Source organism: Cnephaeus nilssonii, assembly GCF_951640355.1.
Source record: "Cnephaeus nilssonii genome assembly, chromosome: 6".
NCBI classification, from domain to species: domain Eukaryota; kingdom Metazoa; phylum Chordata; class Mammalia; order Chiroptera; family Vespertilionidae; genus Cnephaeus; species Cnephaeus nilssonii.
The window spans coordinates 82,123,919-82,240,377 of record NC_137077.1 but is presented as its reverse complement, the minus strand read 5'-3'; the positions used below and the strand labels follow the sequence as shown (position 1 = coordinate 82,240,377).

The window sequence follows — 116,459 nt, the reverse complement described above, 5'->3', positions numbered from 1 at the left end:
ATATATTGCAAAATGTTTACCACAATAAAGTTAACACATCCTTTTTCTTACATAATTACCATTTTGCTGTGGTGGTGGTGAGAACATGAAAGTGTTATTCTCATAGCAACTTTCAAGTATACAGTATAGTATTGTAAATTATAGTCATCTTACTATACATCAGATCTCCAGAACTTATCACTGAAAATTTGTACCCTCTGACCAACATCTCCCCATTTCTCCCACCCCTCAGCCCCTGACAAACGTCATTCTATACCTGTCTTTCTCTCCCTCCTACTTTTTATTTAATCTGACAATCGACATAGAATGGCTCGTTGATAGCATAAGCAACACACCTAGGAACTTTTTATAAATGCCTACTGAAAGAGAAACTTGGGATGGACCCAGTTGTCACCATTTTAACAAGCCCTTCAGGTCTGTCTAATGCCCACTAAAATTTGAAAACCATTGTCCTGGCCAGGTGGCTCAGTTGGCTGGAGGGAGCATCGTCCCCTACACAAGAAGGTTGTGGGTTCCTGATAAGAGCACACACCTGGGTTTCAGGTTCAATTTGGGGCATGTATGGGGCAGCCAATTGATGTTTCGCTCTCACATTGATATTTTTCTCTCTCTCCTTTCCTCTCTCTTTAAAATCAATTTTTAAAAATATTCTCTGGTGAGGATTAAAAAAAAAAAGCATTTGAAAACCATCGATCAAGTCTAATCTGACCATTTTACTTTGTCTCAGTCTTTTTAAAGGCTTTTATTGTTTTGTTCCTTTTTTTCCCTTTTATTGAATTCATTGGGGTGACACTGGTTCACCAAATTATACAGGTTTCAGGTACACAATTCTACAGCACATCATCTGTACACTGTTTTGTACACCATCCCAAGTCAAGTCTCTGTCCACCACCTTTTATCCCCCTTTTACCCTCCTCATCTCCCTCCACCTCACCCACTGCAATCACCATCCTGTTGTCCATGTCCATGAGTTTTTTCTTTTTTTTTTTCCTCAATCTGTCCACCCCCTCAATGTCCATCTTTCCCTATATTATTGCCCATCTTCTCCTACAACCTTCTCTGATACAAGAACATCGTCTCCAAGGACCTTTCACATATGTTAAGAATATTTGACACTATAAAAATACAATCATATGGGCACAATACAGATATTTTGTAGCATTCTTATGGTCATTATGGGCTTGCTGCTTCACACAGTTTTTACGTTGACTGGTTTCATGAATTGTTTCATGTGGGAAGTCTTGTCTTCACAATTAGATTTTAAACTGTGTGAAGGCAAAGAGAAAGTTTTCTATTTCCTTTGTAGGCCTTTTATGTGAATACAGAGCTGGCCAACCGGAAAACACTTACCGAGCCTCTGTTCCGTGTTAGGTGTTGTGGTGGCTGCAGTGACAGTAAGAGGAGTACAACACAGTCCTTGTCTTTATGGACCTTTCACTACAGTGAGAACTGTCAGAGGCATAAACATAATATAGATATAATGTAGCAACATAAAACAATGCTAAGGACCCTGGCTAGTGCTGCTCAATGGTTAGAGCGTCAGCCTGTGAACAGAAGGGCTCATACCTGGGTTACTGGTTTGATTCCCGGCCTGGTCAGGGTGCGTGCAGGAGATAACCAATCCATGTGTCTCTTTCACATTCTCTCTCTTTCTCCCTTCCTCCCTCCCTCCCTCCCTCCCTCCCTTCTTCTCTCCCTTAAAAATTAATGGGAAAATATCCCCAGGTAAGGATTAACAAAACAAAAGGGAAGAAGGAAGCAAGGAAGGTAGGGAGGGAGGAAGAAAAAAAATTACTAAGTTGAATTCTAAGTACATGGCATGCTATGAGGGACCAAAGGAAGGAATGTTATCTATATATATAAAAGGCTAAGTGACCGACTATCTGTCCATCCAACTGACCCGCTAGCTGGTACATATGATGTGCACTGGCAATTTAAAAATAAACGTTGACTCGTGCATGCATGATACATATGAAACTCTGAAGTATTAGCAGGATCTGCAGAAGGAGAGGTTGTTCTGATTCCAAGAACTGATTTGTCCCTGTCTGACACTGGCCTCCCATTTAAATTAATTCTAAGACAGTTTCCTGTGATGCCAGCATTTGCTATGACTATTAATAAATCACAAGGACAAACTCTAGACAGAGTAGGAATATTCCTACCTGAACCCATTTTCGGACATGGTCAGTTATATGTTGCTTTCTCTTGAGTTCGAAGAACATGTGACGTTAAAGTTGTAAATACTTCATCACAAGGAAAATTAGTCAAGCACTCTGAAAGTGTTTTTACTCTTAATGTGGTATATAGGGAGATATTAGAATAAGTTTAATCAGTTTATCAGTCATTGTTTTTATCAATGTTGTTTTTATATCATGTCTTTGTTGTTATATCATGTTGTTATTGTTTATTTATTAATCAATTTACATATTATTTTCATATACATTTTACTAATTTTCTTTCATCTCTGACACTTCTATTATAGAGAAAGCACAAATAGTGATATTAAAATATTTCTTATTAATTTCCTTTCAATGTGCATGAATCCATGCACTGGGCCACTAGACTATATATATAAAAGCCTTAGCAACCAAACAACTGAATGACCAGTCGCTATGACACACACTGACCACCAGGGGGCAGACGCTCAATGCAGGAGTTGCCCCCTGGTGGTCAGTGCACTCCCACAGCAGGAGTGCCGCTCAGCTGACTGACCCTTCCCAGTGGCCCACCAGCCCTACGGCAGCACTCACTCCCTCAGTAGTCCTGCAGGTCCAATCTCCGGAGAACGGGCCAGGCACCAATGGACCCGCACCACTGGCATGATCCTGACAGCACTGCCGGCCTCCTGGAAGTCAGCCTTCGGCACCGCAGCCCATTCCTAGATGCTCCGCAAGGAAGAAATGATATAAAAGTGGCGGCCAGGTGGCTCCCGACATCTCAGGCTGACAAGGGCATCCCACCGCCCTCCCAGAGAGCCGATTGTGTCCCGGTCCCTCCCCGCCTGGGATGGGCGCCAGATGCAGGGTTCACTGCTGGCAATCAGGACTGACTGGGCGAGAGCCTGCGGCAGGCACAGTGGGCTGGGATGAGCAGGAGCGGCAGGCGGCTTTGGACTGCTGGTTTCAGCCCAATCCCCACAGGCCATGCTGAGGGACCCCACCAATGCATGAATTCGTGCACCGGGCCTCTAGTATTTTTATAAGGGAGTAGGGAATAGGTTCCAAGAAAGGCAATTGCTCAAAATTATAGTATCTTCTCAAGTGCTGAGATAGGTTTCTTTGTGCAGAAGTTGGAGCTGGGAGTTGTATAGGCATTCACACTATAGAAATAGTTCTAGAAAATGTTCCAAAGTGTGAATGTGTATAGTTGCCTGTAATGGCTTAAGAATCAGCCTGGGGGAGATGTGTGGTTGAATATGAAATAGGAATTTAAGACTCAGACCATAAAGTGACAACGTGCATTTTAAAGAAGGTTTGTGGTATGATTTGCCCAATGGCTTCCAAATATTGATGCACATTATAACCACCTGGAAAGCCTGTTTGAGAACACACAGATTCCTAGTATTCACACCAGACTTTCTAAACCAAATCTCTGTGGTAGGGCCCAATAATCAGTACTTTTAGCAAGCTACTCTGGTGCTATTGGCAGTATGCACGACAGACAGAGGTAAGTCTTGAAGTCAGAAGTAGATTAGGGATTACTGAAATCCTCTAGGGGTGGTGGAAGAAGAGGGCTTAGAGAGAGCCAGTAGCCCCAGGAACAGGAAAATGGGAAGAAAAAAATCAATTGTGAGGATATAGTTGATAGGATTTGAAGAATGAATGTTCATTGAAATAAATCATTGATAATTGTCAAAAACAAAGGGGGGAGGGTAATGATTTAGCCCTGCTGGGTGGCTGAGTTGGACCACCATCCCATACACCAAAAGGTTGCAGGATCGATTTCCAGGCACATACCTAGGTTACAGATTCTATCCCCACTTGGGACACATATGGGAGGCAACCAATCTATGTTTCTCTCTCACATTGATGCCCCCTTCTCCTCTCTCTCCCTTCTTCTCTCTCTAAAAATCAACAAACATATCGTTGGTTGAGAATTAAAAAATAAAATAAAACAGGTTAATGCTTCAATGATTCAAACATATCTGGAAATGCCCTGACTAATGTGGCTCAATTGGTTGAGCATTGTCATATCAATGTTTCTCTCTCTCTCTCTTCCTCTCTCTGAAATCAACAAAAATATATTTTTTAAAAAACATATCTGGAACTTTCCTTTCTATGTACTCTCCTATATTTTGGAGCAAATGTGTCCAAAAGAGAGTTACACAGCCTGGAAACGGGCTACAAAATATTTTCACTCCAAGTGCCAAGTAGGAATGTGGACAGTAGATGGCACTCTTGTGCTCTGCCTGAAATTTCAACGTTTGAAGTGCATTAACCTAGGAATGATTCGAGCTATAATACAAACAGCCCTTTTTAGTACTCAAGTATATATATATATATCCAGGTTCTGATTTGAGGGAATCTGTAAAAGGGGGGGCTAATGAAAGGATCAGTTTGCCCTGCCTAGTACTTGGCTTTCAAAGAGACCTTGTACATTTTTAAATATTGTGAAATAGTGTGACTCCCATGCCAGTTAACAAGTTTGTAGTCTGAGGAGGTCCCTAATAATTACTGCAGCAAGTAGAATTACATGAACTCAAGCACACTTGAGGTTAGGAAAAATATCCCCAACTTGGCCATATTTCCAAATGTCCATCTGAGCTTTTGCTGTTTGCAAAGGTGAGGAATAACAAAAAGGAATAAAATCAAATATGGAAAGAACCATAGGAAGGGCAGTGTGAAGTAAGAGATGAAGACAGTAGAATGAAAACCAAGCAAATGGTCCGGCCGGTGTGGCTCAGGGGTTGAGCGACCAGCCAGAGATGCAGGTCTGATTCCTGGTCAGAGCACGTGCCCGGGCTGCCAGCTCAATCCCCAGAAGGGATGTGCAGGAGGCAGCCGATCGATGATGTTTCTCTCTCATCGATGTTTCTATTGCTCTCTGTTCCTCTCTCTCTAAAAATTAATAAAAACATATTTAGAAAATAAAGCAAATGTTACTTTTTTTCTTTTTCTAAAACTTACTCTTAGGCTAAGATACAGAATTTTACATATTTACAAAATGCTTGCAATCATGCAAAAGGCATGATGACTTACTTAGTGATTAAGAGAGTGGAGTCTGGAGGCAGCTTTGCCACTTCCTGTGTACGGGGCAAGTAACTCAATGTCTCTGCACATCAATTCCCTTCTCTATAAGACTGAAATGGCAATAACAGCATCTCTGTAATAAGATTCTTATGAGGATTACATGTCAGAATTTGTAAGGCACTTAGAGGAGTGTCTGGCATGTAGTGAGCATAAAATGGGTAGATGATGAATTTTTTAAAAGTCAACTTTAGGTGATGGGACAATAGGTAATATTTTTTCTATTTGATTAAAATCATGTATTTTTTGATATTTGGAAAAACAAGTTTAATATTTTTTACTAAAAGACAGAGAAAATCTGTACTTAAAATTTTGTTTCCTTTGAGCTAGTTTCTACATCTCCAACTGTTTCTTTTTCTGTAATCTTTTGTACCCCAAATTAGACATACCTTGGCTGTGAGAAATTCTAAGGTTTGGGTTATTCCTCAGAATTATTCTTTATTGTAGTCAAATATACATAACATAAAATTTACCATTTTAACTATTTTTAAGTGTACAGTTCACTGGCATTAACTACATTCATAGTGTTTTGCAACCATCACCATTATCCACCATGATTTCCAGAACTTCATCAGCTCAAACAGAAACTTTGCACCCATTAAAAAATAACTCCCCATTGTCCCTTTTCACCAGCCCCTGGTAACTTCCATTCCACATTTCATTTCTATGAATCTACCTATTCAAGGTACCTCATATAAGTAAAATCTCAGAACATAAGTTCCATTGTGTCTGGCTTAGCATTACATTTTAAAGTTTCACCTATGTTTTAATATGTGTCAGAACTTCATTCGTTTTTATGACTGAATAACAGTCCATTGTATGTATGTATCACATTTATTTATCAGCTCATCTGTTAAACATATGAGTTGTTTCCACTTTTTGGCTATTGTGAATACGGCTGCTATAAACACTGGTGTGCAAGCATTTGTTCCAAGCCCCTACTTTCAGCACTTGTGGGTACATACCTAGGAGTTAACATTTTTAGGAACAGCCAAACTGTTTTCCACAGTGCTATGCCATTGTATAATCCCACCAGAATCCAGTATTATTTTTAAGTATATAAGGCTTTAAAAAAACACACGTCACACCTAGCTTGGGGATAAATAGCAAGGCTGAGTCTTGCCACTTTGCTGACAAGTTGCCGGTATCAGCACTCTTGATGCATCACCTCCTACACTAGAACAATGTTTTTCCTTGTACACAGCTGAGACTCCCATAGCAATCATTTAAGGGGCTTATTACATATGAAGGACTCTGGTTCCACCCCCTATATGTTGAATCAGCACCTTTGGGAATGGGGTCCCCTAAATCATCATAATGTGTGCAAATATGAGGCTCAGAAACCTAGATTTGTTAAGTGGGCAGGGAAAGATATCTCAGTCACCTTTTTATTCCTCAGATATTCAACAAATTTATATTAGAATTAAACTAACACTGCAATCTAAAGCTATTTCCTATCTGCCTAATTGCTCAGTACAGTATTCATTAAAACTAAATTCTATCACATTCAGCAGTTAAATTGTAATTAAGTTATGTAGTATACCTTTCTATTGCATAGAGTATGTATTTTACCAGCTGTGATCTATTATGCCATCTTATACTGCCAAGAATTCTTATTCTGTATGTAATTTTCAGATGAGTCCTTCATGCTTTGAGGCTGGGTACAAAAGATATGGACTTGGAATTGGAAGAGCTGTCTCTGTGATTTTTGACAATTATATATAAAATATCTAAGAATCCAGTTTATAATTTGTAAACGTTGGTAACATTTTGTAACTCTGTCACCTTCATAATGTTGCTGAAGCTAAGCGATATGTGTAACGAAGCCTGCTGCAGAAATGGCTGTAGTTACTTATGTGGCCTTAATAATTTAAGCAAAACAAAAAGTTTATTCCTAAGTCTTCCTAAATACTATATATGCTGCTGTATAAGTTGGTTGCTCTAAAACATACAAAAATTAGATTAGAATAGAAAAATAGAAAAACATTAAGTGGATGCACAACATTCATTTATTCATTCATTCATCACATTTATCCACAATCTATATTTACATCACGCAGGGCATTGTGTGAAAAATAGTAATTAAATAAATTTAAATCTGTTCTCCAGAAGTTTAGTTCCTTTGCGCACTTTAAAGACTAGCAAGCTGCTCCCACTTTGTTCAAATCTCCCTCCCCTGTCATAACAAGCAATAGGGGACCTGCTTGAATTCGCGGGCGCTGTCTCTTTAAGGAGTAATAGAACTCCGATTGCATCGATCACAGACTCTTTACCCTCTCGCTCCAAGCGGTTTCATTCCCATCACGGTGACTACTCTCTTTCTGGGTGTCAAGCCTGGAGGTGCGTGAGTGTAAATAAATTTTGGCCTTGGCGTGTGGTCGCACCTGACCGTGGTGCGTCCGGCCTGCCAGCTGGAGGACGCCCGGCGGTGCCCGGCGCCGCGGAACCTCGGGGCTCGGCTGGCCACGCCTGGAGCGCGGGTGTGATTGGGCCGCCGTTGTTGTAGTGACCGGGAGGCGCCGCCGCTCCAGGCAGACGGTTCCGGGCGCCGCATGGTCCCCCATCGCACCTCCTCCCCTTCTTTTCCCCGGTTTCCCCACCCGCAGGAACCGGTGGCCCCCCGCTCCCCCCATGGCCTCCGTCCCGGTAAGGACGGGCTGGAAGCGACTCTCCGGAGCCGGTTTTGCGGGCTGCGGGGCCAGGTCGGAGCCGCGCCCGCACCTGGCGGGAGGTGGAGGCAGGTGTCCGCCGCCGGGTCCGCAATCTCTAGCCCCTCGCCCCGGGCGCCCGCGTCTCCCCCGGTGCTGCCCGGCCGGCGGGAGCGTCCAGCCCTGGCCGGGCTCGGGACGGAGCCCCTGCAGGCGCACTGCCTCCGGAATTCTCGGAGGTTCCCGTGGAGCGCCTGCGTCAGAATCACCGGGAGGTTTTTAAAAAGCGCCCAAGCCGGGGCCCCGCGCGCACCGGTGACCGCGCGCCGCCCGGGGGCTCGGGGGCCCGGGAGCCTGCATTTCAAACGCGCTGCCCGCGGGCGGCTTCTCAGGTCCTTGCGGTTCTGAGCAGCGCGAACCGAGGATGCTGCCGGTTCTGCGGGGGACGGGGACGCCCCGCGTCTCCCGGTGGGGCCGCCCGCGCGCGCTCGTGCGGGGCCTCCTGCCGGCGGACCCACCGCCCGTGGCCGCTCCCGGGACGGACCCCGCGGGAGGGGACCGCGTGCATCCCCGACCCCCCGAATTCGGGGCCTGCACCTGCTTTCACACCTTGACCACTTTCCTTCCCAGGAGGACCCTGTTCTGGAGCGTTATTTTAAGGGCCACAAAGCTGCGATCACATCCTTGGACTTTAGTCCCAACGGCAAACAATTGGGTAAGTTGTATTCTCTCTCTCTCTCTCTCTCTCTCTTTTTTTTTTTCCTTTTTGGGACGGGGCAACGCTCAGCTGGTCGGAAACCTTGCCTCCTGTCCACGCCGGGCCCCGGGCGGACCCCCGAGGTCCCAGGTGGGGGTGGAGGGCGGCCGGGAGCGCGGGGAGCCCGGCCGCGCTCGGTCCCGCCTCGGCCCGGTCTGGGCCGGGACTTTCGCGAACTAACCGCCAGGAGGAGCGAGCGGGAGGGGGCGGGCTTTGTCCGCGCCCGGGAGGGTGGGTGCGGGCTGGGAGTTGGTGAAAAGTTGTGAGCGGCGCGGGAGGAAGTGCGGAGAGGAGTTGGGGCCGCGCCGCGGGCGGTGACTGCGGGGCTCGGTGACCCCGGGAGGCCCCGCGGCCGCCGAGGAGCCGAGGAGGAGCTGCGGGGAGAGCAGGGCCCTGCTCGGAAGTTCGCTCCGACCTGAGTCCGGAACGCCGGCGGCGGGTCCGCCGCCCTTGCCCCGCGCGGAGACGGGTGGCGGCGCCCGCGCCCCGGCCATGCGGATCCGGGTGGCCGCGAGGTGGACCTGGGCGGGCAAGAGCTGCCTGCTGCTGGCGCTCCTCACCGTGGCCTACGTCCTGGTGGAACTCTCCGTCTCCACGCTCCATGCCTCCCCGGGAGCGGGCCTGGCCTGGGAGCGGGGGCCGAGGCAGCTCCCTGACCCCGAGAAGAAGGCAGAAGATCTGTCCCGGCCGCTGTACGACAAGCCGCCTGCAGACCCCCGTGCCCTTGGGGAGTGGGGGAAAGCCAGCAAACTCCAGCTCAGCGAGGCCGAACGGAAGCAGCAGGAGGAACTCATTGAGAGATATGCCATTAACATCTACCTCAGTGACAGGATCTCCCTGCACCGCCACATAGAGGATAAGAGAATGTACGAGTGCAAGTCCAAGACGTTCAACTACAGACGGCTCCCCACCACCTCCGTCATCATCGCTTTCTACAACGAAGCCTGGTCCACGTTGCTCCGCACCATTCACAGTGTTTTAGAGACCTCTCCCGCTGTCCTCCTGAAGGAGATCATCTTGGTGGATGACTTGAGCGACCGGGTTTATTTGAAGACACAACTTGAAACGTACATCAGCAATCTCGATCGAGTCCGCTTGATTAGGACAAACAAGCGGGAGGGCTTGGTCAGGGCCCGCCTGATTGGGGCCACCTTTGCTACGGGGGATGTTCTCACTTTCCTGGATTGTCACTGTGAGTGTAATTCCGGTTGGTTGGAACCCCTTTTGGAAAGGATTGGCGAGGATGAAACGGCAATTGTTTGTCCTGTTATAGATACCATTGATTGGAATACTTTTGAGTTCTATATGCAGACTGGGGAACCCATGATTGGTGGGTTTGACTGGCGTTTAACGTTCCAGTGGCATTCTGTCCCCAAACATGAAAGGGACAGGTGGAAATCGAGAATTGAGCCAATCAGATCGCCCACCATGGCCGGAGGACTGTTTGCTGTCAGCAAGAAATACTTTGAGTACCTTGGAACATATGACACTGGAATGGAAGTGTGGGGAGGTGAAAACCTGGAGCTATCTTTCAGGGTGTGGCAGTGTGGAGGGAAACTGGAGATCCACCCGTGTTCCCACGTGGGCCACGTGTTCCCTAAGCGGGCTCCGTATGCTCGGCCCAATTTCCTACAGAACACTGCTCGGGCAGCGGAAGTGTGGATGGATGAGTACAAAGAGCATTTCTACAATCGGAACCCTCCAGCAAGGAAAGAAGCTTACGGGGATATTTCTGAAAGAAAATTACTACGAGAACGGCTCAAGTGCCAGAGCTTTGACTGGTATTTGAAAAATGTGTTTTCGAACTTACACGTCCCAGAGGATAGGCCGGGCTGGCACGGAGCTATTCGCAGTATGGGGATCTCTTCTGAATGTTTAGATTATAATGCTCCTGACAGCAACCCCACAGGTGCTAACCTTTCACTGTTTGGATGCCATGGTCAAGGGGGCAATCAATTCTTTGAATATACTTCAAACAAAGAAATCAGGTTTAATTCTGTGACAGAGTTATGTGCAGAGGTTCCTGAGCAAAAAAATCACGTAGGAATGCAAAATTGTCCAAAAGATGGGTTCCCTGCGCCAGCAAACATTATTTGGCATTTTAAAGAAGACGGAACCATTTTTCATCCGCACTCAGGACTGTGTCTTAGTGCTTATCGGACACCTGAGGGCCGACCTGATGTGCAGATGAGAACTTGTGATGCTCTGGATAAAAATCAAATCTGGAAGTTTGAGAACTAAAAGAGCACAGCAGCACTTTAGTCCTGAGCTGACGGTATATTCAAGAAAGTCCAAGAGCCTCAATGGAGATTATATTTTATCAGAAATCACCCAGTGGACATCTATGAGAGTGCTGTATAATCTGTGTTTCATCTTGGCATAGAACACAAACTGATGCGCAGAGAGCTGCTGTTTCTCGTTTGAAAGTGCCTTACTTAGAGGTTGTTTTATTTCAGAGCTCTGTCAATATGGTTTCTTCTCCTTAAAGAAGTTGACTGTGAATTGAGATACACAAAACATTTAGGTGCCAGATGATATTACAGAATGTAAAAGTCCCAAGTAAAATAGATGATTTTTGTTCATGGGTAAGTTCACTGCACATCCCATTTTTTTTTTTTTTTTTTTTTTTTACAAACTCTTAAATGTGCAGTTTGAGCTAAAGCTGTTTTAATTATACATAGAATTTGGATTTCTTTAACCAACACATTAACTTTTAGGGTTTGTTTATTTTTTCTAATTTTTTAAAAAATGAAATGGAAATCAAAGAAAGTTGATTTTAAGGAGAAAGGCCTGGTTTGGATATGTGTGTCATTACAAGAGGGCATTAGTTTGAATGCGAGTTTGGAGGTCTTTTTTTACATATAGACATCTCAGAAAAATATACCCACATCTGAATGAAATGGGGAGATCTTTACATTCCACACTTTGTAAACTTGAGCTGTTGGACTTAACTGATCGATAGTGATACCTCAAATAGCTTTGATTTCATAACCTGTCCTGTCTGTGAACTTGTTTGTGTGTTAGGGCATTTTCTGATTGCACTTCCTTAAGTTATGAATGTACTAGAGAGGGACTCATTCAGAATACTGTACTTCCTTCCCTTTGTTAATGCTTAATCACTTAAAGTAAATACAATTGAGGCCTCTCTGAGGTTAAACCCAACTGTGTTTATTGAAATGTGTGAAACCGAAAGTGGGCCCTGTTTTGCAGAGGCTGTGGAACTCTTCTGTGAGTTCTTGCTGCTTAGGGCATTTCAGGATTAATCTTAAGAAGATGAGGAAAGAAGCCTGTCTTGACAATGGTGAATGCTGCCTTCCAGCTTATTTCCACTTAGGCAGCTTTCCGAAAGTGGGAAAATGACTGAGTGAATGAATGAAAGGCTCAGCCCAGGAATGTGACTGGTCAAGTCATTTGACCAAATGACTCAGTTTGGCCCTCAGTTTCCTGCTCTGTAAAATGTGGATGCTGGATTAGATCGATCCTGAAGATCTCTTCCAGCTCTGAAATGTTATGATTATGCATTATATCCGTCTCAGTTTCAATCATTGTGCAATCTTTTTTTATCTACAACATTTTTTATCTCTTCACTTTTAACATAGGTAATGTTTTTGAGCAACGTTCAGTCCAGTTATGAAGCTGGGAAAAATAATTGGTTTTAAGACTTACGTGAGCTGAGAGCTCACCTGCAGTGGTTTATTTTTGGATTGAGTGGAAAGTTGTATTCATTTCATTTTGACACTTGTTGAACCAATTTTTGTTTTTATCTTTAATCTTTCAAACTGTAAGTAATCTTCTGGGGCAAGGTTGTAAATATTTCCCAAACTAAATAATTGGAGAAGTAAACATACTTAAACAAAAGTATTTTTACTGGTTTAATTGCAATGTTATATTTAGAAATCTAAATTTAGAATTAAATCTCAATTAGTTCACTTTGGCCTAGATTTTTGAAAAATACATGCTTGATAAAGAATTAATCCACAGCCCTTATATGAAAAGTTGTTTTTGGTGTCTACTTAATGACCTAGCAAATTTGCAAAATCTGAATTTAAGAAAAAATTTTACGATAGTTATTTCAAAAAGTAAAATTGCTCAGTGGCTTGAATATTTTTATTTTGCTTCTTAAAATGAAAATGTGTTGTTAACTTTCTGTAAGTTATCTGGCAATCTTAAAGTTTATCAAAGAATTGCCCAGATTCCATGTGCAATGTGCATGGCACTGGGTATAATTTAAAGAGGACTTGTCATAGTGCTCTGAATTTTACAAAAGGGTTGACTGACAACAGATATTCTCCTAAACCCACCCTCTCCCCATGCTCAGTCTGCCTTTTTTTAATTATTAAATTGCCTTTTCTTTTTTAATTTATTTTTATTATTATTCTTAGCCCCCTATCAAATGGGAGAATTAAAATTGATATATTCTGGAAGTACATACTGGAATTATTTTTATTCTAGTATCTTGCTGCTCATGTCAAGAGGGAAAGGGAGCATTAAAAAGTAGAGTAGTATTTAATTCTTTATTTACTCTTGGTCTAAATTTCAGGGTTTTTTGGAAGAAGTTTTAGGCTAGTGCTTTATTTATATCAATAATTTGGAAGAGTTATTAGGCTGTTCATTCCTTACAATCCTGTACATAACTGAAGAATGAGACTTTCACTTTCCATGCATAGGCACTTCCAATTTAATTAAAAAAAAACACTATAAAACTATAAACAAAATGTATTTGGATGCCCTACTTCTAATTTATTGGTACTAAAGCTCTCTTTTGTTGGGGCAATTAAGAGTTGACCTTTTAAGTAATTTACATGCTTAATCATAACTTTAGTAAAATATTTGCTAAACAAGAAGTTTCAACTTTACATGGCCAGTCACTATGTCATTTAGTATCCGAGTCTCTGAATAGTTTGACCATCTAACTAGGCATTTTTATAAGTCATTTAAAAAAAAAAAAGATAAGCTAGTCATATGCAAGATCTCTATAACTCAAAATAACTTGTTAGTAAAAGAAAATGTGTATTCATTATATGTTGGCAAATCAAGCATTTCTAGATTGAAGACAAGGTTATTTTTAAGTTGTGTAGTCACAGTTGATTTAGGATCTCAATTTGAATTGATAAATCAGTTCTCATTTGTTTGTCTTTTTGAGTTCGTGTTTAAGAATATTTTTAAATGAGCACAAAGAATGTTGAGATTTAGCCAGGCATGTGTGGCTCAGTGGTAGAGCATTGACCTCTGAACCAGGAGGTCCCGGTTCACTTCCCAGTAAGGGCACATGCCCAGATTTCAGGCTCAGTCCCCAGTGGGGTGCATGCAGGAGGCAGCTGATCAATGATTTTCTCTCATCATTTATGTTTCTATCTCTCCCTCTCCCTCTCTGAAATCAATAAAGTATATTTTTTAAAAAGAGAATGTTTAAGTTCAGATTAATCTGTTTTGAATGATGCATTTTTTTCTGTGTGATGAGCAGTTTCTATCCTTTTTTCCCTTTGTTAATGTATTTGCAATATTGATTAAGACAAAATAAAATGTGTGCCTAATTATTTTTGCAAATGGATTTTGATTACTTTAGTCTATGGGATCACTGTTCCTGTGTACACATTTGTTGATGGTGCAGAAGTAAGTTAAGCTTGTAATTCTTTAACTTAATTGGGAATGCAGACAGTAGATTATAAAAAAAGTCAAGTTTTCTGTATTATTTTGCAAAGTGTCATAAACCAGCAAGTATTCTGAAATGGTGGTAGCACTATTTATGCATTAACTACTCAAACAAACTGGGAATAATTAGGGATCTCTGGGACCCACTGAGGGCACTATAAAAGAAAGCAAGTGGGCACCTGGGCACATTAGCACTAATTTCACAGCCCTGGGCTAAAAAAAAAAAAAGTCCTATAAACCCCTTTGTCTCACACTTTCTCAACCTTCTTTCTCTCATCATCCTGTCCCTATAGGCAATTCCTGTCCAACAGTAGCATCTCTCTTCTTTAGTGATCCCTGCCTAACACCCTGCCCTTCTGCCTCCACACTGCCTGAGAACTACTAGCCTAAGAATTAAGCTTTATGCATCATGTGTCTTATAGCCACATTGAAGATATGTGTAGTTAAGCTTAACATATTTTCACTGATCTCTTATATTTTATACTGTTTAAAAAGTTGCTATAGATACGTGTGTTATATATAATCTTGCTTTCTTATGAGGTGACTACAACCCTGTGCAAATCATTTCATGTCTCTATATTTGTTTCATAAATATGAAAAACAAATGGGAAAATCTGTAGAGATGATACATTAGTGGTTGCCAGAGACTAGGGAAGGGAGGAATAGCAAATGATTGCTAATGAGCATGTTTGTTTGTTTGTTTGTTTTGGGGGGGGTGTTGGGGGGAGTGATGGTAATGAGAATGTTCTGGAATTAGATAGTGACAATGGTGGTACAACTTTGGGCAAAACACTGAATTGTACACTTTAAAAGGGGGAAGTTACAGTATGTGAATTATATCTCAATTTAAAAAATAAATTTCAGGGTAAAAAAGAGGCTGGAGAATTTCATGTGTCCTAGAAAATATTTCTCTTTTCTGTGTTCCTCTGTGCATACTAGATTTTAAAACAGGCCAGCAGTATTTATTATTAATACTTGAATCGTTTTGTGATTTAGTAGAATTAAGAACCTTATATATAATGTGAATCTCCCAGTTAAGTATTAGGCTACAGTAGGAAATCAGTTGTTATTCGAGTTTTTCCTAAAATTAAGAAAAAACTCAATTAATCCTTTAGAACAGTAGGTAGAGATTATTATAAAAGGTGAATGAGTTCCCGAGGTATACAGTTTGTTCATGGCAGAACTGAAGAGTAGAGAAACAACTTGCTAGTAATCGGGTACTACTTTTCCTTTTTTACCCAGCTTGGCCATTATATCATGCTGGCCTGGGAGAGAGATCTGCTGCAGGCCTCATGTCCTGAGCTGTCTGGTGACCCTTCTAACCCATTTATTTGTACTTACCTAATCCTGTTCAAAGGGGAATGGGAGGTGCTGTTTTTACTCAGTACTTCTTTATTTAGTTATTGCCACTGTGCCAGGTGCTGGCCCACGCTTGGGTATACCAAAGGAAGTTAACAAAGCAGGTGTGCCAGAGTGGTATGAAGAATTCACATTCCAGTGATAAGAGACAAAGAGTAACAAGCAAACACACAAATTATATGCAGGTTCAACTTGGGAATAGGAAAATAATTGAATGCTGCAAAGGAACAAAGTGCTTTGAGGGATGATAACTGTGACAACATACTTAAGTGTACGGGTCAAAAAACACTTCTCTGTGGAAGTTAGATTTAAGTCAAGACCTGAAGGAGGAGTTAGCTAGGCAAAGACTAGAGAGCATGGTATAGAATAGCATTTAGCAGAAGGATGGGAAAGAGCTTGTCCTTAATCAAGGAAATAAAAGGCAGCCAGCATGGGTAAAGCCATGCACCAAGAAAGAGAGCTTTGGGAGATGAAGTTGCAGGGGGAGGCAGAGGCAGCTTGGGTAAGGCCTTGGAGGCTAGGAGGCTATAATGGGTTAAATGGTGGCCCTCCAAAAGATATGCCCATGTCCTAATCCCCAGAACATGTAAATATGACAGTATTTGTAAATAAAGGTCTTTGCAAATGCAATTAAGTTAAGGATCTTGAGAAGAAATAATCTAGAATGACTTGGGTGGGCCCTAAGTCCAATGACTAGTGTTCTTATAAGACAAACGAAGGAGATAAGAGAAAGCCATATGAAGCCAGAGATAGAGAATTGGAGTGATTGAGCCACAAGCCAGGGAGATCCCAAAGACACCAGAAGCTGGAAGAGGCAAGGAATCGCTAGTCTTTAGAGCAGGGTGGGAACCTTTTTTCTGCCAAGGGCCATTTGGATATTTATTACATCATTTGTGGGCCATACAAAATTATCAACTTACAAAATTAGCCTGCTGTATTTGGTCAAACATTACTTATCTCACCCCTAATGCATTAGCAGGGCCAGACCAAATGTTTTCACATGTCTTATGAGGCCCGTGGGCTGGACGTTCCCTACCCCTGCTTTAGAGGGAGTGTGGTATTGCCAGCACCTTGATTTTAGACTTCCAGTCTCTAGAACTGTGAGAGAATAAATTTCTGGTTTTTTTAGCCTCCAAATGTTTGGTAATGTGTTATGGCAGCCTCAAGAAACTAAGAGGCCATTTTTTAGGATTTTTTTCTGAGAGGTGTGGGAAGCCGTTGAGAGTTTTAAGTAAGGGAATAACATCTGAATTATACATCAGAAAGATCACTGTGGCTACCATGGGGAGACTGAACTATTAGCAGAGAAATTAAGAGCCATTATAGTAATACTAGAGGCCCAGTGCATGAAAATTCATGCACTGGAGGGGGGTCCCTCAGCCTGGCCTGCCCGCTCTCACAGTCCGGGAGCCCTCGGGGGTGGGAGGCGACCCGGCGATCAGGGGAAGGCGACGCCCCATCACACCTCTGCTGCTGCCACTGCCAGCAACACAAGCCTCAGCTGGCCCTGGTTACCTGAGCCTTGGGCCGGCCCTGGGCAGCTGGGGGGCTGAGGGGACTGGGGGACTCCCGAGGCAGGTGTGTGGCAGGACTGAGGGGACTGGGCGCCACCATCTTGTGCTGTGGGCACCGCCATCTTTGAGGGCGGGGCAGCCAATTAACATATTACCTCCTTATTGGCTGTGGGAGCCGCCATATTTGAGGGTGGGGCAGTCAATTAGCATATTCCTTCCTTATTGGCTGTGGGCGCCGCCATCTTTTGCGACAGTGTGTGCGTCAGTTAGCATATTCCCTCTTTATTAGATAGGATCAGCATGAGATGATGGTGGTTTTAGTCAAAAATGGTGATCTTGAAAGTAAAGAGGTGGTCTGGGAAAGAAAGAGATTTGGGAGTTATTATCATACAGATGGTATTTGAAGTCATGGGAATAGATAAAGTCACCTGGGAAGAACATAGAACAATGAGGGCAAATGGCCCATATCTGAGTCCAGAAGATCTCCAAGCTCTAGATCAGAAGAGGAAATAACAACAACAAAATCTAAGAAGGAATAATCAGAAAGATAGGAGGGAAAGCCATTATAGTAGGGCATCATGAAAGCTAGGGTCTAGAGTAGGGTAAAAATGTTGAAGAGAATGTAGAAGATACCAAATAGTCATTATTTTTTAAAAATATATTTCTTTATTGATTTCAGAGAGGAAGGGAGAGGGAGAGAGAGATAGAAACATCAATGATGTCAGAGAATCATTGATTGGCTGCCTCCTGCACGCCCCCTGCTGGGGATCGAGCCCACAACCCGGACATGTGCCCTTGGCTGGAATCGAACCTGGGACCCTTCAGTCCGCAGGTCAACGCTCTATCCATTGAGCCAAACCGGCTAGGGCCCAAATAGTCATTATTGAGCACTACTGGGCAGTGTAGAAGTTCCTATGAAATTAGTGATCATGAATTTACAGTGTTCCCAATCTGTCTGGGGTTGTGTCTAGCATTTTCACTGGCACAGATAGAGTCTCAGAAAAGGCAGAATGATTTGGATTTTGCCAGGCTAGCCTGAAGGAAGGCAGGAGAGTCAAGGGATTGAATGTGTGTGTAAGAGGGGAATTGTAAATTGGATAGTTAAACAAAGATGGTAAAAAGAGCCTTCCTGGGGAACATAGGTCAATGGATTAGACTTCTGGATGAAGTGACCTCTATGAAAAGGCAAGTTGTCAGAGGGTATGGCAAGTTTCAATTGGTGATATGGGAAGTGTTCAGGTTATGCTGGTGACGAGATCCAGGGAGTGAGCACAGAATAGATTATGGAGGAGGCAGAGAAAGCCTTATTATGCCCTTGGTCTGAAATGTTCTTCACCATCTCACTCTTTGCTTGACTGGCTCCTTCTTACCCATCATACCCCATTTAAAAATGCCACTGATCACTCCATTTGAAGTGAGTATTCTGCCCCACACAAAATTCTCATTATGACTTCCTACTTTATCTTCCTACTTGCTTGTTTGTTTTCCTTTTCTCCATCTATATATATAAAAGTCTAAGCGACTGGTTGACTGGTAGCTATGACGTGCACTGTCCACCAAGGGGCAGACGCTCAACACACAGGCATGGAAACATGGAACAGACTGATGAATCTCAGAAGGGAGGGGGCAAAGGGAAGGGCAGGAAGAGATTAACCAAAGATCTTATATGCATACTAGAGGCCTGGTACACGGATTCGTGCATTGGTGGGGTCCCTCGGCCTGGCCTGCAGGGATCGGGCCAAACCCATGCAGCAGGCCTCCAACATCCCCCGAGGGGCCGCGTATTGGGAGAGGGCTCAGGCCAGGCTGAGGTACCCAACCAGTGCACGGATTTGTGCACCGTGCCTCTAGTATGAATATAAGCTCCCCATTTAGAGATTTTGGCTATTTTGTTACTTAGCACTTCCCCTGACCTACCCACAAATGCCTTACATGTCATAGGGGTGAGATCTGTTGAATATTCTATAATAATAAAAGCATAATATGCTAATTGGACCTTGGGAGCTAGAGCTGCTGCCTTGGCCCTCAGAGCCCCTTGCACGAATTTGTGCATCGGGCCTCTAGTGAACTAATAATATCAAGTGTTGGAGAGGAAGACTGTCCTGCAGTAGGTGAGGTGTGAAAGAGAAAATAATTGTTGCTTGAAAGGGTTTTGGCAATCTTGGTGTCATCAAGAAAGGCTAAGGTTTAAGTAATTAAGGACAAGGAGGGTCTAGTGGTAACTTTTGGGAAGGAGAGAAGGCATGGTGTCAAGTTCAGCTAAGGAGATACCTAGAGCATATGGCAGTGAGAGTACATGATCATTGATGACCAGAGGGGCTTAAGGCTTAAACTTTTGGTCATGATTGGAGAAAACAGAACACGAAGCATGATGGATTTAAAAAACACACAACTTTTGTCATTAAATTAGAGTTGACACACAATGTTATATTAGTTTCAGGTGTACATCATACTGATTCAATATTTATATACCTTACATAATATTACAATATTATTTACATGATTAATTTCTTCTTGATAGCCTTTTCTGGGTTTCACAGGATAGGCTGAAAGGTGATCAGAGGAGAGAGAGGAGAGGGGATGGGAGAAAGCAATACCTGTGAAGTATTGTCATCCCTTTTTATGAATGCAGAAGCTGAGAGTTCAGTAACTTTCCTGAAGCTATGGAGCAAATGAACAGTAGGGCTTGGCTGAGCTTGGTCTGGAGCTGGACTCTGGGGGCACGCTCAAGTATACAAACATTAGAAGAGTTTAGAAGTATTTTCACATAGTTTTCAGAATCTGAGCTGCACTTCAGAAGCTTCCATTTAAAATGATAAAATTTTAACATTGAAGTTCTCAGTTTTTCCCCTTTTTTCCTTCAGAGTTACCCTGCATTGACTCAGTCACTGTTTAATGTGCGTGGGTTGTTTGTAGAATAAATGATTGTAACAAACAAGTTAATTTCTCCTGTTTCTGACTGAAAAGAAGCAGAATTAAATTTGGAATTTTTAAGTTACTTCCTTACCGTGAAGTCGTAATAAAAGTTTGCCAGAAATTCTTTTTCTAATATAGTTGTTGATGGCAACCATGTAGTGCTTGGTTGAAGCTTCTCTTACTGTTAAAATTTTAAAAATTACTCCAAGTGCTAAAGTAATCTTATGTTTTCACTGAGAAGTTGTAGCAGAGTTGCAGTGTTTCTCAAATTTCGATAATATACCCCCAAAGAATGTAAACAACTAGAAGTATGCATTTTCAGGTCCCCAGTAATTCTAATGGAGATAATCTGTAAGTTGCCAGCACTTTGAGAAACACTGGGCTATTGATAAATGCCCAGGCTTTGGAGTCTGATAGGCTCCAAAATGGAGCTCTATTACTTTCCTTCTGTGTGACCTTGGGCAAGTTACTTAACCTCACTAAGACTCATTTCCTCGTCTGTTAAAGAGGGATAATTATATCTACCAGCCCTGTTGTGAGGATTAAGTAAAAGAATGCTTATGAAGTCTTTAAAGGTACTTGGCCATAATAACAACTCAGTAAAGGCTTGTGTTGATACGATTTATCAGTCCTCATGGAGATGGAGATGCGGAGTTTGAGTAAATTAGATTAAATTTCTCCGGATTGATTATTACTAAAGATTATTTTTAAAGTGCCTGCAGCTTCTTTTAGACCATGCTTAAGCTACCAAGCTAATTACTTAGTGTGAGCTAGTAGGAAAACATGCTAATTATTCCCTCATTCAGGGCAGAGAATTTTAAAGTTTATGCCCTCATCTAATTATACTAGTATACAGTGCTAGGATAGTAATAACTACTTCTGAAAGTATTAGGGTAGTAAAGTTTATTTAGTTATGATTAGAATATTGTCTTTTTATTGTGCAACCCTCTTCTGTCTAGGTTTATAGATGTGTAAGCCTGGGGATTACATTTTATTTTTATTTTCTTAAAAATATTTATAGAGAACTCCTTCTCATAGTTTTCCTTAGAAGGTTTCCTTGTTTATTTTTCCCTGAAGAAGGCAGTCCGGGGCTCTTTTGTGACCCAAAGACTAGCATGAGCCTGGAAATGGAACAGAAAGTACAGAATCCTGGTGCTTCAGACTAGAAAGCTGGCATTAATTCTGGTAGGTGGCTTTTAAAGTAGGGCATAACGAGGGGAGAAAACATAGAGAGGGACTTCTGAAATAACGGAAAATTCAGGAATTCTCCATGAAGGTGATTGAATTATTAGGACTTCCTTGAATATGGGATGAAGACTTGAGGGGATATAATCCTGATTTATAAAGTTGTGAAAGATACTATATTGTGAACACAAACCTTTTTAGTAAATTCTAAAATGTTTGTTCTTTGACCCATCAATAATTCTTTTGGGAATTTGTCACAAAGATATATTTGCACATGTCAGAAATGACACATGTACATCACAGCATTGTAAAAGCACTGTAAACAACCTAAGTAGCCTAGACTGGTTAAATAAATTAAGGTGCACAGTAAAATACTATGCAGCTGTTAAAAAGAATAAGGCAGACCTGCCTCGAGCTATGACAGAGTAATTGATTACCAAACTTGCCCTCCAGCTGAAAACAACTGTGAAATAAGACAAAGTATATGAGACAGCTGTTTTCAGAGCAACAAAGAGTACAAAACTGTGGTCATTTCAAGAAGGAAAGCATAACCTGAGCCCCCATCACTGGGCCTCCTTCCTGGGGGCACTCCACCTGCTACACAGCAGAGGTAGAGCCTAAGCAGTGCGAGCCTGCTGCACTGAGGCAGAGAGGTATAGTTCTGGCTGACGGAGTGACCTTTGTGTGGCAGGGTACCGGAGACGTTCTTGCTGAGTCAAGTAAGCAGCCACAGAAGTCTGTGGGGGATTGTTACAGTTTTGGCTGAGGGCCCGGCACACTTGTGCAGGTTGAGACTCTGTGAAGTTTAGCAAAGATTGCTTAATGCTGAGCTGGGAGCGGATTGATGATCCCACTGACCATGCAGGGCTGGGTGTCCCTGTATCTCTGGCTGAGACAAAGTGGGAAAATCTCATCAAGCACCTCAGACATGTGGTGGAGACACCAAGGAGGCCAAGCCTTAGGAATCAGGACCACACCTGATATAAAAGGCATGCCCTAAACCTATATTCAATACTGAAGTAGATCCACTCTCAAAGAATAAAACCAAGTCTGATAAGACCAAAAAGGAGCAAAACTGAATCCTGAACCACTGATAGTGAGATTGCTATTTGCAGAGGTGTGGGTTAGTGATGATCACCCTACTATTTGTGTATTCTAGATTTGAATAAAATATATTGAACATAATGAGAGCCAAGTTTTTTGTGGGGGAAAAGTTATGAAAAAAGTGGGGCTAGAATGTATTCTGTAGTTTTAGGTTGGAATTGGAGTTATGATTATGAACTCATGGTTTTTAATATTTTTATATCTATAATAGGGGCCCAGTGCATGAATTCGTGCACCTTGAAAGGAACTGTGGGCTGTGAGGCTGCGGTAGGCACAGGGGCAGGTCTCGGCCCATTCTTCGTGCCTCCACCCGGCCCCTCCTGCCACGGCCCCTGGTCCCCTCTGTGCTGGCAGCCCTGCTGCCACTCCCACATGCTGACGGCACAGAGTGATTGGGGCTGGCGCCAGCAGCGGGCGCAAGCGGGGCTGGCGCTGTCAGTGGGTACAAGCAGCGGCTGCTGCCCTGATCACCCCTCAGGAGCAGCAGGAGGTGGAGAAGCCCTCAGGGTGATAGTGACCAGCGCCGGGTGTCGGCAATGGGTGCGAGCGGGGCTGTCACCAGCAATGGGTGTGAGCGGCAGCTGCCGGCCCCAGTTGCCCCTCAGGAGCAGGGGGAGGTGGAGAAGCCCTGAGGGGTGATCGGGGCCGGCAGCCGCCACTCGCACCTGCTGACTGCGCTGAGTGATCAGGGCCAGCGCTGGACGCCGGCAGTGGGTGCGAGCACCTGGTGGGACCGTGGCGCAGGAGCAAAGAATTTTCAGTAACCACCAGAGGCTTGCCCCAATGACAGCAGCCGGCACCCTGCCTTGGTCTGGCACCTCCGCTCACCTGCTCCACCATCCCGCCATGGCTGATGCCTGCCATGTTCTGCGCTCTGCCACCTGCTGCCGACACCTGCCATGTTCTGTGCGCGCCCCCTGGTGGTCAGCGCATGTCATAGCGACTGGTTGTTTGGTTGGTTGTTTGATCTGATCCACCATCTGGTCTATTTGCATATTAGGCTTTTATATATACAGATAGTACAGCCTTCTGTTTCTAATTTCTTAGTTCTACCCACTGAAACTTATATTTATATCTTATTTCTTAGCTCTGTTCTCTGACACACTGGTAGCAATGAGCAAACATAATCCCCAGATCTTGGTTTCTAATGTCATTCTCCACTAATAGGCATTAGAGCATCTTGGGGGAAAAGGCCAATTCCAGGGCTAGGGCAGGGAAAATGCATCTTGGAACATTTTGTAATTCTAGAAATAAGGAAATACTCAAAGAATGATGAATTTATATCAGAAAGTAAGCTTTAAGGGCGCTTACTAGCCAAATATGGAACTATGTAAGAGTAAAAATAAATGATAATAAGGATGGATTACAACCCCAGTAAAATAATCTTGAGTCCACACCGATATAAATAAATGAATAAGTAGATAAATGGATAAGGAAAGGTTTTACCTTACAATGATAAATTAAGAAATCAAATATTAGTTCATTATATAATTAACTTAATTGCTAATTAGTAAATTATAGAAATAATGATAGGTTGGAAAATTATTAAAGGATGCTAAAATTAGTGTGTGATAGTTTGTTGAGGAAGAGGATGTTTATATAGTCTTAAAGTATGTTCCCACAAACTACTTATTAATTACTAACTTTACAAGGAAAAGCTCGCCTAATCCAAGTGATTAAAGTGAATCTCATCAATATTGGGACAGAGAGATATCACATGCATCCTAATATGATGCACTGATAAGAGAACAACATAAACTTTGTGGCTTTCTTATTAAAAAATATGTCCTGAATCTGACCCACAAGGTAACATCAGGGGAAAAAATTGTTAAACATACTACAAAAATAACAGGTCTAATCTTCAAGAGTATCAAGGTCAATAAAGACAAAGAATGACCTAGGAAATCTTTCTAATTCACAGGAGACTAAACATTCATGGAAGTTAATGCAATGCATATCCTGGCTTACATTATGGGTGGGAAAATCGCTATAATTGGCAAATCCATATATAGACTATGGATAATAAAAACATTAAATAGTACTTAATTTCCTGAGAATTTGTTAATTGTACTATGGTTTATGTCAGTTAATGTCTTTGTTCTTAGGAAATACATACTGATGTATGTGGTAGTAAAAAAAGTTTCTAACGTTTCAATTAGCTAAGGAAAAATATGCATATATAAAAGTGTTTATATGTAGAGAGAATGATAAAACAAATGGACAAAATGTCAACAAGAGCAAAATCTAAAGTAGAGAATATAAGAATGTTTTTATTATTAAAGGTATTGAGGTACATTCTCTCTAATAAAATGGTAATATGCAAATTAACCATCACTCCGCTACATAAGCCATGCCCACCAGCCAAGCCACGCCCACCAGCCAATCAGGGCGAGTATGCAAATTAACCCAAACCAAGATGGCTACAGCCACAGAGAGCAAGGTTTCCCAGATAACAGAGGAAGCCAAGCTTTCCATAGCCGTTGCAGGCCTAAGCCTCCACTCAAGCTACAAAGTTTCAATTATAGAAGGTAAACAAATTCAAACAAATGGTGGCAGAATGGAGCTTGAGAGAGCAGGCCAGGGTTGCCGGCGGCAACAGGGGAAGCAAAGCTTTCCGCACACCATGGCCCGGCTCACCCGCTTAAGGCTACAAAGTTTCAGTTGTAGAAGGAAAATAAATTCCAGGTACCAGGGCCTCCTCTTGGGTTGCCAGGGGGCGTGGCCGGCCTGCAAACCACCACAGGTCCCTCGCTCAGGCCGCCCCACGCCCCAAGGGAACCCCACCCTGATCCGGGACACCCTTCAGGGCAAACCAGCTGGCCCCCACCCCTGTACCAGGCCTCTCTCCTATCTAATAAAAGAGTAATATGCAGATTGATCATCACTGCAACACACAATATAGCTGCCCCCATGTGGTCAAAGATCCTGCCCCCATGTGGACACAAGATGGCCACCACAAGATGGCCAACAGGAGAGGGCAGTTGGGAGGCACCCGGACTGCAAGGGAGGGCAGTTGAGAGGGACCAGGCTTGCAAGGGAGGGCAGTTGGAGGTGATCAACCCTGCAGGAGAGGGCAGTTAGGGGTGACCAGGCTGGCAGAGGAGGGAAGTTGGGGGCAAACAGGCTGGCAGGGGGGCAGTTAAGCATCAACCAGGCTGGCAGTGGAGTGGTTAGGGGGTGATCAGGCTGGCAGGCAGAAGCGGTTAGGGGCAATCAGGAAGGCAGGCAGGCAAGCAGTTGGGAGCCAGCAGTCCTGGATTGTGAAAGGGATGTCCGACTGCCCGTTTAGGCCCGATCCCAGTAGGATGATCCCACCAGGATCGGGCCTAAACGGGCAGTCGGACATCCCTCCAGGAGTCCCAGATTGGAGAGGGTACAGGCTGGGCTGAGGGACAACCCCCCGCCGTGCACGAATTTCGTGCACCGGGCTTCTAGTTGGTTAATAATGTTATATAAATTTCTTGTGCTACATTGTAATTGTACTGTAAGCTTGAAATTGTCAAAATAAAAATTTATCAAAACTGGGGTGGGGAGAATAAGGCAGTTCTTTGTACTAATAAAGCATAATCTCCAATGTATTATATATTAAGCAGGCTGGGCAAGTGGAGGATGGAGAGGCAAAATGCAGAGCTGCCAGAATAACATGCTGCTCTTTGTATAAAGAATACATGTGAATTGACGCCATTTGTTTAAGCATGTAGTAAGATACTCAAGAAAATGGTTAACACTGGTTGTCTCTAGGAAAGGAATCAGGGGCCAAGGGCTGGAAGGAGATTTTGATAAATACTTTTTAGTAATACTAGAACTCTGTACCATGTAAATGTATTTACAATTGAAAAGATAATTTAACAACAAAAGCAAAAATGGGAGACAGTACCATTTCTTTCCAGAAAATACTGGTAGTATTCTTGACAGAACATATCTCTAAGTAGTTGATTTTGGTTAAATTAACAAGTGAGAGAGCTTGTGTTGACTAAAGAAAGTTATTGCTACTTAGGGTAACGCAATAACTGTTGGCTTTTTGACATTATGTAGAGCAAGCATGTTCTCCATTAGTATGTTCCTTGTGTTATCTCCAGAGCCTAGTTGAGCATTGTTTTGTTCTTTCTTTTTTCCTAATGTTAGATGTCTTGAAACAATGAATTACTTCATTCAGACAATAAATGTTTTTTTTTAAATGGGTAGTTAACCTTTTCTCTTAACTTGCCCCTTTGACATTTTATCTTGAAATAGGCCAGCCAGATGATGAATTGTATGGCTTTGACATTTTAAATTATGTGGTAATGTTTATAAAGGGTGTTGCTCAGTGGAAATGTATGAAAGCAAATTCCAAGTTGGCACTATACAGCATTGACATTGGTAATCAAACACCTTTCATTATAATGGTATTAGGGTTCAGTGGGAGGAGATTAAGGAAGTAAGGAGGAAAATTCAGTGTTAGTTTTCACAGTTTTTAATAAAAATGCATTCATGGGGTTTTTAGAGATTGTTGGTCTATTTTTCTGTTTTGCTAAAATAAAAAAGTAGAGTGTACCCTGGGCCATGCAGTTGTAATTGGGCATCTCTGCTTCTGGTGTTTTATAATTAGTAGGCCTCTGAAATGCCACCTTACCCTAAGTTAGGTTGTCTCCATCCTTCAAACAATTTGTTCATCCTGCTCTCTGTCACTTTTCTTTAGCAGGCCTCATCGCTAATATAGCAAGTATTGCTTTAATGTGGGTATGTGCCATCAACTCTAAAGTTATGTTTTGAGTGTCCACTCTAGGTCAGTTGCCCATTTCCTCTTTTGACAAAGCTCCTCCCCCATTTACATTTTACAGTAGACCCCACATTATGTAGATGGTCCTTTCCAGGCCTGATCTTACTAAATCTCTTGGCAGCATTTGACACAGCTCATCACCCTCTTGGAATACTTCCTGAACCTCTGGACACCACAGTCTCCTCGCCTCCCTCCTACTTCATTTATGGCTTCATCTTTTACTTTTTCTTCTCTCAGAGTGAGTACCTTCACCCTCTTCTTATCTATACTCACTTCCTGGGTGATCCCACTCAAGCCCCAGTCTTTAATATATTATCTAGACTGCTGCTGCTAACAGCAACAAAAACTCTAGTAATCATGGCCACATTAGACTGTTTTCTATGTGCCAGGTATGAATTACAAGTGTTATTTCACTAAATACTTTAAATACTTCAATTTGCAGATTAAGTGTCCCAGTCATAGAAAGTTGGGGTAGCTTATTCAAGGGAACACAGCTGGTAAGCCTGGATTTCAGTCACAAGTTGAATTCTACCATTTTCTTTTTAAACCACCACACTGTACAGTTAAAACCTCTTCCCGAGATCCAGGTGAGTATGTCCAACACTTGGCATTTCAACTTTTAGGTCAAATGGGCATCTTAAACTTTATATTCTAAAAAGAACTTTTGATTCTCCACCCCATTCTGCTGCACTCTCAACTTCCTCCTCTTCTGGTCTTTCCATTCTCATTAAATGGCACTGAAACTTACCTGGCTAGCCAGGCCAGAAGCCTGGCATCTTTGCTTCTTCTCTTTGCTTCTCCTTCACATCTAATCCATCCATCAGCAAGCCTCATAGGCTCCGTCTTGACCATGTACCTTCCCCTTCCATGGTCTCTAATGCAGACCACCACCTTCCCCTGACTCAGTCATTGCAATAGCAATACCCAGAGAAGAGACACAAGATTACAGTATCCTCAGAGGCCCCCATTTGTGTTCCCTTCCAGCTACTGTCCTCCTTCCCTGCCACTCAAATAATCTCTATGTGGTCTTCTGACTCCATAGATCAGTTTACTACTTCTTGAACTTGATATAAATGAACTTTAATTACACAGTAGGTACATAGTGTCAATGTACCACAGTTTATATATCCATTTTACTTTGATGGATATTTGAGTTTCTAGATTTGGTCTAATTTTAATAGTACTGCCACAAACATTACTGTATGTCTTTTGCTAAACATATCTTCTATATATATAAAAGGCTAAGCAACTGCCCAATCATCTGACTGGCCAGTAGGTATGATGTGCACTGACCACCAGGTGGCAGATGCTTAACAAAGGAGCTGCTGAGCTGCAGTGACTTGGCAACAGCAACTTGGCAGCAGCTGTTCTTGGGTAATGCACCCCGGAACCAGAGAGGAGGGAGCCCGATTCTTCGCGGGGCTGCGTGATTCCACCTTTGGCCATGGGTTATGTTGTTGGGGCACTGTTGGCCCCAAATCTGGTTTATGGCCGAGCTGCAGTGACCACAGATGCCCTTGAGCCCTGGCGCTGCCCCAGGTACTGCCCGCCGGGGAGGGACCCCTGGAGGTTGGCTCCAGGGCGTGTCTGGCCCGTCTTGCCCAGTCCTGCCCCACCAGCTACCTTCTAATTAATTTCCTTTTAGTGTGCACGAATCCGTGTACCAGGCCACTAATATTATATAAGAATTTCTGTCAGGTATGTACCTAGAAGTGGAATTGCTGAATCAGATGATAAGTGTATATTCCACTTTAGTAGATATTTCAAAAACAATTTTTCTAAGTGGTTATAACCATCAGCATTATATGAGAGTTCCAATTGTCACATCCTCACCAAGATTTGGTATTGCTTTTTTTTTTTTTAATTATAGCCATTCTGATGAATGTGTAGTAATATCTCATTGGGTTTTTAATTTGCATGTTTCTTGTGACTAATGGAATTGAGTATCTTTTTATGTTTATTGGCCATTTGGATAGCTTCTTTAATGAAGTGCCTATTTAAGCTGTTTGCCTGTTTTCCTGCCTTTTCTAATTGATTTGTAGGAATCTTTATGGATTCTTTGTTATATGTTGGCTGTATGTATTATAAATATCTTCTTCCACTCTGTGGCCTGCCTTTTCATTTACTTAGTGGTATTCTTCCATGAGCAAAATTTCTTAATTTAGTGTAGTACCAATTATTATTCTTTTCCTTTAGTAATTTAGTAATTTTCATGTCCGGTTTAAGTAATATTTGCCTATCACAATGGCCATGGAAATATTCTCCTATGTTCTTATCCAAAAGCTTACTGTTTTACCTATCACATTTAAATGGAATTATTATTATTATTATTATTATTATCATTATTGCCATATGGATAGCATAAAATGTAGGAGTCAAGTTACTTAAAAACATATATAATTCCAGTTGATCCAACACTATTTTTTGAAAAGACTATCTTTTTCTCATTGTCAGAGAGGCAATTTTCTTAGATCAGTTCATGCGATCTCTCTGCTTAAAATCCTTCAATGGTTTCCCTTTGCACTTAGAACAAATACACACCTGTTACCACGGCTCTTTGACTGGCATCTTGCTTGCTTCTCCGCTTCCATCTCAGTGTTCTCTTTTCCTCCCCTCCATTGTGGACACCCTGGCCTCCTTACTGCTCCTTGGTCTTCAAGTGCATTATTGTATCAGGCCCTTGTACATGGGGTGTCTTCTGCCCAGAGTGCTCTTTCTCCATTTCTTAGCCCAGATCACTCCTCATTTCACTCACGTGTCCTTTCTTTGGAAAGGACCACTACCCACCCCTTGTATATTAAGACTGAATAGTATATAAAAGTCCTCTGAACATGTATGATATTACTAATGAACGTTCTCCCCTACAATATTGTGATTCCTTGAGGATTGTGTCCTATTTTCCTTTTGTAAATCTTATTTGCAACATAATATATTAGAACTCAAATAGGGCCCTAAGTATAAAGCAAATGATAAGTCATTATTTTCCCTATTTTGTCTACATTTGCCTCAGATAATTCAGACCCTGATATAAATATTTAATAATTTGATGAGCTGTGGTGGAGCATCAACTCTTTGTACTTTTTAAAATGGGAGTAGTAGACGGCATTACAGTTTGAAACTTATAAAGTCACTTTAACTGTTTTATGTCTTACATGAAAGCAATGCATAGGCTAAGTAAGCCCAAATGAATTTTATCTGTGGCTAAAGAATTTAGAAGGTTTTTAGTGACTTTATATATTCCATTTGCAGTAATATTAATTGCATCTAAATTTTATAAAGTTTCATTTTTTTCTAAGCATTCTACAGTCTAGATTTAGTGATTCTCATTGAGCTGGTCACTATTATTGGGGCTATTTGGGGGGTTACATGTATATGTAAAATTTAGTTTTGGGCCAAGAGTTAGACCAAATTTTCATTTATTTGTTCATTCTTTTTTTTTTTTTTTAAATCTTCACCCAAGGATATATTTTTATTAATTTTTGGAGAGAGAGAAACATTGATGTGAGAGGAATATCGATGGGTTGCCTCCCTTACTCATCCACACTAGGGATCAAACCCACAATCAATTCCACTTGGGAATTGAACACCAACTGTTTCTTGGTGCACAAGACGATGCTCCAGCCAACTGAGCCATCCGGCCAAGGCTATTTGTTCATTCTTTGTCCAAGGCATCTAGTTCCACCATTGATTGCATTTGTTTTCCTTTTCCTAAAGCTGTAAGCTAATGTCTGACACATAATTCTTTTAATACTAGTAGAATGTCATAAACTAACAGAGCAGAAGGGGACTTTAAAATTAATCTTGTCTAGCTATAAAAGACATTAAGGGCCCTGGTTGGGTGGCTCAGTTGTTTGGAGAGTCGTCCCATGTACCAAAAGGTAGAGGGTTTGATTCCTGGTCAGGGCACATACCTAGGTTGCAGGTTCTATTCCTAGTTACAGTGCTCATGGGAGGTGACTGATCAATGTTTCTCTTTCACATGAATGTCTCTTTCTCTGTGTCCCTCCCTCCCTCCCTCTCTCTATACATATCCTCACCTGGTGATTGCAGGAGTGGGTTCGGTAGGGTGGGGGAGGTGGAGGTGGAAGAGGCCATAGAGGGTATAAATAATAAATGGGAGGAAAAAAAAGACATTAGTAAGTCAGCTGACAAAATTGGAATATAGTTGGTAGATTAAAGTATTGTCAATGGTAAATTTCCTGAAGTTGATAACTGTGCTATGCAAGAGAATACCCTTATTCTTAGAAAAACACACTGAAGTATTTAGGAATCAGAGTGCCATGATGATGTATATACTTACTCCCTAATGGTTCAGGGGGAAAAACCTGTGTTTGTGTGCATACTCGAGTAGAGAGAGAGAGAGAGAGAGAGAGAGAGAGAGAGAGAGAGAGAGAGAACACAAGCAAATTATAAACTAATCTAGAGGCCCAGTGCACGAATTCATGCACCAGTGGAGTCCCTCGGCCTGGCCTGTGGGATCGGGCCGAAACCAGCTCTCCAACATCCCCGAGGGATCCTGGATTGTGAGAGGGCGCAGGCCAGGCCGAGGGACCCCACTGGAGCACAATTGGGGCTGGGGTGGGATGCAGGAGGTTGGCCAGCCAGGGAGGGACTGTGGGAAGGCTCCAGGGTGTGTCCGACCCGTCTCGCTCAGTCCCTATTGGCCGGACCCCAGCAGCAAGCTAACCTACCGGTCAGAGTATCTGCCCCCTGGTGGTCAGTGCATGCCATAGCGAGCGGTTGAGTGGCCTTAGCATATCATTAGCATATTACGCTTTGATTGGTTGAACCGCAGACCAGACACTTAGCATATTAGGCTTTTATTATATAGGATGTGTCAAAATATTAACATGCGGTTAATATCTGGTAGTTTGTATTTAATGTTCTTTATGTTATTCTTGTAACTTTTTATAAATGTGCAATTATTTCCACACAAAAAAAATAGTTTTAAAAGAAATCATCTCATCCAGCCCTCTCCAGAAAACCATTCAGTCCTCATGACAGAGAGGTTAAGTAACATTCATCAGTAACCCTGGGAGTTAGAGACAGCACTGACTCCTAGTCCTGTGTTCTCTGTTATGCTGTGCTGTGTTCTCTGCTATGCTATGCTGCGTTCTTCTAGTAAATAGTCATTGAGCTCTAACCCAACACAGGGGCAGGGACACAGCCATGCTTGCATATTTATGGCATAGCTTTCGGTTTCTGTTAAAAATATTTTTGCTGTTACCTGGTCAGCCTTTCAACCTTCAGCCCCTCTATTACCTGGACATCTAGTTATTAGATGCGCTGCCCATTGTAACGAGACATGCCTACATGTTACGTTTTAACTAACAGTGTTTTTATTCTTCTGTTTCTTGATAGCTACTGCTTCTTGGGACACATTTCTCATGCTATGGAATTTCAAGCCACAAGCTAGAGCTTTCAGATACGTGGGTCACAAGGATGTTGTAACCAGCGTGCAGTTTTCTCCACTTGGAAACTTACTGGCGTCTGCTTCACGAGACAGAACTGTTAGACTCTGGATTCCCGATAAGTAAGAAAACAAACACCTGGTATGCTCTGGATTTAGAAATGTGAAGGGAAGCTGGCCCTGGCTGCTCCTGGTGTACCTCTCGGGACAGCCAGACTCCCGATTACCTGTACTCAGTCTGAGTCACACCCGAGGTGTCAAGTCAAACTGCTTCAAAGCGTTTTTTTCCTCATCTTTAACTCATAATTAGGTCTTCTATTTGAAAACTATTTCAAACCATGGAATTATGCTTAATATGTATTAAGTTATTGGGGTGGAGGGGTGGTAGTTATCAATCCCTTAGTAAATCTGATGTAAGCTTTGGACTATCTCCCCAGAGAGGTACATTGGCATGTGTAACCAAAATTTGTACAGTTTATTAATCTCCTAAAGCCCCTTAATGGATCTTTAGGGACCTTTGGATCCCCATTAAAAACCCCTGGGCCAGAACTATTCTTTGATTCATATCATTCATTAGTAGGCTCCAGAATGTTCTTGTTAAAATTTCCTACAAAAGTATAAATCATTGCTTTTGTTTTAAGGTCCTATCTCATTATAACAAACCTCTCTGTAAGAGACTTTTCAAACCTTAGTTTATATTTTAAGCAATTATTACTTAAGCCGTGAAATTTTTTAAAGTTTTAAAGTCTTAATTATGCAATTTTCAAACATACTTGAAAAGAGAAACAATAGCACAAAGACTCCCAAACCCATAATCATGGATCAGATTCAACAATTACCAGTATTCAGTCAACCTTATTTCATCTGTCCCCACACTCCACCCTTTTTTTTTTTTTGCTGTAGTATTTTTAGAACAAATCCCACACATCACATCATTTCCCCCTGTAAATACTTCAGAGAGTAAGAATTGAGCATTTTCTGACTGTTGTGGCAGGATTTGATTGTTGGTTTGTGCCTGAACAGGCACTCCCAAATGAAAGAAAGTTCACAGGGCATTTCCCGTCCACCACCCAATGGAAACTCCATGCTCAGAAATCTGAATATTATCCTGATGGCAGCAAAAACTCTTGAAGAGAAATGACATGTTATATTGACATGGTGGATACAATATAGAGGGAAATTGTAAGGGAGAGAGACTGGTTTGTGGTTTAAAAGGGAAGCATTTTCTAAAATCCTTAATTTTGGGAATTGAGAGCCAGCACAACACAGCCTCAGTTACCCATTACTAACTCAAGGAAACCTCAGTGAACAAACTATAGAGGGGTACCTGAGTTAAAAGCACACTGCGTCATTAATCTGCACTGGCTGATCTAAGGACAACGATTATGCTTGTGTAGATATCTCTTGTTCCTCTTTTTAAATCATAGTGGGGCCAGGGCAATAGCGGATCATGGCAATGGGAAGGGAACTCATGCATCAAGTTCTCTGTTGCTGCATAACAGTCTTCAAAACATAGTAGCTAAATATAGTAACTGTCATTTCTCACAATTTTGTGGATTGTCCGGATGATTCTTCTGCCCCATTTGGTGTTGGCTATTACTTTTTCAGCTTCATTAAGCTGACAGAAGGGCTGGCAGGTCCAACACCTGTTCATATGCCAAGGGCCTTGGTGCTGGTTATTGGCTGGGGCACCTTGGTCCTCCATATACCCTCTCCCTGGCAGGATAGGGACTTCTGTATAGCATGGTAGCGGGTTCTAGGATAGTAAAGCAGAAGCTGTTAGACCTCTTAAGGGCCAGGCCTGAAACTTGCACAGTGTCACATCTGCCCCATTCTGTTGGTCAAAGTAATTCACATCAGCTCAGATTGAAAGGGTGGACAAATCAGCAGATTCCACCTCCTATGGGGAGGAGTGCTATGTGTGTTCAGAGATGAGAGAAATTGTGGGCAGCCGTATTTTCAGGCAGACACCTGCCGGTGACTGGGAGGCTAAAAAAGAATAATGGAAGCAGGTCTGGCCTGGAGTTTGTCACGGTAGGCAGTTAAGGGAATGTGGGCAGAAAGGACAGGTAAGTATGTAGGAGGCAGAGCGTCTATGTTAAGGCAAGGTAAGGAACTAGAAACCACTTGAGCACTGGCACAACAAACAATGCTCTCCTATCTCGTGGTTTTTTTTTCAGACATGCTTCCTGTTGAGACCGGATACAGGCAAGGCCAGCCTACACTGAGAGGAGGACCTTTAGAAAGAAGGCAAGCAGGCTAGCCTGCTGGAGTGCACAGTGTAGAACTAAAGAGCAGGGCCAGTTTTGATGATACTGATAGTCTCTTGGCTTCCGGGTCATAACAGATGTCAAGGCTTTTCTTTGTTTTTCTCTGGGTCTTATACCTGAATTCTGACCTCAACTCAAAAAACTTTCTCTGAAACTTCACTGACCTAGTTCCTGAATGCTCCTCTTATCTTTTTAAATACTGATTTTAGTTATTCCTGCTGTAGAATCATGACAGTCACCTAGGGCACTAGAAATATAAGCCATGATAGATCTAAGGACCTTTAAGTATTGCCTCTTTCCAGTGGAATTCAACAAAACACATTGAGCTCTTTTTATGTGTCTGACATTGCGCTACTTTCTGGTCTTTAGAGATAAATAAACCATCATTTCTGTCCTCAAAAAAACTTACCGCTTAATAGGAGAGAAACAGGTCTTTTTTTTTTTTTTAAGTGCTACATAATGTAATAAGCAAAATAGATGTAGCAGATGGGGTAATTCAGCCTGTCCGGCTGGTCAAGGAGGTCTGGGATGGGGAAAGTAGTTCAGGCTGAGAAAGCAGTGATTTCAGGTGTGTGTGCAGCGCTGTGGCTGTTCTCAGAGTACAAAGTTCAGAGCAGTGGCAGGATATCTGCCAGAGAGCTTGGGTGCTGTGCCTTTTTCTGGAGCGTGGCCAGTGACACATTGTCACTGGGATCTACTAGTACATGCTTGGAGTTAGCAAGGTAGTAAGTACAGTTTGTAGGTGACTGGAGGGGGATAAAAGATTAGAGCAGGGAGACCAGCTAAGAGGCTTTTGCAATAATCAAGGTGAAGGATATTGAAGGCATATCGACCTTAAAGCAAGCATAGCTGGGGCCGAAAGAGGAGGAGGGATTCAAAAGATACTTGGGCAGTGACAGTGATATCACTCTCACTCAGTAGGTGTGTTGACCTACTGGGTGTGGGAGGAGAGGCAGGGGAAGGCACTGAATGTGACTTCCAGGCTTCTGCAAGTTCTATTCCTGATCTTTCTTAAACAGTTTTGGCGATTGTCCTTCTAAAGTATCACCTGTATAGATATGACGTTCTGAATGGAAAATGGCTAAGTCTGGATGTAGTGTAAAGTGAAAGTGCCTTGGAAACTTCAGAACACCGGCACAAAGTAGTAATTCCCAAATGTCACCTTGTAACTCCAGTGCTATCTACTCGCCTGCTCCGAGCCGTTTTAACATTTTTTTCCTGCTTCTCCTTAAATGCCACGTGTTATTTTCTCCATCCGTTTTTCCTATTATCTTTTTCCTACCCTAGCTAAGAAAAAAAATGCACCTGAAATTTCAAGGTGTTGAGAACAGAAGTGCTATGTTGTTACCGTTTATCCTTTGTCTTGCTTCTGAGGGAAGATTGGGCCTGAGGCCAGCCAGGCCTTACATCCATCTAGTTCTCATTGTTGGTAGTGGAAACAGGAAAGTTGGAGGTAAATCTCCTCCTTCCCAACCCACACTTGTGACCCCAGTTTTAAAACATTGCCTTGGAGCTATTCATTTCATCAATCATTAGCTTTTCTAGGGTGGAGGTTCTTTAAACTATGTATTGCTATTTCTAGTGGAACAGTGGAATGGCAGGAACTTAAAAGGCACGGTAGAGATTTGTTCAAAATATTATTTGCCTAGCTTCCAATGAAAACATAAAGAGCAAATGCATTTCCGGGGTCTCTCTTATTAAGTATCAGTTGTGACCTTAGTTGACAAAAGCAGCTTGAAACAGTGTTGATGAAGAATGCATACAGTACAACACAACCTTTTCATACTGGTGTTAGTTTTATAAGAGTTAAGCTGTTTTATGTTTCAGAGTATATACTGGTTAGCTATTGATTATACTTAAATCAAAAATTGTAAATATTGAACTGTTTCTTTCCAGGAGAGGGAAGTCCTCTGAATTTAAAGCTCATACAGCTCCAGTTCGAAGTGTGGACTTTTCTGCTGATGGCCAGTATCTAGCTACAGCTTCTGAAGACAAATCCATCAAAGTATGGAACATGTATCGCCAACGCTTCTTATATTCCTTGTGCCGACATACACACTGGGTGCGCTGTGCCAAGTAAGTGCAAAAAGTTTCATAAGATTTCCACATTTTCCCTGCCATAGTCTATGTTTGCCCTCCATCTCCAAGAAAAGGAGTTAGTTTTCCTCCCTCCCTTCCCTCCTTCCCTCCTTCCCTCCTTCCTTCCTCCCTCCCTCCCTCCCTCCCTCCCTCCCTCCCTCCCTCCCTCCCTCCCTCCTTCCTTCCTTCCTTCCTTCCTTCCTTCCTTCCTTCCTTCCTTCCTTCCTTCCTTCCAGCAAGCATTTATTGTGTGCCTGGGAACACAACAGGGTTGAGGACAATGGTAAACAAAACAGTCACAAACTCCTGCTCTCATGAAGCTTACATTCTAGAGAGGGGAGACAGGCAGCAAACAAATAGGAAAATGGATGTGGTAGGTGAGATGGTGGTAAGTTTTAGAGAACAGAACAGAACTGGATTATAAGGGGAGCTGCAATTTTAAACAGGGTCACAAAGGGCGGGGCGGGGGGCGGGGAGGACTTTGAACAGAAACCTAAAGGAAAGGAGGGAAGGAGGCTTGAAGATACTTGGGAAGGGAGGGTCTTGGATAGAGGGAGCAAGTGCGACAGCCCTGAGGCTGGAGCCTGGGGGCTGGTTAAGGACAAGTAGGAGACTGGTCGGGGCAGAGCTAGAGAGATCGGGTCAGGTCAGAAGTGGCTCTGATGTACACCCTGAGAGAGAGGATACGCCACTGGACCAGGTTCATTTTCTGAGTTACACTTTAATGGAATCACTAGGAGTGCTGTATCAAGAAGAGATTCAAAAGTCAGGGCAGAAGCAAGGAGGTGTTAGGAGGCTGTTGGAATAGTTCCCATCCCAGCCTGAACTGTCCCAGCTGGTGGCACTGGAGATTTTGAGAAGTAGCTGGATTCTAGATATAGTAGTTTGAAGGTACAGCCAACAATACGTGCTGTCACATTGGATGTGACAGAGAAAGAGAGGAACCAAGAATGACTCCATAATCTTGGCAACGTTCTATTGGGAGAAGTGCTGCTATAGGTGTTACTGTCAGCTGACAGCCATGGACAAGGGGGACTTATATCCCTACCACAAACAATCATACTGCTGGGCAAAATAAACTAAACAACTGTTTTCAGACATTACAGAAACAATACAGGGTTTTGAATCCTGACACATGGAAACAAATAAGATGAGCACCAAATCCAAAACAGATTTCCACCTGGGAGCATTTTTCAGACCATGGCACAGGGACATAGAGCCCAAGGAGACAGCAGCAGTCTTGCTGGGCAAAGGAAACAGAAATTGGAATTCAGAACTGCTATGGGGCTGGAGTTTTGAGGGCAGGAAGTGAGAAAGAAACTTTGAAGAGCAGAAACCCCCCCCAAAGTTCTACCTATGAATCCCTTGGTCAAATACAAAGCTGCTTATTCACAGGGGACTGAGGCTTGGCAGAGAACAATGACTGGGAGACTGAGCTGAACAGATTACTTTATAGGGGAGTAACAATAAAAATGATCTCTACCTTCATATTAAAAAATGCAAACCAGAAGACACTGGAATGACATATTTAAAGTCCTAAAAGAAAAAGTACCCACTGAACTAGAATTCAACATCTCAGCAAAAATATCCTTTAAAGAGGATAAACAAAAAGTTGAGAGAATTTATTACCAATAGACCTGCACTACAAGAATAGTAAATGAAGTTTTTTAGGCTGAAGGGAAATGATACCAGATGGAAACTTGGATCTGCTAGTACACAAAAGAATAAAGAGTGCCAGAAAAGGTAAATATGGGGGGTACATACTATTAATAGACTTTTTGTTTCTTTTTTCTTTGAGAAATGGTTGCTTAATGTATTGTGGGCTGATATCATAAGTAGATATAAGAGGTAGGTAAATGAAGATATATTTTGGTAAATTCTAACAGAAGTTTTACAAGTTCTGACATATATGAAATGGCATAAAATTAAGAGTACAGAATGATACGTTAAGGATGCATATTATAACTTGTAGAGATTACCAATAAAAAACACACAACATGGGCAAAGAATAAAGCTAAAAAGCCTACAGAGGAAATAAAATGGGATACTAAGAATTAATCCAAAAGAAAAGCAGGGAAAAGAAATAAACAAATGAGATAAATAGAAAACAAAGAGCAGAAGAATTTATGAAAGGTTGAAAGGTCACCAATGAAGTGAAATTTTGGTCTTCAAAATATTCCTTTAGTAAGCATAATCCCCAGTCTGTATCACATATCTGTGCTAGGTCTAGAGTTGAAAGAAACAGTATTAGCCTCAAGGAGCTTTTACAGTTCAAGGGTAGGAATAAGATACCAAATAATTATAAAATGGTGTGTCCTATGAGAAGATGATAAGGGAATCTCTGAGTGGGCGCTGAATTAGATTTGTGTGAGGAAAAGTCAAGGAAGGTATTCCCGGCCCAAAACTGAGGAAAGGAAAGGGGAGTGGGAGACAGCTGGATATTATCAGATGGGAAGAGGGTGGTAAACCGGTCCATGGAAGGAATCGGCAGGAATAAGCACTGGGAGTTCAGAGTGTGTTCTGGGAACATGTAGTATTCATTCAGCTATGGCTAGACACAGGAAGCAAAGTGGGACAAGGTCGGAGAGGAGGTGGGGAAGGCTCAGAGTCACTGGATGATATGAAAAGATTTTACTTCATCCTACAGGAAATACAAAGACACGAGGGCTTGGAATTGGGAAGAAACATGATCATTTCTGAGCTCTTCTTTTCTGATTGGTCTTTTAACCGGCATGACTACAGTAAGAGGGTCCACGCCAAGATTCGCATGCCTACCTGAACCGCCTTGTTACCACTGGGCAAGTTAGGTTATGGCTCTCAACCTCTGCAGACTCTTGTGAGGATGAGAAATGCAAGTTGACTGTTGGGGACTGAGTGGAGCCCTAGGGCTGCCATTCCTCCAGCTGGGCCCCTTTAGATAGGGAGCAGCTCGGGAATGGGGAGGAGCCACTGCAAATGTTGTTATTCCTTATCCATTCACAAAAAGAAAGCGATGGTGGGACTCTTCATGGCTGTCTGCCTGGCATCCATTCCCCGTAGGGTGGTAATGGTGCCCGAGTTTTCCCTGAGGAACCAGCCCTCCCCCACGGCCCATTCCCGTGTTACGCATGTGCTGGAGAGGCCCTATCTCCAGCTCCAGCCGCAGGCATTCTTCTCAGGCCTGCCATGCAGATCAGAGCATCTCCCTCTAGGAGTTAGTGAGTCGTGTTGGGACCGCAGGACTTTCCCCTGGGATTGCTTTTTCTAGGCTCAGTTAAGCCTGTAGCTGCTGAGGGATGCCATGGGAATGATGCTGATTCCAAGGGGAGCAGAACTCTGAGATAAAGCAAAATGAATGGCTGTCTAGTTACATGGTGTAGTTTCTGGATACAGCTATACCTGGAATTATTAGCACGTGTGTGGGGGAGGAGAGATATGAGCCTGGAAAAAATTTCCTTTTGCTTTCTTTTTAAAGGCACTTTCCAGTCCTAGCCAGTTTGGCTTAGTGGATAGAGTGTTGACCAGTGGCCTCGGATTCAATTCCAATCAAGGGCACCAGGCTCCATCCCCAGCCCCAGTCCAGACATGTGCAGGAGGCAAACAATCGATGTCTTTCACATCCATGTTTCTCTCTCTCTGTCTCTCCCCCTCCCACTCTATCTAAAAATCAATGGGAAAAGTATCCTTGGGTGAGAATTAACAAAAAATAAAATAAAATAAAATAAAATAAAATAAAATAAAGGCACTTTCCATAGGAAGTGATAGTGGAGCAGAGTTTTGTAAAAGTGGGAGTTATCCTCACATTGATCATGTGCACTCCAGACACCTGCTTTATCTCCAGGCCAATACCACTGCCTTAATTTTTAGCATCACTGGCTCTTGTAGAGACTTCTGCAATAACCTCCTAAATGTCCTCCTTGACTACCGATTTGCCTTCATTCAGCCTTTCTCCCCACCCCCCTACTGCCTCCAAAGAGACCTTCTGAAATGAAAATCCCATCACACTGCTCCTCAGCTTAAAAGCATTCTGACTCCTTGCCCTGGCACATCTGCTTGCCTTCTGTTCCAGCCTCATCTTTTGTCCCTTTCACCATTCACCTTGTTACAGCTACCACGTGTGTGAGGTTCCGTTATAATCTGTGCCTTTCCACATGCTGCCTGAAACACCTGGAATAACCCAGATCCCACCCTCCTTTCACAGTCCTGCTCTGCATCTCTTCTTCCAAGAAGTGTTTGGACTCCCAGGCTGAGTTTGTTGATTCTTTATGCTGCCACATTGCTCCGTTTATGAAGTCTGTCAGTTTAGGCCTCCCTTTCCTATTAGACTTTGAATTACAGATATTTTATTCATGTTGTGTTCTCTTTTCAGGCACTGTTCTAAATTGTATAGATACTACAGGGAGCAAAATACAAAATTCCTGTGCTCATGGAGCACCTTCCACCAAAGAGAGATCAGACAGTAAACAAATATATTAGTGATATGTGCTCTGCAGGAAAATACTGTAGGGTAACATGCTAGGAGAGTGATGGGGTGGGGTGGTATTTCACAGATAGTGGTCGGGGAAGTGTCTTTTCTAAGGAACATTGACTGAAGTGAGGTAGCTAGTGAGGCAGAGTCGGGAAGAGTGTTCCGAGGTAGAATCAGATACAGTGGGAGGAGCACTGTGGAGTATTAGTTGTAGAGTGGGGAAGGCTCAGAGTTGTACAAAAACGTGGTTTGAATGAATCGATGAATCAGTGACCAGGTAGCTTTGGTGGGCATTCTCTTGAGGCAGGAGTCATTTTTGTGGATTCTTTGTATCAAATTCAGGAGTACTGCAATGCATCTCCCATGGGGAATGTTCACATGGCTTCACTACTTTCTTTTTCCATTTTGGTCTACCTCTGTTCAGGTTGATAATTTTTATACTCAGCATACCTGGTGTTAATGGGATGCCTTTATCTTGCTGGTACATTGTGGTTCTGAGGTTTGTTTTTAAAAATCATTTGCTTTCTTACTGTTTGGAGGGAGTGATTCATATGAAATACTCCAGAGAACTCTCTGGAAGAATGTTCTTAGATAAATAATTGGGTTAAATTGAATGAATAAAGATTTCATCTTCTTGGCAACTTTCCTTATAGGTGCTCTACAGCAAGCTTAGAGATTCTTCTCAAGTATTTATTACAGTGTTTTTTCTTGGCTCAACTTAACTGCTGTTAGAGACAAAGAGAATTGAGAGGGTCCAATTGACCGCTCAGGCTCAGCCTCTCAGAGTGTTTGTGCAACTTCCTGTGAAAATATAGCCTTAATAGGGTCATCCTAGTCCAGGACTTTCTTCCAAAGTCTGAAGGACTAGAAGTCCTGTTTCTGCTCTTTACCCAGACGTGAGAAAGCTCAGAGGGAATCTAAGCGCACTTAAAAAATTTAGGAAACATAAGCCAGATACCAGTTTAGTTATTTACAGTGACAGCACTAACTTTCAAGTGGACTAGAAGATTTGTGTGCCTCAGTCAGGGTCTTCTTCCCTTGTCAAGAAAGTCACAATAAGACTTCAGTGGGCTCTGGAACCAAAGCAAGAGAGTTTGTTGAAAAAAATCTTGATGGATAGTTTCCTCGGGTTGGGATAGTGAGGTGGACCTATCTTTGCCACATATACACACCTGCCAAGGAATCAGCAGGATCACTTCTGCTGGCCAGGTGCTCTCCCTGGGCCTGGCGGGAGACACGCTGTCGCTGGGCACCTCCTCTTTCAGGAAGTGCAGTTTTGTTGCTTCGTTTCAGCAGAGATAGCAAGAAGTAGCTAAGAGCATGGGCTCACCAGCATGTGATGCTGGGAACATGACATAACCTCTCAGGGCCTTTGTCTGCTCTTTTGTAATTGGGCACAAAGGGGTACCTTCTTCATAGTCATCATGAATAAACAGGTTAATGAATGTAACTAATGTCAGCTATTAATTACCCTCACATTCCAGTTTTTTCCTCCTCAGGATTATACTGGAGTCATGTTTAGGTTGTGTCCAAAAGTCATTTCACATATTTGCACATAGTTTTAGAGGTTGCTACTATATATAATAACTACTATCCTCCTTTTATATATGCATTTTATATATTTAACTATCAGAGGATAACTTTATTTTCAAGTACTTGGGTCTGCAAATCTCCGTCTTTTCATTGGCATGTGTATTCTGTTTAACTTTATGTAACTAGTCCTATGATTAGGTTTAAGTCTATCATTTTGCTCTTTGATTTCTATTTATCTCATTTGTTTATTCCTTTTCCCTGCTTTTCTTTTGGATTAATTCAGTATTTCTTAGTATCCCATTTTATTTCCTCTGCAGGCATTTTAGTTTTATTCTTTGTCCATGTTGTTGTTGTTTTTTATTGGTAATCTCTAGAAGTTACACTATGCATCCTTAATGTATCACTCTGTACTCTTGAATTAATTTTATATATGTCAGAACTTCTTGAGTAATGAAGAAAAAACATTTATCATTTGAAATATATATATGGGGGAGAATTATTACCTGTTTTAGGGGCAAAATAATTCTTTTAAAAGTTAGGATTCACAGACAGCGGGGGGCGGGGGGGGGGCGGTTTGAAGGCCTGTGCTGGGGAGTGGGAGTGGGTGGGGAGAGGTCAATGGGGGAAAAAAGAGACATATGTAATACTTTCAACAATAAAGAATTAAAAAATAAGTAAATAAAAATACTATTAAAATAAATAAATAGATAGATAAATAAATAAATGTTAGGATTATTGTAGCCCCAAGTTTTAAAAAATAATGTATAATGTGAGATAATTTAGGTATCTTTATGGTATTCTTAGTCATAAATAAGTAGAACCTAATGAGACTTTTTCAACATTATTGGTTTTACAGCATTAATTTTTAGGGGGAAACTCTGCCTTTAATTTTCATTTGTTGGTAGTGTTACATGAGATCTTTAGCCATCTAAATTGAAGATATTTTTGTTATGCTAAAATATATGTAAGATAAAACTTACCATTTTCAATATATAGTTCATTGACATTAAGTATGTTCATATTGTGTGACAAAATACAAGGATTTTAAGTATAAGCTCTCATTGACTATAATTCTAAGTTAGTGCAAATTCCCTTAGAAAGTTTTTTTCTTATGCCGTAAATGTTTGCTGAGGATGTAGTCAGTACCGTGCACTGTGCCTAGGGACACAACTGTGAATAAGACAGATGTGGTCTTGGGGCTTACATTTTGTTAGGGAAGTAAACACAACACGTGTTGTGTGTGCATATGAGTCATGTTAAGAACACCTCCTGAGGAGTTAACCTGGGGGAGGGGGAAATTCAGGAAGGCTTTTCATGAAGTGAGGGGAGCGGAGACTTGAAGGAATAAGATCCTTTTAGGTAATTCAAACTAGGTAAAGAGTAGCGGGGAGGTATTTGAGGCATAGGGAACAAACGTGTGAGGAAACAGCTGAGGCAGAAGCAAGGTCCTGAGTAAAAAGAGGGGTGTGGTGTCAGAAAGAGGGGAGTGATGAAGATGAAGAGACAGGAGGGCAGATCCAGAGGACCTGATAAGCAGTGGTAAGGGTGTCAGACTTTTTCCCAAGGGAAATGTGAAGCCACCAAAGGGTTTTAATTTGGAAAATTTGATTTCCAATTTAAAGTTCACTTTTCTTGCATGTAGAGAATGGAAGTAGCAGGACCCATTGCGGTTTGAAGAGATGGGGCTAATCATGGATTAGAATGTAGGGGAGTGGAGGGGAAAGAGGAATCCAGCATGATTGCTAGGTTTCTGACTTCAGAAACCGTTCATTCAGGAAAGTAACACTGGAGAAGAAACTGTCCGAGGAGGAAGGTGAGTTTAGGTTTGGACAAGTTCAGAGTCAGGGGTGCCTAGGGCTATCCAAGAGGAGACACCCAGTAGGCAGTTATACTCAAGGGTGGAGATCCAGGAGAGAAGTCTGGGCACATAACTGATGGATGACCCAACAAATAATTAGCACACTTAAATGTTTTTATATCTCTTTCATCTGTTTTTTGTCTCTCAACAGTTGCAGGAGTGAATCCTGTTACTGCAACAGATGGTTTCTCTTCTAATGCTGACCAGCACTTAAAAAAACATAAATGTTTTGTTTATTGTCTTGAACTTCAACTTCAGTATGTAAACACAACCCCATTAAAGCAAACTGAAACTACTTTTTATTTGAGTCTATGAAAGTTTGAGGTCTGAATGCAATCCAAAGTCTCACATTATCCAAATAGAAAGTGGTAGCCAGGGGGGTTATGAGTTTCACAAGGTTACAGAGCTGGGCAGTTGCAAAATGACCCTGCAATTCAGGACTGTGTATTAACTGGGCAGTCTTATTTCCACTGCTTTTTGCTGCTTCACTCTCCTGTTGAATACTGCTGACTTCAGAGTACCACTTACTAATGATTTGTTTCTTTAAGGACATGGACAATGCCCACTCTGATCTCACAATGCTGAGGTGTAGAAATTTGTTTTTATAGAATACTATGATAAGAAATATTTAAATGAAAATTTTGATTTCTTATGAAACTACTGTAAAACATCTCATGGTTCATGGGCCCATTTGGCTGTCTAATGAATGAATAACTATGTACATATAGACATGCAGTTTTACTAGTACATACAGTTTTGGGAACTCCATAGATTCCAAGTTAAAGGTCTCCTATTATATAACTTTTAGGCTGCTTTCAAGGAAATGTGAACCAGTTTTTCTGGAAAGTATTCAAGAATTTCCTCATTCTCTCAAATGAGTACCAATACATTTTGAAGGATTGAATAGTAAGTAGTTCAATTAACTTCTCAAATACCTTGTAGACAGTTCACATCTCCTGATCCATTAGTCACCATTGACTAATACAACATCCATTTTGGTGACGCAGTCTCTGGAAGTTTTAAAGGGCTGTTGGTGGTACTGAATTAGAGAATCAGAAATCTATTAATGTCTCAGAGCCCTGATCAAAGTCAGGGCAAAGAAAAGCCCATTTTATTGGTGCTTGCTTATTTTTTTATGAATCTAATTAAAGGTGAAAGGGGAAGAGAAGATACAAGCCACCATCTTTACTTTCAACCCCTCCAAAGGCAAAAAACATATGCAGAAAGCAGGGATTATTATATAGTGTCCAGAGGAGGGGCGGGGCCTTGACCCTGAATGCCCCTCTGGTCATGTGGAGTTGGAGGTAGAAACCTCTCCCTCTGCTGCCAGCTTCTTCCCACTACCTCCTCCGTTCCCTGTTTATCAATGTTTGCCCTCCCTTCCTTTCTTTAGCATGGGGAAGCTTCTCTCAGACTATAACCCGTCCTGCTCAAGATAAATTTCTAGTTTGAAAAATGTCTCTTATTTATAGCCCCTCCTTCTTAGGATGAATTCTATCTGGCCAGTATACCTCCTTTCTCATTTTCACAAGTTGCTTTAAAAACATGTTTTTTTCGATGGAGTTTCTAATGATAAATTGGCACATTTTTTGTTTTATCACTGTCTACAACTATATTATTTGTGTGCCCTCCCGTTAACTCCCTAGATTAAAAGCTTCCTGAACACAGGGATCTCCATTTCATTTGCCACTATATTCCTTTTACCCAGGACGTTGTCCAGTGCCGGTTCTGGCAGGTGCTCAGTGAATATTTGAATGAATGAATGAATGAATGAATGTTCCAAACTCGTCTGGAACACACAGTGTATGGTAATGCAAGCCGATTTTTATTAAAGGATAGTCCAGTGGTTAGCCTGTCAGAGCTGATCACGTAGCGTCTGAGGAGCACTGTCTCATGCTTCTCCACTTTAGGGCCTTCTTTGGTCACACAGGAGCCACACAGAACTTCGTGTGTCCCAAATCCTTTGGCCAGTAGAAGACACTTCCCTTTCAGTAGGGACCCAGCCGAGTGACTGAGAGTTTAGCTATGGAGCCAGATTGTCTGGTTCTCATCTTCCTGGTTGTGTGACTCTGGCAGTTACTGGTCCTTTATGTACTCCATTTATACATCTGTAAATTGAGGCTAGCAATAGCACCTGTTTTGTAGGGTTGATTGAGGATTAAAAGAGTTGCTATAGGGTTAGCAGGATAGTGATGGTGGTGGTGGTGGTAGGATTTAGTCAATAATGTAGGGTGAGGATTTCCGTCCTTTGTTTTTAATTTGATCATTCCATTTTATTTTTTTCATCATTGCTCTCTTAAAATGTAAGAATCAAGTCATCTCAGAAATATTCTTACCATTTGAAGAAATATTCACATTAGGTAATTTTTTTTAAAGATAGCTTCTTAAGAGATGCAATTTAATTCCTTGAATTAGTTGTTTACATTATTATGTAAAGTTTATTTTCATGGGGATACTGAGTAGATTTCTTATCCCCAGGGTCTGTGTAAAATAAATTTCATCTGTTTGGAGCATTTCTAGAATATTGTCCTTCATATTTGAATCTTCATCACATATTTTCTGCTGGAAAAGTTTAATAATATATTACATTATTATAAAATTACCCTGAACTACCATCATGGAAGATATTTTCTTACAAGATTATTTTCTTGAATTTTAAAGATTATTTTACGTAGAAATTAATTGTGCTTCTGTGTCTTTTCTTTTTTTAATGGTGAGAATCCATAGGTGCCATATCCCAAGTTTCTGTCAGGTCAGCCTTAAGAACAGGAAGGGAGGAGAGGATCAAATGAGAGAATAAAAAGAAAAGCCTTTAATTATAATCCACACCCACAATTGATGACTTACAGTAATCTGGGCATAGAGGGAAATACAAATAAGATTGAAACATAATCAGTCTGTGACCTAAATTCATCTTTTTTGGGGTTTTGTTATCACTAAAATATTAATGACAATAATACTATTCATAATTTATAGTAGTCTAAAAAATTTTTTTTGTCTTCTGCTCTTCTATCCTAAAAAGGCACTTAGGGCAGGGGGAAACATTGAAAAGGATCTTAAAATGAAAGGAGAGCATAAAAACAGTAGACAAGCCATGTGAGAATTTTGTCATTTGTTTTTTAATGGGGCATGTGGATGATAGGTGTGTCCATGAAGGAGTTTCCATTCCATGTTAATGGGTTGTCCTACTTTCAGTCCAATGGCGCTCTCTGGCCTCCTCATGTCCAGGAACTTACGGGTTTGGGGAGCTGGTTCTTTTGTTGATGATATCATTTAATTTTAATTCTAGACACACAAGTCCTTTTCTTACAAAAAGCTTAACTACAGGGTTGGAGGGATGAACAATAAAGGCTCTCTTGGGTCATATGGATAACACCAAAAAATGACAGATATAGGAGAAAGAAATAAAGATTTTTTAAAAAGCAAGGTACATGGCAAAAAAAAAAAGAAAAGAAAGAAAAAGGCAAGGTACTTGGCTTGAAAGGAGTGCAGAGATGAACCAAAAAACTAGAACAGGTGCCATAAAACTAAATTACTTAAATAAAAGAATGAAAGAGAAGAACCTTGGTTAATCTATATAGTGTGATTTGACCTTTTAATGGCCTATCAGTGTCCTTTGTCGTGCTTATTTTTAGTTGGAAAGATGGTTGCAGAATAAGACTTTGCTACATGTTGTGGTAACAGTGGTCTCCATTATTTAATATGTACAGCCTGACTTGTGTATGGTGGGAGTGTGATGGCTGTGATTGTGATTATCAGGAGCCTTTCACAGAAACAATCTTCTTTCTTGTGCTTTCCAGATTTTCACCCGATGGAAGACTAATTGTGTCATGTAGTGAGGATAAAACTATTAAAATTTGGGATACCACAAGTAAGCAGTGTGTCAGTAATTTCTCAGATTCTGTAGGGTAAGTCCATTCTATTTGTGCATTTATGTAATGTGGTTTAATAAGGAGACATTTAATTTATTACAGTTCAAATAAAGAAAGTAAAGAAATCAAAATATGAAACCATCTGTTCCTTTCCTCCTAGGTTTGCAAATTTTGTGGATTTTAGCCCTAATGGTACATGCATAGCTTCAGCAGGTTCTGATCATACTGTGAAAATCTGGGATATACGATTAAACAAATTACTCCAGCATTATCAAGGTACAGTTTCTATAACAAAAGAATTCAGTTGTTGAGTGGACTCCTGGGAAACTCTTCAACTGACAGACTATCCTTCTCAGTGTGGTCTGGCCCTCTTATAAGAGTCACAGGCTGCCTTTGAACGGACTAAAGAACAGTTAGCCCCCGTCAGCAGCATGGTCTGAGAAGCTGGGGTAGATGCCAGAGTGGAGAGGGAGGTGGAGGCACCTTAAAAATGATGCCAGGACTATAAAGAAAAAAGAAAGAAAGAGATTACTGTGAGACTTGCAAACTCTGGTTATTTGCTGGAGTAACTCTGATTATATAATGATGAGAAGTTGAGGTTAGAAATTGGCACAAATACTTGTTATAACTGGTAGAAAACAACATCTGACTGTGCGTATGTATTCAAGTTAAAAGAGAAATAAATCAATTTCTTGGTTTATATTGAGTTTACATTAAGTCCACATTTCTCAGACTTAATAAGTGTAATATTTACCGTGTTGCTACACTGATAAATCTTCACAACAGCCCCAAGAGGCGGTATTATTATTACTCCCATTTAAAAATAAGGAAATTGAGGCTTAAAGAGGCTAAGTGACCTTCTAAAAGAATTGAAAATTGACCTGGGTCTTTCTGTTTACACTTTCCATCACTGTGTTATACTGCCTCCTATTGGAAGGATGGTGAAATGAGAAATGATTGCTCAAATTGGCAAGATTGTGCCCTTCTCCAAATATACTAGTATCTCCACACTCTACCCCTTATTACCAAGCTACTAATTGATTACTAAATTTAGCTTAAGGCAAAGTTGTATATCTTTTGTGAGCCGGTAATAATTAACTGTTGATTGTATTGATAATATATCTAAAGACTTTTAGTTATGTGGTTTACAAGATCACCTTTCCATGACATATTCTCATTTTGAAAGATATTCTTTCTCATTATCTGGATACTCAAGCTATATTATACCAAACTACTTATTTGTTTTAGTAAGCTACTTAGAAATTTGATGTTGTGGAGACATTGCCTTTAATTGATTTTTGTTTTCAACAATTTTTGCTTTATTTTCTACAAATCAGTTCACAGTGGCGGAGTTAATTGTGTATCATTCCATCCTTCGGGTAACTATCTCATCACTGCTTCTTCAGATGGTACACTTAAGATTCTGGATCTACTAGAAGGAAGGCTCATATATACACTTCAAGGACATTCGGTACTAATACTGAGTTTTTTGTTTTTTAAATGATACATATTTTAAAGTTTTGATCCATTTTATTATATGCCTTTATTATTTTTCCAAGTATAGCATACATTGCTGCTGTCATAAAAAATATTTTTGCCTCCAAGATGATGCTTTTATCCTCCAGAAGCAACTCTTAGAAATAATATTTATTGTAATTCTTGTCAAAATCAATATGTATCTTTTATAGCCATTAAATTAATCTTTCACTATTACCTTCATCAGGATGTAGTTTAGGTTTAACTGGCTAAGTGGTGATAGATACATTTTTTCCCAACCTCTGATCTTTCTTCTCATGTGGAGGCTGTCCCACTAGCTCTGACACTCAGCCTCCTACACCCCTGCAATCATTTCTTTCACTCGTCTGGTGAGGTTACAAGGAGAAATTTATCAAGTAGAGCCCAGTGACTTCTGCTCTTGGAAGTAAGCCGGCCTCACTTTTCCTCTGATACTTACTGTGGGGAGGCCTGCCCTTGTCCAGTCTTGCCTGTGGCTGGGCACTCATATCTGACTCATTCTGTTATTCAGATCTAGAAAGCCCATTTGCACACATAAAGCCACATTCTTTGCAAACCTTTACCAGTAAGAAAGGTGATATTTGGCTCTCATATGCCTTATTTTTTTTGTCTTATTTCTCAATTGGTTTAGAACCCAGTGGGAAAGTGAGGTCCTATTTATTGAGCTTGTTCAATTACACACACACACACACACACACACACACACACACACACACACACACACCCTGGCATATAACACACTAAAGAAAAACTTCTTAAAGTATGTAAACTAATCCTCCTTTCTGGGTAAATATTCAAACGCCTCTAAATTTTTAAGAATGCATCCTTTTTAAAAAGTACTAGATACTTCCTTTTAACCAAGTATAAGCAGTTTATATCCAGAAATAGAATGGGCTCAGTGGTCTAGGGGAGAAGGATTTTTTTCTGCCTTCATATATCTTGCTTGGCTTCCTGCTTGCTTTGTCATTTGCTCTGCAGCTGTGTTAGTGTGAAGCAGAAATAGACACGAACCAGCTCATGTGTGTATTTAAGCTGAATAAATAACCAATAAAAGTAGCCAAGGATTAAAATATCCATGGAAATAGATTAATAGAAAAAAAGATAAACAATATTTTAGAAGAAAAATTTATACACAGAGGTGGAATTTTTCACAATGTGGAGGAAAAAGATGTTTATGGGGCTACAGTAACCTAAATCTGTGGGGTTGTCAACTTAAAAAATATAAGGTTTTTTAAAGAAGTTTTCTTGTATAGATTAAGGACACATAAACAGAACAGAATATACTGATATTTTGAAATGAGAAATAATTACTCTTATCTGGATTGAAAAGTTGACCTAGAGGCTATGCATGTTGTGACTGTGCCAAGTGTAGTCTTGTCCAACTTCACAGTCATTGCTCAATTTCAAGTTCTCATTACCTCTCACCCAAATAATTGCAGTAACTTCCTAACTGGCCTCCAACCATTCATTCTTACTTCAATCCATCATCTCACAATTGCAACATCAATTTTCATTCAATATTATTTTTGTTTTAGTTTCAGGTAAACGGTATAGTGGTTAGACAGTCATATGCTTTACAAAGTGTTTGTGACATTAGTTTTCATCACAGCTCTCCTCCTATCTATATCCTGCTTTTAAAAATATTAGTGGCTCACTGTTGCCCACATGAAGGGCGACTCAATGAAGCCTATTGAAGTCAGAAAACGGGAATATGGCCTTTTTTTTCATGTAGCTGCATTCTTATCACTCTCAGAGTTATCATTTAGTTTCTGCTAGTGATTTGTTGAATAAAGAGTCCAAAGCCAGACAGTCTTAACAGAAATTCTTGTTAACTTACACATGTACAAGCTTTTCTTTTAAAAGGAAAAAAAAAGTGTATTTTAAAATTTTTATTATAATTTCTTTTTCATTTAATATCATTTATATGTGTTTTGATATAATTGGGTTGGTTCTTTGATTACCTTCACTCTACCTGCATTAGTTGCTAGCAGTTAGATATGTTCTCTCAGACTTATTGCATCAATAGTCTATATAAATTAGAAAAAAATTAATATTCACCGTACGCTTGGGCATGAGAAAACATCACCAAGTAACTTTTCTTTTATTTCCATTTATATCTTAGGGACCTGTCTTTACTGTTTCATTTTCAAAAGGTGGAGAGCTGTTTTCATCAGGAGGCGCAGATACGCAGGTTTGTACGTCTTTCAGCTCCCTCTTTGATTAGGTTAGGGCAAAGGAATCCAAGACCTCAGCACAGATTTTTACAGCCAGCTCGTTTGTATGTGTTCCAATGAATATTAATGAATTTATATTTTATCTTAATGCCAGGACGTTGCTATTTCATAGCTGAAGTCGTGACAGTTTTGATAATTCTTGGAACTCAAATAGCAGTTATTTTCTTTTCTTGCCTTTACAATTATACATGTAACTGACACTTGTTGTATGCCAAATATTAATGTGGCACTTTCACTTGAATTGTTGCCTAATATTTTGTCTGTATCTTGTGTTTGAAATGTTAAGGTTCTTGAGGATTGTAAATATAAATTGTTTATGCAGCAAGTTTGCATTTACTTAAAATAGCCAAAAGTCATTCATAGTCAGATTTATTGAATAAGGTGGACAACATGGTTTTGGGCTTTAGGAAAAAAAGAGGATTTTAAGGTAATGTTATTTTCTTAATATGAATTTTAAATGACATGAAGGCAATTCAAACAGCTAAATCTCACACCCTTAAAAAGTATTGAGAAGTAATAATGTTGTTGAAATATTTATCTAGTCTTCCTATTTTGAAAGGCAATTTTGTATATTCATTTTTTTTAAATCAGTTCTATTGCTTGTATATGCAAGTCAATAAATTGCCAACTTGTTTAATTTTTTTTAACAGATTTTATTATGGAGGACTAACTTTGATGAACTGAATTCTAAAGATGTTCTTAAAAGAAATCTCAAAAGATTACATTTTGATTCACCACCACATCTTTTTGACATCTATCCAAGAACACCACATTCCCATGAGGGGAAAATCGAGACTGTTGAAGTGAGTCCTTTGTACATATTTGTCCTGCTATTTGTAAGTGCAAATTTTGGGGCTACTGGTCAACTAGATGCTTGAAATCATAATTATAGAAAACCTAGTTCTGCCTTACAACAGCAGAACTTTGAGAAACAATTATTTTTACTAGTAAAACTTTAAATATGATAGTATGTAATAGATCTAAAGCCTCTCATATTTCCTTCTTGAAGACTTAGAAATAAAACTTAAAAACTGTGTTAATAGTAATAGGAAATGACAAATCTAAGGCTTTGGTGACTGAAGTCTGAACAAGTTTCTTATTCTAGACATGTGTAGGGAGCTCATGTGATGGCTGCCATGAGAATAGTGCTAACGGGCAATACTTATGACAGTTATTGAAATAAGAATCTTGAAGTCCTTTTATAACAAAGAAGAAAATCTTATGGAAAATAAAAAGAAGAGATTTGGGCATTAAACCTAATAATTGATACTATTTTACTATTTGCTTACATATATTTTTAAATATATAATTATTTACATGTGTGTTTTTTGTTGACAAGTTTCTTTAAGTGCTATAGATTTAAATGTTCTCTCTTCAAAAAAAAAAAATCATCATTGCTCAATACTTTCCATTTTGCATGATTCTCCATAAGCCCCTTTCTCTTCCAAGAGTTAATATTAAATCATTATTTCCCATTCATCTGAATTTTTAATCATTAACAGAGCCTCTCTTTGCTTTTAGAGTAAGTATTTTGAGTTCCTAAGTGCAAGTTTTTAAAACTTTTAAGTTTTTTGGACTATTGTCTATATTTTGTTTAATCTAGCCACATTTGGGGATTTCTATCCTGGTTTTTCCTTGGTAATGTTTATTTTCAGTTCTTTGATATAATTTTGTCCTTTCCAATTTTGACCTTTCCAGTTCTTCTAAATAAAGTATTTATATTATGCTTTACTACTCCTCTTATTTTTTTGAAAGTATATAATGTAATTTGTGGCTCATCACATTTGTGTTTTAGTTTCTATAATGATAGATGTATTTTGATCCCCTGTGATTACAAGTATTCACATAAAATATATGTGAAATATATTTTAATTTGTCTTCCCTTTCCTTGTTTAACTCCAGCTGGTTTTGCTAACACTCTCCGTGTTTTCTGTTCTAGCATTACTGTGGTGTGACTGAGCCTAACCATCCATGTAGTTGCTGCCCTGTCATCTGCCCGGCCACCTTTTCACAGGGATGGCTGGCTGGCTGGGCTGCAGGCTGAGCTCTGCTCTGCTTACTCCTAATTCAGTGCTATTTCCATGACTCCACACTACCTCAGTGCTGGCACTTCAAGCCATTTTCTCTGTGATTTACTGCCAGTCCCAGGCCACTTAAGAGTGCTGACCCTTCTTCAAAACATCAACAAGTTGTCTGAGTAGCTCTGCTCTTACTGCAGCCAGAAAGCAGTGAACTGGCCGGTTGCTCTGTATGGCGAGGTCAGGATGACCCAGGCCATGCAAGGCACACTCAACCGTATTTTTCACATATACACTTAAAATCCTATTAAAAGCTGACTTTTCATCTTGGAATCAGAGTTCAGTTACAGAATGTTAAGCACTGTGACTGAATTGTATTTGTGGCCTCAGCCTGAGTATACCCACTTTGAATTACCTATAAGCACTCATGGTTGCTTAAATTAAGTACATAATGAACATTTGTAAAATACCTTCATGTTCTGTAATATAAAATACCAGAGAAGTGATAGGATTCTGCATATGAACAATTGTTTAATTTTTTTTTAAATCTCTTACATTGGCCCTCAGACTAGAGATTCCTGGGTTCTGGTCAAGGGCACGTATCTCTGTTGCAGGCTCCATTTGGGAAACAACCAGTTGATGTGTCTCTCTCTGTCTCTCCCCCTTCCTTCCACTCTCTACAAATCAATGGAAAAATATCCTTGAGTGAGGATTAACAAAAAGTTTTTAAAACAACTTTAAAAAATCTCTTATAATAAAAACAAGTTTTCTAGACAGAGAACATATTTAATATTATTAACAAATATTAAATATCTAATTATTTTTAAACACTTTAAATATCACCTAGAATAGAATAGTATGAATCAGACTAGATATTATGCAGTGTGTTCATTTAGATTAAGTAAATTTTACTTTGAAAGACTAATTTTGTGGATTGAATTATTTTTCAAATATTTAGGCAAACTCAACTTACATGTTACTTTGGAAATGTTTGAAAATTAGCAAAAGATATTTTTGAGGTTGGAATTCATGATTAAAAGAACAAAAATGTATTATGAGAGGATATGGAATAAATGGTATCTATAATCTGATTAATTTCACTAACTTCTTCTTTTTGCAGTAACCATGAAAGTTTCCTTTCCAAGTTTGAAGCAACATAGTATTTCTGTGATTTAATTTTATTGTTTTCCATGAAGCTTATTTGAATTGCATCATTTCAATCTTCTGGGTGAGATTATTTGGCCTTTTTTGCAAAAACCACCCATTTTCCAGCCTAAAGTGCTCCACTCCTTTGAAGGTGGGGGATCCTGTGGAGTCTTAGACGTTGGGTACTAGCTGACTAAATATATAAAGTACTAATTTCTACATGGGTAGACAGGGAGATAGCAGTGTGCTTTTAGAATACATGAGAGAAGAAGGTCACATGAAAGAAGGTATGAGGCATAAAATCCTTACCCCCTGTGTGAAGCAGACCCCTCCTGTGTCCTCTCTGTTGATCTAACTGCAGATCCTTTGTAGCACTTCTGTCCTAGGCACTCCATCTTAATTAAAAACATGAGAACAACTTCTTTCTTTTTTTAGTGGGAAAGAAACCTAATTTCTAAATAATGTGTCTTAGCTCTGCCCACACTGTGCTATGGCACATCACTAGGTCATGCTGACTTTCTTCTTTCAAGCTGTTAGGAGCTACTATAAATTGCCCAGCCCTGCTCCCAAACAAAAGTAGACTTCACATCTTGGAGAAGGAACTTAATGTGAGTGCATGACCCTTTATCCTGAGCAATCCCCGACTCTTGTGCATATTTTCATTGGAAGACAATAGAGTCATTCTAAGGGATGGTGTTAGATCTTGGTGACAGTAAGGCATCAAAATAGTTATTCTGGGAGAATTGTAGAATATTATAGGAATGGATGGTGGTTAATCAGTTTAAGAGTATTAATAAAATAATTGCTCCATTGGCTTTTAATTTTATAATGACTATTAAGACTATCTTAATCTATAAATTGCATTGGAAATTTTGTATGATATTTAGTAGGAAGGAAAACTTCTTGTAACATAACCAAATATTTGTATAAAAATCTGGACATGATTCATTGTTGAAAACTACAAGTGATCAATTTAAGTCTTCAGGTCTGAGATTGAGCTTTATTTCAATCTTGTATAAAGGTAGAAAACATTATAACTTAAGGTAAAAAAAAAAATAACATTTCTCTACCAATCTGTATTTTAGTTATAGCTGGAGTATATATGGCTATATTATTTTGTTCTGTATTATTGAATTGTTCTTCAGAGATTACATGATAATAATAATACTAATAATATCTAACACATACAACATTATTTTAATTCCTTCACATAAGTAATTTAATCTTCCTACAAACTCTATAATGTAGTACCATTTTAATCCCATGAGAAATTGAGGCATGTGCAGTTAAATCATAAAGCTAGTAGGTGGGAACACTAGAATTCAACCCAGGCACTCTGGTTCCATTCTGTACTTTTAACCATTTTGATGTAATGCCTCAGTATAATCAAAGTTAACATATTAAGTATCTATGTGTTGGACATTGTAGTAGCTTTAGAGTGTGCAACAGGGGACAAAGTGGGCAGATTCCTTGCCCTTCAGAATTTGTTAGTAGCAGTGTTTGTGTTCATGGATTCCTAAGTATGATGGCTACAGAGAACCTCAGAGTGGGGTTCTCACCCTCTGAGGTCATATAGACTAACCTCTCCCTCTGGCATGAATCTCTCAATTATATGTCCTGTGTTCAGTGATAGAGCATTCAGCCTCTCATAAGGGCCCACTTCATTTCGAGGCAACTAATTATTAAAGGTTTCTCCTTTTAATAAAAATGGAAAGTGGAAGGTAGTGTTGGTATTCCTGAAGGTTAGCTAGCAAAGAACTTAACTGACTGTCACCCTTCCCCTCCATCCCCAGCATATTTCCATTATGGAGAGGAATGTAAACTTTTACTTAATAAGAATTTCCTGCTCTGTTTAATGTATATGACAGCAACTTGTGCCACAATACAATAAAATGCTGTTACATCAACAGTTTCCCAACTTGTATCAGCTCAAGGATTTCTCCATGAGAGATGCTGACCATTTATTTCCACGTGATTTAGATTTTTAGAGCAGTTCCAGGTTCAGGTGATAAAGCCAGATTGTATTTTTCATAGGTAACCAATTTCATATCTACACTAGGTGGCAGTAGATGAAAGAGAATAGAATGTTTGCAACCAGTTTCTTAGGACAGCTTGTCTTAAGATGGAAAGGAACGCTGTCATCCTCAGATCTCTCGTCTTGCACTTTAACTCTGGCTCATAGCTCATAGGATGGGGCTGTGTGTTCTGCTCTGCGGACAGCCAGGAGGGAACACGGGTGTTGAGAGGCTAGTCCCCCTTCTCACCCTGAAGTTGTAATCTTTTCTTGACTGTAGCATGGCGATTACTGGGTGTGTGTACCTCTGCCTCTAACACAAGAGGCTGAATAACTATAAAAGTTTCTTCATGTTTCCAAAACTACAGGTATACCCTTCAAATAGGATAAGTGCTTTTAAAATCATTCCACTCCTCTAACCTCTGGCCCAGCCCTCATCTCCACTGCCCAGGACTGTTACAATGGAGTCCTCACTCTTATCCCTGCTTTATTCTTGATACTCTGCATGTCTCTGTCCCATTAATCTTTCTAAAGCACATTTTAGCTTCCAGTTTGTTTGTGCCTTCCCAAATTCCTCCACCCTTCACAATTTGACCTTTGCCAACCTCTCTTATTGCTACCCTGTGCAAAAGTCAGCATTCACCTCTCTGCCCAGAAATGTTTCTTACCTCATTGCTGTGTTTTCTGTGTGTGTGTGTTTTTGAAACCTTCTGTGAAGGAGGAGCCATCTTCAGCTCTGTGTCCTCCATAGAAGGCCTTTCTCACCAGGTGCTCAGATAACAGGTTCTTCTTTGCAGTTCTTCAGAGTCCTTACTCCTATCATTCATTTCATAACAAGTTCTGCTTCTATTCATAATGTGTAATAAATAGTTTGTGGTGATGTGGTTTAATTTTCTCAAATTCGGAAATAACCTCCCTCAAAAGTAGTTGCCACTCTAGTTAATTATTCCTTTGCTTTTTTAAAACAAAGTATTATATTTCACACAAAAGTATGGTTTGATGGTTTTAAACTTTATACAAATGAAATCATACTGAGTATATTTTTCTGTAATCTGCTTTTTAATATAATATTAAAATCCTGAGAATCATGTATGCACTCTGAATTCGTACATTTACATATTGTTGCATGTAGTTGTAGTTCATTTCTTTCACTGCTGTGTGGGATTCCGATGAATTTACCACAGTAGTAATCTCCATGATTTATGTATCTACCCTACTGTTGATAAACATTTGGGGTTTTCGGCCATGGTTATTTTTTCTTTTTTACATTACAAACAATGCTGATATTGATGTTGGCGTCATTGAGCTTTCAAGTATTTGCGGTTTAATAGGTGTCAAATACTATTTTGCTTTAATCTTTTCTAATTACTAACATTTCTGAAAATCTCTTTATATGCTGGTTAGCTGTCAGGTTTTCTTTCCTATAATTTTTTTCTTGGGATTTATGTCTTTTTCACGTTGATTTGTATGTAGGTTTTTCTTAAGGATTTTAGATATTTGCCATTTTTAGTTTTAGACATCACACTACCTCCTTCTGTTCCATCATCTGAGTGTTAACTTTGTGATGTTCATTGTTAAACAGAAATCCTTACTTTTGATATAATCAGATGCATTAATATTTTTTTTTCCTTGTGGTTTTGCTTTTGCAGCTTTTGTGTAAGTATTAGTAGTCCTTCTCGACCCTGGGTTGCAAAGATATCTACAATAATAAAAGAGAAACATGCAAATTGACCATACCGCCGCTACACCCACAAGCCACGTCCACCAGCCAATCAGGAGCGAGTATGCAAATTAACCCAACCAAGATGGCTGCAGCCACGGAGCGAGCAGGAGGCTTGGGTTTCCCTGGCAATGGAGGAAGCCAAGCTTCCCACCCGCCCTGGCTGGCCCTTGCCTTTGCTCAAAGCTACAAAGTTTCAATTATAGAAGATAAATAAGTCCCAGATACCAGAGCCTCCCCTTGGGTCACCGGGGGGTGGCCGGCCTGCAAACCACCACAGACCCCTCGCCTAGGCCGCCCCACGCCTCAAGGGAACCCCCACCCTGATCTGGGACACCCTTCAGGGCAAACCAGCTGGCCCCCACCTGTGCACCAGGCCTCTATCCTATCTAATAAAAGAGTAATATGCAAATTGACCATCACTCCAACACACAAGATTGCTGCCCCCATGTGGTCAAAGATGGCTGCCCCCATGTGGACACAAGATGGCCGCCACAAGATGGCCAGCAGGGGAGGGCAGTTGGGAGGGACCAGGCCTGCAAGGGAGGGCAGTTGGGAGCAATCAAGCTTGCAGGGGAGGGCAGTTAGGGGTGACCAGGCTGGCAGAGGAGAGAAGTTGGGGGCAACCGGGCCTGCAGGGAAGGGAAGTTGGGGGGACCCAGGCCTGCAGGGGAGAGCAGTTGGGGGGATCAGGCCTGCAGGGGAGGGCAGTTGGGGGGGACCAGGCCTGCAGGGGAGGGCAGTTGGGGGCAATCAGGCTGGCAGGGGATCAGTCAGGCATTAATCAGGCTGGCAGGGGAGTGGTTAGGGGGTGATCAGGCTGGCAGGCAGAAGCAATCTGAAGGGGCAATCAAGAGGGCAGGCAGGCGAGCAGTTGGGAGCCAGCAGTCCTGGATTGTGAGAGGAATGTCCAACTGCCTTTTTAGGCCCTACCGGGATCAGGCCTAAACAGGCAGTTGGACATCCCTCGAGGGGTCCCAGATTGGAGAGGGTGCAGGCTGGGCTGAGGGACATCCCCCCCATGCACGAATTTCATGCACCAGTCCTCTAATTCTTATATATTTATCTTTATTAACTTTGTAACAACATAACACTTAGATTTCTAGTTGATATGTTATCTACCTTTGTATGTAGTATATTAGTCAGAGGCCCATATAATGAACCAGTTTTCTCAACTATAAATCATCTTTCCTCTGTTGATTTGAGGTACCATTTTCCTTTTATACTTATTTTTGGTACATACAGGACTCTCCATCTGAGCTCAATGTTAGAACTTTTTATTTTGTGTCTTTACATGAGTTTGATTATTTTTTCCTGTATAGGTCATATCCATTTTTATATGTTTACTAGTGGCCTGGTGCACGGATTCATGCACATTGAAAGGGAATCTGGTGTGGGTGAACCAGAGTCGGGGCCGACAGGGCCCCAGCAGCAAGCTAACCCACAGCCGATTCCACAGGGAATTGGGCTCTCTCCACCCTCCTCTCTGGGTCTGGGGTGCAGGTGAATCAGTTTCGGGGCTGACAGGTCCCCGGCAGCAACCTAACCTACCGGTTGGAGCGTCTGTCCCCTGGTGGTCATTGCGCATCATAGTTACCGGTCGAACAGTCGCGTAGGCTTTTATATATATAGATTCTGATGTATTTATTTTATTTTATGGTATTATAAATATCTTTTTGAAATTTATATTTCTAACTATCTTGAAGTGCAGACATACAATTTATTTTTATTTTCAATTTCGTAAACTTTCTTTTAGCTTTAATGATGTAGCAGTAGATTCTTTGGGGATTTCTCCATAGACAATTATATAATATATGATGACAATTTTATTTCTTCTATTCCAATTCTTACATCTTAACAACTTTTATTTCCTTTTCTTGTGTTAATAAACTGGCTAGGATTTTTTCTGCGTTTTGAGGTGGGTCATTTTATTTTGTTTTTAAATCCCCTTATTAGGTGAATTATATTGATTTTCTAATGTAAAATTAACTTTTTATTTCTGGAATAAATTCAGCTTGGTCATGATCTTTTCTTATACATTGATAGGTTCAAAAGGCTAATATTTTGTTTTAAATTTTTACATCCATGTTAATGAATATACCAATGTACTTTAATTTTAGAATATATTAGGAAATGTTCTCTAAGTTTTACAAATATCCTCCAGTTTCTTATGGTATAACTTTCTAATATGAACTTTTCTTATGTATATACACAGATTAATCCAAAGCTTGAGGTAACTGACTTGCGGACCTCTACTCCCCCTGTTGTGGACATCCTTTCTTTTGATTCTACCACCGTAAGTTTTCTTTGACATTTAAGTGGCATTTCGGTATTTGGCACAATCCATTTTTCTGTAAAAGAGAGGTGATAAAAAGTGGGCTAAGTAGCCTAACATTTTAGCATAGAAAAACTTCATACAAAAAGTCATATTAACAATGTATCTACATAGCCACAAGGGGGAGCAGCCCAATTTCCTAAAAGCCTTCATTTTGAGGACCTCAAACTCAGTCTAATCCATACACATTGTCTCATCTCCTGTCAAGGTGCTACCCAGATGACATTTCACTTGCTGTCACAGAACAGACTTTCTTCTTGGTTAATTGCCTTTCAGAGGTGTTACACTTACTTGTAGTCTCTTAAAAGCAGTTGTTTACCTTTGTTAATTCATGTGGACTAAGCAGACATTCAAAAATATTCCTAATACTTGCAATTTTGTTTGTAAAAATTCTATACAGATAATTTATTTACTCAGTATATCCAGTCTTCAAAAATTGAGTGTCTCAGCATATCAATTTGAGTCTGTTCGTCATTGCAAGGCTGATCATTGTTGCCGTCGATTCTGCTAGTCAGTGCAACTAATCATAAGAACAAATGAGAGGAGTAGCATGGTCTTGGTGACACTCCTGTGATGGTGTCACTACTGAAAGGTGTGCTGAAATTTACAAATTCTGGTGATTGGGGTTTGGTTCCTGTAGTGAGAGAAGCAAAAACTAGGTGGTTTGGAGATGTGCTGCTTCTTAGACTACATTTGGGCATTCCTGACTTAGCAGACAGTCCACACTTGGAGACTCACTCTTGCTGCCATTACCCTTCAAGCTTTGCAGAGCTTCATGGCCCGAGGAGTCCATGTGTTCTCAGTGGACAGTGCCATGGAGGTGGCGTAACTGCCACCTAGCAATTGATAGCAGGGAGTCGTCCATCCTTGGATGGTAATCCACAGGTGCCAAAGTCTATGGTATAGGCCCCTCACTCGGGAATGCAGTCTATGTGGGACTTCTAGAGGACAATTCTGTGTAATAAACACATGACACGTCTGCAGTTGTGATACAAAACAGAATAATAAGCCCAAAGAGTATAATTATTATCCATGGGAGGATAATATTAGGTTAAATTATGTGAAATTGCCATTTTGTAAGCAAAATGGGCTAATATCAGTGATTTCCCATGGTTCAACCCAATATGTAAGTATTAAAAGGAAGAAGACTCCACAGTTACTTTGAGTTGTGTGCCTGATGCTACATAAAAATAAAACAGACAAGAAAACATAGGATAAAAACTTGTTGCTATAAATTAGTTTGGGATTCAGTTTATGAAGTCCCATCTAGGCATATTCTTTTATAATCTGGAAGATCACTGCTTGCCCCCAGGCAAGGAATAGCCCGACTCCTGGATAGATATATATATATATATATATATATATATATATATATATATATATATATATATATATATTAGGGCATTTTTCTGAAGGAATAGATGCTCATAAAGCAGTTAGATTTTTATAAAGAACATCTCTAAAGTGCTTTTCTTTACATTTTTTTCCCTTTCATATTTTTCCTTTTTTAAAGTTTTTTTTAATTGCCATCCCTCCCACATCCTCCCCTTTGGCAACCATCAGCTCATTCTCTGTATCTGTGGTCTGTTTCTGTTTTCTTTATTCATTTATTTTGTTTCATTTGGAATCCACATGTAAGTGATACCATGTAGAGTATTTGTCTTTCTCTGACTTATTTCATTTAGCATAATACTCTCTAGGTCCATCCATGTTGTCACACATGGCACAATATCATTCTTTTACATTGCTGAATAAATTTCCATTGTGTGTGTGTGTGTGTGTGTGTGTGTGTGTGTGTGTGTACCAAATCTTATTTATCCATTCACCTATTGATGGACATCTAGATTGCTTCCATATCTTGGCTGTTACTAGTAATGCTGCAGTGAACATAGAGGTGCGTATATGTTTTCAAATTAATGTTTTTTTTTTTTTTCGATAAATACCCAGAAGTGGAATTTCAGGACCATATGGCAGCTCTATTTTTAATATTTTCAGGAATCTCCATACTGTTTTCTGTAGTGGCTGCACTAATTTACAATCCCACCAGCAGTGCACTCAAGGGTTCCCTTTTCTCCACATCCTCTCCAGCACTTGTTATTTGTTGATTTAGTGATGATAGCCACTCTGACAGGTGTGAGGTGATAGCTCATTGTGGTTTTAATTTGCATTTCCCTAATGATTAGTGATATTGCGCATCTTCTCATATGTCTGTTGGCCATCTGTATGCCCTCTGGGTAGAACTGTCTATTCAGGTGGATTGTTGGTTTGTTTTTGTTTTTGGTGTCAGGTTGTATGAGTTTCTTATGTATTTTGGATATTAACCCCTTATTGGATAATCATTTGCAAATATCTTCTCACATCCAAGTTGGCTCTTCAATGTGTATATGTAATATTTTTAGCTCAGTGATAGATAATTTGTTAGAAAACTAAAGTGAAATCACTTTAAACTGTTTGCTTTCCCATTTATCTACTGGTAAGTAATTCATACTCTGTCGTCTGTGCCTTAACTGCTTTTCTTTGGCTTCTCCACAACAAATCAGACACAATTGTGAGGGAGATTTGTTTCTGCTCTGGCATGAAGCATATTTGCATTAAATATTTATGGTGTGGACTTTGCCTGTGATTATAATTTAAAAACTCAGAGAACTATTGGAATTCAATAAAAGCAGTGCTTAAAGGTGGGTTTGGCTTTTGTTATTGTGGTTATTGTTTATTTGGGGATTTGTTTGGTTTTTGTAAACTGGAAGAACATTTCCTTAGAAATTCATTTAATCAAGATGGGACATAAAAAGATTACTCTTTAAACCTTAATTCGTCAAATTTCTTAGGATAAAAGCAGGTTTGTTGTGGTATAAGAAACAGTTGGTTTCCATTTCTACTTTGGCTTGAGTTAATATTATGTGCAGGATGAGTTGAAGATCTAAGTGTACTGATATCTTACCTACACTCTGATGCCTTTTTGCTATACAGAAGGAATTATGACATGCAGTGTGCCAATTGGTATTTTTGTGGCTTGCACATATGCCTCTAATGCCAGGCAGTAAATTTGATACAATATTTTGGGGTCAAAATAAGCTGTTACCAGTCTGCATTTTTAAAGCTTTGTGTGTAAAATAGTGTTTCTGTAAAGGCATATACTGGCTGTCATATATACATAGTTTAATAATATGGATCTCAAATTTTTGAATCTTTATTGTGATTATGTTGTCACTTATATACTGATTTTTTAAAGATTAATTAAAGAATCCAGTGAATCTTTTTAATATTTTCAAATATTCAGTTACAATGAGACCAGGGTTTTGTCATCAAAATTGTACAAGGGCATTTATTGACATGCTATAGCTATGTAAGATGTTCCAGTATCCCCCCACCCCACCCAAAAGGCAAGCAGCAAAATGAGAATTCCTCTTCTGTATCCTAACATAAAGTGTTTTAAAAAATGCTGACTGGAAATAAAATTTATTCATAATACTCTGGAATTATTTAAATGTTTTTATATTTAGATAAACCATATTCCTAAGTTTTGAAGTGTTAATTTTGTTATTTGTCCTATAAATGAACAAAATGAAATTGACAATCTTGCCAATGTTGCTCTGATTGTCAAAACACTGCAGTCTTCTCAGAGAACTGAAAGTGTTCTCATCTTCATTCTGGCCACTGTGTAGAGAATATGAATATAATGTGTATACCTTTCTTTAGAATTAGGGACAGTATTTCAGGTCAAATGAATTCTCTACAATAAATGGAGAATTTGCAATTACATCGTAGAAGATTATCAGTGTCTACAGTTTTTTGCTGTTCATCAATCAAAATTCTTAAAGCCATACTGCATGAAGGAATTGCATGAGATGTGGAGGGGACTCAGGCTGACCACCTGACCTCAAGAAATGTCCAACCTCACCAGGCAGGAATAACAGTGTAGGGAACAAGTGGCAGTTTCAGTATACTAGATTGCCAAGTGTACGTGATTGTCAATTGAAAGTTTGCTAATGGGAGTATTCAGAAAAGACCATTAATGGACTGGAGGAAACAAGGATTTCCCTAGAAGAAAACCTTTGGCCAATTCTTGTCCTGACCATAGATGGGTAGACTTTTGATAGGGGCATTCCAGGTGGGAACAGCAAGGTATAATTAGATGCCTCCAAAGCAATTGGGCCCTGGCCGGTATGCTCAGTGGTTAGAGTGTCGGCCCTTGCACTGAAGATTCCCAGTCAAGGATACGTACCTGGGTTGCAGGTTAGATGCCCACCCCAGTGGGGTGTGTGTGGGAGGAAGCCAGTTGATGTGTCTCTCCCACATCTCCCCCCACCCTCTCTCTCTCTCCCTTCCCCCCTCCCTCCCTTCCACTCTCTCTAAAAATCAGTGGAAAAAATATATATCCTCAGGTGAGAATTAACAGAACAAAACAAAAAAAGTAATTGAAACTACAACGTGGTAGTAAAAGTGCATCAGTCTAGCTTGGGATCTTTAGGTTACTTAACTCAATGGGTAATGGATGTGGCAGACTGCAGGGAGCATGGCCACTCACATTTTTGGCTCTCAGTCAGTATTTCTTGAGTAACTATTCTGTGTCACTTACTGTTCTCGTGAACAAAAGAAAAGCACCTGCCCTTGAGAAGACTACATTCAAATTCTGGTGGGGGAGGCAAGCAATTCACAAATTTAAAAATAGACTGTTATAGTAAAGTAGACCAAAAAATGCAAAGATGGAAAAAGCGCTGCGGGCAGGCAGGAAGCGGGTGTGTTTTAGATAGAGGGCCAAGACAAGAATCATGTTGTGGTGACATTTGAGTAAAGGACTGAAGGAATGAAGGGAACAAGTCACGTGAATGTCCGGAAAGAGCAGGCAAGCAGGAGCAATGCTAGATGGCCAGATGGAGAGTGAGATAGGAATCACCGAGGGTCACCTTCAGAGGAGGGACTGATCTAACATGTTTTAAATCTTCACTTTGGCTACTGTGTGGAGAATTGGCGGGGGGGGTTGGGGGATAGTGGACAGGGAACGAGGGGACCAATTAGAAAGCTAATGAAATACTCAGACAGGAGGCAATGACCTGGGGTGCTCGCAGAGGAGGTGATGCTAAGTGATGGAATTCTGGATGTATTTTGAAGGCAGAGCCAAGAGGATTTCCTGACAGATTGGATGTCAGCAGTGGGATTCCCTATGCCCTTTCCCCAGGGACAATACGGTGTAACCCTGAGTAATCTCAGGATGGCCCAGATAATCTCTTGGTTTGGCCTTGTTTGCCAGTGGGGCTGCTGAGAGGAAAAGAACTGTGGTGTTTCTATCTTCTTTTCTGGGATCAGTGAAGTGATGAGCTGAATCAGTGCAAGAGGTACTCTGCTGTTTCTGTGCCTTTGGGAAGTAAAGTGGTAAAACACACCCCTTCCTAGATGTCATTTAGATTCGTATTTTTCAGCAGAGTGTATTTGTTTCCCTTTGGAAACATTTTTGCATAAGTCTACTTTTAGGAAGAAAAGGGTTTTACATTTCATGGAGGTTGTCATATGGAATATGCTATCTGAAAAATATTAATGTGTTGACAAAACACAGGGACGTATAAAGAGTAAACTTGGAGATACAGAGAGAATGTCTCCACGGATGTTGTGGCAACCGTTTGTCCTGGTTGCTAAACAACATTGCATAACTAGTTCAGTTATTCCAGTTCCCAACTGCTTATGTAAGCAAAGATTTGGAAAGACTTACTTGAAAGAACACAGTGTATGCAAAACTAAATGCCCTAAAACTAAAATTTATAACTTTGAAAGTGTAAGATGGCAATATGAAATTTATTGTCCCCAAATCCCTTTTTCCTTTCCCAGGAAAATCAGTAAAAATCATGTTGCACAAACCTTTTGCTTTCACTGTTTTTCTGTAAGCTAACATTCCTGGATTTACATATAAACAGCCTCTAAGTGTGGAAGTAGGTGAGGTTCTTTCTTAAATTTCTAAACTTTGCAACAGTTTATAAGGTGGCATTTAACTTGTAAATGATTTCTGAAACTAGGTACATTTGCTTATAACTTTGTTGCTGCTTACTAAGCTTTAGGAAACATTTTTGTGGCATCTTCAGGCATCGGTTCAGTGGCCCTGCAGTAGCTGCCTCCTATTCCTGCTCTAAGCATTTGAAAGGAAATGAACGTAGGCATTTGTAGAATCCATCTCTGTTGCCTTCCACAATACTTATAGTCTGAATTTCAAACCATAGTGAATATGTCAAGCTATCAGACACAGTAATTTTTTTTAATCCGGTGACTAAAAAAGTTAAGTGTATTTCTAAAATGCTTAGTAGAAGTAAAAGAGGAATTCTTATCAGAGTTGAGAAATAATTTAAAAACTGACCAGGAAAAAAAATTCTGAGATGTTTAAATTAAATTATGGAGGCGGGAGCATGAGAGAAAGAGACAGAGCATTTAGTCGGTTTGCCTATTAATAGCTGGGGACCAGGCAATGAGACTGCTCACATTCCTTAGTTTGAGTTAATTTCCAGGTGGCTATCTCCACAGTTATCTGAAAGAGAATAGCCAGGTGCCACCGAACCTCAGGAGCCGCCGATTCTTCCTTATACCCGAACTTGACGGGATATTGCCTGCAACCAGCCCAAAGTAGCAAGCACTTCTTCCTTATGGACTTTGCACCTGTCTGAACACGCCCCCCTCACCTTATCTCATCCCCTTTATCTGTAGCCAATGTAAATTATTATAGAACAACTTATATCTTCCTTCCCCAAAACGTAATGTATAAAAGTGCTCCCCAACTCCGGGCCGGTGGGCATGTTGCCTTTTCCACTGGTGCTGCAGCCACTGCCGCTGGTGGTCTAGACCAGCGGTCGCCAACCTTTTGGACCTCATGGACCACCAGTGGACCACTGGTTGGCGACCGCTGGTCTAGACTTCATGCCCCGGAACCTGGTCCTTCCTGGCTCAATGAGCCCTTCTGAAAAGGCTTGCAGCGAGTTTGGAAGTTAAGTTTTTGTGTTTAATATATCATTGCCCTTTGAATTTTTAAGAAATGAGGTAATGAAATTGTCAAATGCATTTTTAAAATAAGACATACATGATAATGAAAGTAAAAGATAAAAAATACAACATTTTCACAAATTTCTTACCATTTCCAAATGAGTTCTATCCTTGCTTTTGAAGTACATCAGGCCCCATATGTTCTAAAAAGTACCAGCAGTTGTGAATGTGATAGCTGACCTTTTAAAAAAATGTTTTAGAATTGTAAAATAAAAAAAAACACACTAAAACTTTTTAGTTTCTTAAAGGGACATGTTCTTTTGTTTCTTAGAAGATAGAGATCTGGAAATCTATAAAATGTAATGTGGATCAGAGGCTTTCATATATTCTCCAAATAAAAGATACTTTTTAATAAAAATCATAATAATTACTAAGTTCCATGTTAGATATAGCCATACTGAAAATTTTACTAATCTGAGCTTCATTCCCTTTAAGTCTCAAGGTCACAGGGGGGAAAAAGCTTATGTTAATGTTTTCTTTCACTAAAAATTATATGCTAATTCAAATTTTAAAAATAACCTGAGTTAAATAATACTTTATGCAGTAAAACTGTTACTGAAGTTAGCTAGATATTAACAGGAAGAGAGCAACGGGAGTCAGACATTGTTGAGCACCGTCAGCTGGGGAGCGGAGGCCTGTGTGCTTCACTAGGAAGCTACAGCTTCACACCTCCTGTTCCCCACAGATTAATTTTTTTTTGGGGGGGGGGGGGGAGGCTGTGCAATAGAAGTCAAAATGAGTACTGTCAGTCTAGCCTAGGAAAAAGATCATTGACCCAATGCAAACCCGAAAAAGCTTGGGAAGATGATTGGTTACTTGGAAAAAGTTCCTGGTTATAATCCCAGAACACAAAGAGAGCACGCACTCTCTGTCTCCCTCTCTCTGTTTCCCTCTCTCTCTCTCTCTCTCTTTCTTCCTCTTCCCCTCTTTCTCTCTCCCCCCATCTCTCTCTCCCTCTCCCCAAACGCCTTTCGCTTCATGACCCACACTTGCCCCATTCATTGGCAAACCCCCCTCCCTCCTTCCAGGAACATGTGACCATGCGGGTCTAGCAGCTGGGGGAGACAGGGGGCAGCAGACCACATGGTCTCCAAAAGGACTAGCTTTAATATGAAGCAGAAACTGGACACTCACCTTTGTCAAGGCCTTGCTTAAGACAGTTGGACTTTTTTCTTGGCCAGATGGATGGAGATTAGACATTGAAAATCCAAGAGAGGAACTCCTTTGATTTTGCATCTCAAATAAACCTTGCCACACCACAATCTCCCATGCGTGGACCAGTGAAATGCTCTTCTCACCATCTCGTGGAAGAGCCTGTTTTCCACCAACAACAAAACTGGTCACTATACTTATTGAGGAAAGTGATTTAGGACTTGTGGAGTCACAAAAACAATTTTCCTCCCACCTTCTAAGATCTTCTAGCTGGACTAGTAATAAAATTAACATGAGACAGATTAACAGGAGAAAATGTCCAAAATTTATTACAGATGTCCATGCAGTGGTGCCATAAGAATATGAGACTCAAGGGTGAATTGGGCAGTTCTGGAAAAAGGAGAGGGAGGCAGGGTTCTGGGATTTTAAAGAGAAAGCAGGTTATTTGCAGGTAGAAGAGAGAGCGAACATGTAAACAGATTCTTGGTGGGCCACCCAGAGACAGTGGGAAGTTTCACACACAGGCTTTGCTAGATTTCTCCCTGTCTGCCTCATCTTATACAATAAAAGGCTAATATGCAAATAGACCAAATGGCAGAACAACCAAACAACCGGTCGCTATGACGTGCGCTGACCACCAGGGGGCGTGCACAGAACATGGTGGGCATCGGCAGCAGGCAGCAGAGAACGGAACATGGTGGGCGTCAGCTGTGGCAGGATGGTGGAGCAGTGAGTGAGGGTCCCAGACCAAGGTGGGGCGCCAGTCGCTGTCATCTGGACGAGCCTCTGGTGGTTACTGAAAATTCTTTGCTCCCATGCGCTGTGGTCCCGCCCGGTGCTCGCACCTGCTGCCAGTGCTGGCCCTCTCACACCTGCCGGCGGCTGCTGGCCCTGATTGCCCCTCAGGGCTTTTCCACCTCCCCCTGCTCCTGAGGGGTGATCAGGGCCAGCAGCCACCTCTCACACCCACTGCCAGTGACAGCCCCACTTGCACCGCTGCCAGCACTGGAGCTGCCACTCGCATCCACTGCCAGCGCCCGGCGCCGGTCCCAATCACTCAGCACTGTCAGTGGGTGTGAGCAGCGGCTGCCAGCCCTGATCGCCCCTGAGGGCTTCTCCACCTCCCCCTGCTCCTGAGAGGCGATCAGGGCAGCAGCCGCTGCTTGCACCCACTGCTGGCGCCAGCCCCAATTGCTCTGCGCCCTCAGCAGGTGCGAGCAGGGCCAGCACCATCGGTGTGTGGGAGTTGCGGCGGCGGGAGCGGGGCTGCCGGCAGACAGGGACCGGGGGCCGCAGTGGGAGGGCTGAGACCTCAGCCTCACTGCCCACAGTTTTTTCCAAGGTGCACGAATTTGTGCACTGGGCCCCTAGTTTAGTTTGTATTATGATGCTAGGGGTGATGTTCCCTTCCTTTGAGCAGGTTTTTCTATCTGAATTCCCTTAGGCAGGTAAGGGAGAAAGATCAGAGGTTCTTTCTAACTCTTTTGTTTCTTAATAATCAGCTTAAAATCAGTATCCCAAAAGGCACATTTTGGGTTGCAAGAGTTTGGTCACCCTCCACTTAAACTTTTCTGTGTGAAGTGTGTGTGTGTGTGTGTGTGTGTGTGTGTGTGTGTGTGTGTAGATAGATAGAAACTCTACAAAAGGATGTTATAAAACACTAGAGGCCCAGTGCACGAAATTTGTGCTCAGGTAGGGTCCCTAGCAGCTGCCGGCTGTTGGCCGGGGCCTCCCTTCCCCCAGCTGCTTGCCACCACCAGCCGGGGCAAGGCTGGCCTGGGGAAGGGGCATGGCAGTTGGCCAGCTGGCCCCACCCCCTGGTCGAACTCCCAGTCAAGGGGACAATTTGCATATTATGCTTTTATTATATAGGATGCTATTTGGGAGCCCAACAGAGTAGATACTTTTTAGAATTTCCTTTAGAAAATTAGCACATTTCTGGAAACTGGAAGTGTTGAAGTTCTAAATATTATTTCTGCCTTCCAACTTCCTGAGATACTGTATTTCTAAACCGTGACTCCCAACTGCTGCCGTAATCTCTATCCACTGTCCCAGGGCTGGGAACCTAAGCCGCATCCCCAGTTCCCACAGCTGAGGCATGCCGAAAATGCCTGACAGCTCTCAGCCCACACATCCAGTAACAACTGGTTCCTTCCTCTTCCTGGGGAAGAGCAACATCCTCTGAGATGATAAGAAATGCACCCTGAGGAATGCAGAACAGCAGTGAGCTTTTCACACAGGAAATTACTACAGTAGCACTCTGAAAAGTGCGTCTGTCTCCTGGACTGTCAGCCCGTAATGGGCTTCCTGCTGACCTACAGGACGTTCACTGAGGAGCTAAATGACATTTGCGGTTCTTTCTGTTGGAGTTTCTTGGAAAATAGTGAACTTAGCTTTGGGCTGTTCTGTACCTCTGTACCCATCTGGTTTAGAGTTATTTGGTACTGCTTATACAGTGCAGCTAAGTTACCTGTGCTTGCTTATTTAGCCACTTGGCAGCTAATGATTTGGTGGAAGTAGTCAGCACATCTGCTAAAGTGAATTTTTCAGTCAGTTCTTTGTGCTTTATGAAGTCAGGTTATGTCAAATATATTAAAGCTTCAGAAAGATTAAAGACCTCATAACCCGAGTGAACTGGCAGCCCAGTGTTGGTCCTTGCCTAGTTCTTTCTGTAGTTTTCAATGTCTTTGTTTTTACTTTCTCAAATTGTCAGATATCAGTAGAAGATATCATACTGTGTGCATGATCATACATGCTCAAGAGTACATAAAGCTCTGTTGCTTTAAATCCACCAACCCGTCATTTCAAAGTTCTGGTATAATTTGCCTCCTTCCCCCCCCCCCCCCCCCCCCCGCCCCCTAATTCCTACAGTATTTTCTTTTACTTTTGCTGGGGATAATGATGGCCACTACAAAGCCCAGTTTTTATATTGTATGTACTTTTTAAATTGCTTTTCAAATCTCTGCAGAATTTTGGTAGGTTTCAATGTTTGTGGTGGCAAAATTCTTTTTGTTTGGACTACTTTACCAAAGCACATAAGAGTTACTTGTTGTTTGTTTTCTGTTGAAGGGGGGAAGGAGAAGGAATGCCAGGCATTTCCTCTTCTTTTTCTGAATGTCTTATTAATGAACATTCCTCTTCCCTCCTAGGAACAAACCATCTCAACTCAGTGAGGAGCCTCTAAGTGTCTAACTTCTGTATTCCAACCTCTTTCCCACCCCAGACCTAGGGAGGCAGTTGCTTCCTGTGTTTACTGTTCTCACCTCAGGGCTCCCTTTTAGCCTGGACAGACTTCCAAACCTGTTGAACTGGTTCCCTACATTAAATTCTCTCTGTGAAAATAACTGTCGTGGTTTCCGGTTTCCTGCTGGATCCTCAATGATCATCCTAAAGATCCTAAACTATCCTAAAGAAATAATATGTACAAAGACTTCTACTCAAGGATGTTGATTCTAGCATTATTTAAAATTAAGAAATGGACACAAATCCAATCTCCTTTAAGACAGTATTGTTATTGGTGAGGTGTCCTCTTTGTCCCCACCCACCTGTGCTGGTAGAAGTGGAACTCTTGGGAAGCCACGGGAATAAGAAATTCCTGAGGCCTCTGTGGGAGGGTGGGTATTGTGGAAAGCTTTATTGAATGATGAGGTAACATTAAGGGAGTTCCTCTTCATGGTCCCATCTTCCTCCGTTCCCCCGCCGAGCAAGTCCCATTGTGTCTTCAGCAGGGCTAAGATCAAAGCCACTGCCCAGTGTTTCGCTCCACATGTGCACAGTTCAGTCCAGCATCTGGCTAGGTTAGCTTGTGTTCCAGCTGCAGTCCATTGTGTATGGAGTCTGCATGGCCCACGTGTGGCTTCTAGGGCCACATGGCTATGGAGACGCACACGTGTGCGCGTCTTGGAGCAAGTGAGAAACAGGAACACAAGCGGCAAGAGAGAGAATTCCTTTATCTCTGGGGATTTTAACTAGGAGCTTATCCAGTGAATCTGGGGATTTTTTGAGCTTGCCACCCTCTTTAGCCAGTTATCTTTTTCCCAGTTTAGACTGCTTTAAAGAAAAAAAGGTGGGGCAGGGGGAGAAGACAAGTAATGACCTTCCCTACATCACCTCGACTTCACTGTGAATGCATCCATCTTCCCCTTTGTTGGACCCCTTCCCCGGTGATTTGCAGGGAATGGACCAGTGAGCCCCTGGGGAGCATGAAGGTATAGCTTTCTGGTGAAGCTGCCCGGATGACCATGCTTATAGTGTCTGGCCTCCCCTTTGCTCCTTTCTATTATTAATACCTAGTGAGTTACAATGGTAACAGTACTAGTTAAATAAAAGTATAGTATATGAATAGATGGAATATTATGTAGCCATACCATCTTGACCAACAATTAAATGCAATGTGTGAGATTCTGGATTTGACCCTGGGTCAGTGGAAAAATTGATAAGGAGAAAACCATAGACCCCAGGTTGAGGTTGTGGATCAGAGAGCCTATACTCTAAGAGAAGAGGCCCTGCCCTCCATCTGCTGCAGCACAGAGAACAGACCTCATGGAGCTGGACCTAACCACTGAGGGGCCTGGGCCAGCTGGTTCTGGTATATTTGAGGAGAGTGAAAGCTGTTGCTGGGAGCAGCTGACAGGAGCAGCAGCAAATTTGCAGCAATTCTGTTCTGGGCTTCTGGTCGCCCTCTCTGTGTCTTCTATTGACAGAGCTTAATAGAACCAACCGGCAAGAGAAAACTATAGATTGCAGAGTCCAGGTCTCCGTATCACAAAACAGACTTTGGAAGGGTGGATATGGAATCAAGAGGAATTATTGAGTTAAAGGATAGAAACTTTTTTTAAAAAGGCTTTATAAGGCAAATTCACTCTAGAATATGTATACAAGTTTGGATTTGCACTGGTAATATATAAGCATATCTATTTTCTACATTGTAATATATATACTGTTATATTTATTTAGTTATTAATTATTTAATTTTTAAAAAGCCTTTAAAATGTAATAAGTAAGAAATATTAAGTTAGTTTATATTTTTAGTGACTTGTGAGCTTTAAACATTTTTGACAAAATAAAAATTGGATCTATTTAAGGTGTATAAAGTAACTTGTGTAGATATACCACAGTACAACTAATTAACATATGCGTTACCTGTTATTGCACTGACTTGTGAACTTTGACTTTTTCTCATAATTGCTATATTTCTGAGCCTATTTGTATACTCTGCTCATTTTTCTATTTTATTTATTTTAAAATTGAATTTTAAACTGTCATTATAATTTAGAAGGTTAACACCCTTTACCATATGCTACAAATATATTTTCCTTGTTTGTCATTTCCCTTGATTTTTGTTTCTGATTGTTGATCAATTTAGTTGCATTCATTTCTTAAAAGATAAAATTAATTTTATGACTTCATTGGAGTCCATACAAAGAAAATCGCTTCCTACTCCCCAAAGATATCTTCAGCTACTTTTCCTAAGGTTCTATTTTTTACAATTAAATCTTAAATTCTAGATTAATTACTTTTAGTTATAAGGTACAGATTCATTGTTAACAAAGTACCCTCAATTTGTGTTGTTTTTTCTTTACTTGTTTGATTTACCTTCAAAAAACATTAAATTCTTATGTTCTTGTATATGTTCAGAGACTTTTACTTCAGTCTTATCGATCTGCTTGTTCTTGATCCATTATCATACCTTGTTAATTATTGTAGCTTTAAAATACGTATTTTTAAATATAGTAAGTACATTGCCCTGGCTGGTGTTGCTCAGTGGTTAAAATGTCAGCCGGCCCGGGCACCAAAGGGTCGTGGGTTCAATTCCCAGTCAAGGACACGTACCTGGGACCTCGGTTGCAGGTTCATTCCCCAGTGCATGAGGGAGGCATCCCATCAGTTGTGTCTCTCTCACATCGATGTTTCTCTCTCTCTTTCTCCCTCCTTTCCTCCATCTCTCGCTCCCTTCCACTCTCTAAAACAAATCAATGGAAAAGAATACCCTCTGGTGAGGATTAAATATATTTTTTGTTTGTTTGTTGTTGTTGTTGTTGTTTTTAATCCTCACCCAAAGATATGTTCCATTGATTTTCAAGAGGGAGAGGGGGAGAGAGAGAAAGAGAGCAAGAAACATTGATGTGAGAAACAGCAATCGCCCCACAGCCTCCTGTATGCACCCCAACTGGGGATCAAACCCACAACCTAAGTATGTGCTCTGACTGGGAATCGAACCCACAACCTTTTGGTGTACAGGACAACACTCCAACCAGTTAAGCCAGGGCTGTTTGTTGTTTTTAAGAAATGATATTCTTTATAGCAAGAATTGTGTGGGCTTACGTTTTCTTTGGTGGTGTTATTGCTATTAGTTCTGGTTTGTGAAGGCATTATTTCCTTTGTGGTATAGATGATAACATAAATTTTTATCAGATTTGGTTAGTGTGATTTTTTACAAAGTGAGTTCTATTTTCCATTGGCTTTTATTTTAAACAGAGCTATCTTTGGGTGTGTGTGTGTGTGTGTGTGTGTGGCGGGGGTGGTGGTGGTGGTTAGTAAATATTCTCAATATAATGGGCTAGAAATCTTGTGGGCAAGATTCAAAAACATAGCCAAACCCATAATATTTAGGTTGTTTTTTTTTTCTGGTGATTTGAGACAGTTTTATGGCTATATGCCTGTTTGCAAAATCCAGGCCATCTCCTCCAACCTTTCTTTCTCTCTTGACATTCCTCAAATCATGAGTACCCCCAGTTCCAGGGGATCCAGTCCTCCCATGTTCATGGCCCCGCAGACTCAGTCCCATCTCTTCTTTGGGAGTGATTATGTAGAAGAGTTGTGTTACAGGTTAACACCTTGTCCCTGTAAGTGGAACGTTCAAAGACTTTTCGTAGTTCTCTTGGACACTTCTTCTGTATGAAGCTTCATGTTCAGTAAAATGAATCTGTGCACTTACTCTCTAAGGTTGACATTACGTAAAATAAATTAATTTTAAATGACATCTGGTATTAGACAAAGTACCATGCTGACTGAGTAAATGTTATTCTAGATTCAGAAATATACATGTTGGGGATGATAATAATTTAATGAAATTTCAGGATATAAATAATTATTCATTTTAAAGAGAACCAGAAATATATTATTAAGATAAAGTGAAGGCAATTGTGTGCTTTGGAAAATCAGTTGAAAAGTTGAGTTTAACTAAGAAATGTACTCCCCCAGATTTGTACTTTTAGAAGATTCTGTGTACTTTTTGTACAGTTCAGTACATAGTAAAGTTACTGAAAAAAAATCATGACATTAACACTTTTAAAAGTTATGTTGTCCTTTTTTTAAGAAATATTTGTAAAACGTAAGTGTCCTATGAATTATAAATGCCATAAAACTCTGGCTGCTTTACATTTTGGGGACTAAAGATCAGAGGATCAATATCCTCTTCCTCCCACCTCTGGAAAAAAACATCTCTTTCTGATATATCATTAAATGATATGAAAAATTTCAAGCAAATAAGATTATGTGTAAAAAAAGTAAATGGCACCATTTTTTAATTGAGTATACTGATAGGTTTGCCAAACACAATTGAGAAAAAAAAATTAACTTCAGGATAAATGACCTATCCCCTTAAGTATATTCAAAACTTTTTATTTAGAGAGCAGTTTTCTCCAAGATATTACTAATATTTTAATCAAGTGTTAAGATCTTTTTTTTTATTTCTGCTAATATGTGCTGTGATTATTTATATGTATTTATTAGTCAAGGAAAATGACATTTATGGAGTTTATATCTCAAATTGTGTTTTATCTGTTTATTTTTAGTTTTTGCTTTGGCACTATTTCCAGACAGTTTTCTTGGCAACAGTGGTATTGCTTCTGCCTGTCATGTGGTTTTTGCAATTATTATCTTTCATTATATTCCCTATCACAACTTTTTTCTTACAAATGTTCTAGTTCTTGTATCTAGCCCTTAACTTATATATTTTTCCTACAGTATTTTAGTTAGAATTCTTTTCCTAAACATAAAAGTATGTATTTTATGAGAATTTTGGCAATGAATTTTGAATAGAAAAATAATAGAATGTACTAGAAGTTTTTGTCTTTTCAGCCCACCTCCACCCTTCCTGGTGTCGTTTCTCACACCAGGGTGGGAGATTTGGATCCCACTCCAATAACCAGGATTTGCTTTTTTTACTCTGCTCCTTGTATACCTGGCATAAGAGGACCTGGAGTACCAGGGGCTGTCCAAGGAGACTGTGGCCAACCAGCTTGCTAGAGTTGGAAAGCCAGTACATATGGAATCAGTTTCTCTCTGACCATAGTCCTACAGCCCCCAGATGAGTGAATCTTGGTAGGAATAGGAAATCTCTCGGAGTACTAGCCACAGATGAGCTCAGGTTCTGCAGGAGCTTGTGCTGTCATCATGAAAGGAAGTGACTCGACCTAATTTGGGGGCTGGCTCAGCAGACGTTGTTCATTCATTTCTCAAAAATGAACATGCCAGGCGCTAGGTAGAAGCAGGGGTCAGGGAAGGAGGCATATGGGCTGTAATGGTAAGAAGAAGCCATCATGGAGAGTTACATGGTACACTAAGAGTGAATTTGGGGCATTTGACTAAATCAGGAGTGTGGGTGAGGTAGAATCAGGGAAAATTTCCTTGAAAAAGCATTTGAGCTAAGATCTAAAACCTTGCTATTCAAAATGTGGTCCACACATGGATGGTTTGTCTGGGCATCACTTGAGAGGTTGTTAGAGATGCAGATTCTCAGGTATCATCCCGGACCACCTGAATCAGTATAAGACCACCAGGCAAGTCATGTGTACACTGAAGTGTGGGAAGCGCTGATCTAAAGTTCCATTAGGAGTTGCGGTGAGGGAATGGAGGAGTACTGGAGTGTCCTAGGCAGAGGGAACTGTGTGTGCAAAGACTGTATTCTTATGGGAGACCTGGCTGTTCTGGGGACCCAGAAGAGTTCTGGAGCCCAGGGATGGGAGAAGGTGGTGTCATGGTAGCTAGGAGAGGGGTGTTTCAAGGCTATAAGAGTAGTCACCATTGCAAGAGCCAAGAGAAATGTCAAAAAATGGTTGGTGAATTTAGCAGATTTGTAGTTATTTGCTGAAGAGCTTTTTTGGTTTAGTAATACAGGGGCAAGCCAGTATGTAGTAGGTTGAAGGGGAGAGGTGAGCAAAAGAGACAGCTAAAATTCTTTTATTCAGTACACTAGAGGCCCGGTGCACGAAATTCGTGCACGGGGTGTGTGTCCCTCAGCCCAGCCTGCACCCTCTCCAATCAGGGACTGCTGGCTCCCCACTGCTCACCTGCCTGCCTTCCTGATTGCCCCTAACTGCTTCTGCCTACCAGCCAGATCATCCCCTAAACACTCTCCTGCCAGCCTGATTGATGCATAACTGCTCCCCTGCCAGCCTGTTTGCCCCTAACTGCCCTCTCCTACAGGCCTGGTCACCCCTAACTACCCTCCCCTGCAGGCCTGGTCCCCCCCAGCTGCTCTTCCCTGCAGGCCTGGGTCCCCCCCCAACTACCCTCCCCTGCAGACCCGGTCGCCCCCAACGTCCCTCCTCTGCTGGCCTGGTCACCCCTAACTGCCCTCTCTTGCAGGCTTGATCGCCCCCAACTGCCCTCCCTTGCAGGCCTGGTCCCTCCCAACTACCCTCCTCTCCTGGCCATCTTGTGGTGGCCATCTTGTGTCCACATGGGGGCAGGATCTTTGACCACATAGGGGCAGCCATCTTGTGTGTTGGAGCGATGGTCAATTTGCATATTACTCTTTCATTAGAAAGGATAGAGGCCTGGTGCACTGGTGGGGGCCGGCTGGTTTGCCCTGAAGGGTGTCCCGGATCAGGGTGGGGGTTCCCTTGGGGCATGGGATAGCCTGGGCGAGGGGCCTGTGGTGGTTTGCAGGCCTGCCACGCCCCCCGGCGACCCAAGGGAAGGCCCTGGTATCTGGGATTTATTTATTTTCTATAATTGAAACTTTGTAGCCTTGAGCGGAGCCAAGCCTCCTGCTTGCTCTGTGGCCGCAGCCATTTTTGTTGGGATTTATTTACCTTCTATAATTGAAACTTTGTAGCCTTGAGTGGAGGCCTTGGCCAGCCATGGTGTGCGGAAAGCTTGGCTTCCTCCATTGCCGGGGGCAACTCAAGCCTCCTGTTCGCTCCATGGCTGCATCCATCTTGGTTGGGTTAATTTGCATACTCACTCCTGATTGGCTGGTGGGCATGGCTTGTGGGTGTAGCAGAGGTACAGTCGATTTGCATATTACTCTTTTATTAGATAGGATTTGCTGAGTATCTTTATATTCCAAGCAATGAAAATGAATAATATGTGTAAGTATCTTTATATTCCAAGCAATAAATGAAAGAATAATATGTGTAAGTAGCTATGGGAGTACATCAGCGAAATGGTTAAATAAGGAGTGTGTGTGTGTGTGTGTGTGTGTGTGTAGATAAATTATCATGATTCTTAACCACACTTTTTACAAAGCTGTGAATCTAGTTCTCATTCTCTTTGACTCATGGCATCTGTGATAAATATTTTTTTTTTAAATTTTATGGTAGTATTTGAATGTTATTTCTCCTGGACCATTATTCCCCATGGTAATTGGTTTAAAAAATAATATTTATAAACACACTGATTGTTTTTATTATCTTTGGTTTCTGAGTTTCTTTCACCAGCAAAATGAAGAGGGGGAAAAAACCTACACTTATCTGCACACAAAAATGTAAGAAAGAAAAACATAGTATCACTATCAAACAGTATACTGTTAGCATAGCATCTTATTTTCAATTACTTATAATTATCTGTTACTGGTTTTCTACTCATAAGCTATTCTTCCTGGAGAATTTATGTCATAATTTTCTAACTATGTCCAGTAATATAATCTTTATCAAGGGGTTAAGTATTTTAGATGAGATTCATAGGTTTAAATGCTTGATGTTAGATTGGCCTCCTGTATGATTATTAGAAAATTATTTTTCATCTATTAAAATAAGACCAGAATTTTTAAATAGATGTGTTGGGTCTTTGTCTACTAAGTACTTTTAAAATGTATTACATATATTTTTTAGGTAGTTGCCTGAAAACAGAAACTTGTTTTCCTTTTAAAAATTACACCTGAAAATGTCTTTTAACATTTTGTTTTGGATTGGTTCAACAGCAATTTTCATTTTAAATGTATAGTCAGCATATGCGTATTCATTTACTAGTTAACATTTAGTACAGCCGATTCATTTATTCATTGAATTGCCACCTATCATTAAAAAGCTTATTATTTAATGTGAGAAATCAGATACAGAATGGGGAGAGTTTTTAAAAACTTAGAATATAAAGGATAGAGAAATTTTTTAATGCCAAAAAATTTATTATTTTGAATGCCTTACACGTAGACATGTCGTCAGTTTGTTGTCAGCTCTCTGAAAGAAGGTAAGCGTTGGCTTCTGCCTTCTAGAAAGATACAATTTAGATTTCAGTGGCATGGAAGTAGGACACAATACGATGATAGGTAATTGAATATAAACTGTAGATTAAACTCTTACATTCTCAGAACAACCTTATAATGTAGCTCAGAATTATTTTCTCCATTTTATAGATGAGGAAATTAAACTTAGATATGAGGAAATTAAACTTAGGGGTCAAGTAATTTGTCCAAGGTCACATAGTTAACACAGGAAAAGATAAGATTAAACACAAGTAATTGTGACTTGATGTGTCATTCATATAGCCACCATATTATATGATAACATAAATAATTGTACAAATAGCAGAAATGCAACAAAAAAATTGATAATTGCCTTAAGAAGCAAAATTGAATTTTTTAAAATATATTTTATTGATTTTTTACAGAGAGGAAGGGAGAGGGATAAAGAGTTAGAAACATCAATGAGAGAGGAACATCGATCAGCTGCCTCCTACACACCCACTACTGGGGATGTGCCCGCAACGAAGGTACATGCCCTTGACCGGAATCGAACCTGGGACCCTTGAGTCCACAGGCCTACGCTCTATCCACTGAGCCAAACCGGTTAGGGCCAAAATTGAATTTTTATAGAGATTTAAATGAGTGGCAAATTGCATCTACTTAGGGAAGAAAAGACTTCATTATTTTGTAAATGCAAATTAAAGTCAACTAATATAATGTACACTGTGTATACTGCATTCACATAGAAAGCTTTCACTCTGTTTCATGAATGATTTAATGAATCATAAATAGACAGAAGGGTGGTTCTCAGCACCCAGCTATGAATATGCATTACTGTTTTAACCACAGTTATCATTAATCAGACTAGAATATTCACATTATTCTAGATGGTGACTAAAACAATGAATATAATATTTGCCCTCTAAAAGATGTTTCCTAAAGCATGCCAGTTTTCTGAATGTAGCTTTGTTAAATGACTGGTTGAATCTTTGCCTTAAAATTGCTTCTTCATAGCATTAAAACAAATACAATAAGGATGCTAAAGTCGTATTCAAATGAGGAAAGCATGATTTACTTTGTGTGTATAATTTAAAATAATTATCTCATGACTTTTAACACACTGCTTATTTCATTTGAACTTGGAATATGGAGTTTCAAGCAACAGATAATAGAGTCTATAAGGAAGGCCAAAGAAAGGCATTATTTATCTCAGAGAATAAGCAAGACCAGGAAATAATTTTTCAGAAATGTTAAATATCATGCTTCTGATTCTGTGATAATTTTATGTTTCACAAAAAATAACAAGGATAATTGAGGATGTAATTTGACTCAATTTGGTTGGCTTTCTGTATATATACATTGTTATGATACTAAAATGGTGGTGTGTTTGCTTTGGAAGCACATATATTAAAATTGAAATGATGCAGAGGATACTAGAGGGGCCTCAATGTGAGGAAAACATGAAATTCATAAAATAGTTCACATTTTTTGGAATTCTATATATGTAGAGAAGGAAGCTCAATGTCATAAAGATGATAGTTCTCCTCAAATCAACAAATCCAAGGCAATTCCAATAAATCCCAGTAGAAATTTTAATCACACCCAAAGAGTTAATTTTAAAGCTTATATGAAGGACAAAGGGCCAAAAATAGCCAGGACAATTTTTTAAGAAATTTGAAGGTTGTGGACTCGTTAAACACTAAGTGTGATGGTGTTACATTTTCTGTCCATAATTTTGTTAAAATTTAAAATATCTAACAATTGAATATGTTGACTTTGTAGAAAAGGGGAGATTTTCTTCTGCTCATAGAACAAGTTGATTCTACCATTTTGGACAATATCTGGTAAAACTATGACTTAACTATTCCATGCTAGGGAAACTCATACCTGTATGCAGGAGACATGAGAATGTTTACTGTAACATTCAATACTAGTTAACAGTAGAAGGGACACACAAATTGTGGAATAGTCAATGGAATATTATCTGGCAGTGAAAGTAAATTAATTAGACTTACCTGCATCACCATGGACAAGTCTAAAAATCTTAATTAACAGAAAATACCAAAGATACCTAATATAATACTAATTACATGTTCTTAACATGTAAAAGCAATATTACTGTTTAGGGTGTATACATGTGTGATAAAAGTAAAGGGACATAGATTGTAATAAAAGATACCGTATTCGAGATGGTGGTGTGCTTTATGAGGGAAGGAATGGGAGATCAATCAGAAAATGGTACACTTTATAACTTAAGATGGGGGAGAGGATTGCTTTATTATTCTTTATACCTTTTCATTGAACTTTTTAAAGTATAATTGAAACTTTAAAAATCAGTTGTTATTAGATTTTTTTAAAAGTATTGTTGATTCATTCAAAATTGTTAGTGTTGCAGTGAGGTTGTTTTTCTTAATTCCCTCGTAAATTTCACTTGATTGCTGTTGTACATGCAAAGAAGGGGCAGCTTTCTGAGAGGTGCGCAGATGGCTTTTTCGAGATTCAACGTGGGTGAAACTAAACCAGATATGGTTTTCAAAGTCTAACTTCCATTTTCTTCATGAGGTAGTACTTACTTGAATATAAAATACTATTTAAAAATACGTCATTATGCGTTATCAGCTATTACCTGCCTCAGAATTGAGATTCTCACACACATACACCTTTTTTGGGCAAAGAATGAAGTATAACTGTTTGTTTCCACCCTAGTCATGTCAGCATGCTGCATAAATTATTCTTGTTGAATTCTATTTCACATATAGCCTGCTATATGTGAAAGAAATCATAAGAATGAATCTCTTACTCTGTACCCCTTTAAGGTGTAACAGGATTCACACAACAATTATTATTATTTTTTTAAATTTCTTTATTGATTAAGGTATCACATATTTGTCCTCATCCCCCCATTCCCATCCCACCCCCCTCCCAAAGCATGCCCCCACCCCCCTGTTGTCCTTAACCACAACAATTATTAATACTTGTTTTCCTTTTTTAATTTACAGAAAGTTTTTTTTATTATTGTATTAGAATAGACCAGAGGTGGGGAACCTTGTTTCTGCCAAGAGCCAGTTAGATATTTATAACATCATTTGCGGGCCATACAAAATTATCAACTTAAAAATTAGCCTGCTATATTTGGCCAAACATTTAATAAACTCACCCCTAATGTCTTGGCATGGCCAAACCAAATGATTTTGTGGGCCTTATATGGCCCGTGGGCCAGACATTTCCCACCCCTGGTCTAAACTATCAGGAATAACACATACTTGTAGCATTTTTAGTTTAATATTAATGCAAAAGAGAAAGCACTAATTTTATTTCAATGATTACTTACTCTACCACTCATCCCCCAACAATTCTGGTCAGAACTTTATCATTAATCAAGATTTGTCTGATGGCGTACACTGTTCTAGACTAGCATGGGGCATTAGGAGACAGAGCTTCTTTTATGGAATTTATTGTTTATGTTTGCCTAATTATGTCAGAAGTGAAACATAGAAAGCCATTTTTGTACAGATCTTATTTGTCCTTATTGTGTCCTACCCACTCGTGGCTTCAAAATTAATAAGCTTCTGTAGAGATACGAATAAAGATTAAAGACAAAGACAGACAGATTTGTGACCTCAGCTGTCTTTTCCAAGGGGAGTGAATTAATCATTCAGATATTCCAGTTGATAGCTGCATAGGGATGTGTTTATCAAGTCTCTGACAAAAATGAAATTTCCAATGTGGTTTGAAGAAGAAAAATCAAAGCTCTATGTAAAACCTTATCCCCAAAGCCTGAAGGTTTTCTCTTTGAGAAAAAGATGCATTATTTCTCCCAGGGACAAACAGAGGCTTTCTTAGTTCTGCAAATTTAGTTTGGGAGACACAGATTTCACATGACATTCTCTCATTTTATCCTAGAAAACTTTTGAATCCATCAGACTTGATCAGGTGGATATGTCCTTAGAAGGATACACCATGCACTGTGGCAATATACAAAATGGAAGAGATGGGATTCTCTTCTTCAGGATCAGCAGCCTTTTGTTCCGAAAAATTTTAGAAATTGAAAATGAATTCTGTATGGTGGGCATGTGATAACCCCGTACAGACGACTCTGTAGCTCTTTTTTCTATTTCCCCTATCTGTCTATCCACTTCTTGGTTAGCACTGGCTTTTGATCTCAAGGAAGGAACCAAAGACAGAGTAACACTCTGAGTCACTTCTGAAAGACAGACATCCTCTCCCTGTCAGGATTCTCAGATGAACTCAGTGACTGTCTGAGTCCTTTGTGCTGATGGTAAACTCAGTGTAAAGCCTCCCACTCTTTGGCCACCACTTCCTCTAGTTCTCCAATTTTGATAATTCCTGAAAGGCTTCTAATTCATTGAGTTTCCTGCCTTTTCACTGCCCACCACCTGTCTGTGTCTCTCCTTTATGTGGCTTACATTCTATATTTCATCAGTACAGCCATGCTCTTGCCTCTTTCTTCTGTTATTGTACTCACCAAAAACACCTTTAACCTGTGTCTCTGCCTCATCTATGCCTACACCTAAACAACTGATTTTGACTAGGCAGTCTTGCTGACTGATCTCACCTTAAATTTATTTACACAAAGCTCCAGGGCACTCAGTATTGCCTACCCAACCCGTTTACCTAGTGGTTTTTGCCTCACTATCTTTTGACATCAAGGCTCTCTATATTTTTCCCATCAGTACACATTTGTAATGTATTTCCCCTCATTAAAAAGGAAAATGACATTTGACCCCTCTTACCTTTCTAGCTCTTCTGTTGCTCTGCTGCTCCCTTTTATAGCCAACCTAGAGGCCCCGTGCATGAATTTGTGCACATTGAAAGGAAATTAATTAGAAGAAATATTTTAATATCGCTATTCGCCCTTTCTCTATAATAGAAGTGTCAACCAAATTCACAATCAACAATGACAGATGGAAACACATGTGTGTGATTGGCGCCAGCAAGAGCTCTATATATGTAGATAAACTTGCTTAATTAGACCTGCTTTCTGATTTAGCTAAACTTTTTCCAGCCCAGTGAAGTACCCCAACTTCTCTTTCAGGGACTTGTGAGCAACACAGCAGTAAATATCAACATGAAGCAGGTTATTATTGTAGATCACACAGGGAAAACAAAGGGTAAAATATTTAACTGTAGCAGTATTTGACTATATTCTGCACAGTGAGAAAAACTGAAGTAATTTTCAAGGTCCACCATGTCTTACTTCTTTTCAGTCGGGGCAAGTTTCTAAGCTTTCTAAATCTCCGTTTTACGGCTAATGAAAAGAAAATAGGATTCTACCAAGTCTCCTATCTAACCTACTCCAGGAGTTCTGTGAGGATCAATTGAGATGACGCTAGGGAAAATGCTTCACAGACATTTGGTTAAAGTGTAAAATGTTTGCACCTGACTATAAAGCAAATCGTGTTCCTGGGCTGAAGAAACTGCAAGGAGGCTATTCGCTAGGGAGAGGAAGCCGGGCGTTGCTACGTGGTGTCAGTACCCAGCACTCACAGTAACCGTTTCCCAGTTAGGCTGGGCTGTGGGCTGCATTTTATGCCATGGGGTCTCAGCAGCGTTGGCTGTGATTTGGTGGGCTGTCGCTCCGGGATGGTGGCGGGGCCTGTGTCCCACTTGGGGGAAGCCTAGTGTTGCTTTGTCGGTGACAGGTCCATGGTGCTGTTTCTTTGTAAAAGGCCAGTGCATGTCATGGTAGCTCCTGCATTGAGCATCTGCCCCTGGTCAGTGTGCATCATAACCAGTTGGATGGTTGGAGGGACACTTAGCATATTAGCCTTTTATATACATATATAGATTCCCCCAAAGAGTTGCCGACATTCAGTCTTCATTTCTTCAATTTCCACTTTTCTGAATTTGAATTAAGCTTTTGTCCTCATCAACCTACTCACGTCAAGGTCCCAGTGACTCATCTGAATCAGCCTATCTGTACTACCTGGTCCTGGTAATTACTCCATTCTCCTTGTAACTCTTTTCTCATTTGGCTTTTGGGCCACTACCTCTCCTATCTTACATACCACTAGTCACTATTCCTGCTCCTTCTCTCCCTGTTTCTAAAGTCTTTGCAACTCTTCTCTTGTTTGCCTCCTCCATGGTTGACCATAGACCCATGGCTGTAAATGTTTATATGCCAAGCACCCCAACTCCAACAGACAAAAACTCCTGTACTTGGGTTCTTTCCAGACCTTGTCCTGTGTACTTCTTCATCTGGCTAGTCATTTGTATCTTTTATATAAACTAGTGTATATATCCCAATAATTCTCCACAACCTCACCACAGAAATCTAGAATCCTATATTTCCAAATGCATTTATGACTTTGTCCCTTGGAAGTTTAATAGGCATTTCAAATTTAAAATGCCCAAAACTTATTCTCCATCTTCCCATTAAAAATGCATCATCAATGTAGCTACAACTTAATATAACAACTTACCCAGCTTTATTTTTCTTTATAACCTTTGTCACTGCCTGATATTACATCACATATTTACATATTTATTTTTCTACTTCATCCACTGGAATGTAACCTTATGTCAACAGGCTCTCTTTTGTTTATTCATTACTTATAGTGGGCAGAATAATGGTCCCGTAAAGATGGCCATGTCCCCATCCCCCAGAATCTCGGAATATGTTTCCTTTTATGGTGAAAGAGACTTTGCAAATGTGATAAAATTAAGGATCTTGAGCTGGGAAGACAATCTGGATTACCCAGGTGGACCCAAGGATCCTTATAAGAGAAATATGGAGGCTTGGGAATTAGAGGAGATGTGACAATGGAAGCAGGGATTGGAATATGTCTATGAGCCAAGGAATGTGGAAAAGGCAAGGAACACATTTCCTCCTAGCGCCTCTAGAAGGAACACAGCTCTGCCAGCACCTTCATTTTAGCCGCGTAAAACCTACTTTGGACCACTGACCTTCAGAACTTGAAGATAGTAAATTTGTGTTGTTTGAAGCCAGTATACATGTAATTTGTTATAGCAGCAGTAAGAAATTAATACACTTCTGTATCTCTGGCACCTAGAATTTTCCTGGCATGTAGGTGATGATTCGGTCTTAAATGCCTCCACAGAGGCACAACGGGGAAGCATTGCAATTGGTTATCACTTCACTACAATGATTCTGTTTGAATGAATGGTAAATCTTCATTATTTTGGTATAGAGATTATTGAAGTTTCTGATCCCTATTTTAAATGTTATTTTAAAAAATAAATGACCCATTCTTTCTTTGAAAAATAATATTTACTTTTATTTTTGTCCAGGCAAAAGATATTTTTTTGTTATCCTAGTCTATTTCAGGCAGGCATTTTATAAGTCTCTGTGTGTGTAGTGATTTAGAAATCTCAGAATGTCAGGAATGGAAAGGACTTTAAAGGGCATTCAGTTGAATTTCCTGATCTAATGTTTGTGTATTTCTCACAATATCCCTGACAAGTGACCATCCCAAGTCTATTTTAGAACCTTCAATGCTGGGAAACTCGCTTTAGCTGGAAGGGTCAAGACCACTTCTGGATAGACCTTTCTGACTTTTGTCTGTTTTGTTCCCTACTTAAAGAATTAAACCAAGAATAGAAATGTTAGATTTTAGCCAACACTGACTTATTTAAACCCATTTATTAAAGATGTATCTGAGATATAAGTCACTGATTATCTTTACATGTGAAATGCCTACTTTTGCCTTCACATTTGTCAGAAAATCCTGATGCTTTTCCATCAGAAATCATCAAATATGATTTTATGGGATAAAAACTAAGAACTGATTTATAGTTCGATGATAACTGCTTGCATTGCTCCCCCTTTGTGCCTCTGTGGAGGCATTTAAGACAGTAATTTTTAGTAGAGAATGATATTGATTTCACCTTGGGTTTATACTTCTCTCCAAATACTGTCAGTTATTTCTATTTTGTGAATGGTTCAGCTGATGTAGGACAGTCCATTGAACAGTTCAATGAATGTTGAGCCCTGTCTGTGTCTCATGCACTATGTTAGGAGAAAAAAAGATGATAATAAAGGTTTGGCTCATGCCCTGTAAGATAAGAGAGTATGCCTTACTAGGTGTACCAGATAATAATGCGGATTTTTTTCAATAGATGGAGTTATACATATGTTGATATATATGCGATTTGATATGTATGCTATTTTGTTGTATTGACAGCAAGCTTCAAAACTTCATATGTCAAATTTGCTGAAGGTGTTAACATCATAGATATTTTTACGCTTAAAAATGTCGAATTTCGTGCCAAAAAAAGCATTTGTGGGAAGTTATAATTCATTACTTTATTTCGAAGAAAAGTGCTGCTGAATATTTCGGGAAGCTTATGGTGAACATGCTCCATCTCAAGATACTTGTGAATGCTGTTTTAAACACTTTAAAAGTGATGATTTCGATGTGAAAGACAAAGAACATCCAGGTCAACTGAAAAAGTTTGAAGACCAACAATTACAAGCAGTATTGGATGAAGATGTCAAAATCAAAAACAACTTGCAGAAAGATTAAACGTTGCTCAGCAAACAATTTCCGATCGTTTACAAGCAATGGGAAAGATTGTAAAGGAAGAAAAATGGGTGTCACATCAACTGAACGAAAGACAAATGGAAAACCGCAAAGTCATCAGGAAAATATTGCTTTAATGGCATGAAAGAAAGTCTTTTTTGCATCGAATTGTGACTGGTGATGAAAAGTGGATTTTGAGAATCCCAAATGCACAAAATCATGGGTTGATCCAGGTCAACCATCAACATCAACTGCAAGGCCAAATCGCTTCGGAAAGAAGACAATGCTCTGCGTTTGGTGGGATCAGGAAGGTGTGGTGTATTATGAGCTTCTAAAACTAGGTGAAACCGTTAATACTGATTGCTACAGACAACAAATAATCAATTTGAACCACACTTTGATAGTGAAACGACCAGAATGTGCCAGAAGACACGGCAAAGTAATTTTGCTTCATAATGACGCACCATCATACACTTCAAAACCAGTTAAAGACACATTAAAAGATCTTGCCTGGGAAGTATTAACCCACCTGCTGTATTCACCAGACCTTGCTCCTTCAGATTACCACTTGCTCCTTCAGATTACACACACTTTCTTAGCAGCTCTTCAAAACGTACGAAGAAGTGGAAAATTGGGTCTCTGAATGGTTTACCTCAAAACAAGAAAAGTTCTATTGGGACAGTATCCACAAATTACCTGAAAGATGAGGGAAATGTGTAGCTAGCGATGGACATTACTTTGAATAAAGTACTTTTGATGTTTCTCTTGAAATTATCGTGTTTTCTTTGATTACAAAATCCACCATTATTAACCGGTACATCTGGTATAGTTTAGTAGGGAATATAGACATGTAGACACAAGTATAACAAGGAGTTATAAATGCTCTTCTGATGGCATGAACAAAGACTTCTGGGAGTCAAGGGCAACAGTGATTTGTCCTGCCATGCCAGCCGTGACAGTGGGAGGGTGGGAGGGTAGAAGAACAAGCAGAGAAGAGAGGAAGAAAGGACATAAATATAATGTGTGAATGCACATGTAATTGAGCACCACAGTGTCTTGAATGGCCCATTGTTAATAATATAAATACTAATAGTTTATATGTGGAGACCTTGATTACATTGTTGAAAGGTTAATTTCCTAATAAAAATTTGCTTTCAAATGCCACAATTTTCACTTTCTACTGATGCATTAAAAGAATTCATTCTCTAATGTAAGTGACATATGAAAAATTATGCATTAAAATTAACCATGGCATTTAAACAACCCGTTGAGAGTCATTTGTCCACAGAAGGTCTCAGTATTATCGGAGCTTTTTGCATCAGTCAGCTCTGTATTTTTTTACACTATTTCGTATGTTCAGATGGAAAGGGAAGCTTTTTAGCCTGCAGAGATAAGGATTTCTCGGCCACTTAGACTCATTTCTGCACTTGATGAGGATGCGTTTCCCAACTTTGAGGTGGCAGTGTGCATCCTCAGGGATGACAGGGTCCCTGGGGAACTGTTAGTTTCATGAAGGAAGATACCACATCTGACTTGTTCTCTGCTGTAGGTTGAACGCCTGCCATCAGAGGCCTTTGTTGCATAAATTAACGAATGAATTCTTGGTACTCCACTGTACTTCAAGTATTAACAGTAAAAGTAAAAGATGAGGGAACACAGTGTGATTTGGCTGCTTGTGTTTCTTGTTCATGTAGCAGTTCATTCGGTGTGCCAGGCACTGCTGGGGATCTCAGTCTTGCTCTGTCTTCCCTTCCTTCTCTCACCACAGCAGAGAACGCTCCAGAGCAGGCTTCACATCCTGTTCAATCTAACACTGGCAAATGCTTCGTATGATGGCATACTCAGTAAGCATTCACCCAAACAATGGGTATTAGCAACTTTGAAATTGGGAGCAGCAGGTATTGAAGCCTCATTTGCCGGATCCCTAATAATAGCCCAGAATCTTAAACATATATTTTCCCCTCCTCAGTTGTTTTGTGTTGTTGTTTTTTATGAATGAGTGCATTGAAACTTCCCAAAGTTCTATTTCTCACTCCTTCCCTGTATAGACAGGATGTAAAGGCCCTGTTGGTTGGTGAGAAAGAATCTCCTAATATCTAGATTCCAAAACCTTTGAGAGACAGAAAGACAGATACGTCAATTGGCTAATGTTGTGGAGTGGAGATCTAGTCCCTTTCCTTCTCTCTGCCTATACCCTTTCCTCTTTTATCAACGCCATATGTCATAAGATATTAATGTATTCGTTGTTGGGCACAGCAAGAAAACCACTATTAAGGTGTATTGAAGTTTAGACTGATCTTAGATCTTCTCTTTGCCCTTCCTTCACTAACTGCCCTGACTGCAAACCCCAGAGTTTAAAGGCTGATTGTTGATTAGATTGAGGATTTTCCCAGGAACAGCTGCAGCTGCTACTACAACACGACTATATTTGCAGCCATGTGTGTACATACTTAGGTATGTTGTGATCATGTAAAGAAAAACTGTCTTGGTTATAGTTTGGTTTTCATATGTGAGAGTGGTAGTAAAATCTGCGTGTAAGTGGCTAACACATTACAAAAATATTCAAGTTCCTGCTAAGTCCAGAGGATGCAGTGGTGAGAAGAGTGGGCGTAGCTCAGTCTAGTGAAGGAGACAGTAAAACAAGGAACAAATATATAAACACAAACTGATCTGTTCTGGCAGAAGCATCAGGATGCTGTGGCAGAGAAGGGAAAGGCTTCAGGAGGGGGTCAGGGACTGCTGTTCTGGAGTTGACAGTCATGCTGAAATTGAGAGAACAAAAAGATCCAGTTGCACTAGGAAGGCAGAGAAAGCCAGTGCAGGCAGAGAAGAATTGTTTGTTTTGGGCGATGGTTGTGCATGGCCATCCCAGCATTGTTCACAAGCAGTGAAGTGGCTGCTGGGATCAAGAATGCAGACTGTGATAGTGAGGCAGGGCTTCTTGGCGAATCCTTTGTATATTCTGTGCTCTATTTAAACCTGCTGTTGTTCCAGTCTTTGCCACCAGCCAGTAGCTGGGCAGGTAAGTAAGTGCTGTATGTTATTTCCTGGTTCCTTTAGCTCAGAGAATGAACAGGTAGAGGTAATGGGTACTTCTGGGTGTGTCTGATGAGAAGCATCTGAAATCCTTTAGGGCAGTGGTCGGCAAACTGCGGCTCGCAAGCCACATGCGGCTCTTTGGCCCCTCGAGTGTGGCTCTTCCACAAAATACCACGTGTGGGCACACATGTACAGTGCGATTGAAACTTTGTAGCCCATGCGCAGAAGTCGGTTTTCGGCTCTCAAAAGAAATTTCAATCGTTGTACTGTTGATATTTGGCTCTGTTGACTAATGAGTTTGCCGACCACTGCTTTAGGGTAACTTGTGTTTTCATGATCTGTGCTTGATGAAATTCTGCTTCTGGACATTTTAAGGACAATGTTAGCTTTTCTTTCTCATGTGGAGCTGAGTAATTGCAAGTGATAGCAATGGGATTGTTTTGGGGTGTGGGTTTTAATGAATGCTTCGTCCCCTAAAAAGGCATTCTCACAGATATTTTAGGTTCACCCTCTAACATTTCAGGCATATCACAGATGTGGAAAATTTGGGAATACAAAGCATAACTTCTCAGAGACCACGATGAATTTTAGAGGTAAATATAGCCTGCTAGACAATAAAACAAAAATATCTATACTAATAAAAGGGAAACATGCAAATTAACCATCACTCCACTACACCCACAAGCCACGCCCACCAGCCAATCCGGAGTGAGTATGCAAATTAACCCAACCAAGATGTCGGCTGGCCATGGAACTGGAGCAAGCAGGAGGCTTGGGTTGCCCCCAGCGATAGAGGAAGCCAAGCTTCCGTCCCTGACTGGCCCTGGCCTCCACTCAAGGCTACAAAGTTTCAGTTATAGAAGATAAATAAATCCTAGATACTTGCTTCCAGCCGGCCCTGGCCTCCACTCAAGGAGGTGCTGAAAAAAAAAAAAAAGGAGAGGCTGGGACCTTGGGTCGCCAGGGGGTGATCAGGCCAGGATGGGACAGCAGAGGCCATTGAGGGTAAGCAGACAAGCAGGGGGGCCAGTTGGGGGTGAGCAGGCCGTCAGTGGGGGTCAGTTGGAGGTGATCAGGACAGCGGCGGGGTGCCAGTTTGGAGTGAGCAGGCCAGCAGGGGGGCAGTTGGGGGTGAGCAGGCCAGTGGGGAGGGGAGGTGGGGCGAGCAGGCCAGCAGGGGGGCATTTGGGGGTGAGCAGGCCAGTGGGGAGGGAAGGTGGGGCGAGCAGGCCAGCAGGGGGGGCAGTTGGGGTGAGCAGGCCGGCGGCAGGGGGCAGTTGAGGGCGAGCAGGTCGGCAGGCAGAGTGGTTACGGGCAATCAGGCAGGCAGGTGACCGGCTGGAGCCAGCAGTCCCAGATTGTGAGAGGGACGTCCGACTGCCAGTTTAGGCCCCATCCCTGTAAACCAGCAGTAGGACATCCTTCAAGGGGTTCCAGATTGGAGAGGGTGCAGGCCAGGCTGAGGAACACCCCCCCCCCCCCCCCGTGCACGAATTTCATGCACTGGGCCACTAGTCCTATATAATAAAAGCCTAATATGCAAATTGACCTAACGGCGAAGCGACCAGTCGCTATGATGAGCACTGACCACCAGGGGGCAGATGCTCAACACAGGAGCTGCCCCCTGGTGGTCAGTGTGCTCCCACAGGGGGAGTGCCACTCAGCCAGAAGCCAGCCTCTGCAGCAGCGCTAAGGAGGAGAGAGCCAAGTAGTAAGGAGCAGCAAGCAGGTGGGCGGTAAGGAGCGAGGGGTCCCAGACTGTGAGAGGACTGTCCGACTGCCGGCTTAGTCGGAGGACTGTCTGACTCCCTGGGGGTAACGGGCCTAAGCCGGCAGTCAGACATCCCCCGAGGGCTCCCGAACTGCAAGAGGGTGCAGGCCGGGCTGAGGGACCCCCGCCCCCCCCCTCACCCAGTGCACGAATTTCGTGCATCAGGCCTCTAGTAAGTTAATAAATCTCTGAGGAAGAAAATACATCAAAAGACTGAAAGCACCAGAACCTAAACTTTGGGGGAGCAGGGTCTAGGGTTGTGCTGCCCACTGTTATGTCCTCGCCACTCAGAACAGTGCCTGGCACGGAGCCGGCTCCAGAAACGTCCATTGAGTGAACAGATGAGAAGACCCTGAGTAGATGCACATGGCTAAGTAGTACTAAATTGCATTTTATACATATTTTTAAAATAAGCTTGAATTCTGAATGTGGATTTTGACTTTGTTGTTATTGTTTTCAACAAATGGTGAATTAATAAGATTATGAGAGAGAAACTTGAAAGTTTTTCTTTTTTTTTTTTTAATATTTTATTGATTTTTTTTTTATGGAGAGGAAGAGAGAGGGAAAGAGAGTTAGAAACATCAATGAGAGAGAAACACCGGATCAGCTGCCTCCTGCACACCTTCTACTGGGGATGTGCCCGCAACCAAGGTACATGCCCTTGACCGGAATCGAACCTGGGACCCCTCAGTCTGCAGGCCGACGCTCTATCCACTGAGCCAAACTGGTTAGGGCGAAAGTTTTTATTTTCTTAAAAAATGATTAGAAGGATCATGGGGAACAGTGGTCTGATCCCAAAGTTACAGTACCCGGAGTCCTAGCATCTCTTAGATTAGTTGTTTCCTATGTCTTCCCTGCCTGTGTGCCCTCGAATAAGTGATTTAATCTATACTTCTGTTTTCTCACTTATGAAGTGGGAATAATAGTAGAACCTACCTGATAGGATTATTGTGAGGATTAAACCAGTTAAGATGTGTAAAGCATATACGGTAAGCTCTATAGTGCTAATTTTCATTGTCATTTCCCTTTTCTCCCCCTTCCTTCTCCTCTCCCTCCTCCCCCTTCTCATGGTTATCATTATCATTAGAAGTACACTTTCCATGTTTGAGGTAATTTCTGTCAGTAATTTCTCATGTCCCAAGTAATAACCAGAAATGAAAAACTGATTAAAAATTTAAAAAACACAAACTTCTATGACACATATATTTGGATTTTGGCTTGTCTCCTTAATAGCTTTAATGAGATATAATTCACATACTATAGAATTCTCCCTTTTAAAGTATACAGTTCATTGGTTTTTAGTATATTCACAAAGTTGTATAGACATCACCACTATCTAATTTTAAAATATTTCATCACTCCAAAAAGAACTTGAGAACATTTTTATCAATGACGTACCCATTACCAATTTTCCCTCTTCCCAGTCCCTGTAATCACTAATCTCAGCTGTCTTCCTGAATTTGTCTATTCTGACCGTTTCATATGCATAGAATCAAACAATATGTGGCCTTTGTGTATAGCTTCTGTAACTTAGCCTTATGTTTTCAAGATTCATCCATGTTGTAGCATGTATCAGTACTTCATTCCTTTTTGTAAGTATTAGTAATATCCATTTTAAGGATGTACTGTATTTTGTTTATCCATTCATTATTACAGCATTTGGTTGCATATGGATTGTTTCCATTTTCTTGGTGATTATGAATAATGCTGCTAAGACTTGAATGTATGTTTTCACTTCTCTTGGGCATTTACCAAGGAGTGGAATTGCTGGATCATCTAGTACAAGCATGTCAAACTCAAAGGCTAACAACAGGGCAAATAAACAAGATTAAGTTTATGTGGGCCGCAAAAAAACAAAAGCTTCAATTTTCATAGAAATGTAGGTTTATTTCAATAGAGACATGCTGAATACAAAGGGCTGAAATAAATGAGTAATCATTAACATAAAATAATAGAACATTTTAATAAAAATGAATATTTTTTCTTGAACATTAATTTACCAGGCACTGAATAACTGTACAAATTAATAAGCATAACGCAAATAAACCTATTTTTCTTGTTCTCTGAAAACAAAATATTTTCTGTTGTGCACACCAAACAAGTCAGTCCAAGACTAATGATGTGGCAGTCGGCTGCTAAAATATTCCCTGCTAGTATTGGAGAGAAATGGTGCGCCTGTGGGTAAGGCACATAAGGGAAATGAATGCAACACGATTATAGTAATTAGTCATTAGTGAATGTTGTAGTTCATTATTAATAACTAGAAGCCTGGTGCACGAAATTCGTGCACTCGGGGTGGGCGGGGGCGGGGAAGAGTCCCTCAGCCCGGATTGAGAGAAGGTGCAGGCCAGGCTGAGAGACCCCACCAGTGCATGATCGAGGCTGGGGAAGGACCTGGAAGGTTGGCTAGCCAGGGAGGGACCACAGGAGGGCTCCAGGGCACATCCGGCCCATCTCGCTCAGTCCCGATTGGCTGGACCCCAGCAGCAAGCTAACCTATTGGTTGGAGCGTCTGCCCCCTGGTGGTCAGTGCACGTCATAGTGAGTGGTTGAGTGGCCTTAGCTAGCATATTATGCTTTGATTGGTTGAACCACTGACCAGACATTAGGCTTTTATTATATAGGATTATGTATAACAGAATATTGTAAAAATTAAGTTATGAAATTTTTATTAAAACGTTTTTTACATGCTGTTATATCGGCTGGGCCGCAAAAGTATTTGTTGCGGGCCGCGAGTTTGGCATGCTTTATCTAGTTTAACATTTTGAGGAACTACCCATCTGCACCATTCTATAGTCCCACCAGCAATGTATTAGGGTTCCAAATTCTCTATATCTTTATTAACACTTATATTCTGTCCTTTTTATTTTAGTCATCCTAGTGAAGTGGTATCTCATTGTGATTTTGATTTGCATTTCCCTAATGATGATGAGCATCTTTTTATTTGCTTATTAGCCATTTGTGTAACTTCTTTGGAAAGTGTCTATTCAGATCTTTTGACCATTTTTAATTTGGTTATTTGCTTTCTATCTTTGAGATATAAGAGTTCTTTAAGTGTTCTTCATGCAAGTTTCATATAAATATATGATTTATAAATATGTTCTCCCATTCTGTGGGTTTTCCCCATTTTCTTGTTGATTTTTTTGATGCACGAAAGTTTTTAATTTTGATAAGGTCCTATTTATTTACTTACTTATGTGTATTTTTGGTGTTATGTATAAGAAGCCTCTATGTACTCTAAGGTTAGGAAATTTTACTTCTATGTTTTCTTTCAATGTTTTAATAGTTTTTTCCTTATATATAAGTCTATGATCCATTGTATTTTATGGATGAATGAGTTAATTTTGTGAATGAGTTAATTTTGTATATGATGTGAGGTAAGGGCCCAAATCCATTCTTTTCCCAGCACCATTTGTTGAAAAGACACCGTTTATCCCATTAAATTGTCTAGCAACTTTGTCAAAAATCAAACGACCGTAAATGGAAGGGTTTATTTTTAGACTCTGAATTCTAATCCATTGATCTGTATGTCTATCTTTATGCCAGTGCCACACTGTCTTGAGTACTGTAGTTTTGTAGTAAGTTTTGAAATTAGGAAGTATGAGTTCTCTAACTTTGTTCTTTGGTTCTATGGTGGCTATTCTGAGAACCTTGCATTCCCATATGAATTTTAAGATCAGTTTGCTAATTTCTTTTAAAAAGGCAGCTGGGATTCTCATAAGGATTGGATTGAATCTGTATATATTAATTTGGGGAGTATTGCCATTTTAACAATACTAAGTCTTGTGGTCCATGAACCTGAGATATGGGATGTCTTTCCATTTCTTTAGATCTTCAATTTCTTTCAATGATGGTTTATAGTTTTCAGTGTATAAGTCTTGTACTTCTTTTATTAAATTTATTTCTAAGTACATTTTTATGCTATTGTAAGTGGAATTGTTTTCTTAATTGTATTTGCAGATTGCTCACTGACATATTTTGAGGTTTTTTTCTGCGTCTTTATTTTATTGTGGTAAAATATACATAACATAAAACTTAGATTTTAACCATTTCTAAGTGTAATTCACTGGCATTAAGTAAGTATTCACAATGCTATTGTAACCATTCCCAGTATCTATTTTAAGAACTTTTCCATCATTCCAAACAGAAACTCTGTACCCATTAAACAATAGGTACATAACTCTACATTTCCCTCCTCCCAGCTCACAGTAACCACTCCTCTACTTTCTGTCTCTCAATTTGCTTATTCTAGGTACCACATGTATATAGAATTATACAGTATTTTCTTTTGTTCTGGCTTATTTCACTTAGCATAATGTTCATCCATGTTGTAGCATATATCAGAATTCCATTTATGTTTATGGCTAAGTAGTAGTCTATTGTTTATACATTTATCTGATGATGGATATTGAGTTGTTTCCATCTTTGGTTACTTTGAATAATGATACTATTCACATTGGTATACGAGTATCTGTTCAAGTTCCTGCTTTCAATTACTTTAGATATATACCTAGGAGTGGAATTGATCATATGGTAATTCTATGTTTACCTTTGTGAGGAGCAGTGAAACTGTTTTTACAGGAACTGCAGTATTTTATATTCACATCAGCAGTACACAAGGGTTCCAATTTCTCCACATCCTCACCAATACTTGTTATTTTCCACTTTTTTAAAATAAAAATCACCTTAATGAATGTGATATTTGATTAAGAATTAGAGTGCATCTAACAATCTTTTAATGATAGAATAGCTAATCCCTCAGACAAATACATGCAAAATGCAGTCCATTGAAAAAAATCAAGGAAAATTGTGAATTTTCTGTGTTAATTTTTAGCTTTTATTTCCTTGTTATAATTGTAATTTCCATACTTTGTCATAGCTGAGGATAAACAATTAAAGGAAAGCTGGGCTTTTAGAAGAAGAATATTGAAAAGTTTTACGTATATATTATTTTAAAGTTTGGGCAATGTAACAAAGTCTTTCTCTTCTTTCCATGATGTCAAAGACAACGGACACTGTTGTTAGAACTCTACCAGATAAGGATGAAGAGCTGTGCAAATATTTCTTGAATCCTTCTTTAATGTCATCAGAATATCCACGAACAACCTTGAAAAAGAAATCAGAAGACATGAGCGACCTCCCTTCTGAGAGTCAAAGAAGCATACCACTCGCTGTGACTGAAGCTTTAGAGCATATTATGGAACAGCTCAATGTTTTGACACAGGTGAATTGCTATGCTTTGCACTGCGGGGCAAGATATGCAGAACAATCCTGGTTACAGCAGGTTGTAGAATTAGCAGAGTAGGGGTAAATTCTTTTTTCTTAGAAAGGCAAGCTCAAGGTGGCAGTCAGTATAGCAAGGAATACTCTGCTGAGCTGCTCTAGCAAGATCTTGTGGCAATAAGGTCAGAGCCTCGCTCTCTCTCTCTCTCTCTCTCTCTCTCTCTCTCTCTCTCCTGTATCTTGCATCCAGGGGCCAGAAGGGAGCGGTAGAGACTATAAAGAATAGAGGTGGCAGCGTTTTGATCTGGGTAGTAATGTTTTAGCCTAAGAAGTTTTGATATGTTCAGATTAGGACATTTTCAGTAGCATATTTAGGGCCATAAGATTAATTATTAATTATTAATTAATTAATATTTATTGGGATCAATTATTTATTATTGGGATTAATTATTTCTGGTTAGAAAGAACTACTGGCAGTGTTTACAGTTCTTCACTCTGAAGATATTCTTGCTATCCCCTCATTCCAGAGCTTCTTGCATTGATGCTGAGTTCCTCTGCAGGTGATGGGGTTTGCATTCCCATTTTAGAATTTTACCAGTTTACCTTTGCAAAGAAGGAACACCATGGATGTTAATATACCAGAGGTCTTCCAACCCCTAGTCAGGAGATATAGACGTCATTTAAGGGGGGTGTTGTGTTAAAACCACCAAAGATTTCTCTTCCAGCTTCGCTGATTCAGTGTTTCCTTTGAAGAAGTTTTCTGTTGTTCCTCTTTGATACATAGACTAAGAATGCCAGTATTCATCAGAACAGACTTGTCACAGTTATAAGAAGAGGCTGTAATGTGATCTAGATATGTCAATTACTTTTCCAGAATAAATATTTCAAGTTGAAATAGGTCTTACATAGAAATAATCTAATTCTGTTCTCAGCCCTGTCTATACATTATAATCACCTGGGTAGTTCATAAGCATTTAGATGTCCTATTCTCATCTCCAGAGAATTCATTTACATTGGTCTGGGATAAGGTCTTTCAATCACCCCATATGGTTTTGTGTGATAGCCAGGGTTAGAGCCACTAAATACAGAGTAAAACATTCAGCTCCATGCGGATTCAGTCCTGGCTGGCTTGTTCCCCACACTGCCACGACTGCCTCAGCTGCCCTCTTGCATGCAGTGTTGAGTCCTCATACATCTCTCCCACGTGAATGTTTTCATTCTCCACTCTTTCAGCTTCACAATCCATTTCTACTTCCTTTGGCCTGATTCACAGATAAATGAATCACGTTAAGCTTTATTGAATGTCTGCATGATTTTTTATCTTCAATTTTGAATAGCTGGCTGGCTTTTACGTATAAAAGTGGTTAAAAGCAGGCACTGCACACTTGCAAAACATGAACAGTGAATCTGTGGGCCAGGACCAAGTAACACAAACATGTTCTGATTCACTTTATTTACAGATGACTGGCCTTCTAACTCAGCTGCAGTGTTACCATCTTTACTGAACTATAATTAGAAATAAATTTAAATGAAATTATGTTTAGATGGTAGATAAATGGAGTCTATTGTTAAAGGTGTTGATAATATTTTTAACAGCTTTAGCATATGGAATTGTGATAATGTATGTAAAGTATCTGGTAAAATGCTTCACTCATAGTAGGCACTCAAGAAATAGCAGAATATATTACCAGCATCATTGTTATTTTTAACTTGTCATGATCTGTATTATCAAATATGAAAGCAAAAGCTATAAATAATGACAGTTTTAAAAATTGGTTACCTTCAAAGGATGATAGAGCACTAATTCATTATCTTGAAACTTACTGCTGAAATAACCAAGCATTTACCCGGCCTTTCCCCTATGAACTCTACCACTGCATAACCAAATAGTAGGTGAGGGAAATGTCTCTTATTTATAAATTATCCTAACTAATATATTTTTAAAGATAGAATTGAATATCATCACTTACAACTCCCAAGAGTTAAGAGCTCTCAGCATTGAGTAGTTACTAACATTATGAAAAGAGAAACAACCAAACCTTAGTAATGTGCCTTCTAATGAAAGAACAGACCACCACTTATAGTCTTACCAAGGGATCTAGCCTAAGTCTATTCACCAGCCTGTGAATCCAACTGCCAAATGACCGAAGACAAGGAGGGTAGAAGAGCAGACTGTGCTGGACCTGGGTGTTCCATTCCTAAAGTCCAGACTGGTGGGAACTCTGCCTTCACATGGCATGAGCCTGACAGCAAACAACTTGTAAAGAAAAGGAGGAGAAGGGATAGCAGCCTATCCTATATAATAAAAGGCTAATATGCAAATTGTCCCCTCGACCAGGAGTTAGACCAGGAGTTCAACCAGGGGCAGGGCCGGCTGGCCAACCACCCTCAGCCCCTCCCCCCAGCCAGCCCCACCCCCAACACCCCCCTCCCGACATCAGGGGTAGGCCAGCCAGCCAACTGCCTGCGGCCCCTCCCCCCGGCCAGCCCCACCCTCAATCGGTACCCCTACCCCGATTGGAGCAGGCTGGCCAGTCCCCACCGGTGCATGAATTCATGCACCGGGCCTCTAGTCCCACCTAATAAAATAGTAATATGCAAATTGACCGCAACTTTGCCACGCCCACAGGCCAATCAGGGCGAGTATGCAAATTACCCAACAAAGAAGGCAGTTAATTTGCATATGCTGAGGGAGGGAGGAGTGAAGACAACTTAGAAGGTAGAGGGAGGAAAAGCGGAAAGCAAGGTGGCTGCCAGAGGGAAAGCCCGGGTGGGGAGGGGAGGGGAGGGGCGGGGTGGAGCGGGGCGGGCGGCAGCGGCGCACGTGGCCGCAGCGGCCGCTTGCAGGATTCTTCCTGCAAATGGGCTACTAGTTGATTAATAAAAGATGAAATGCATATCAACTCTTTAAAATGGGTATGACAAAATTAAAGTGTCTAGGGATGTACACCCTAAAGATAAAATGATAAAGAAATAAAAGAAAGTGATACTGTAATGGTCAGGATAGTAACTGTTAAGAGGGCAGGCAGGAGTGGTGATTCTGACAGACACCTCGAAAGGCACCTGGGTGGCTGGCAGAGTTCTAGTACTGGACTTGGGTGCTGATTAGAAGAGTGTTTTTCTCATGAGAAGTTATCGTAACACATCCCTTATGTGGCTTCCTGAATCTGTTTTATCCTATATAATAAAAGGCTAATATGCAAATCGACCAAACAGCCGAACGACTGGTTGCTATGAGGCACACTGACCACCAGGGGGCAGATGCTCAATGCAGGAGCTGCTCCCTGGTGGTCAGTGCGCTCCCACAGCGGGAGCGCTGCTCAGCCAGAAGCCCTGAGCCAGGCTCATGCCTGGCACAGTGGCGGTGGCAGGAGCCTCTCCCACCTCCACACAGCGCTAAGGATGTCCGACTGACGGCTTGGGCCTGCTCCCCACTCCCCATGGGAAGCAGGTCTAAGCCGTCAGTCGGACATCCCCTGAGGGCTCCCAGACTGCGAGAGGGTACAGGCCAGGCTGGGAGACACCACCCCCCCTCCCCCAAGTGCACGAATTTCATGCACTGGGCCTCTAGTTTTATAATAAAAGTTGTTTTAAAAGATGTAAAAGACTGAAGATGAAGTCAATATCACAAAAAACTCGATTTCCCAAATTTAAGAGTAGTCGTGTGTGTGTGTGTGTGTGTGTGTGTGTGTGTGTGTGTGTGTGTGTGTAGTCATATACTTATTTATATTAGCTGAAGGCATTAGACTAGCTAAGATTCATCATGTCCTGTGTGCCAGGCACTAGCTGAGGCATTTTTGATGCATCATTTCATTCAGTCTTCCTAACAACCCTTTGAAGTGCTATTATCATCTTTGGGACATGAGAACTAGAGGCAATCATTATGGTTTTTTCAAAGTAAACTAGGTAGCCAGCTGTCTAAGTTGGTATAGATATGATCTATCATTGACTGTGATAGAATAACCAATGATGGCCTAGGCATGTGACATTGTACCCCCCCCGCCCCCCGCCCCCCCCCCCCCCCCCCCCGCTCCCCATACCACTTAGATCTCCGCATGTGGCCTCTTTTTCTGGCATCGATGCTTTGGAAGATCTTTTCTGTTTTTCCTCAAATGCATCAGTTTTTGTTTTGTTTTGTTTTTCTTTTCTTCAAACTGCTTGACAGTGCTTTGCCCTGGAGTAGAGCCCAGAGGCAGAGCAAGTTCTGGGGCCCATTTTTGAGCCAACTTTCTGGCAAAAGGGTAGGCATTCCAGTTCTAAGAGGACCTCCTCTGCAGAGATTATCATCATTGTCCTCATCATCATTGATTATTTTGTTCTCCTTTCTGCAGACTGTTTCAATCTTGGAGCAGCGATTGACTTTGACAGAGGATAAGCTGAAAGACTGCCTTGAAAATCAGCAAAGGCTTTGCAATGCCATGCAACAGAAAATCTAAATAGAAAAGTGTGAGCAGAGGCACGATGAATGAGCGCATGTACATACACAGGAAGGCCGTGCAGGAGTCTCCATGGGACACAACCATGTGCTAATCATCATGGCATTTCTTACAAGGGTGAGCAACAGAAGAAAGGGCATAATTAAGGATGAACTTAAATTCACAAATCAATGTCAAGGACTATTTCAAATCATTACCATTTATGATTGCAGTAATAAAGTGATACGCATTCAAGTGGCTCTCTATTTTCCCCATATTATTTTCCCCATGTAGTCTAAACCCCACCAGAAAAGTAACCAAGTCTTTGGATTGCATTGTTAAATCATTTCAGATTAACTATGTTCATGCAATTCCTTAAAGCAATTAATGTATTTTTTTAGTGAGCACTCTTAGGGTGAAATAACTCATCTCTCAAATAGCATCCTATATGTTCAAAGGAAACATTTATCCTTTCTTACCAAAGCCTTGAAAAGATGACCGTATAAATATTTCCAAAACACAGAATTTCCACAGCAAGATTACACTTATTTTAATTAACAACAGTACATGTATGACATAGGTCAGTGGGCTTTTATTTAATGTATGTTTTATATTGTTTATCTTTGACCAACCTGAAAGAAAATGAAGTTAAAAATATGTGAAGCACACATCTTTCTTTCATAGCTGAATGCCGTGAATGATTTGAGTTGTATTTTAACTTGTAATCTCAGTTTACAAAGATTACGTTACTATGATTTCATTCAGCTCAAAAGCCAGAATGATGCAGCAGCAATACTTACAGATATACACCATGTATGTTCACATGCTTCAGAAATGTTGCTTGGTATGATTTTCGCAGCTGAATAACGGGTACTTTAAAAAATACATTCACATCATCACAATTAATTGTGATTTGAAACTAAATGAAAATGAGCCAGGTGTGCTAAAAGATCTTGGTTACAAGTTAAGAATTTTGTTTTAGCTTAAGCAAAATAAGAGATTAAATTGGAAAAAAAGCAACATGAATTTTAGCTTGCTTTTCTGTTAACCTATATCAAGGACAAAGAGGGTGTGAGAAGATGGTCTATAGGTAACATGGGGAAAATGCTATGCATGTGTTGGAAAACAAGAAAAAGTGAAGTCCTATTTATGTACGAGTCTTTCTATATGTAGAAATTTTTCTCAAAGTAACTTCAGTTGTATCAGTGAGGTGGTTTTTTATTATCTCATGTTTTAAGTGCCTTTTTATATCATATATAAACTTCTAGACATTTTCAAGAGTCTATACAGACTAAGTGACAAGTATTTTTATAAACTCATTGAGAAGATTAAGTAAAAAATGAAATGTCATACTGGCTTTGTTTACTCTTTTTTATACTTCCAACAATAAAGACATTTTACCCATTAAAAAAAATGTTCCTTTCTTTTTTTAATGATTGAAACCTGGAAATACTAAACTTGTTATTATCTGGCTGGTTCCATTTTAATGTGCATAACAACCTCCTGGAAAACCTGTCATAACGGTTTCCTGGGCCCCATTCCCAGAGTTTATGATTCAGTAGGTCGCTCGGACCCAATAACGTGCATCTCTAAGAAGCTCCAGGGGGAGGCAGATGTTTGTTGGCCTGAAGCCCACACTTTAGAAACCATTGATCTAGCTATAGCCACTGCTTACAGCATGATGCTGCCACATACTTTTATAGTCATCACAGACCTTTATGAGTGATATAGAAACAGTGATGGTATAAATTAAAATGCCTTGAAACTTTTTCAAGAGAGTCATTTAATTGCGCCCCCTGCCCCCCCCCCCCCTCATATTTTAAGCTTTTGCAGATTGTCCTTGGTGTTTACCGGATTCCAGCCTCTCATCTTTTCTGACTTGTATATTCAGCTGCCTGATGAACATCTCCACTTAGAAGATTAGTCGGCATCTCTAAATACGTCCAAAACTAAACTCTGCTGCCCACAGTCCCCCCTCCCCCACCAGCCAGTTCCTCTTCTAGTCATCCCATCTCAATAAATGACAACCTCCCTTCCTGGTGCTCAGGCTGAAGACCTGGAAGTGAGTCATCTTCAACTCTTCTCTCACACCACACGTTCCACTCCCTCAGGGCATCTTGTCAGAACAGATGAAAACCCGACCGCATCTCACCACCTACATCACCCTCCATCATCTCTTACCTGGACGACTGCAGTTAATTCCAGCTGGTCTCCCTCCTGTCACCTTGTACAGCAGGCCAGAGTGGTTCTTGAAAACCCGAGTTAAAACCGTGACTCTTTGCCCCAAAACCCTTCAGGTCTTCCCATCCTAAAAGCCCAGGACGTTGTACATGATGTGCTCCCTTTCCAGCTCCTCTTGGGCCTGCACCCCTCCCCTTTGAGTCACCCTCACTCCCTCCCTGACCTCTGGCCATGGTGGCCTCTTTGCTTCCATTTGAAGAAGCAAATAAGCTCCCACCTGAGGGGATCTGTGCTTGCCATTTCCTCTGCCCCGAACGCTCTGTTCTCGGGTATCAACACTCCAGCCTGCTCACCCAGCCCTGCTCACAGACTGCCTTTCCAGCAGGCTCCCTAATGGCCCTGGATGAAACAATAACCCTCCATCCACTCCCTGCGTATCGGGTACGACAGATCGCAACAGGATACAGTTCTGCCTCTTCCACTGTGATGTGACCTTCTCAGAGGGCTGTCATCTAACTCATCGCTAGATTGCCCACCTCGCACCTTGCATCATCCATAGGAAAAGCTAAACAAATAGTTGTTGCATAAGTGAGGATTTTCATTTATTCAAGGGGCTTTAAAACATTGCTCTTCACTTAGAGCCAAAAGCAGTAAAAACTAGACTGAGTGGACTAGAGGAAATGACATTTCTATGTTAGAGGCTTTAGATCTAAATTTAGATGTAAATTTTAGATGCTTGATGTTGGGGGCTGAATGGGCATTGTTCTGGCCTGCTATTTGTTTTATAGATCAGTCCTTAAATGCATAGTGTTTTTTGTTGTTGTTGTTTCATATATTTTATTGATTTTTTTTTTACAGAGAGGAAGGGAGAGGGATAGAGTTTGAAACATCGATGAAAGAAAAACATTGATCAGCTGCCTCCTGCACACCCCCTACTGGGGATGTGCCCGCAACCAAGGTACATGCCCTTGACCGGAATCGAACCTGGGACCCTTGAGTCCACAGGCCGATACTCTATCCACTGACCCAAACTGGTTAGGGCTTAAATGCATAGTGTTTAATGCCAGAAAGACTTGAGTGCAAATTCCATCTTTGCTTTTCTGTAGTAGTGTGACTTTCAGGAAAGATACAAAGCAGAAATTTCCCTAACTATAAAAGGTGAAAACAATAATGTGAATTGTGTTTGTGAAATGATTAGCACAAGTTCAGTAAAAGTTAAGTACTCAATAAATGTAGCTATTATTGTTATTAATTATTTTATTTTACTGGACTGCATTTCTAAATAATAGGATTTCAACTATAACTATGGAAAACATACAAAGACTAATATTAACCCTTTGCACTCGCTTGCTTTTTTCTCGATTCCTTTATTCTAATGCTAACCGTGTCGAGTCACACTCGATATCTGAGTGCAAAAGGTTAAATGGTGTGGACAAAAAACGGGGGGATTCTTGTGCAAAGTATACCTCATAGGATGATCTTTTGATAAATTACTAGCTGCACAGGTTTTGGTGGATAGTCACAGGCATATAATTTCTTTATTAAAAAGCTTGTCTTTGCCCAGCCAGTGCTGCTCAGTGGTTGAGCATCAACCCAGGAACCAAAGTGGTCACCAGTTCAATCCCTGGTCAGGGCACATGCCCAGGTTGTGGCCTCAATCCCCAGTAGAGGGCATGCAGGAGGCAGCCAATCAATGATTTTCTCTCATCATCACTCTCTCCCTCTCCCTTCCTCTCTCTCTAAAAATCAATAAAAATATATTAAAGTATTTAACCTTATTTAAAAAATAACAACAGGAAAACACACACAACCTTGTCTTTGCCTTAATCAAGCCCTGTCCATTATTTTGTGCATCTAGGTTAAAACACCTTTGAAATGCCCCCTTTCAGACCTTCCTTCTTATAATCCAATCCTGGTTTTGCTTTCTCCCACCCTCATGCAATCTTCCTTACATTCCCTCTTTAATTTCAAATTTTGCATAAAGGAAACTGCAAAACTTATTTTCCAGAGCATTTGAGATCTTGCTCTCTTGCATGTCATTCAGCTTTGACTCAAACTCATAAAAATGCTTTACAAGTTTGGAAGTTCTTACATTGACAGTGATAACAAATGAAAGCATGGTACTTAATCCAAAATTAGAATTTTATTTTATTTAAAAGTTCAACAACAATAATAAATCTATTAGGATATTCGACTTTCATACACAGAAAACTGTAAGGTTCAGGCCAAATGTTGGCCATTGAACGACTCCAGAGGAACTCAACCTGAGAATAAATTTGCTATAATTATCTACATACACTGAGTGGCCAGATTATTATGATCTCTGAACGCATAATAATCTTGCCACTCGGTGTATATATGTATACACTGCTGGAGGGACCCCGCTCACTCTGCAGACGCCGGGGAGGGACCGTGGGAGGTTGGCTCCAGGGCGTGTCTGGCCCAGTCCCGCCCCGCCGGCCACCTTCTAATTAATTTCCTTTCAATGTGCACGAATCCGTGCACCAGATCACTAGTCCTAAATAAAGATGAGACAAAAACAGGAAGTAGAAGAAGGGCCTGGAATGTGAACCAGCCTACAATCCATACCATCCTGGCCCTTTGACCACTTGGAGAACAGGTATTATTACTGCCTTTTCTCTAAAGACAAGGCAGTCCAGATTCTCACTTAACTCCTCATTCATATTTAGAACAAACTTGGGAGTTTATTATTCCCAAGATAAATTCTATACATCTAAAAGAATTGGGAGATAAACCATCTGCCCTTGGGTAGCTGAGAGAAAAAAAAAATTACTCTAATACTAGGAAGTATTGACAAATAATCATGCTCAATTCAATAGCAAATTTAATTATAAAAGCAGATGGGTCTATCTTAGTATTCACATGGAATTATACCATCAATACACTATATGCTTCATTTCCCCTTATGGCTTATTCAATGTTTTGCCTTAGCAAGTCACGAGGTTTCAACGTTACGCACCAGAGGATTTATGAATGTACATTGAGTCTAGGAACACAGTGTGATTGCCAGGTTGTCCTCTATAAGCCCTAACTGTGACTCAGCCAGGTACACAATGGCAGCCTGGGCTTAGGAAAATAGGTCAATGTTTTGCCAAGAGGCAGAGGTGAATGGGGGTGAGGAGGGTGTGCACAGCTCCTTTTTTCTTTGCGGAAGACTACGTCCGTTGCATTTTCTTTTGGGTTAATCTAAAACTTGTTCCTATTAAAAAATAAAGACTCTGATTTAAGATTGTGTTCATATTAAAGTAGATTTCACAACAAAAGCCGTAAGAGAAATAACTTGATCAGCTAAAACTTCTAAATGTATAAAGCAAAAAGTACACGAATAGAAAAAAATGACAGAAATACAACACATAATTGGGAATATCAATAGTTTATGAGTAGAATTTAGTTAATCCATGTGATATAAAATTACACAAAATTAATAAGACAGATTTAACATGTATAAAGAACAACATGGTGCCCTGGCCAGGGGGCTCCGTCGGTTGGAGCATCACCCCATACACCAAAAGTTTGCAGGTTTGATTCCCAGTCAGAAAATACATACCCAGGTTATAGGGTCGATCCTGATCGGGACACATATGGGAGGCAACTAATCAATGTTTCTTTTCTCTCTCTCTCTCTCTCTCTCTCTCTCTCTCTCTCTCTCTCCCTCCCTCCCTCCATCCCTCCCTCTCTCTTATTAATTAAAAATACATATCCTTGTGTGAGGATTGAAAAAAAAAACCTACGTGGTAATATGAGTAAATATGCTTTTTTTTTGCCCAAGTGCATGACAAACAAAAATTTATTCTGGATCACACAATATAAGTAAGTCATAAATCCATCCTCCATAGATCCAGAGAATAAATCATAAAATTAGAAATAACAAAATAAAATGCTCAATAACATAGAAAATATGGGAAAGAAAACTTAATATCCACTAAATAATATTTGGGCCAGAGACAAACCCCCAAAAGGTTGTGATTTTTAAATACAAATAGAAAGGCAATGTGTCAAATTAAATGGAATATGGCTAAAACCGTGAAAATATGGCCAAGCATCTTCCTAAAAGTGTAAAGTGTGGTCATAATAAGTGAAAGCAAAATATAACAAAGTTAAAATAAGAAATATGAAAAACAGTGTCTCTGAAACTTTTAATGTTAAAATTTAACCAAAAAACTTGTTTTACTTCAAGAGTAATTAATTAAAACATCGTTAACTTAGAATTCAGTCATTTGGGTTAGCATTGAACATTTTAAAAGTAAATCTCAACCGCAAATCAGAATGTCAACATTTCAGAAACACGTCTAGTAGAAATGTGACTTATGTTCTTATTTATTTCAAGATTTTTTCAGTGGTTCTTGAGTAATACCTACTTAGTAGTACTTTCACCTCGCCCTGTGTGGACAGGAGATGGAGATGTCAGGTGAGCACTGGTGTAGCTGCTTTGACACAAACCCTTCCCCTTTGCTGCCAGGCCCTAAGCCTTCCGCAGACTCCCCGTGCGGAACAAAAAGTCTGACGAGGACAGATTTGTAAAGTAGCACACGGGCCTTGCGCGAACAGGGAACTCTTCACTTCCATCTCATTCTTTGTACAGCTCTGTCATTAAGAAAATGTATCCTCTGCATTGTTCTTGGCCCCTGTTCATCTCAGTGACTCGAAACCATGGCTTGGCAGGATGAGGATGGCTCCTGTCAAAATTTAAAATAGTTATTTCAAAATGATTTAGTGTTGACAAAATAATACTTGTAAATTTTTTTTGAAAAATACAAAGAAAAAGGAAGAAAAAAAAAAGCATGTATCACTTTCTCATCACTTTTGGATCACTGCTCTGCCTACTCAAGAACCCACCCCGGTTTGCCCAGGTGCCCCTGGGGCTAGGAGGAAGGGGAGTGAGGCTGGAGCTCCCTGAGGGACTGGCCCTGGGCGCATCCTCGACGGAAGGGAGCTTCTTGCTGGGCCGACTTCAGGACACTTGTGCATCCCATAATTCTAATGAAACACTATCGCTACCTCAGGTTGTTTCCCCTGCTTAATCCCCAAAGGAAATCCCTTTGCTTTTCGGAGATAAAAGTTAGTAGAACAAAGAGAAAGTCAGGGGAAGCGCAGGGCCTTTTGCTATAGAATTTCACTGAAGCCGGTCCAAGCCCGCAGGACGGAACCGAGGGCTATACTGTTTATTCCTACACCTGGATTGAATATCAAGGTCTGTAAGGAGATGAATCATTTAGAAACCTGATGTTCTTGTAGGGACTGTTGCTTTTCCAGAACTCTTAATAACAGCTGTGTCAAAGGCAAAACTCACATAAAGAGTTCAAAGTTTTTACATCCTCTTTCTGCACCGCTTTCAGCAAGCGAGAGTCAGAATTGCCAAGAGCAAAGGCCATGGTGCCCGGTGGTTTGATCACTCTCTGAGAGGAGAGAGCAAGGACGTAACATTCAGGGCAGAAGGGAATAAACTGCTCAAGGTGGCGGTTCTTACTCAAGGGAACACCTGTCTAAGACTCATCATTTTCATCTTCATTTTCGCCTTAAACTGAGTGATGAAGGCAAAAGACACAGGACTTGATTTTGAAGCAGATGGGATCATGAAAAATACATATAAAAGGAGCTGTGTCTTCAGAGGGTCCAGACTTAGTTGTTTCTAACACAGTACATGCTTATTTAAGAGAGGGCACCAAAGCTCAGCTCAGACCCCGCCGGGGCATTTGGAACTATAGACAGGAAGTAATTATACTGTCAATGTAAAAACCCAGAGATGATAAAATTCTGGACTGTATTCATCATTAATATAAGCATTTGATGTTTCAACTGTAATAACCCAATTGCTGTACAGCCAAAATGTCTTATAAGCAGCTCTTCTTTAAAACGTTAATTAATTTTTAAAATCTTTATTGCTGAGAGTATTACAGATGTCTCCCTTTTTTCCCCCATTGCTCCCCTCCACCCAGTTCCCGCCCTGCCCCAGGCCTTTATTACCCTACTAGAGGCCTGGTGCATGGATTCATACACCACTGGGGTCCCTTAGCCTGGCCTGCACCCTCTCGCAATCTGGGACCCCTCGGGGGATGTCGAAGAGCTGGTTTTGGCCCAATTCCTGCAGGCCATGCTGAGGGACCCCACGGGTGCATGAATTCATGCACTGGGCCTCTAGTATGCATATTAAGATCTTTGGTTAATCTCTTTCCACCTTTCTCCCTTCCCCTTCCCTCTGAGATTCATCAGTCTATTCCATGTTTCCATGCCTGTGGTTTCCGTTCTTGCATTGAATGTCTGCCCCATGGTGGTCAGTGCACATCATACCTACTGGCCGGTCGGCTGGTTGCTTAGGCTTTTATATATATACTAGTGGCCCAGTGCATGAATTCATGCATGGGTGGGGTTCCTTGGCCTGGCCAGGGATCAGGGCCCATCGGGGGGAGGGACTGTGGGAGGTTGGCTGGCCAGCCCTGATCAGGGCTGATGGGGGCTGGCCAGCCAGGGGAGGGACCATGGAAGGTTAGCTGGCCATGGGTTGGCTGTGGGAGTGCACTGACCACCAGGGGCAGCTCCTGCATTGAGCATCTGCCCCCTGGTGGTCAGTGCACATCATAGCGACTGGTCGACCAGTCATAACGGTCGCTTAGGCTTTTATATAGATAGATAGATTGTCTGTGTCCATAGGAAATGCATATATGCATATAAGATCTTTGGTTAATCTCTTCCCGCCTCCCCCTCCATCCTTCTCGCTGAGATTCCTCATCCTGTTCCAAGTGTCCATGCCTCTGGTTCTATTATATTCATTAGATTCCTTGTTCATTTATTTTAATTTTTAGATTAAATTATTATTGATAGATATGTACTTATTGCCATTTTATTGTTCATATTTTTTATCTTTTTTTTTCTTCTTCTTCTTAAAGAAGAGCCTTTAACATTCTTGTAATACTGGTTTGGTGGTGATGAATTCCTTTAGCTTTTTCTTGTCTGTGAAGCTGTTTATCAATCTTCAATTCTAAATGATAGCTTTTCTGGGTAGAGTAATGTTGGTAATAGGTCCTTGCATTTCATCACTTTGAATATTTCTTGCCACTCCCTTCTGGCCTGCAGAGATTCTGTTGAGAAATCAGCTGACAGTCATATGGGTGTTCCCTTATAGATAACTGTTTTTCTCTTGCTGCTTTTAAGATTCTCTCTTTGTCTTTAACCCCTGGCATTTTAATTATGATGTGTCTTGGTGTGGCCTCTTTGGGTTCCTCTTGTTTGGGACTCTCTGCATTTCCTGGACTTGTAAGTCTATTTCTTTCACCAGATAGGGGAAGTTTTCTGTCATTATTTCTTCAAATAGGTTTTCAATTTGCTCCCTCTCTTCTCCTTCTGTCATCCCCCCATAATGTGAATGTTGATAACCTTGAAGTTGTCCCAGAGGCTCCTTACACTGTCTTCATATTTTTTTTCTTTTTGCTCTTCTAATTGGGTGTTTTTTGCTTCCTCATATTTCAAATCACAGATTTGATTCTCAGTGTCCTCTACTGTTGATTACCTGTAAATTATTCTTCATTTCAGTTTGTATATGCTTTATTTCTGACTGGTCCTTTTTCATGTCTTTGATGTTCTCACTAAGTTCCTGGAAATTCTCACTAAGTTCCTTGAAGCTCTTGTTAAGTTCCTTGAGCATCCTTATCATCATGGTTTTGAACTCTGTATCTAATGGTTTGCATGCTTCCATTTCATTTAGTTCTTTTTCTGGAGATTTCTTCAGTTCTTTCATTTGTGACATTTTTCTTTGTCTCCACATTTTGGCTGCTTCCCTGTGTTTGTTTCTATGTGTTAGATAAAGCTGCTATGTCTCCTGGACTTAGTAGAGTGGCTGGGGAAGTAGGTGTCCTATAGGGCCCAGTGGCTCAGCCTCCCTGCAGGGGCTGACTGGTAGACCCTGAGCGACGGATGAACAGATTGCTCTGACACCCCTTTCTGTGAAAGAGAGGGCTAAGGGTCTGTTTTACTTTAGAAATAAAAAGCAGTCCTGTTTGCCTGCCTTCTTAGGCTTTTATTGTTACAACAGCTTGAACTAAAATTAACCTCTAGATAAAATCAGCAGGGTAAGTATCCTTTAGAAAGTTTATGCTTCTACAAGGTTGGGTCTTTAAAGACTAAACATAGAGATTCTAGCAAAACACCCCGGGGGATCGGACTTGTTTGGAAAAGTCAAGGTAGGGGCTGCCGCCTTCAGCAAGGTCCCCCCAGAGGCCCCTGACCTTTTGGAGAATCCTCCTTACAGACCTTCCAACCAAGTCCCGTGCTTCCCCACACCTGAACTGGGCTCTAGGTGCACCCCTGTGTGGGATGAGTGCACAGTCTTGTAGCTGAGCTTTGATTGCCATTGGCATCACTGGGAGGAATTGACCTCCAGGCCAATTGGCTGTGAGGAACACCTGTGACTACAGTGGAAGAGCTGCTGTGCAGGAGGCACCTCTGTGGAGCAGGACTTGCTTCAGTGAGGCTTTGGTGCTCACTGAGCCTGCCCCTTGAGTGTGTTGCTTGTGGATGTGTAGAGTTGTAATATGGCATGATCTGAAGCTGCCCACCAGGTGCACTGGCTCTGGGGCCTCCCAGTAAGCAGCTCTTTTTAACCTTCTTCTGTATACCCTTTACCTGATGTTGATCAAGTTGGCTGCTGATTCAGGTGGAGAGGCAAATGGGCATTCCACACACATGTGTTTGGCCTCTACAGTATTTTGTTTTTCAAATTAGGTGCCTATAATTAAAAATCAAACAATTTTACACAAAAATCCAGATTTTTTGCTTCCATTGAAAAATTGGAAGAGCCAGTGTATATTGTTGCCATACATTACATATTGCATATTGTATGTTACATTATTATATATTGGACATCAATTTCACACGGCAACAACTTCAAGCTCATGGGTCTGCTTGTCTTGGTGGCTGTGACCTGCTATGTCGAATCATTATCTGAACAGTGTGGCTTTGTGTGTCTCAAAGGCACAGTTCTCATAATGTTGTAATCTTGGAAGTGATAGAACTAAGGAAAACACACCTCTTTATTTATTTTTATTGATTTTAGAGATAGGGAGGGAGAGAGGGAGAGAGAGAGAGACAGACAGACAGACAGACAGACATCCATCGGCTGCTTCCTGCATGAGCCCTGACTGGAAATCGAACCACCACCTTCTGATTTATGGGCCTCTTCAACCAGCTGAGCTACACCGGCCAGAGCACCTCTTGATTGTGAGGAAATGGAGGTATAGTGATAGATTAGTGTCAGGACCCGGGCCATAAGCAGTCTCGTCACTCATGAGTCAGCCCTCTACTGTTTTGTGCTGCCTCCTTTCATTTACATTATATCTCAAAATGGTAAATCTATTTCAAAAACCATACAGCCTTAATCATATGTTAAATGGCGGGGGGCGGGAGGGAAGGATCACACTACGTACAATATGATTGAAACTGTTAAAATAGTGCATTGAGAAAAGACTTTGGGTAGTGGCCCTAAGGAATTATTTTTCTATGTTCCAAACTTTCTTTAATGTGTTAACTTTTGTAGTAAAATAAAACCCTATTTTTAAACACATTGAAGCAGGCACTTTGCTTGGTCATGACAATCCCACTTTTCTTTGCCAGAAACTCACTTCCTCGCTTCCTTTGTAGCTCAGGTTGGCCATGTGCCTGCATCCTGACTAATGAGACGGAAGGGGAAGTCTTCTGGTTACTCAAGATATTAGACTTTCAGTCTTGAACACAGTTTTATGAAAATGCCAAGCAAAATTCTGGAGGCAGAAGTACAGATTCTAACCTTGAGTGGGAAAAAACATACAAAAACATAGACCTTGCACCTGGTTTTAGATACCTCATTAAATAATATTTTATGGTCTTACACACTACTAGGTTTTCTCTTACTTGCCTCCAAAAAAATGGCTGCATGTAAGAACATTTACATGTTCTTTCAGTTAATCAACTCAATTTATATGTTCTTTCAGATAATCAACATGTTCTTTCAGATAATCAACTTCAGAACATTTACATGTTCTTTCAGATAATCAAGTTGAGTTTAGTTTTTTTTTCCTTTCTTTCTTTTCCCAATAGTACCAAGTAAATTGAAATGAAAGCTAATACTTTTGATTATTTAATCCAATGAAGGGGGTTGTCAGAT

General features: G+C 40.7%; 2 protein-coding genes across 2 annotated transcripts; both read left to right on the top strand.

The window, feature by feature from the left end:
* Positions 1-7,759: 7,759 nt before the first annotated feature.
* Positions 7,760-105,510, top strand: POC1B (POC1 centriolar protein B). The gene is made up of 12 exons (XM_079774872.1): positions 7,760-7,892; positions 8,525-8,609; positions 32,502-32,673; positions 36,717-36,896; positions 48,538-48,645; positions 48,770-48,885; positions 49,947-50,080; positions 52,247-52,315; positions 53,009-53,161; positions 61,472-61,552; positions 99,493-99,711; positions 104,042-105,510. The coding sequence occupies exons 1-12, from the start codon at positions 7,878-7,880 to the stop codon at positions 104,144-104,146; spliced, it is 1,437 nt and encodes a 478-aa protein (XP_079630998.1). The 5' UTR covers positions 7,760-7,877; the 3' UTR covers positions 104,147-105,510.
* LOC307101655 (polypeptide N-acetylgalactosaminyltransferase 4) lies at positions 8,863-15,248 on the top strand. The gene has a single exon (XM_079774871.1). The coding sequence runs from the start codon at positions 9,144-9,146 to the stop codon at positions 10,890-10,892; it is 1,749 nt and encodes a 582-aa protein (XP_079630997.1). The 5' UTR covers positions 8,863-9,143; the 3' UTR covers positions 10,893-15,248.
* Positions 105,511-116,459: the final 10,949 nt, after the last annotated feature.

Excerpts from the sequence above, each read along its gene's own strand:
- POC1B (XM_079774872.1), top strand. Across the intron at positions 8,610-32,501 it reads TCCCAACGGCAAACAATTGG|CTACTGCTTCTTGGGACACA; the intron begins GTAAGTTGTATT and ends GTTTCTTGATAG. Across the intron at positions 53,162-61,471 it reads GGAAAATCGAGACTGTTGAA|ATTAATCCAAAGCTTGAGGT; the intron begins GTGAGTCCTTTG and ends GTATATACACAG.
- LOC307101655 (XM_079774871.1), top strand. The coding sequence starts at position 9,144 with ATGCGGATCCGGGTGGCCGCGAGGTGGACCTGGGCGGGCAAGAGCTGC.